This window comes from Hylobates moloch, unplaced genomic scaffold (genome assembly GCF_009828535.3).
Source record: "Hylobates moloch isolate HMO894 unplaced genomic scaffold, HMol_V3 SCAFFOLD_1, whole genome shotgun sequence".
NCBI classification, from domain to species: domain Eukaryota; kingdom Metazoa; phylum Chordata; class Mammalia; order Primates; family Hylobatidae; genus Hylobates; species Hylobates moloch.
Window position 1 is genome coordinate 238994493 of NW_026652276.1, and position 143945 is coordinate 239138437.

The 143945-nt window shown below is 44.7% G+C and overlaps 2 protein-coding genes across 9 annotated transcripts in view; both read right to left on the minus strand.

Moving 5' to 3' along the window:
- Window positions 1-190, minus strand: part of NCAPG2 (non-SMC condensin II complex subunit G2) — a 79395-nt gene extending 79205 nt beyond the window's left edge. The window contains exon 1 of one of the 4 annotated variants that reach the window (XR_009209993.1): window positions 103-187. The gene's annotated coding sequence lies outside the window, so the exon portion shown is untranslated. Of the gene's footprint in view, window positions 1-102 lie in introns of all 4 variants that reach the window. The other 3 variants (XM_032753243.2, XM_032753246.2, XM_058428620.1) reach the window with 3 other exon arrangements.
- A 20050-nt stretch (window positions 191-20240) lies between these two features.
- Window positions 20241-120924, minus strand: ESYT2 (extended synaptotagmin 2). Of its 5 annotated transcripts, none has more exons than XM_032753251.2 (23): window positions 120461-120918; window positions 89531-89572; window positions 88453-88587; window positions 84063-84139; window positions 78577-78649; window positions 78239-78328; window positions 62857-62912; window positions 57470-57590; window positions 54498-54674; window positions 52907-52989; window positions 51323-51371; window positions 49911-50000; window positions 49340-49435; window positions 42461-42523; window positions 39362-39436; window positions 37921-38007; window positions 33141-33290; window positions 31081-31454; window positions 28588-28686; window positions 26615-26746; window positions 25044-25149; window positions 24098-24147; window positions 20241-23927 (listed from the first exon to the last, which is right to left on the minus strand). In XM_032753251.2, the coding sequence occupies exons 1-23, from the start codon at window positions 120788-120790 to the stop codon at window positions 23882-23884; spliced, it is 2601 nt and encodes an 866-aa protein (XP_032609142.1). In that variant the 5' UTR covers window positions 120791-120918; the 3' UTR covers window positions 20241-23881. The 5 variants fall into 5 exon arrangements, with proteins under 5 accessions (XP_032609142.1, XP_058284644.1, XP_058284639.1 ...); XM_058428661.1 differs by lacking the exon at window positions 120461-120918 and adding an exon at window positions 119575-119592; XM_058428656.1 differs by lacking the exon at window positions 120461-120918 and adding an exon at window positions 119025-119487.
- Between the last annotated feature and the right edge of the window lie 23021 nt (window positions 120925-143945).

A 143945-nucleotide genomic window follows, 5' to 3' on the forward strand; every position in this document is an offset into this window, starting at 1 on the left:
GGCCGGGACCCCGACCAGCTGAGGAGGGGTTTCCCGCCCGATCCCGGCTACCTCCCAGCCCCTGCTCTGAACCCAATCCCGGCTCCGCACCGCAGCTCTTACCTGGGCTCGGGGACCCGCCGTTTCCCGCGCTCGGACCAGATTCAAACGCACCCGCCGGCGCCCCAGACGGGCCCCGCCCTCCCGGTCGTCATCAAGCGCCGCTCTCGCGAGAGCTGGGGCACCGCGAGCCTCGGGCCCCGCCCACACGCCCGCTCCGCCCCGCCTTCAGATCATACCCCGCCCACATGCCCTCCTGTCTTCCTCCTGTCTATGCCCCGCCTCTTAGGGCGCGGCCTCGGGCCGCTAACCCCAGTGCCCTACCGGGCACCGCGGAACGCGCACGCGCGGCACCACAGCAGGGGAACCCATGCCCGGTGCGCGCGCCGACGTCCACTGCGTGCTCGTGCGCGTCCTGGGGCCTCCGCTGAGGGAGTGCGCGGTCCAGGAGAGGGCGGGGCGCTGCGAGCGGGCGCTGTTCGGGGAAGGAGGAAGGAGAGGAAGAGAGAGACGGGCAGAGGAAGGAAAGGTTTGGGGCGGGGAGAGGCCACAGGGCCGTGTCTGGATCCCCGGGAGGACCCCACCCCGACCTGGCCGGACCCCGTGACCGCCCTCCCTGCCGATGGGGCACCTGTCCAGGTGGTCCGCAGCCTGCACACTGTAGATGCGCCCTGGGCAGGTGCTTCCCCCGCAGGAGCCCCCCGGCCAGGTGCGGCCCCTAACAGGTGCTTCCCCTGTAGTTGCTCCTCCAGCAGGTGCGGCCCCCCGCAGGTCAGCTGCCCATAGGGTGGAGAGGGAGAGGCCTTAGCGGAGACCCTCTGAGGCACCCGTATGAAGGAGGAGTAGCAATGTCATTCTATTCTTTGGACTTAAATGCCAAAATCACATACTGATCTATCAATCTCTTTTAATTTGTGTCAGCGAATAACTCGATTGGGCGTTCCCAATTTTTGTTGAAAGCAAATTCTTAGAAAACAGTGCTCTTTACCACCGAGCTCTGCATCCCTTCGTGAGGACTTGGCCTTCCCTGGCGCTATGTTCTTTCATGCTTGAGATGTCTAGAGTGGTATCTGTTTTCCTGGCTGAACTCAAACGAGAGGTCTTGGCGGATTGAAGTCGTTGCACTGTGGAAGCACAGCATCACCCAATAGGAACATCATGGGAACCACAAGTGCAATTGTAAATTTCTAGTGACCACATTAGAAAAATGAAGATAAATAGGTGACATTAATTTTTAAATGTTTTATTTAGCATAGTATATCAAAAATATTTATATTACTTGTTGGAATACCGTTTCAACAAGCAATATAAAATCATAGCAGGGAGAAGACTGGTTTACTAGGAAGCTTGCAACAGTGAAGCAAGGCAGGCTGCAGAGGGGAAGGAGAAGACCCACTCAGAGCATGCTGAGTCTGGGACCCTTGTCAACAGGTGGCCGATAGCTAGCATCGCCTGTTTCATCCTGGGGCTCCAGCCACCTCTGACCTCCTCCTCCCTCCACACACAGACAGATCCTTCCCTGCCGTTTCTTGAATTTTGGTGCCCCTACCTTCTTCTCACTGCTTTCTTCTCAGCAATTTCCTTCATATCCAAGGTGCAAACTGCCACCTTCAAGCAGTGACCTCTGCATCTGGATTTGCAAGACACGGTTATTTCTGAACTCCAGAATTTTCAACAGCTCACTGCCTACTCCCACGCTGGTGCTGACATGCATCCAAAGCCGAAATCGATTTCCCCTCCCACCCCTGAATCCTGCCCCTTTCCTTATGCTGGTCCCTCCTCCAATCAGCCATCTGTTCCTGGTGGTTCTGCTTCCTGATAGGAATAATTTAACAAGTTACGCATGTGAGCTCTGAAGCTGTACCATCTGGGCTAACCTGGTTCTGTGCTCACTAGCTGGTGACCTTTGACAAGCCATGGACGACTGAGCCTCAGTTTCCTCATCTATCAAATGGGACCTACTTAAGTACTGAGCCTCCTCTAGGGGGTTGTTATGAGGCCTAAATGTCTGTATAATGCAGAGCTCAGCCTCCTCTAGGGGGTTATTATAAGGCCTAAATGTCTATGTAGTGCAGTGCTCAGAGGCACATGGGAGCAGGGCAGCAGGAGCGCCCCCAATGCACCTGCCCATGCAGCCACTAATGTCATAGGATCCTTTGGGTATCGCTTCACCAGCTAGAAACCTCCATGGCCAGCGGCACCTCTGCTGGAGTTTTGCTCAAGCCCACTCAGCCCAGCAGGTTGCTCTCGGCTTGCACTACCAACCCAGATCCCATGCCTGCCAAGGGTGAGCCAGGTGCAGAGCAGCAAGGGGTATGTAAGCAAGCAAGCATGGGGTCCAACCACTGCACACACCCAGCCATGCAGCTGCTGTGGTGGAGCAGACAGCTCCAGGTGCCTGCACAGCTGCCGGCTCCATGTGAGGCTGTGGCTGGACCAGAGGTACCACAAGTGGCTTCCACTGCGGGCACCAGCATCGGGACAAGGGGAACGTGGTGGCACCCGAAAGTTCAGAGATGCCAGGAGTCACAGAGCCCTAAAGGGGGGTTATAGTGTGTCACAGCCCTGGTTTGGGGAACCCCGAGGTCTGGGCTCCCAGAAGGGCCACAGCTCTTCTGTCTTTCTCATCACCCACAGCGTGGCAAGCGGGGGGTCGTGTTTCTGGGGCAGTGTGTTTCAGCTCATTCGTGTTACAGGTCTTTTGGTCCTGCCGCCCCACACCAGTCCACGGCTCCTTGGCTGTCCCGGCCCCACCGCTGCTTCCCACTGCATGGGGTGGCCATTGGGCACCAGCAGAGAGTGGGAGGACTATAGCATTATGGCTCTGGCTTGGGGAATCCCAAGGCCTGGGCCTCTAGAAGGGTCACCACTCTTCACTCCCTCAGTCTGGGAGCGTGTCACCACCCGCAGCTCAGCGAGCTGGCCAGGAACCTGTTACGGCCACTTTGGCTCCCACCTGCAACTTGGCAAGCTGGCCAGGAAAGTATTACAGCTCCTTTTGCTCTCACCATTCAGCAGGTTCCAAGTTCTTGTCCCATGTCCAGGAAGAATGAGGTTAGGCAGACAACTGGAGGGTGAGCAAGGCAGAGAACAGCTGACCAAACAGCTCTTAGCAGAGAGGAGACTCGAAGCGAGTAGCTCCTATCCACAGGCAGGTATGGGCTCAGAATGGAATAAGTACATGTTGATTGGTCCATAGACAGGAGGAAGTGTGTGCTGATTGGCCCATGGGCAGGCCTGGAAAAAGCACCACTTGATTGGCTGAAAGGCATTAAGTAAGTTAATGATCTCTCTGGATCTCGGACTTCACCAGGAACTGGCATCCTGGCCCAGGAGCTTCAGGCTGTCCCTAGCTTGAAAGTGGGGATTCACCAGGGACCTGCCCCTTCCCAACCCAGGAACTTGTCTGCCTCCCGCTACCATCACCACTCACTGGGAAAGTGCCCTTCCCAGCAAATAAACCACACTCCTCCAGAACTCAGCTCAAGCTTTGCCTTCTATAGGGGTTTATTTCCTGAACCCCATAACCCTCACTGTAATGCAATCTCTTAGCCCCCTACCACAGGCGTCATTAGCTCCTCCATGTCAAGCACTGTGTCATCCTTAGTCCTATATCCATGGCATAAGGCCTGGCACATTTTAGATGCTTGAAGAAAATATTTTCTGAATAAATGAAGCATGAGATCATCTGTGTTCTTAAAACCTTACAATGTGGTTAATGAGAAAAGGTTTATAGAATTAAAGGTGGACCACATGGCAAGGCCATATAAAACTAAGTTTCAAAGGGTATAAAACTTGGCTAAAATATCTTTGATAAAAATATGCCTTTTCTTTTTTTTTGAGACAGAGTATCGCTCTGTTGCCCAGGCTGGAGTGCAGTGGCGCTATCTCGGCTCACTGCAAGCTCCGCCTCCTGGGTTCACGCCATTCTCCTGCGTCAGCCTCCCGAGTAGATGAGACTACAAGTGCCCGCCACCATGCCCGGCTAATTATTATTATTATTATTATTATTATTTTGTATTTTGTTTAGTAGAGACGGGGTTTCACCGTGTTAGCCAGGATGGTCTCGATCTCCTGACCTCGTGATCCGCCCACCTCACCCTCCCAAAGTGCTGGGATTACAGGCGTGAGCCACTGCACCCAGCCAAAAATATAGTATCTTTCATAGTGAGCCAAGCATAGGGTTTGCAGGGTTTTTTTTTAAGTTTATTTTGAATTGCACAAGTAACACAATCACATGGTTCAAACTCACATTGCAAGAAGAGGTATACAAAACAGTCTTCTGCGACCCCCTGGACACACAGCCTTCTGCTCCAAAGGAAACCATTGTTATCAGCTTCTCAGAAACCCCTCCCCTGCCTATATAAGAAAATACAAGATTTATAATTTAATTATAATAATTGTAACATGAAAATAAGCTAAACCAACAAGTAGTCATTAGCTAGGAACTTCATGGAGTCCTAGTTAACCATTTCAAAGCCACTCTGGGCAAAACCTCTCAGTGCAGGGCAGCTGTGACGGCTCTGTCACACCAGCCGGGGGCCCGGAGGAGGGGTCTCCAGGGCCACACAGGGCCTGGCCCAGCAGAGTGAGCCACTGGCTCCAAGAAGGGGAGGAGTCTCTCGGGCACATAGGAAGCTGTATTAGTCTGTTCTCACACTGCTATGAAGGAATACCTGAGGCCAGGTGCAGCTACTCACACCTGTAATCCCAGTACTTTGAGAGGCGAGGTGGGCAGATCACCTGAGGTCTGGAGTTTGAGACCAGCCTGACCAACATGGTGAAACCCCCGTCTCTACTAAAAATACAAAAATTACCCAGGCATGGTGGCACGTGCCTGTAATCCCAGCTACTCGGGAGGCTGAGGCAGGAGAATCGCTTGAACCCAGGAGGTGGAGCTTGCAGTGAGCTGGGATCGTGCCACTGCACTCCAGCCTGGGCGACAGAGCAAGACTCCATCTCAGAAAAACAAAAAGAAAGAAAAAAAAAAAGGAAAAGGAAATACCCGAGGCTGGGTAATTTATAAAGGAAAGAAGTTTAATTGACTCACAGTTCTGCATGGCTGGGGAAGCCTCGGGAAACTTACAATCATGGAGGAAGGGGAAGCAAACACACCCTTCTTCACAAGGTGGTAGGAGGGAGACGTGCAAGGAGCAAAAGGGAAAGCGCCCCTTATAAAACCATCAGATCTCGTGAGAACTCACTCACTATCACGAGAACAGCATGGAAGCTAGTCTCAGATCTCGTGAGAACTCACTCACTATCACGAGAACAGCACGGAAGAAACCACCCCCATGATTCATTTACCTCCACCTAGTCTCTCCCTTGACACATGCAGATTATGGGCATTACGGGGATGACAATTCAAGATGAGATTTTGGGTGTGGACACAGCCAACCATATCAGAAGCTGTTGCAGAAACATTTTTTTCCTTTTTGTGGTTTTTGTATTGCATTGTCTCTAAACGTTTGAACCTGGGAGATGTGGATGTGGATGTTTGATCCCAAAAGTACAGTAACTACAGAAGACTCGAAAGTGCTCGGCAGCTGGGAACCCACACTGCCCCTGCCTGGGTGCTGGGCCAGCAGCCCTGCAGCACCTCCTGCTAACCCAGGAGGCACAGCCACACTTAGGGAGAGCTTAGGAACGGGTGGAGGGTGACAACTGGGGGTGCTGAGGCAGATACCACCTACCTGGTGTCCCCGACAGTGAGGGGAGGGGAATGGTGGGGCGAGCCGGGCTCTGCAGGGCCCCGTGGACCAGGGCTCTCTGGACTCCTGGGGAGCTCCTGTTCAGTGCAAGTGGTTTTCTTCCCCCTCTTAGGTTGTAATTCCTCTTTAACATGATTCCCAGCCTTTTGATAAAGGAATTTTTATACACAACCTGCAGCTGTGACCTAGGGAAGACTGCAGGGGCAAAAGTGAAGAGGAAAGTGAGCAGCGCCCCCCATCCCCCTGGGGTCCTGGGGACGTCGCGGCATGGGTCCAGGGATGCGGAGCTCAGGCACGGGGCGTGAGCTCATGGGTATCTCCTTAGTGGTTACTCAAAGGAGAACAAGATAAACCGTCGAGGGCAAACGTTTTCAACCATGGCTGCCCATGAAAACTACTTGAGCTGCTTAAAAAATTCTAAAGGCTAGGCTTCCTCCCGGCCAACTCAATCAAATCAATCAATTCAACCGGGGATTCCCTGGGCATTCTTTTTTTTTTTTTGAGACAGTCTCGCACTGTCGCCTAGGCTGGAGTGCAATGGCACAATCTCGGCTCACTGCAAGCTTCACCTCCCAGGTTCACGCCATTCTCCCACCTCAGCCTCCTGAGTAGCTGGGACTACAGGCGGCCGCCACCACACCCGGCTAATTTTTTTGTATTTTAGTAGAGACAGGTTTTCACTGTGTTAGCCAGGATGGTCTTGATCTTCTGACCTCGTGATCCTCCCGCCTCGGCCTCCCAAAGTGCTCGGATTACAGGCATGAGCCGCCGCGCCCAGCCTGCATTCATAGTTTTTAACCTCCCCAAGTGATCCGAATGCACAGGTTAGAAGAAACTGATCTCAGAAAACATGTAAAAAGAGGAAATGTGAATGATTCAAGTATAAAATCAATAAAGCTGAGGTTCCTGCCTCAGGCTGAACCTGAAACAGCTGAGAATCAGACTGCGGGATGAGGGGCTCCTCAGCACCTGCCCAAGCCAGGCGTTGACACGGGACAATCACTGTCCTCTTAAGGCTCGCAGCACGACTGAGAAAGTAGACACAACCCAAGTGTCCATCGACAGACGAAGGGACAAACACAGCGTGGTCTTTTCCCACAATCGAATATGACTCAGCTGTAGAAGGAGTGAGGCTCTGATACCCCTACAGTGCAGATGGCCCTTGAAACATGCTCTGTGAGAGAAGTCAGACACGGAGGTCACGGATTGTACGACTCCATTTATATAGAATGCCCACATGACTCTAAAATCCACAGAGGCAGGAAGGAGATTAGGTGTTGCCAGAGACTCAGGAGAGAGGATGGGGAGTGACTACTAACGGCTGTGGTTTTGGGGTGACGAAAATTATCTAAAATTAGATAGTGGTGATGGTTGCATAACCTTGTGGGTTTACTAAGACCACACAGTTGTATGTTTAAAACGGTAAATTTTATGGTATAAAACTGTATCTCAATAAAGCTGTTATTAAAAATTCACAGCCGGGCGCGGTGGCTCACGCCTGTAATCCCAGCACTTTGGGAGGCTGAGACTGGCAGATCACAAGGTCAGGAGTTCGAGACCAGCCTGGCCAACATGGCAAAACCCTGTCTCTACTAAAATACAAAAATTAAATGGATGTGGTGGTGGACACCTGTAATCCCAGCTACTCGGGAGGCTGAGGCGGGAGAATCACTTGAACCTGGGAGGCAGAGGTTGCAGCGAGCCGAGATCACGCCATCACACTCCAGCCTGGGCGACAGAGTGAGACTCCATCTCAAAAAAAATTAATTTATTAAAAATAAATAAATAAAAATTTACCGGCATGAGTATGAATACAGAGGAGCCAAGGTGGGGATTCGGACCTGGTGAGCTGCGAGGAAGGGGACGCAGTGCTGGTGGCACTGGGCGCAGTCACGCCCATATCCATGGGTCTAGCCTCAGGGACAGTGTGATACAGAGTCCTGGGTGGTGCCACAGGGCAGAAAGATGTTATAAAGGCTTCCTAAGGGTCGTGGTATCTAAACAGACTTGAGAACAGTTACTGTCAACCCTGAACACAACTTAAAATCACTGAGTTCTTAAAACCAAAAAACCTAGCCCTGCCCCAGACCAATTAAGAATCTCTGGCTGTGGGCTGGACAGAGTGATTCCATCGTGTAGCCAGAGTGTAGGTTTGAATGCTGCCGGGGGCTTGAAGCTGGAAGGGAGAGGGGCCTGCCAGGCAGAGGGCAGCATGTGAGTGCCAGGCAAACACGGGCATTGCCAGCATAGACTGGCAAGGGGTGAAGCAAGCTGGAAACAGAAACTATCACCGGGGTCACACCAGGAAGTTGGGATTTATTCAATGGGTGGTGGAATCTCTCTGAAGTTGTTTTTTTTGGGGGGGATGGAGTCTTGTTCTGTTGCCCAGGCTGGAGTGCAGTGAGACAGGCTGGGAGTCATGTCTGTCACCCGTGGCCACCTGGCTGGGTCCCTCCCACCAGCACCTACATGGGCCAACGTGTCCTTCCATTGCCCCCAGGGATTTCTCAGAGACACGTCACACTCGTTCTTAAAATACTTCAGAGAGGGCCAGGCGCAGTGGCTCACGCCTGTAATCCCAGCACTTTTAGGATAAAACTCCTAGAAGATAACACAGGAGAAAACCTAGACGACCTTGTATATGGTGATGACCCAGCAGAGGCATAATCCATAAAAGAAATCGTTTATAAGTTGGATTTCATTAAAATTTAAAACTTCTGCTCTGTGAAGGACAATATCTAGAGAAAGAGAAGACAAGGCACAGAGTAGGAGAAGATATTTGTAACAGACACATCTGATATAGGACTGTTACCCAAAATATACAAAAAACTCTGAAAACTTAACAATAAGAACACAAACAATCCAAATAAAAAATGAGCTAAAGATCTTAACAGGCCCCACACCAAAGAAGTTAAGATATACAGATGGCAAACAAACATATGAAAAGATGCTCCACATTATGTGTTCAGGAAAACACATATAAAAACAACGACGTGATACCACTGCCCACCAACTAGAATGGCCAGTCTGGACACTGACAACACCAAATGCTGGCAAGGAAGTGAGCAACAGCAACTCTCCTTCACTGCTGCTGGAAATGCAACATGGTGCAGCCACTGTAGAAAACAGTTTCCTCCTCCTCCTCCTCCTCCTCCTCCTCCTCCTCCTCCTCCTCCTCCTTGTCCTCCTTCTTCTTCCTTCTCCTCCTTCTCCTCCTTTTTTTTAAAGGTCACTTTGTCACCAAGGCTGGAGTGCAGTGGCACTCCACTCAATATCGTCATAGCTCACTGCAGCCTCAACCTCCTTACTGGGCTCAAGCAATCCTCCCAATTCAATCTCCTGAGTAGCTGAAACTACAGGCATGCCCCACCATGCCTGGCTAATTTTTAAATTTTCTGCAGAGACAGGGCCCAGGGTTTCTTACTCCTGGCCTCAAGTGATCTTCCTGCTTCCTTAAGCCTCTCAAATTGCTGGGATTACAGTCATGAAACACTATGTTTGGCCCAGTTGGTGGTTTCTTCCCAAAAGAAATATATTCTTTTCTTTTTTTTTCCAGACAGGGTCTTGGTCTGTTGCCTAGGCTGGAGTGCAGTGGCACAAACATAGCTCACTGCAGCCTCAACCTCCCGGGCTCAAGTGATCCTCCCACCTCAGCCTCCCAAAGTTCTGGGATTATAGGTGTGGTCCACCATGCCCAGCTCAAAATATACTCTTACCATATGATCCAACAATTGTGCTCCTTAGTATTTAACCAAAAGAGTTGAAAACTATGGCCATACAGAAAACTTGCACAGGGATGTTTATAGCAGCTTTATTTATAATTGCTCAAACTTGGAAGCAAATGAGCTGCCCTTTAGCAGGTGAGGTAGATGAGTAAACTGTGGCACATTCAGACAGTGGAATATGATTCAGAACTAAAAAGAAATGAGCTATCAAGCTATGAAAAGACATGGAGGAGCTGTAAATGCATACTGCTAAGTGACAGACGCCAATCTGAAAAGGCCGTATACTGTGAGATTCCAACTATACGACATTTTGGAGAAGGCAAAACTACAAAGACAATGAAAAGATCACACACACGATGCACAGCCACACACGCACATGAGCACAGACGCACGCACACATACACAGGCAGATGTATTTGGCCCATGAAGACAGAGAGCTCCCCCCGTCATTGCCGCGCAAACCGCCTTGTACATAGTAGGTGCGTGTTTCAATGTTGCTGAATGAATCGAGAGCACTAAACAGTATTTTGGTTCTATTTTATATTTTGAGAAAGTCAATGAGATGCTTCACAGGTTTACATTCTCAAAGCAAGGGAATATGAGCGGAGAACAAAAACTTCCTAGCCAAGCACAGTAGCACATGCCTGTAATTTCAGCACTTTGGGAGGCCAAGACAGGAGGCTGCTTGAGCCCAGGAGTTTGAGATCAGCCTGCACACATAGTGAAACACCCATCTCTACAAAAAATAAAAAAATTAGCCAAGCATGGTGGCGTGCACCTGCGGTCCCAGCTACTTGGGAGGCTGAGGTGGGCGGATGACTGGAGCCCAGGAGTGTGAGGCTGCAGTGAGCTGGAATTGTGCCACTGCTTTCCAACCTGGGCGATAGAGGGAGACCTCGTCTCAAAACAACAACAACAACAAAATAACCATTCCCCAAAGCTGTTTCCTACACTTGACCAGAAAGAATGAAAAGACTTTACATAGCTGTTCTGCCTTACAAAACATATTTTGTTAGCAACTGATGCTAGTATTTACATATTTAGAGAATTATGATGAGACACATCCAGCGCACTATCTCTGGGCAAATTTTTGGAAGAATTATTGCATAATAAGTGATCCAAGAAGCTTATTCTAAGCTAAAATATTCATGTAGAGATGGACATGGTAATGCACAACTATAGTTTCAGCCACGCTTCCTTTCGGCCGGAACCGCCATCTTCCGTCATTTGCCAAAATGACGAACAGGAGGGGAAGGTGAGAGGCTCCGATAGATGTTCTCTGGCCTTTTAGAAAACATGGAGTTGTTCCTTTGGCCACGTATATGCGAGTCCATAAGAAAGGTGATACTGTAGCCATCAAGGGAATAGATTGTTCACAAAGGAAGCTCCACAGGTGTGACCACGGCAAAGCTGGGCGTCTGCAGAGTTCTCCAGCATGAGGGCGAGAGTCCTGCCGAGAGAATTATGTGCGTATGGAGCACCCGGAGCACTCTAAGTGGCTTCCTGAAATGTGTGGAGGAAAATGATCAGAAAAAGAAGCCGAAGACAAAGGTACCTGGTTCAACGGAAGCTCCGGCCTGCTCCACCCAGAGAAGCTCACTGTGTGAGAACCGGTGGGAAGGAGCCCGAGCCGCTGGAAGCTATTCCCTGTGAATTCATGACATCATAGGTGTTAAAATAAAATAAAATAAAATCAAAGACCTCTGGACCGTAAAAATGTTTGTCTTCACTGAGTAGAAGTGTGGCGTCCTCTCCCCCACAGAAATATTTAAACCAAATTTTAGTTGTGTCCTAATTATGTAATATCTTTACTATTCAAATTTAATAGATTAAAAGCTACTCTTGAAAGTTGTGAGGTGGCTCCGTGCAGCTGTGAATCAAAGTTCATCAAAGCCGAAAGAATGTAATCTGAAACAAAAACCGAGTTTAAGTAATCGATGGTGAACTGATCCATCCTGAAAGAAAATAGTTTGTAAACAAAGCAAAATTCAAATGAGTACCAGCCAGAAAGTCAATATACTCAAAGGTGGCAGAATTAACTGGATAGTGAGTGTGTTTCCTCAGCTTATGAGTTTCCAACTTTTATTTAGCCATTAGGATGGTCAGAGGAGAGGGGAATAGAGCAATTAAAGTAGTCAGGTTTTGATTATCTTGAATTTTTTATTAGGTGTGCATTTGATAAGCTTCAGTGATTCAGGCTGAAAATAATTGAACTATTTTTTCTAGAAATTGAAAAGGAATAATGCTTGCTTCCATGGACTTACTATAAACTTCTCAACTCTTGTGTTTACACCCAGGAAAACATAAAGGATGAGAAGACACTTTGGATTGAATCTCATTTCAGATCTTATGCATCAATTCTGTTTTGTGTCTCATATCTTGTGTACTTTAGAAGAGTTAATCACTTAAATAGGAAAATAATTATGCTCAGCACTAACATTCTTTGGGTTCTCAAAATGTTAAATAAGTGTAATTACATAGGAAAATATCAGTTTTAGACATATGCAGTTACTAGAGTTCTTCCATTGTTCATTTGTGTAATGGTCATGTTTGATTTCTCTAGGTCATAACTGAGTATGTTGTATAAATAAAGATGTTCAAATAAAAAAAGAAAAGAAAGTTGTGAGGTGGCTTATTGTGCAACAAATTACTCAATTGGTTAGAAAACGGCCAGATATTATTTATGAAACATTTGTACTGGTTGAAGATAGTCCCTCTAAATCATTATGGAAGGAATTAAATAATTTACTATATACTATCTATATAGATATATATATGGATATATATAGTTCCAGCTACTTGGGAGGCTGAGAGGGGAGGACTGCTTGAGCCCAGAAGCTTGAGACTGTAGCGAATTATGACCATGCCTGTGAATAGCCATCACATCTCTTAAAAATAAATCATAAATAAAAAGCTTTCGCCTTTCAACTGAGGGTTGAAGAAGCTTGGAGAATCATGGACAAGTGGAAGGGAATTTTGAGCCAAACAAAGAGGTCGTTTATTAGTAAGCATTGTCAGAAAGGTTACAGAGAAGCAGCGTGCCCATCCACTGACAGGGCTGCCTGCAGGGAAGAGAGGGCCCTGAGAGCCATACCTTTAGTTTAACCAGAGAAATGGTCATCAACAGCTCTCTTTCAGTGTAGAGACAGGAATTGAACTTCGTAGGCCCTGACTGTGTCCGTGTGGGCCACAGCGATCCTATGCACTGCTCTGTAAGTCTGAGTTAGCCCCGAGGCAGCGCCGTCATCCAGAACCCAGGCCATCTGGCCTGTGCTCCCCACTCAGGTTAAATTCAGATTCCAGGAAGCTGTGAGCATGTGCTGTGTGCATCTGTGTGGACCGTGTAGCGTGTTATACTGTTGTGTGTGTTGTGTTGTGTGTCCTGTTATCATTGTTTTGTATGTGTATTTTGTGTTGTGTTGTGTATGTTGTGTTGTGTTGTCTGAGTGTGTGTAGTATGTCTCGTGTGTTGTGTATATATTGTATGATGTTGTATTGTTTTGTTGTATTTGTGTGTAGTGTGGTGTGTTATATGCTGTTTTATGAATGTGTGGTATGTGAATTGTGTATTGTGTGTATGTGTGTTGTGTGTGTATTGTCTGTTGTGCACGTGTGTGGTGTTTTGTGTTGTCCGTGTGAATATGTGTGATGTGTATTTTGTTGTGTGTATTGTTTTGTGTGTATTGTGCGTTATGCATGCATGGTGTGTATATATCGTTTGTGTTCTGTGTTGTGTCTGTATGAATATGTGTGGTATGTGTTGTGTGCATATTCTGTGTTGTCATTGTCCATGCGTGTGGTGTGTGTGTGACAGTTCTCACAAGAGACTGGGAAGTGAGACCAGCCTCTGCTGTGTCTGATCCAAGTGAGGTTCATCCGCCGGTCCCTGTCCCTGTTGCAGGAAACCCTGTGAACACTGGCAAGGGGCTGCAGTGTCACCCAGCCTGGTCCGTGGTGCCCTCATGGTTATGGAAATGGAAGGAGCCAGGCCTGAACGGCGGTGCCGCCCACTGGTGAACTGCGGAGCCCGCGTGCATGCTGGGTGCAGGTGAGGCCTCCGCTGTGGGCCTAGAAGTCCTTCCTGCCCACAGGCCTGGGCTCGCAGGCAGAAGACATGGATGCAGCTGTGGTCGTGGGTGTGGACTTGGAGGTGGGCTGGATGTGAAGCCAGAAGCTGGCCTGATTTGGGCCTCAACTGGTACCAATTCTTTCTTTCTGTATTAAGCTTCACTTACACCCAAGTCTTCGGTCAAACCTTGTTAAAAGGCACCATGTTGCCTCTCACAAACACAATGTTGAATAAAAGCAGCCAGACACAAGAGAACCCACTGAACGCTTCCAATTATATCAGGCTCAGAATCTGACAAAACACATCCACAGGGCGAAGCGTCAGGAGCAGAGTGACCCCTGGCGGGGCGAGGGCAGAACCAGCAGGGGCACGAGAGGGTGCCTGGGGCTCTGACGTTGCTATTTCTTCTCGGTGCTGGTTACATGGGTGTGTTCAGCTTGGAAATTCATCAAGGCAGTGAAACAGGATTTGTGCACGTTTCTGTCTGCACCTATGCTACCATGAATACAAGAAGAAACTGCACGGCCTCATTGTACTGTGGAGAATGAAGGAGGCCCCAAAAGGCCAAGTGGAACCCTGGGGGAAGTCACTGGGGATACACAGGCCCAATAGGCGCATGACCTTAAAAAGGTGGGGGTAGCCAGGCACAGTGGCTCATGCCTGTAATCCCAGCACTGTGGAGGCCGAGGCGGGAAGATCACATAAGCCCAGGAGTCGAGACCAGCCTGGGCAACGTGGCAAAGCCCCGTATCTACAAAATATTAAAAAATTAGCCAGGTGTGGTGGTGCATGTCTGTAGTTTCTGCTACTAGGGAGGTTGAGGTGGGAGGATCACTTGAGCCTGGGAGGTTGGGGCTACAGTGAGCTGTGTTTGTGCCACTGCATTCCAGCCTGGGCAACGGAGCAAGACTCTATCAAAAAAAAAAAAAAAAAAAAAAAAAAAGGCAGGGGAGTGGAGGGTCTTGCTCTTGGATAAATGAGTGGCAAATGCTAGAAGATACTGAATAGCCAGGTATGTGGGGAAGGAATCTGGGGTTGGAGAGGGGAAAGGCACCTCTCACAGGTTGGTGAAGGTTTGTGCCTTAATGTTTTGAGGATTTGAGTATAAGAGAAAATGTAACACTGTTGTTGTCCTAACCTAGTGGACAAGGAGGGGAGGTTGCCACATTCTGATAGAAGTTGAGGACAGAGAGTGGACGTGGTGGCTGACGATCGTCCAATGCGACAGGCCAGTGCTGTCCTAAGTGCTTTCCAGGGATGACCTCACTTTATCCTCAGTTCTGCCTTTGAGGTAAGGACTGCAGCGATTCCTGCTTTGCAGAGGGGAAATGGAGGCAGAGAAGTTACTTGCCTTGCTTCAGGTCCCGTGGGGCGGAAGTGAGGCTTGAACCTGGGGGGTCTGACTCCAGAGCCATGCTCTGCCCCACTGCGCCTCCGTGTTTCCCAGACTTGAGGTCCTGCAAAATGGAAATGTAGGTGTTTCCGTTTAGAGCCTGACATGTATGCAAAGACAAAAAATGACTTTATCCTTAGTATTTCTTGCAGGGCACGCTGGCTCACAAGTTCTCTTTAAAAAAAAAATCTGACAATGCCTTAATTTCTCCTTCACTGTAGACAGCTGTTGCCAACAGGATTCTTGGCTGACAGCCTCTGTGAGCACTTTGAATCCCTCATCCCTCTGCTGTGGCCGCCAGGGTTCCTGATAACTCAGCAGTTCGTACTGCGGAGGCGATGAGTCTTTCTCTAGCTGCATCGTCTTTTCAAACAGTTTAACTGTGATGTGCCTGGGTGTGGCTCTTTCCAAATTAGGGAGTTTTTGCCCATTATTTCCTTCAATGTTTTTACTGGTGCTTCTCTCCCTGCTCCCCTCCTGGAACTCCCACTGCACGTATGTCAGGTTCATTTTTCTTTATTCTTTTTGTTCCTCAGACTGGATAATCTCGACAGACCCATCTCCAAGTTTGCTGATTCTTTCTTCTGTCAGCTCAGATCCATGGGTGAGCTCCCCTAGTGAATTTCGCATTACTCTTATTTACTTAAACCCCAGGCTTTCTGGTTACTGTTTTCGTAATTTCTCTATATTGATCTTCTCTGTTTTGGTGAGACATCATTTTCATACCTTCCTGTAATGGTTGACATGATTCCCTTATTCCGGTGAACACGTTAAAAGTTGATTCGGGGTCTTGTCTTCATTCACATGACGTCCAGCACCAGGACTTCCTTTGGGGCAGTTTATCTGACTACCTTTTTCCTGTGTGTGGCCCTTAGTCTGCTGTTTCTTTGCATGCCTCATCCTTTTTTCATTGAATCTGGACATTTAAGATAATATACTCCAGCCTGGCCAACATGGTGAAACCCTGTCTCTACTAAAAATACAAAAATTAGCCGGGCATGGTGGCGGGTGCCTGTAATCCCAGCTACTCAGGAGGCTGAGGCAGGAGAATTGCTTAACCCAGGAGGCGGAGGTTGTGGTGAGCCGAAATCATGCCACTGCACTCCAGCCTGAAAACAGTGCGAGACTCATCTAAAAAATAAATAAATAAAGATAATATAGTGTGGCAACTCTGTAGACAAGATCCCTCTTCCACTCCTGGCTTTGTTGTTGGTGGCGGTCGTCACTGCTGTTTGTGTTTAGTAACATACTTGGATCTCTAGAAGCTGTGTTGTCACATGCTGCCTCTGAAGCCCCTGCTGGGTTAGCTCACGTGCCAGCTAAGGACTGGAAAGGGCTTCTTTGAATATTTCAAACCAGTTGGTCTCCCACCTGCTGCCAAGGGGCCCTGTGTATGTGCTGGGTGCCTTCAACCTTCCGGCAGGCACCTCACAACTCTCTCTTAGCCTTCACTTCCTGCTTGCTCAGAGCCTCCATGCCAGCCAGAAATGAGAACTCTTGCAGGTCTTTCCTGGGCATGTGCACAGCCCGGCACGTGCATGTGTCTAGCACTCCAGCAATGCCGGAGTTTTACAAAGCCCTCTGTGGATAGTCTCATCCCCTAGGTTCTCCTTTCAAAGCGTTTGGGTGGCCTCTTGTTTGTCCCAACTGCTACCACTGCCTCAGGCAGCTGCAATGTTAAACAACTGCCACCGATTCTTCTGGACGACAAACCTGGAGATAGAGTTTTCCTGGGAGCCTGAGAGCGCAAATAGTGACAATTCCCTGGGGATGGGACTTGTGACGCGCAATAAGCTCTTTCTTTCCCCTCCAGAGGCAGCATGGCTGCTGGTCATCTCTGCTTCTAAGGCTGCTGCTGTATGATTTTTTCCATATTTTCCAATAGCTATTGGTATTATCATATATGACACAGAGATTTGTACATCCAAATATTTTCCAGACTTTTTTTTTTTTTTTGTGATGGAGTCTCACTCTGTCGCCCAGGCTGGAGTGCGGTGGCACGATCTCGTCTCACTGCAGTCTCTGCCTCCCCCGGTTCAAGTGATTCTCCTGCCTCAGCCTCCTGAGTAGCTGGGATTACAGGTGCCCACCACCATGCCCAGCTAATTTTTTGTATTTTTAGTGGAGATGGGGTTTCACCATGATGGCCAAGTGGTTTTGAACTCCTGACCTTAAGTGATCCACCTGCCTTGGCCTCCCAAAGTACTAGGATTACAGGTGTGAGCCACCACGCCCGGCCTCCAGATTTTTTTTTTTTTTTTGAGACTGAGTCTCGCTCTGTTGCCCAAGCTGGAGTGCAGTGGCGCGATCTCAGCTCACTGCAAGCTCCACCTCCCAGGTTCAAGCGATTCTCCTGTCTCGCCCTCCCGAGTAGCTGGGACTACAGGTGTGTGCCACCACACCCAGCCGATTTTTTTTATTTTTAGTAGAGACAGGGTTTCATCATGTTAGCCAGGATGGTCTCGATCTCCTGACCTCGTGATCCAGCCGCCTCGGCCTCCCAAAGTGTTGGGATTACAGGCGTGAGCCACTGCGCCCGGCCCAGATTTTTTTTTAAGAGACAGGGTCTTGCTCTGTCACCCAGGCTGAAGTGCAGTGGCACAATCATAGCTCACTGCAGCCTCCCAACCTCCTGGGCTCAAGAGATCCTCCCACCTCAGCCTCCCAAGTAGCTGGAACTTTAAGTGTGCACCCACCATGCCCAGCTAGGTTTTTTTTATTTTTATAGAGATGAGGTCTCACTCTGTTGCCCAGGCTGGTTTCAAACTCCTGGGCTCCACTGATCCTCCTGCTTCAGCCTCCCGAAGTGCTGGGCTTACAGGTGTGAGCCGCCGTGCCTGGCCTTCTTTGCAGTGTTACTGTTGGGATTTCCAGGTAGACAATCTGGTATCTGAAAATGACTATCCCTTTGTAAAAATGTACGGATAATCGTTTTTCTTTTTATTATATTGCCCAGGAGGTTGGGAGTAACAGTAGTTAAAGGCAGACTTCCTGGATGTTTCCAACTTTCATGTCTCAACTGTTTCTCAGATGAGGACGCCCTTGGACTTTTCTCTCCATAGTATCCATCATGCTCAGCAGTATTAAAAACCGTTAGTAGGTATGTATCTTTTTTTTGAATGGAAATTTGTTAGAAAAGATGAATTATATTTTGGTCTGCCAAACGTATTTATTTCTTGAGACAGGGTCTTGCTGTCTCACCCAGCCTGGAGTGCGGCAGCGCAATCATGGCTCACTGCATCCTCGACTTCCTGGCTCCAGTGATCCTTCTGCTCAGCCTCCCGAGTAGCTGGGACCATAGGCATGCGCCACCACGCCTGGCTAATTTTTGTATTTTTGGTAGAGACAGTGTTTTGCCATGTTGCCCAGGCTGCTCTTGAACTCCTGAGCTCAAGTGAACCACCTGCCTTGGCCTCCCAAAGTGCTGGGATTACAGGTGTGAGCCGTCTGCCAAACTTTATACATTTATTCAACAGATATTTGGTTTACCATGTGCCCAGAACAGTGATAGGCGATCAGGTAAAGATTTAAATAAAACTCACATAATCTCTGTCCTTGAAAGTTTACAGTCCATGTAGGAAAATTTTAAATAAAACTAAATTGTAATTACGTTAAATTTGGTGAATCAAAGTAACACAGGCCGGGATGGTGGCGTAGGCCTGTAATCCCAATACTTTGGGAGGCTGAGGTTGGGGGATCCCTTGATCCCCCTACTGCACTCCAGCCTGGGCAACAGAGCAAGAACCTGAATCAAAAAAAAAAAAAAAAAGAAAAAGAAAAAGAAAGAAACACACATGATGCTAAGAAAACTCACAGGACACCGAGATCAACTTTCAACTGAGAAGTGACGGGGAGTGGATGTGAGCTGGGCCAGTCATGGTAAGAGCCTGCGTGGAGGTGCTGGGGAGGGGAGAGGAGCAAGTGTGGAGGTGTTGGGGGAGGAGCAAGCGTGGAGGTGCTGGGGGGAGGAGCAGACGTGGAGGTGCTGGGGGGAGGAGCAAGCGTGGAGGTGTTGGGGGAGGAGCAAGCGTGGAGGTGCTGCGGGGAGGAGCAGGTGTGGATGTGCTGGGGGGAGCAGTGTGGAAGTGTTGGGGGTTCAGAGCAGGTGTGGAGGTGCTTGTGGGGAGGAGCATGCCTGGGGGTGTTAAGTGGGAATGTGTAAGGGCCGTCTGTGGAACTGAGAGGCGTTGACTGAGGTACGGGGGGTGAGGGTCCCAGGGAAGGAGAAACACTCAGCCGTGGAAGCCAGGAAATGCTCTTGGTCTTGAGCAGTGGAACACGGCTGAGTGGGAGTGATTTGTGTCTGAAAGATTCCCGACTGTGGTATGGAAAATGGGGCAGGCATGGGAGGAAGATGGAGAAATGGAGAGGGATGCTGGCTTGGACCGAGGGGACAGAGTTGAGGTGGATACATTCTCCAGTTAGAGCTCAAGGGCTTGGTGTCTGCACATGGGCTGAGGCAGTGGGAGGTGGCTGGTGCTGTCCAAGTCTCAGCTGCAGCACCAAGACAGATGATGGACAGACAGATGGACAAAGGGTGTGCCGTGAGGTGTCCGAACTGGTCCTGAACTCAGTGACATACATCTGGAAACCAGGGCATTGATGGTATTAAGAGCACCACATAAAAAGTGATCAGAACCAAAACCCACGTTATGCCAATATTGAGTCTGGCTGGAGGCGAAGAGTGTTGGGAAATGGCCAATAATGTGCAAGGAAAATACAGAGCAAGGCGCTACAGAGGCCAAGAAGGATGGTCCACAGTCAAGGAGAAAGGAAGTGCCCGGTGTGAAATGCCGAGAATCAAGGAGAAAGGAAGTGCCTGGTGTGAAATGCCCACAGTCAAGGAGAAAGGAAGTGCCCGGTGTGAAATGCCGAGAATCAAGGAGAAAGGAAGTGCCCGGTGTGAAATGCCGAGCGGCTACCAGGAAAAGCGCAAGGCTCCACTCAAGTCGATCCCCACCACTAGTAATGAACGCAACAGGAAGGGATACTCCAGCATCACCCTCAGTGTGTTCCAACGTTCAGGTGTCTCGGCAGTCCCCACTGCACTTCTCAGCGCCCTAGTTAAAAACACATTTAAAGTCTATTTTTTCTACGCGATTATCCTTTAGAAGAGCTGTTTTCGACATGCAGAGTGTAATGTGCCGGGCAGAGGAGAGTCAAACTGAACTGGGAACAACAGGAAGGGTGTCAGCTACTCTGACGTAGCTGCTGGGAAAACGCGAGTGCAGACAGCAAATGAAACAGTGCACGACGTCTCCTTTCAAATTATCTGACTGCGCACTGAACACCTCCCTTCAAAAGACAGAGAAAAACAAATCATGAGTGAGCTAACATAAAAGTTTTATTGAATAAATACATGCAGTCATGTGAAATTAGTTGAACGGAAAGGACATTCTCTACTTTTTAACCCCCACCCCCCACCCCCCACCGTTGTTCTCTATTTGCAGTGGGGGGTCCAGCTGGAGGTGGAATAAATGCAGCAACCACAGAAAAAACACACAGCTACACACAGGCCTGCATTTGGCTTAGGTGCCTGAAAAAGAAGGGCTGACCTCTTGATAAAGAATGTCTGTAAAAGGAATTCTTACTGTGCAGAATATATTATCATGGTAAATACAGTTACAAGGCTGCTTCTATTTTATTTGTTGTTTGAGACGGAGTCTCGCTCTGTCGACCAGGCTGGAGTGCAATGGCGCAATCTTGGCTCACTGCAACCTCCGCCTCCTGGGTTCAAGCGATTCTCCTGCCTCAGCCTCTGGAATAGTAGCTGGGACTACAGGCGTGCGCTCCACCACCACGCCCAGCTAATTTTTGTATTTTTAGTAAAGACGGGGTTTCTCCATGTTGGCCAGGCTGGTCTTGAACTCCTGACCTCAGGTGATCCACCCTCCTCGGCCTCCCAAAGTGCTGGGATTACAGGCATGAGCCACCACACCCGGCCAGCTGCTTCTATTTTAATCTGAACTTGGAAACACCTTCCTACTTTAAGGCACAGGATCAGGTTAAGAACCCACACGTACGAGCTAACAGAGCTGCACTTCAAATTTACTAAGTCAATTAATTTTCCCTTCATTGGCTTCGCTCAAGGTAGAAAAGTTAAAATTCCCTTTTCTTAGATAAACTGATTATTTAAAACTGAAAATAAACGTTTTGAGAACTGAAGAGTGTCTGACATTGCTGCAACCCTGGAGTGCTGAGTGTGGCCGTGATGGCTTCACTCCTCCACATCTGGGAGCTACTTCAGTGCCTCAGAATCACCCCCCTTTTTTTTTTAAAAGAGAATGGAGACGGCTACTAGAGGCCACTCAAGGCCCTGGAGACAGCGCTACCGACTCCACTGCCTCAGGGCAGGCACGGTGCTGCTCAACCGCTTCCTCTGGGCTTTGTACCTTTAATTGCGTCTACTCTGCCTAAGTGCTTAAATAAAGCATTCCATTAAGCAAAATACACATGGAGCGGATTACACACTGGACTGCAGAACTCAGATGTATGGGATGTTGGTAAAAATTACTGGCATGCTACAATTTCCATGAGTGCTGCTTCTTTATAGATTATGACAGAAGACTTTGAACAGATCTGATTTTTTAAAAACCCTCAACAAATCTAATACTATGGGAAAGCAACTAGATTTAATGTTACCTCTCTTCCATAAATACCATAGTTAAATGTTTTGTGTGCATACATGTTCATATGTGTCTATAACGGTATTGATACGCTTCCCAAATAATCCTCTATACTAACACTGGAAACAGTTTATAAAGAGGCTTTACAGTCACATGTCATTCAGCAGGAGAGAATATACTGGTCTTTATGATTACATGAAATATGCTGTGAAGCTACAGACTCCATTATAAGTAAACCCACGGTTCAAAGCGTAAGTTATAAATTGAAACAAAATCAAAATCTGCTAGAAGGGAGGGTGGGTAGACAGCCATTGGCCTTGTTTTTTTTGTTTTGTTTTTTTTGACCCAGGCTGGAGTGTAGTGGCGCAATCTCGGCTCACTGCAAGCTCCGCCTCCCGGGTTCACGCCATTCTCGTGCCTCAGCCTCTCCGAGTAGCTGGGACTACAGGCGCCCGCCACCACGCCCGGCTAATTTTTTTGTATTTTTAGTAGAGACGGGGTTTCACCGTGGTCTCCATCTCCTGACCTCGTGATCCGCCTGCCTCGGCCTCCCAAAGTGCTGGGATTACAAGCGTGAGCCACCGCGCCCGGCCTGCCACTGGCCTTGTTTATAAATTGAAACAAAATAAGAATCTGCTAGAACTGAGGGTGGGTAGACAGCCACTGGCCTCGTTTATAAATTGAAACAAAATCAAAATCTGCTAGAAGGGAGGGTGGGTAGACAGCCACCAGCCTCGTTTATAAATTCAAACAAAATAAGAATCTGCTAGAACGGAGGGTGGGTAGACAGCCACCTGCCCTGTCACAGGCACTTTGGTTTGTTTGGTCACGTGAGTTACCCACAAGTTGTGTAGTTCCATGAAACAAGCTAAGAGCTCCAATTTAAGTTACAAAGCTATACTTTCCTTAATATATTTATACATAGTTTTAAGATGTTCTCATGGCTATGGAAGCCATTTTCAGCATATAGCTTATAATATACACTTAATCGTCCACATAGTGCATTCTTTACAGACACGCACAGCCTATGACACTGCAACACAGCCTCACCTCACAGGAGGTCTGGGGAACTCTTAAGTACAGAAACCTGCTTTTAATAGTCTAAACAGAATAAAAATTGCATAACAATATCCCAATATTAAGGTTAGTCATGGCATAAAGTGAGGCAGCCTGGGAAGTGGCTGCTGAGAACAGCAGGGGCCGGGCTCGCAGCTGTGGCGCCCCCAACCCTGGTGGTGGCCAGTGCTCATCGGCTCAAAGGTCCCACATCCTATGTGTGAGGTCACGCTGGGTGTTCCTGACAATAATGAGATCGAGCTTCCAATTCTTAATGCAACATCCTGTCTACTCATCCCACTCTACCTCACAGCCTTTAAGAGGATAACGTGTACCTTCCTTTTTTTATAGGCTGGGAAAACATTGAAAATTAACAAAGCTCATGACTGATTATTTGACAACAGCTTAATTGCTAACATTGAAAGTCTGTTCTTATAGTTTAGGAAAAGTACAAGGTGTCTGTATACTGTTTCATGAGTAAGTTACAACAGCAATTAAAATAAACATGACATTTCATTTTTATGTAAGAAATTTCAGATTAGTACAATGTGATTTATGAACCATGACAATTCTCTTAATATCTTATATTACTCAGTTATAAAACATTTTTCCTTATAAGCCCTTCAACTTACTTCTCAATAATACATCCTTATATTTATGAAAATGTTAATATTTTGAATACTTTATTTCATCTTTCATAATGGACAGAAACATACTAACATTTAATAATCTTTCAGCTTTTCTTTTCAAAAAGAAACACCACAAAATAGGTCACTGAGAACTTTTTGCTGCAAAGATGAAAATTATTTGTCACAAGAATTTAATAAGTTTTAGAAGAAAATATATATATTTCCTTGATCTATTTCCTTCTGAATTTAAACCAGCATGTAAAGATTATAAAAAATAGAGTCTATTTACATGGCATAGTATACCTCAGTGATATATAAACAAGGCCATAAGAAAGCACAGACACATCCGGCTCCTACGGACACAGCTGAGCAGAGTCCACAGACACAAGAGCTACCGCCACCCTATTGCACGTTGTAGGAACTGGCGAAATCCTAGAGGAAATCCAACGTAGAAAATTTAATGATAATATTGGCCAAATTTGCCTAAAATGTCAACAATTTTATAAAACTATTAAGGTATGTATAACTAAATCCATGAAATTATAAAAATAACATTGGTACGTCTGTGAGAGGGTGTGTTCCGGGTAGAGGTGGAGGAGCTACGCTGAAGAGGACCCCTCCTGCCTGGTGCGGCTATGTCATCGCCTGAGGCCTCGTCCCGTCTTCCGTGAGGTCATACCTGAGAAAGACAGTGACAGGAAGGTGGTGACGGATACAGGACCAAGTAGGAAAAGCCTATGAGATAACGTGTCGGGTCCCGCCACTGTCTGTGGGGGACGCTACCCACCGGGCGGGGAAAGCGTTTTTAGTTACACACTGGGGTTCTCTGTCTGCAGCAGGGACACTCACCACTGGGTCCAGCCTTTGGCAAGTTCTTCAGATGCCAGAGCAACCAATACCTGTGGGTTTTTAAAAAAGCAGTTAAAGTAGGCTGGGCTGGGGGCACTGGCTCCCGCCTATAATCCCAGCACTTTGGGAGGCCAAGATGGGAGGATCGCGTAAGCCCAAGAGTTTGTGACCAGCCTGGGCAAGGTAGTGAAACCTTGTCTCTATGAAAAATAAAACAAATTTATCTCGGCGTGCTGACACGCGCCTTGGTCCCAGCAACTCAGGAGGCTGAGACAGGGATTGCTCGAGCCCAGGCATTCGAAGCTGCAGTGAGCCATGATCACGCCACTGGACTTCAGCCTGTGCTTCTAGAGACCCTGTCTCTAAATAAATAAACAAATATATAAAGTAGGCTAAGGCAATGTCTTTTAGATCTTTTACCACTTCTTCTCATCTCTCTAATCTTCTGTCTTCATCTAGGAATATGGACTCTCCCTTTTATGAAGGCTCTTATTTTTTTCAATCTTTTCTACCCCTGTGAGTACCTGTAAGCTGCTATATCACTGAGTACATCTAAGAACTCCTTCATGCAACCAGCAGTCTTAAAATTCAGCTATGACGGAATATCAGCAGAGACAACTCACAGGAATGTTGGCCCACATGCCCTCCATGGCAGCACAGCTGACGAAATGATGCCTGTGACTAAAATCTCCTCCTCCCCAACTGAACCCTACTTTCATTCTTAAATAACATACACCCACGTGCCAAAGTTAAATGTGAATATGGACAAAGACTAGAAGAAATTCAGATAAATAAAGCCAATGAATTTTAGAAAAAGAGCAGAGCCGCCAGTTGAGGAGATGGATTGTAAGAGATTATTTTCCTTCAATGTGATACTTGAACAAAAATTTGAAGACTTAAATTTTACAAAGTGCAGGAACCGATCGAGGATTCATTTGGCACTTACTTTGCCAAGGAGCCCTTTGTCTTTGGACAGGAAGCCGCCGCTGTTCTTCACGGCAACGTCGAGCGTTCTCCTCTGCACCTCTGGCAACGAAACACTGAAATCAAAGCTGAAACAGGAAACGAGAGCCTTACTTAACTTTATCCATCATTCTGCTGTATTTTCTTATAACTAAAAATGGCATTTCTGCTCATGAGATCATTCCAAATGTCATGTTCGTTTTTTATTATAAAACTGAGTTCTTCTACCTAATGTTTTAATCTGGCATTTCAGGAAGACTCGAAAACCAACATTTTTTTCATTTCCCACACATAAGAGAAGGCTCTGGCATCCCACAGATGTCTGGGTCCCAAGGTCCCTGGCTCACTCATGGGTGGGTACGGAGCATCTCTGAACATGTCTGACTCTTCCTGGGGGTTAAAACATGGGATAATGTTGACAAAACAGCAATTCCAGGGCAGCCCACTCACTCAGGCTTTCCATTCACTCTTGTTGAGTCTTCAGGCCCTATTCCCACCATCTCCCATAAAAAAAGTACGTGCTTGCAGTTTCGCAGGAGGGAGAAGGCCTCCAAAGCACTCCTGATGCTCAGCCAGACGCTGCACTAAAGCGCCTGCAGGGAGCCTCTCCTTGGGGCTGGGGCTGCCTGCCCCAGGCCACAGTGCTGGAAACCCAGATGGGCATGTGGAGTCTCCAGATGTTTGAATGCCTCAGATGGGTAGGAGCACTCTGCACAACCTCATCAGGGGTCGATGCATGCCTGCCAGTTTCTGATGTGTGTTTTACATAAAGCTACTTGTATGAAAGTACAATGAATGAGGAGGATGTTTAAAGATGAAATGTAAACCGAATTAGCAGATAGCGACACCATACAACTGTATTATCATCATCTCCCAAAACACAGGTGGGTTTTGAAGCACCAGGGGACCGTTACGTAAGATACCAAAATGGTACAGATTGGCAGCTCTTTAAGTGGGGGCCAATGAGCCCTGGGGGTGTCTCTGAGACCCTCTTAGGAGGTCACCAAATCACCCTGACCACAGAAGCAGACTCCAGCCTCTCTCGAGCCAGACCACTAAAGAGATGAGCATAATATCATTCTTTTCATTATTATGTTTTTTATTTTTGGAAATACAGTTGTTTTTCCAATATGTCATACTTTAAGATGTTAGGGGCTTACTGTTATTTTAAAATAAAATTAAAAATATATGTATCCTTAAATTCTCAGTTTTAATTGATAACATGGTTAAGTGTCAACAGATATAACCCCCAAAATGTCAACAGATATAACCCCCAAAAATGAGTTCTTCAGGCCCATCAATAACCTGATCTTTATTTAATCACTAGTCTCCGTGTCCGCAGGGTTATAACTTGAATTTACTACATTTAGAGCTTTTACATGAAGGTCAAAACGCTTATTTGTTTTGAGAAGTATGTTTGCTAAAATTTGGTTTCTGACTGAACTTCTCAACAGCTGATTTATGTGCTTTGGCCATTCAAAGGCACCATTTAGGGCCTTCTTAATCCGTCACTTCAACCACGCAGTCTATCCTCAGCTGGATAAAATACCGTACCTTTGATCAAACACTGGATTTAATGTTTTCTTTGACACGTGTGTTTTCCTCCTTCCTGACCGCCTCTTGTCTGGTAATAAATACATGCGGACGTAGGGGTCAGAGCCGTCTTCAGAGAAGGCAATGAGGTTTCTTACAACACAAACCAGAGAAGACGAGGTATTAGGATCGAGAAAAAGAGAATTAGCAGCACATTCAGATGTGCTTTATCAAGCTTTGATTTCATGTTTATCTAAAAACCGAGAAGCAACAAGGAACAGAATGCGTGAGGTGCTTTTGCCTCCCCTGACGGCTGCCTGGTGGCATCTCCCAGATTCCTTTCTTAGTGGCTTTCTCAGCAGCGACTTCGGCCTTCATTTCTCAAGCCCAGAGTTTGGAGGATGTTCCAAGTCCTTGGTCTCTGCTTGTAACACAGCGACGGTTGTCTTTCCATAATGCTTCTGCGATTTTCTCTCTCACAGCCAAGAAAGCCAGGCCTCCAGGAGACACCCACAGACCTGCCTGGGCTGCTGGCGTCCACTCCAGTGCCCACCCCCCAGACGGGGGCTGCTCCTTTGCAGCAAACGCGGTCAAGTGCCCAGCTGCACGGGCCCCCACAGTCTTCGCTTCTGCCTGACCACAAGGTCTAGTAGGGATTGTTTTGCTAGACTCCTCTACAACAGTATTCCCACGGTCATTATCTTAGTGGCAAGAATATATGAACTTCTTGAGAGTGATGTATTGAACTCTACGGTTTTATCATCTTTCTAAACGGTGCTCATTTTATTTTCCTATGTTTCCAACAGCTATTTATAAGCACCAAATTTTTATATCGTATTTTAAACCACTAAAGGGACAGAGAAAATTGCATAAAAGGAAAATAGTTTGTAAGCCCACAGTATCATTAACCAAATGCAATTAAAGCAACAGTCACCTGACTTTATACTTATTAATATAACGAACAAGTTAAAATAAATTTTTCCTGATTAGGCCAGTCATGGTGGCTCATGTCTATAATCCCAGTGCTTTGGGAGGCCAGGAATTAGAGACCAGAGTCTCCACAAAAAAATTAAAAATTAGCCAGGCCTGGTGGCTTCCACCTATAGTCCCAGCTACTCAGGAGGCCTGGCCAACATGGTGAAACCCAGTGTCTACTAAAAATACAAGTTAGTCGGATGAGGTAGTGCACACCTGTAATCCCACCTACTCAGGTGGCTGAGGCAGGGAGAATTGCTTGAACCCAGGAAGTGGAAGTTGCAGTAAGACGAGATCGTGCCACTGCACTCCAGCCTGGGGGACAAAGTGAAAATCTGTCTCCAAAAAAAAAAAAAACACACACACACACACACATTCCTCCTGCTCTAGGCTACACATTTGTACAGTATGCTACTGTGCTGAATACTATAGGCAATTGTGACATATTTGTGTATTTGTTTTTTCTGAGACAGTTTCGCTCTTGTTGCCCAAGGCTGGAGTGCAATGGCATGATCTTGGCTCACGGCAACCTCTGCCTCCTGGGTTCAAGTGATTCTCCTTCATCAGCCTCCCTAGTAGCTGGGATTACAGGCATGCACCACCACGCCCGGCTAATTTTGTATTTTTAGTAGAGACAGGGTTTCTCCACTTTGGCCAGGCTGGTCTCGAACTCCAGACCTCAGGTGATCCGCCCACCTCAGCCTCCCAAAGTGCTGGGATTACAGGCGTGAGCCACCAGGCCAAGCCATATTTGTGTATTTAAACACATAAAAGGTACAGTAAAAATATGGTATGATCTTAGGGGACTGTTGTACTTCGGTGACCAAAACGTTGTCATGTGACATACGAAGTGGTGCCACCCTTTACGAGCACCGTCTCTAGAGGTTTAATTGCTTTGTCCTTTCTAAATGAAACATAAATGGATGTTCGGAAATCCTAGAGGCGGGTGTCTACATCATCCTCTCCAGCACCCACACTCAGCAGCACAGCAGTGGGCGCGTGGCGACCCCGGCCCCCACCTGCAGGCATGCACGACCACGATAAGCTTGTTTCTCTGCGAGCTGTGCCGGATGGTCAGCTGGATCTGCCCCAGTGGAGACTGTCCCAGGGTCGTCCCGCTGTGGGAAAAGAGCAGAAAGTCACCAGCTTGCCTGAGACTGGAGAACGCTGTGATTCCTTGGTCCACTGTACACATAAGATAATTTCCATTCATTTAGACAAAAATAAGTCAAATTACCCATGAACCTAAACATAATTTGAAACTTCTGGGTACAAGTCAAACAGATGAATATTTTACTTGAGGGCTCAATATAAATTAATTATTCAAAACTGACATTTTTTCTTTTTTTGAGACAGAGTTTCACTCTTGTTGCCTAGGCTGGAGTGCCTAGGCTGGAGTGCAATGGCGCAATCTCGACTCACTGTAACCTCCACCTCCTGGGTTCAAGCGATTCTCCTGCCTCAGCCTCCCGAGTAGCTGGGATCACAGGTGCCCGCCACCACGCCCAGCTAATTTTTTGTATTTTTAGTAGAGGCAGGGTTTCACCATGTTGGCCAGGCTGGTCTCAAATTCCTGCTCAGGTGATCCACCTGCCTCGGCCTCCCAAAGTTCTGGGATTACAGGTGTGAGCCATCGCATCCAGCCAACTGACAATTTTTTAGTTAGGGCCCTGAGAACTAAAAATAAAATCCTAAGCCCCCACCCCACTCCCACGTGAGTGGACCCAGGGGACCCCAGAGAACCCTTAAACACTGAGTTCCTGGCCACAACAGGACGGGAGGTTATTTATACCCCTCCCTTCGCAGTTCAGATGCAACAACTGACTGGCATTAATGCTGCAGCAGAGATCGTAGGACTGAAGGAACAGACTCCTTGTGGCAGTAAGATACCAAGCTACAAAGACCTGGGGCCATGCCAGGCAAGGGTAAGCCTCACACCCAACACTTACAGAATAAACTGGGTTCTACCTGCCACCAGGTGTTTCTTTCTCCAGCAGCTAAACAAGCACTGGACTTGAGAGCAGCAGTGTTAAAGCAATCCCAGCTTGTCCTGACCCAGATGCTGACTCACTGACCCCTGCTCCACCGGCGCTAACTGCAGCTCTGACTGACGAGAGGCTGATTTCAGAACTTCCTCCTGATGGCAGACCCTGACCACAGACGCTGCTGGCTGTTCTAGAGAGGCTGGGCACTCTGCGGCATTCACAGCTCCTCCTGGAACCTGCGGAGGAGGCGTGCTCCGTACAAAGCTCCTGCCCTACCCCTCTTCCTCCTCTGAGATGCTTCCGGGCCTGTCAGGCTAGCCGGCCTGCAGACTGCAACCCTATAAGGAATAGTCTCCCTTCTAAATGTGCAGATCTTATGATTCACCAACTGAGCACCCGAGGTGAAAACCATACAGTGTCCTTATTATAAGCATCAGCCCTGTGGTCCTTGTTAAGCAGTTTCTAGCCTGTCTTACCCGAATTTGCGCGTCCCGTCTCAATGCCTCATGCAAGCCATGTGCTCTCTTCCCATCTGATGAGACTGCAGCGCCCTTCCTTCCATTTCTCTCTGCTCAACGATGGAACACAGACCCCCAAAATGACAACTGGTCTTGTTTGTGGCCCCTAAGATCATTTCTACTTCCCAAACTGAGCTCCTGAGTAAAAGTGGTTCCTTGTTTAAAATTCTATTTCCTTCTGGAGCAAGGAAGAAGGAATGTTTTCTTCTTTCCAAAATAGTGGACATGAGAAAGCATGAAAGAAAAAAGTGAGTGTGGCTCAGAGGAGGGCGGCTGTGCAAGCCCCACAGTCTGCTTTTTCTAACGGCTCAGAAGCAAACATGCTTCCATCTTTGCCTCCGTTTCTGTCACTATTTTCTTATCACTCAACACAACTCTTATAACACCACACAGGGAGAACTATTTCAAAGGTCAATTTTGTTTCTTCCACCAAGAGGAAAAGGTTAACATCTGAAGCTTGTGATAACTACAGACAACTTTTTCCTCCTTATCTAAAGAAACCCTTAACACACCTATGAGTCATGGGGCTTAAATAAGGAGCCAACACAGACATCCGAAGACAAACAAAAGAGACTGGGCAACAGCGATGGGATCTGACTACGCGAAAGAGCAGGTCTGTCCTCACACCACGGGGAGGCCAGGGCTTCTCCAGCAGCTGCAGCGAGGCCAGCGGGCCAGCTCTGTGTCTGTCTTCCTGGCGGAGGCCCAGGCACACAGCAGCGTCCCGGCGCTGCCTCCTGTCTTTCCTATTGTGAAACCTATTACTCCATCACGTTCTAATCTTTAAATGACTAAATCCTAGAAAACGGCAGGTTTTATTTCCAAAGTCCAAGACGCAGTGAGCAAAAGAGCAACACGACCTGAAGTGCTTTCAGTTAACCTAGGATTACGCCTCCCTCCCCAAAGCATGTTGGCCTCACGCTCTGCTGTGTTAAACGACTCTCCCCCAGCATGGGGTGGGGGGGCGCTTGCTCTGCTGGTGAGAAACAACATAGTGGCGCTTAGTTACTTTTCCAGCTGCCTCAGCCTTTGCCGCAGCTCCTGGGTGGCGATGGGCAGCGAGATGTCCGAGGCGATGCTGGGGGTGGGTTCCTTGACCGAGATGTGGCCTGGGGAGACCAGGAGGCTGGAGGAGCTTCTGCCCAGGTCGTGCAGCCCCTGAGGGCCGGCCTCAGGGGGCTGGGCCTTTTCTTCCATACCAGGCTTATCACTGCCCCCAATGACTGGTGTGGATGGAGCTGTGTTGCTGCCGCCAGGGCCTGGAGACCCAGACATATGAGATTTGATGGATGTTTTCCTCCCCTCTTTGGACACAGAGGGCCGTTTGACTTGAGCTGAGTGTTGGTGGTCTGGAGGCCTTTCTCGCTTTTCGAGATGGAGCACCTAGAGGTGGACATAAATATAAAAATTAAACTTGGTGACACTGGTAACATGCTAATACTGGAACAGCTTGGGATGTCTTTACCTGCAAAAATTTCTTTAAAACTTAGCTCAAACTTTTTTTTTTTTTTTAAAGGAAAGTTTAAGTAACCAAAATATCACTTCCGTGATACGAACACCACTTTTTCCCCTAGAGATGGGGACCTGCTAAGCTGCACAGTCCGGAGTGCTGTAGCTCTCCACAGGGAGACCATCGCGCACTACACCTCAAGCTCCTGGCCTTAAGAGATCCTCCCGCCTCAGCCTGCCAAGTAGCTGGGGCATCACTGATGCCTGCGTCTTCAGGCTCTGGTGGCAGCAACAGGGCGGTGGCAGTGATAAGCCTGGTGTGGAAGGGCAGACCACCCCCCTGAAGCTGACCCTCTGGTGCCACCCAACCTGGGCAGAAACTCCTCCATCCTCCCCAGGCCACGTCTCAGGCAAGGAGCCCCCCATAGCACTTCTGCATATTCCTCTAGTCTCTTTCGTTTGCACATATTTCTACACAATTGTGGGACACTGTTTTTACTTCAAGAGCCCAGAGTCATGTTTCCTTGACACAAGACCAAATCCCATATTCTACATAGGTGGTTTCCACCTGGTGTCCCCAGAGGAAGGAAGAAAGTCCAGAACCCCTGCTATCCAGCAAGATCACCCCAACAACCTGGCATGAGTGCAGGAACAGGGGTTCCCGCAGGGCCTGGGGTCTCCTGGCTGTGTGAGCACAGGAATGGGGGTTCCCGCAGGGCCTGGGGTCTCCCAGTTGTGAGCACACGAGCTGGTCCCTGGGCTGGCTTGAGCAGAGTCTACACCTTGTAAGTCGCTCCACTCTGGGTGACTGTGATAGCTTAAAGATTGTTTCTAGTTTTAGGAAATAACGCTGCGGTGAACATCTTTATGTTCCTGGTCTCCCCACGCTTTGTATCACCAAAATGAAAGTCAGGTTTCTAGAAGAAAGGCCAAGGAGCCTTCAGATGAGTGGCTCAGGGTTGCCGCAGCTCCCTCTGGAGAGGTGTGTGACACCCCCAGTCTCTGCTGGGGGCAAAGAGGCTGTTCCCATTGCCCCCTCAATAGAAGACATTTGTTTTAATTTTCTAAAAAAGCTGGCTCTTCATTTCAATTTGCATTTCTTTGATTCATGAGTTTTAGCATTTCCCCATATGTTTGCCAGTTTTACTTTCAATATTTCCTTAGTTATTTACAAATGAATCATGATTTTGGACAAAAAATATTTTGTTCCTGTAAGTTCTACTGTCTCATGGAGTTTTATTAAATTCTCTCTTCTGAACAACCTTTGAAAAGTTAGACTTAGGAGAAAACCTTGTTGATACCGACAGTAACACTTTCCGGGCCAAAGGGTAACGGTAAGGTTGCTGGGTTCACAGGAAAGCACTGTGAGTGGCCGTGGGCCTGCTCAGGCAACCTGGAAACGTGGCCTGTTCTATGGCTGAGTCCCAGCTTTGTCTTCTCCCCGGAGCCCTCTGATACCCAGTAACAGCATCTCCTCCCTGCACTGGCGCCCTCCTGCAGCCCAGAGCTGCAGCCGACACAGAGCTTTCTTCACCGGCCTCATGCCCAGGGCCCACGAGTATCCCTGCCAGCACCCGCCTCCCCATCCCCTATGGTGTTCATTGCAGGATGACACGATACCCGCAGGGCAATCTTCATCTTGATGGTGCTGTTTGGACCCGAGTTACTGAGCTGGAAGCGCTGGCTCACGGTCATGTCCTCACTGGTGAACAGCTGGCTGAGGGGGACCTTCAGGTTCCCCAGGGAACACTGGTGCTGCTCGTCTCTGACCTGCAAAACACAGGGTGGAAACAATGGCATAACTAGGATCATGTCTGCAGAACCTTTCTACGTCTTCTAAGCTCCTGACCCTTTGTCCTCAGAGATAGGAACTTAGAAAATGTAGAAAGCAGCCAGGTGGGGTGGCTCACGCCTGTAATTTCAGCACTTTGGGAGGCTCAGATCATCTGAGGCCAGGGGTTCGAGATTAGCCTGGCCAACATGGTGAAACCCTGTCTCTACTAAAAATACAAAAAATTAGCTGGGCCTGGTGGCACGCACCTGTAGTCCCAGCTACTCAAGAGGCTGAGGCATGAGAATCACTTGAACCCGGGAGGAGGAGGCTGCAGTGAGCCGATTATCGCACCACTGCACTCCAGCCTGGGTGACAAAGCTGTTTCAAAAACAAACAAACAAATGTAGAAAGGTCCACAGACAATATTAGTCTGTACGAAAGATATTTTTAAAAACCTAAACGCATTTCAGCCATATTCTCTTAAGTAGTGTTTCCATAATGATTAACATGGTACGAAATCTCCTAAGAAAGACACAAAACACTGTTAACAAGCAAAAGATCTGCTATTTCCTCATTATAGATTACAATGAGCACAGAAAGAAATGATGCAATAATGACAAATGAGAAAAGCAATAACGACAATAATGACCAATCGGTTAGGAGAACACTGGGTTAATAGGCAATAGTCTACCTGTCTTTTAACCGCTGGGAAAATAGTGGCAATACACATTCATAATGATGTATACAGTTTCTACTCATGACATTTATGGAGACAATACACTTCTAAATACCTTTTAAGCCTTCCCTATTCAAAATCCACATTAAAGAAAATTTACAGCATTTGCTTTAAATGCAAGGCAATTTTTCCTATTTTTTAAAAAAACAGAGGCAGATCTCACTATGTTGCCCAGGCTGGTCTCAAACTCTTGGCCTCAAGTGATCCTCTCATCTCAGCCTCCCAAAGTGCTGAGATTACAGGTTTGAGCCACCATGCCCAGCCTCTTTTTCCTGAATAATAACCTTCCGCTTTATCTCTGCAACAGGAATTATTCCTGTTAGATGGCTGTAATATAAAATAACTTAATCAAATAGAGTAAGAACTCTGAAAGTTTCTCAGGCTATACAAAAATGGTCAGAGAAAGGCCGGGTGCGGTGGCTCACGCCTGTAATCCCAGCACTTTGGGAGGCCGAGGTGGGTGGATCATGAGGTCAGGAGATTGAGACCATCCTAACACAGTGAAACCCTGTCTCTACTAAAAAAATATATATATATATACAAAAAATTAGCTGGGCATGGTGGCGTGTGCCTGTAATCCCAGCTACTTGGGAGGCTGAGGCGGGAGAATCACTTGAACCCAGGAGGCAGAGGTTGCAGTGAACCGAGATTGTGCCACTGCACTCCAGCCTGGGTGACAGAGCGAGACTCTGTCTCAAAAAAAAAAAAAAAATGGTCAGAGAAATTAACACATAACTACTCAGGAAAACCTAAAAGCTTGATTGCGTATTTCTTTTTAAACTAAACTATAATCACAAAGGCAGTTTTAAATGAAATAACTAGGACAATGTTTGTAGAACTTTAAAAATTATTTTTAAAATCCAAGGTCCAGTAAGCATAGATTATTTTGAGAATATAGAAGTGCACTTTATGAAGGAAAAACCAGCTAGACAAAACACAAATCCTTTTGTATAAAACAGAATGTAAAAAAGTATCAGGTTGGTGCAAAAGTAATTGCAGTTTCAATGGCAAAAACTGCAATTACTTTTGCACCAACCTAATAAAACCACCAACACAGAATAATGAGACAGGACCAGGCAAGCCGGCATGACCAGGTCTCCAAGGCCCGGCTGTTCACACACACACCTATCAAGAGAAGTTCAAGACACAAGAAGCAAAAACAGAGGCTGAGGAAAAAATACAAATTCAGGGATTTAAACACCGTGCTCTTCATACCTGATATAAGAAGTAGTCTGAGAACTAGTAAGGCCCCAGGGGGCCTGAGCAATGCCACCAACCACCCTGACCTACTGACATTCATGAGACACTCGCCAACACCAGAAAGGCACACAGCCTACAGGTGCACGTGGAGCGTGTCCCAGGATAGGCAGTGCTCTGGGCCATAAAGCCGGTCTCAAACATAAAAGGGCTCATGTCATACAAAGTATGTACTCTGACCACTATGGAATGAAACTGGAATCAATAATAGAAAGATTAAAAAAAAAATCCCCAAACACGGAAACTAAGTAACAGACCAAAATACCCCATACACGGGTCAAAGGAAAAAGCTGAAAGGGAAATTGAGGAAACAATAATAATCAAAAGGAGACATCAACCACCAGTCAAAGTTCGTGAGATGTAGCTACAGCAGAATTTACAGTGAAATTTACTGGAGTAAATGCCCACATTATAAAAACAGAAATGTCTCAAGCTTCTTCTTTAAGAAACAAGAAAAAGAGAAGCAAAGACCCAAAGTAAGTGGGACTGAAATAATAATGGTCATAGCAGAAATCAAGGAAATAGTAAAAGAAAAGCAATAATGACAATTAAACAAAAAATTGGTTCTTTAAGAAAATAAAATCAATAAACATCTTGTAAGACTTATTAGGAAGAAGAAGAGAGAAGACAGGCCAGGCATGATGGCTCACGTCTGTAATCCCAGCACTTTGGGAGGCCAAGGTGGGTGGATGGCTTGAGCTCAGGAGTTCGAGACCAGCCTGGGCAATGTGGTGAAACCCCATCTTTACATACATAAATACACACACACACACACACGCCCCTCCAAAACACAAAAATTAGCTGGGTGTGGTGGTGTGCACCTCTAGTCCCAGCCACTTGGGAGGCTGAGGTGGGAGGATTGCTTGAGCCTAAGAGGTCAAGGCTGCAGTGAGCCATGACTGCACCACCGCACTCCAGCCTGGGTGACAAAGTGAGACCCTGCCTCAAGAAAAAAAAAAAAGATTAATAAAGCACCAATAATAAAGACAGTGTGATACTGGCATAAAGACAGACATATAGAACAATGGAACAGAAGGAATTCCAGAAATAGACCCATACATATGGGCAACTGAATTTCTGGAAAGTTGCTAAGCTAATAAATTAGGGCAAATAATAATCTTTTTAACAAAGACTAAACAAGTGCACAACTGCTGAACAACTACACAGCCATATTAAGAAAAAGAGGCTGGGCACAGTGGCTCACAACTGTAATCCCAGCACTTGGGGAAGCAGAAGTGGGAACATCGCTGCTTGAGCCCAGGAGTCTGTGACCAGTCTGGGCAACACTGTGAGACCCCGTCTCTACAAAAAATAAAAAAATTAGCCAGGCATGGTGGTGTCTGCCTGTAGTCCCAGCTACTCCGGAGGCTGAGGCAAGAGAATCACTTGAACCCAGGAGGTGGAGGCTGCAGTGATCTGTGATTACGCCACTGCACTCCAGCCTGGGTAACAGAGTGAAACTCTGTTCTCCAAAACAAAGAGGTGGGGTGCGGTGGCTCACGCCTGTAATCCCAGCACGTTGGGAGGCCAAAGTGGGCAGATCACCTGAGGTCAGGAGTTCAAGGCCAGCCTGGCCAACATGGTGAAACCCCGTCTCCATTAAAAATACAAAAAATTAGCCAGGCGTGGTGGCGCGCACCTGTAATCCCAGCTCTCAGGAGGCTGAGGCAAGAGAATCACTTGAACCCAGGACGTGGAGGCTGCAGTGACTGAGATCGCACCATTGCACTCCAGCCTTGGTGATAGAGTGAGACTTCGTCTCAAAAAGAATGAAACATTAAAAAAGAAAAACCCCCTAAACGTCTTACAAATTCAGTATTAAGAAGACAAATAACCTAATAAAAAAGACAGGCAAAAAAAAACTGAATAGACATTTCACCATAGAAGATACACAGACTGTAAAAAAGCATTAAAAGGTGCCCAATGTCACCAGTAACGACACGGAAACCACCCGGAAATACTCCTGTCTACCCACTAACAACACAGCACTGGCGAGATGTGGGGCCAGCTCGACTCACATGCACTTTGGTGGGAATGTAACGTGGCACAATCTCTGGAAAAACAATTGGGCAGTTTATTAAGAAGCTAAACAGGAGCAATCTGCTCCTGGGCATTTTACTCAACAGAATGAAGGCATATGTACACACAGTCTTGTATGTGATATTCACAGCAGATTTATATGTAATAGGTCTAAACTGGAAAGAACCCAATCTTTTATCAATGTCTTACTCACAGGTAAATGGATGAGCAAATTGTGGTACATCCATAAATACTACTCAACAATAAAAAAAGACAAACTGTGGATATCTGCAACAACACGGGTAAACCTCAGAATAATTATCACCAGAAAATACAGACAACTAGAGTACATACCGCATAATTCTATTTGTATAAAATTCTGGAAAATGTGAACAGTAATCTATAGTGACCGAAGGCAGGTCTGTGTTTGCCTGGGGCTGGGGGAGGTCCGGGTTACAGAGAGAACAAGGGAGCTCGGTGGACGGATCTACCAATTGTCCTGATTGTGGCGATGGATCCTCAGGCGTATACACGGGTCACAACTCAGCAAATTGTATACTTTAAAAAGTCAATTGTATTTCAATAAATTGGTTAAAAAAATGCAAATAAAATACCTCAACTTCAAGGTCCTGGCGCTTGGGATTGTGAATGAAGAAAGTGAAGTTTTCCTCCCACACAGGTTCATTGGTTTTGTATCGAATCTGGAAGAAATATACAAATTATTAGCTCTGATATTTTCTGTGGAAAAGGGCTACTCATTTTATGTGTTTAGAAGCTTAGAATGAAAAATAAAAATAAATAAAACAAAAAACTAGAAGCTTAGGTTGACCTTAATTAAATTCCAAGACATGTATTTGCAGGTATGCACTATTATATATTGATTGTGGACGTGTTGAAAAGATAACGAGACGGTCTAAAGCCTTTCGAGTGTGTCACGAGGCCCTGAACTGTGCACCCACAGATAGAGGCTTCGTGTGCATGGCCTGGCCTCAGTTCTGTAATGACTTTTGCACCAACATAATAGCTCCTCTAAACTGAGGAGGCTGTGCACTTGGGCACATCTCTTAAACCGTTAACAATTCACTGAGTGACGGCCTGTAACTTTGGGCAATTTCTTTCTTTTTTTTATTTTGGTAGGGGGGATGGAGTCTTACTCTGTCGCCAGGCTGGAGTGCAGTGGCGCAATCTCAGCTCACTGCAACCTCTGCCTCCTGGGTTCAAGCAATTTCCCTGCCACAGCCTCCCAACTAGCTGGGATTACAGGCACGTGCCACCACGCCCAGCTAATTTTTTTCTCCGGTAAGGAAAGTAGAACATATTACAGCAATACGTGACAGCAATACCCTCTTTTCAAGTCGTAATTCTAACTGTATTGGTTGAATTTTAAGCACTGTTGGTTTTCTTTTAAACAATATTTATAGAGTGCTCAAGACAAACTTAGGAATTGTTCCCATGTGTCTACTCATGAAATTAAGCAAAAACATATTCATCTATTACTTTCTAATGTTGTTTTTGTTTCGCTTTTTGAGACTGAGTCTTGCTGTCGCCCAGGCTGAAGTGCAGTAGTGCAATCTCTGCTCACTGCAACCTCTGCCTCCTGCCTCTTGGGTTCAAGTGATTCCCCTGCCTCAGCCTCCCGAGTAGCTGGGATTGCAGGCGCCCGGCACCACACCTGGCACCATGCCCGGCTAAGTTTTGTATTTTTAGTAGAGACGAGGTTTCACCATATTAGCCAGGCTGGTCTCGAACTCATGACCTCAAGGGATCTCCCCGCCTCGGCCTCCTAAAGTGTTGGGATTACAGGTAGGAGCCACCACACCTAACCACTGAAGTTATTTTTAAAAATGAACAGTATATTTTTTGCTATTTCAAGTAGCTGGTTATCTATACCAAACGACTGATTTAAGAAAAAATAGATCTGGAAAGTCCTGGTCTCGACGCCCACACTATCACACAACTGAATGCATTTGCAACCCGGCATCCCCCCGTGAAACAGCAACACGGACAGCGCCCACACGACAGGTACCAAGGGTGAGTCGGGGGCCAGTGCCTTACCTTGCTCTCCTGGGCCTTGTGCCCAACTGACATCTGGACAACAGGATTTGGGTTGCTGCTTATTTTCTTCCCTGACTACCCAAAACAAACAGAAAACAGACAAAATAAATAAACACATTTTGAAATGGGTCTTAACTAAAAATGAAATTACTGGCTTATATTAGTAGTCATTTTTATTTATCTCTGATCTTAAGGGAATACCTGGGAACAATTTAATGGGAAAACATATGCTACACACACCCCAAACCATAACTACAAAACTCTCATTTGCACACACATTTTAAAGGTTAGCGTCTGGTATTTTTAAAGCCAACTACTTTGGAAAACTGAATCTTCTAAAAATTCTTAATCACAGTTTTTAAAAGTTCTTTTATTTACAAGGATAACGAAAATGAATAAAGTGCAATTAATGAAAACCAAAAACCATGAGAAAAGACAAATGTAAAAGAACGTAAAATTCAGAATATTTCTCTGGTGGGAATAAAAACACTACAGAGTGTCAGATATATGGTTTTATGTTCTCAACTTAGCGTCTTCTGTTTGAGCATTTTTAAGCTTTCATATATCAAATCTTGCTTACCAGCTGCTAAATAATTTTTACTGGAAGAATAAACATCAGTTTAGAATCATATTAAATTAAGCAGATATAAATATGAATAAAAATTTCAGGACTAGGAAAAACGGTAAGAAGTATACATTAGCACAGATAGTTGATAGGAGAAAATAGTAAAACAGCAGATACGTGTGACATGAGGTTTATTTATAACTTAGCCCCACAAGAAGATGCAGTTAAATATCTGTGTTAGTGGAAATTAATTAGAAGGTCACAAAAATGTTTTTGAGTTAAATAATTTTAGAGTCAAGACTCAACAATACAGCAATGTCAGAAATAGGTGTCAAAATCCTATCATTATTGGAAGAAATATTATTAGCTCAAACCTACTGCGATAATCTATTTTCTGGTTCATCTTTCTGATGTGAATGAATTCTGCAAAATGAAATAAGTACTGTTAAAAGAAGTTTCCAAGGCTACAGATTACTGTGGCAGAGAATACTAATTTTCCCCCTAAGTTAATTTTCTCCTTTTTCCTTTAATATTAGAATTCCCAAGTGTTAGCTGAGTACAAGTCCTCTGTAAATAAAGATTTTGTTGACAAACCTCCCTTGCAGTCAGGCACGGCCAAGCAACTAAGTTCTGGCCTCACAGGAGGCTGTGTCCCCTTGGGCTGGAGCCACAGGTAGCTCGTGGCAGACCCCCAGGCCAGAACCCCCGGACTTTAGAGGGAGATCAACTACTGCTACTTCTAAGTCAGTTCTGTTATTAGATACAGAAGCCAAGGTTGCTCCTTAACTAATAATATAAACACTTCATCTCTGAAAAAGTGCTCACCTGTTCCTAGAGATTGACTGCATCTTGTCAATTTTAAAAGATATACTTTTTTCCCCCAACTTTCTAACATCCCTGAAAACAGAATGAATCTTAAATCGATAATATATACCTTTTTGGGGGAGGTTGGCAATAGTGAGAGTTGTCACTGCCCTAACCAATTTATTTTGCTTCTATTTTCTGTTTAGGTATACCTGTCAGTGACATGATTAAAGTGTTTACCCTAAGTCTAAAATTCTCTAAGTATCAAATAAACACTGTCAAAACTTAACGGCATTTAAAATCTTAGTGGTTCATAAAATAATGATGTATCTTAAAATGGATGATGTTTTCAATCCTATGAAATAAGGTTAAGTTTTCTACTATGATGCAATATTCAAAATACATCAGCACAAGTCAAAGGGACAAAGTATAATAAAAATATAAGTGTAAGTCAGACTGTCTTGAACTTAAACCTCAGCTCTATTTATTCCTTGATTATTGAGACCTAAATGTTGCATCTATCTGAAACTCAGTTTGCAAGTTTACAAAATGGGCATTTCTGGAACCTAGATGGGCTAATATAACATAACAATTATATATTATCCTAGCTACACTGGGCACTTTCGTATGCATTATTTTATTTAATGTATTCGATAATTTCATGAAGAGGATACTACTCCTTCCATTCTACAAATAACACAACAGAGTCTTGTTGGAGGTCACACTGCTTGCTGAGTAGTTAGGTTGCAATTTAAACACAGTCTGATTTCAGGGCCTTCAGCCTTAATGTTATGTTCTCAGGTAGCAAAGAAGAGTGTTGATGTAATTCCTTTCAGTGTTCTGGAGGGCACAGTTATTTCAACTACTGTGCTAACTAGTACTCCACAGGAGGAACCTGTGCTCCTTGGTGCAGGACGAAGTGGGGGTTCGCAAACACCACACTATAAAGCAGACTCTGCCAGTCTCCTGCACTTTTGAAATCTAACTCATTTTTTCCAGATGAGACTCGTTAAAAACAGTTGCTGTTTCTTTAAGATAGAGTTTTCTTTAAATAATTACATGTAAAATTCCCCACCTCCCCCTAAAATTTAAGCCTAAAATGTTCAAAAAAATTAAAGAAAAAATAATAAAACATTAAGTCATAAGAAAACTTTTTAACAGTTTGTCAGAGCACACACGTGGATGTCATATTTTAGGGAGTGGAGCTTAGTTTTCAATAGACCTCATTTAATGAAATTGAAAGCTTCTCAAAAGATCTATCACCCGAACCCAGCAGCACCAAAAGCCATGAAGTTGTTGACTCAGAGATGACCCTAACTCAACATATTGGAAGAGGTGATATTTAAATGTATATTCACAGTTCACAAGGCATACCTTTAAGTCATGATTTAAACATCAGTTAAGATTTTAAGTAGAACTTCTATATCACAATTTTCACAAATTCAAATTCAATTAAAATAGATATTTAAATCACCTTAGAGACAGTTGCCTAAAGCCAACAGGAAAATAATCTAATTTATCATATTAGTACTTTATAAAATTTACCTTCAAAGTTGACTTTAATTGTTCTAACTACTAATTATTGGATAACAAAAGTAGGGTCTCTTCCACTAGACAATTAATTACTATATAAATATGGGAGGTAATTTGCCAATAAACTTATGAGACAAAGTATCATCTCTTTCAATATGTTTTCATTAACTCTGTGACCTGAAGGGAAAACAGTTTACCTTTAAAGCTCTCTGAACTGCAGTCTTCTTCAAGACATCGGGGTTAAATTCTAATGGGTTACTCTTTCAAGTCAGAAGAAAACGAATATGCCAAGGGTTAATAAAACATGCAATGAAGTTTATGTAAGGTTAAAGACACGAAAATTTATGGGAATAAACAAACAAAAATCTTTAAACAAAACCACCAGAATTACACAAACAACCAAATGCCACCTATAAAACTCTTTATGCCTAAGACTTCATCTTAGAATGAACCTTTAATCTATGAATATCAAAAGACAGCTCCTTATCCCCTATGATTAATATTCTTTTACTACCCCCACCCTCTTGATCCTTTGTGATTTCACAAATACAAGAGTGGGACTTTAGGAAAGGGTTCTATTTACTATTCTCTGCTGAATAAACCCCTAAAATACCAATCATAATTAAAGGTTTTATTTGAAGCACAATGAATGGGCCACAGCCACCCAAGTCCCTCTCAGGCCAGGTCAGGTCCTGGAACAGCCGCTGAGACGCACCTACCCACCCAGCACCCAGCAGAGGAGCTGCTCCTCTCTGCTCCTCGTCCTTTTCCGGGGTAGGAGTCAGGCTGGCTGGATCCTCACAGAAGCTTCTAGGGCTCTAAATATAGTCCTATGATTATGGGTTTTATGTTTACTTTTATTGATTTTTTTCCAGTTCATTAGTTTCTTGCCCTCAAAAAGGCAAGACTGAGTTGTTTTGCAAGCTCCTTCTAGGACTAGTATTCAATATTAAAGAATTTATCATTTTAGTTGTAATTAACTTCAAACTTGTGACAAGCTGAACTAATGTTTAATTTTTTTTTTTTTTTTTTGCTAAGCAAAAGATTTTACAATGAAGAAAGATGAATAACTAGCCTCTCAATCTTCTGTGACTGGCAGGCTGGGCCAGGAGAGAAGATGGAACAGGCAGCCAGGCAGGAATTCACATGACCCTAAAGCTGCTGGTGGAGCTCTCAGAAGTCCCTGGATCCACTGCCTCCGTCTCTAGGTGGAGCGTGGAGCCTGGACAAGGGCATCCTTCACACACTTCCCAGGGGCTCATATACAATGAGGATGGGAACTCTGCTGCCCAGAAGGACTGACATTCTTCAGATATCCTACGAACCCTTCCTGAAGCTCACTTTTGGATAGATATGGCCTGTACCAAAGACACTGATTATTCTAATATGCATCGAGTAAAGTAAAACAAGGAGACAGGCTGTGGTGTGTGGGGAGGGGATGCAGGAGAAGCTGTGTAAGGTAGTGGACAGCTGTGTGGCTCTGGGGATGAGACAGACTAGACTGTGCAAGTGCTTCAGGCAGGTGCCCCGTCGGGAGGCCTCTGGAGTTACTCATCTTGCAGCCTTGGGCTACTCACCGTCAGGAGGCAGTGGGAGCCACCTGTGTTTTTTGTTTTTATTTATTTACTATTTATATTTTTGAAACGGAGTCTTGCTCTGTCACCAGGCTGGAGTGCAGTGGCGCCATCTCAGCTCGCTGCAACCTCCACCTCCTGGGTTCAAGCAATTCTCCTCCCTCAGCCTCCCGAATAGCTGGGACTACAGGCATGCGCCACCGCACCCAGCTAATTTTTTGTATTTTTTTTTAGTAGAGATGGGGTTTCACCATGTTGGCCAGGATGGTCTTGATCTCCTGACCTTGTGATCCACCCACCTCAGCCTCCCAAAGAGCTGGGATTACAGGTGTGAGCCACCGCACCCGGCCTTTTTTTTTTTTTTTTTTTTCTTTAAATGACAGCCAAAATAACTTGCACAAAGCTCCTAGCATCATTAGTCCTAAGGGCCTCCACAATGGTGGCTATTACCCAGCTAGCACTGTTATGTTTAAGGCGTTAGTGCAAATACCACTCATCTCAGATGAATTCCACATACAGACTGATGAATCTATAAACTTAATAAAGTGACAATAAATTCACTTTGCACTAGGGTCGAGTGGACAGGAGGCACCAAGCACCCGGACCCTGGGCCCACGATGAGTTCCGATTCCAGCTCTGCCACGCACTGACGCCGTGCCTGGGAATCTCTAGTCTGTGTCATCTGGGTTCTTGGTGTTGTCTTAATTTCCTTATCTGTAAAGTGATAATGAGGGTCTGGGGATTAAACATGTAGCACCCTGAGACCCCTGCCTGGCTCCTGGAAAGTGCTCAGTAAGTATGCTGTCATATCAGGCTTAAGATGCCAAAGCTGGCCACCATGGGTCAGAGAAAGTCCTTCTTGTTCAAGCCTGAAATTAAAGCCCAGAATTTAATCAAAAGAAGGAGGGCAAAGTTCTAAGAATCCACATTATGAAGAGGTCATTTCCAGCCTCGGAGAAATTCCTGTTGTCCTAAGTTTGCAGATGGGGATGACTGGTGGCAATGCACTCCTGGAACTGGAATTCAAGGTGCTTTTGAGTGGGTAGGAAGTAAGAGAGCACTGGGTTGGCAGCTGTCAAAGCCTTCACCAGTGACAGCAAGGGTCTCAGCCCTCTGGGGAAAACTGGAGAAGCACTGATCTGGCTTCATGTTGAAAACCAATGGGTGGGGAAGAAGTTCAGATTTGTTTTACAGAACATCTTAGGTGATGCATATGTTCTAATAAGGAAGTACAGTGTGCCACCTGGATAATGCTGCAGGAAAGCTGATTTTGGTAACCCTCCTGATACGAGGTCAGAGATATTTCCTTTCTGCAAAAGGAAGCGGTTGTAGAATTGGAAAAAGCAAATTGGAAAAAGCAACTTGGAAAAGCTACTGGAGATAAACTAACAGTTTACACAGGGGAGCTATCTAGTCACATTTATACTCGTCTATGATGAAATTTTCTGCTAACAATCATCAGAAGCAAAAAATTATTTTCTTAAAAGTAACAGAATATGCTGCTATTATGTACTGCTGACCTCATTTTGACTTTAAAAAAGCCTTAGACATATATGAGTAGACAGCCAGAGAGACCACAGACTATTGCTGTGACTCTGAGCAGCTCACCTAACCCTTTAGGGTCTTGATTTTCCTCATCTGTAAGATAGGGCAAAATACCTGTTCTTCCAATGAGATCACTTGGACATGGGGCGGGGAACATCACATACTGGGGGCTGTCAGGGGGTGGGGGGAGCAGGGAGGGATAGCATTAGGAGAAACACCTAAGGTAAACGACGAGTTGGTGTGTGCAGCAAACCAACATGGCACATGTATACCTATGTAACAAACCTGCACGTTGTGCACGTGTACCCTAGAACTTAAAATTATAATTTAAAATAAGTAAATAAATAAACAAAATACCTGCTCTTCAAGTTTTGCCCCCACCCTCTCCCTACTTTAAAAAATAAGAATAAACTGAGAATGCATAGGGAAATCCTTTGGAAATAGAAATGAAAACTCTACAAATATGCAAAGCGCTATCACTACTCTATTAAGGGACAACTGGGCCGTAAGAATCTCACTGTCAATTGGATGAAGTCTCACTTTCCAGGCTAATGACTAAGACGCTGTGGCCCCCTGTGGTCCAGAAGCAGGTGAAAACGGCTCTCTACTGAAAGCACAGAGAACAGCACAGGTATCCAGTGCCAGACATACGGACCACGGGCAACATATGATGAGATGGGAACAAAGACACGCTCAATTATCCACTCCAGGAAGGTCTTTAAGTGTCTTAAAAGAAAGTGAATCACAAACTTACTATAGTTTTCTTCTCCCTTAGGAGCTCTGGGTAAATCATGTGAGTGAAGGCAAATTTTTATTTAAAAAATGGGTGAATTTCTGTCTTCACGTGATCATCCCCCAAGTGACTGAGAGTTGATTACACAGCAGGGTTTTCAAAGAAGGCCCTAGTTCTGACTCTTGCGTGTTTGATCAGGAAGGGATAGTAGGCCGGGCATGGTGGCTCACACCTGTAATCCCAGCACCTTGGGAGGCTGAGGCGGGTGGATTGCCTGAGGTCAGGAGTTGGAGACCAGCCTGGTCAACATGGTGAAACCCCGTCTCTACTAAAAATACAAAAATTAGCCAGGCGTGGTGGTGGGTGCTTGTAATCCCAGCTACTCGGGAGGCTGAGGCAGGAGAATCACTTGAACATGGGAGGTGGAGGTTGCAGTGAGCCGAGACTGCGCCACTGCACTCCAGCCTGGGCAAGAAGAGCAAAACTCCATCTCAAATAAAAAAAAAAAAAAAAAAGGAGGGGATAGATTTTAAAACAGTTTTGTGAAAGTTTACAAAAAAATTTACATCTCACATTGAGATGAACCACAAGAAAATGAATTTTAATCATTATGGCTTCGTTTCTCCTCAGGAGAGGTTTTTTTTAACGAGCCAGTAGCAGTTGAGGAATGGAGGGCCACTTCTCTATTCGCCAGGGTTGTTCATCTCATGGTCAGATGTTCTCCAATGTTACAACAGTGTTACATTTCACAAAACAAGCACAAAATAAATACACAATAATTAAAATCATGCAAGAAAATAAAAGCATGCAACATCAGTCCACCGCCAGCCAACTGCATTAGAAGTTCCAGTCCACATTCTGGCAGTTTCCAAACAGACAAAGAAAGAACCCCAGAGGACTCACAAATAGTGCTCTATAGACTGAGGCGGTATTTTCACAAAACACTAGTCCCGACGCTCGCCTCTCTTTTAAGTAGCCACACCCAAAGTTTCCCTCGTAGATGCTCTTAGGGCAGTGGAGCCAGGGGAGAAAGCAGAGAACGGTGGATTGTGGTCAATGAGAGCACCAGGAGCATCACAGACAGTGAGAGGCAGAGCCAGAGAATCCCAGAGCTCACGGGATGCCCCTTAATCCAGCGCCAAAGGATCCCAGAGCTCGCGGGATGCCCCTTAATCCAGCGCCAAAGGATCCCAGAGCTCGCGGGACGCCCCTTAATCCAGCGCCAAAGGATCCCAGAGCTCACGGGACGCCCCTTAATCCAGGGCCAAAGGATCTCAGAGCTCACGGGACCCCCCTTAATCCAGCGCCAAAGGATCCCAGAGCTCACGGGATGCCCCTTAATCCAGCGCCAAAGGATCCCAGAGCTCACGGGACGCCCCTTAATCCCGCGCCGGGCACGCCGCGGCTCTGCAAAGATCCTTTGCCTCTGATGGCCATAGCACATTCCATGCACAAAGTGCCCTTTTAACAGAAGATGAATACATTCTCTCTGGGTTTTTTTTTTTTTTTTTTTTTTGCTTATGTGACATTATTCAAATTTCAATTTAATGTGACAACACACACAGTTCTAAAGAGGCCTAATCTTTTGTAGTCAATTCACCGATACTATTCTCTCTACCCTAAAATAGAAAACAAATTCACTTCCATCAGGCATTATGGAAGCCTTTACAACAAACATTACCATGGCTGAAAGCAAACAATTCTACTGTATAGAAATTCTGTGGAAAGATTAAATACTTAATGAAATAACTTTTTCCAAATTGAAATTGTAACAGGTAAAGTCATAGACTTTAGACTGGAAGACTGATCAAAGGCTAAGGTAAATACTTTAAGAGAAATGTAAGAATTCTTTTAAGAAGTTAAAATCGGTCAAGAAAAGCTTCATTGAAATAAACAGTGCAATTCTATGCAATTACATACAACAAAGAGTACAATCACATCCTCCCAGCATGAAATATAAGTGGTCAATCATATCTTAATTGTAGATAACTTTAAATAAAATGCACTGGTGCACAAATATTTACTTCATTTCTGTGCAAAGCTCAAGGAAATGCACAGTTCTCAGAACGTGGAAGGTGCTGGAGGAAGCCAAGGGTGTGCATCTCGTGAGCTATGAAGCATAGTCTGATCACGGCAAGGCAAGACTACAGGGGATTGAAAGGCCGATAACTGAGGTCCAGGATGTGTGTCGAGAAGTGAGTTAAACGCTTCTTTGCCTTCTTGTCTATCTCCCTGCTAAACACTGACAAAGGGAGAAAAGACACAGGACGACGATTTATGTACAAACGCACTTGGGTGGATGAGTATTTACTGTGGAGGAGGAATTATGCAAAGAACAGCTTGGGGAGGAAAGAAACTTCTGCACCAGGTGGCAGCAGTCTTTCTTCCAACAAAAGCGGCTGTGGACAAGATGAAATAAAGACTGAGTGCCCAGTCAACAAGTGTATGGGCACTCTAAAATCATCAAACAAGATGACATGACTAAGGACCACACTGCTATCCTCACTAGCAGGTTTAAGGTAGGATGCCGGAGAGCACACTATGCCTCACGAGATTGAATTAGTAAGATCTTCCTTCTCTATGGTTACAGTTATTACCTATAAAACGATATTTTACATTTTTTTCTCTACGAATGAACAATTCTGATACAAACAAAAGTATATGCTTCTACGCACAGAGTGTCTCGTATCTGACAGTAGGTCATTCCGAGACATGGCTTCCTTTTGTTCTGTGAGAAACATCCCAGGCACCTGGAGGCCGGCTCGCTTGTGCAGCAGCACCATTCTGCCATCTGATGCCCCAGGGATCGCCAAGGCCCAGCAGCTCACGCAAGGCCCTGCGACAGCCAGGATGAATCTGGATTTTGTAATCAGAGCTGCTTCATTTTATTCCCATTCCAAATAGAGACAATTTCCATCCTAAGGCAACTAAGTTTTAATACTTAGTGATTTTCTAGAGAGTTAACTTCTTCTCCTGACCACTATTCATCTTCTTTTCCTATGTACTGCATTAAATCCAGCTAAATGTGTAAATAGAAATGTATGCACTCCCAGAGCAAACAGTAACTTCTCCCTCTCCACTGCCACTCTCCTGCACTTGGATGTGAAGTGAAAACGCAACAAGAAGAGAACAGGTGATGCAGAGTGCTGCACAAAGCAGTGGTTACAAGCAAGAGCAGCTGCTAGGAAATACGCACCCACAGGTGTTACCACTGTGTTACCTACCGGAAGGTTCCTTGCTGAATCCAAGTACAAGATCAGCAATGCAGAAGAAAGACCATCGTTGGCTTGGTCTTTGTCAGCTTTGATGTCTGTTAGCACCTAAAAGGAAAGGAAAAAGGCCTTAGCAGCCATGTTTCCACAGGATTAGATACTATTTCTATCTGATTGTATCATGTTGATTACGCTAAAAATAAGAAAGGTGAGAAACCATCCAATCCATGCAATAGAGACGGAACTAAAACAATAAATACCTTTTAAATAACAAGACTACTATTCCATATATAAGCCAATTAAATGAAGCACTCAGGTGATTTCTGGCTCTCAAATCCCTGCACTTTAACGAGTGCAAAACTGAAGATCTGATAAAACAGGTATGAATGACCTATAAATTTCATTTTAAAAACTCCATTATCTTTAATTTATCCCTGATGCTACTATAGTGACTTATTACACAATAATGAAAATTACTGCTATAATTGTTAAAAAAATCAAGTAGCAACACCACGGAGAGACCAATCTCAGTTATGAGGAGTAGCTGGTTGGGTAGTTTTCAAGAGCACACGCTTCACAGCACCTTATCGAGGTTTGACGCATTTGGCATTAACGTGAGCCACTCCAGTCTCAAGTGTAGCTTCCCCTTGGGAACCTCGTCCAGAGTGAACCACTGAGGAGAAAAAACGTTTACATTCAGCAAAAGTTCTTCTGAATCAAAAATCCAAATTAAACCCAGTCTCTACAAATGTTCCACGCTGCTCACTAACCGTGAGGCAACAACAGTTCTCAGTAACGCGAAGGCTGAGCCTCACCATATCCAGCTCTGCGCTCTGTGGATGCCAGTGACCTCACGTTTGGAGGTGATGGCAGTGACAGGGGTGAGCAGACCATTCTAAGTGCTTTACACACACCAACCCGTGACCCCGACAGAAACCCTAAGCAAGTACTAGTATCATTCCTACTTTACACATAAGAATTCAAATGTTTTCTAGGACTACCTAGAGACAGTAAAGTCTTCTATGAATAGACTTCTTTTTTTTGAGATCGGGGTCTTGCCATGTTGCCCAGGCTGGGCTCAAGTGATCCTCCTGCCTCAGCCTCCCCAGCATCTGGGACCACAGGCATAGGCAAGCATGCTCCACCAAATGGCCTTTAATTACAGGACAAGAGATAATACAACACTGATTCCAAATACTGAATTTCAGTATCAAATGATTTAATCTGTTTGTTCTAATTCATCACTCTATACTAATAAAATAGTATACAGTTGTATCAGCTTAAAAGTCACAAAATAATTAATCAAAGAGGCTCCTCAAACACTAAATGATAGAAGCCATGGGCAGGACTGTCCATCCAGTGCCCGGCACACCCAGGAAAATGAGATGTCACAGCCAATGAATGCTGAACACTCAAAGGAGGGAAACGTGTGATTATGAAAGCAGCAGAATTCGACACTTTTGTTTAATTTTGCTTCATTTATCTAAATCTTACCCTTCTTTTAGAAGCCACCACAAATGTTTCCTTTTTGATACTTTTTATTCTGATAGCAATAAAACGGTAGAAGTCGAGCCTCTTTGCCATGAGTTCCCACTGTCTCTACAGGCATCTCTCATGTGAGACGCCTCACTGGCCGCCCTGTGCCTTCTCCACTATTCCCTCCCATTACTAGGGGGCGTCTCGCACAGCCCTTACTCCTGCAGGGATCGCATGTTTGTCTGCAATAACGTCCGTTTATGCTTCATATCCGTGAGGATTCCCAGCATATAGTAGGGACTCAACACGCACCTGAATGGACTCTTAAATTTATTTCTTTTCATTTGCTATTTCTAAAAGGCCTAAATGCTTAGTATTTGTGAAGTAAATGTTGTTCATGCCATACTAATTAGGATTCCTGCACTGCGTGATGGTGAAGGGGTGGTTCGTGGCTCCGCCGGCACAGGGCAGGGACTCAGTCAGCAATTGTAAATAGACCCACATTCCAGGGAAACTTACTTCATCTAAAAGGCGCTCCTTTTCAACTTCAATGAGATCAATCATAAGACTATAAAAATAACAATACAACAACTTTAGAACACAGAAACACATTTCTTACTGAAACAACTTTAAAACATAGAAACACTTTTCTTCCTGAAACAACCTTAAGCATTTGTCTATGAACAAGCACTCCAGAAATGCAACAAAACGCTAATAATTTATCAAGGAACAGGCTATTCTTCCACAAGCTTCCTCCAGCTCATCCCCAGTGTCAGGAGAGTAAGGAAGAGTGAGGTGGAGTTTCTATGAGCTCAGAATACTGAGTTTGGCCCAGCTGAGGTTAGAGATATAAAACAAAAACGAAAACAACTCATCTTCCCTACAATGTTTTACGCATCAAAAAATGTTTAAAAGCATCTCAACCCTCTTATTTTATACGTCCTCTCGGAACGTCTTATTTTATACGTTCACTCACAACTCCAGTAGGGTTGTGCGTTACTGTGGATTCCTCACTCGCACAGTGAACGCTAACCTCACCTTCCTCCACCCTTGCTCCCAGGCTCTAGACCCATGCTGCATCGAGCCCGATGGACGCCCTCACTCGATGTGACTGAGAGGAAGCTCATTTCAGTTCCCCTAAACCTCCTGTACTTCCAAGATTGGCACCACCCCCAGACGCCAGATACAACTAGATGGGATGATTATACTCCCACTTCTTCTTGTAGCCTCTTCTGCCTCCCACAGTCTATGTCTACACTGCATTCTCTCTGTCCTGGTCTATGACACGCTCTCTTATTTGGTCTGCCAGTCTCTAAGCTCAGCCCCCGACAATCCAATCCACACAGCAATTTTCCTAGAATGAGCACCTGATCTACCCCTGTCTGGCTTAAAATCTCTCAATTGTTCCTAGTTGTCCTAGGAAGTCTTATGAACTCTGAAGTCAGGCCACAACATGCAAGGCCATTCTTGATGAGGTATGAACCTCTCCAATGTATTCTATCCCTACATATTTTTTGCCACAATTAATTCAAATAACTTAATTAGGTTAAATTAATTAGAAATAATTGATATTATTAACAAATGGTGGTTAAACAATAACCATTTTAAAAGTTTATTTTTAAAGCTATACTAGTTGTTCAATTGAAGTGAACAAATCAGTATTTATTTTCCCAATGTGAATTACTATATCCTGACAAAAATTAATCCAGCAACTCAAAAAACTTAAAAAACCCATTTTTGCAACCTGGAATAGAACTGTCCACTACAACTCAGTACGGGGGCAGGTTCCGCATGTAGCTTTAAGCCTCGTAAACAAAGAGTGCCACTCAGATAGAGCTTTTAATTTATTTAACTTTAATTAACTTAAGGCTGGTGGCTGCTGTAATAGACAGCACAGATCTAGAAGACTCACTTCTCTTAAATGTGAAACTTTTAGGAATAAAAATGTTTTAAGAAATCCAAGGTGAAACAACTGTTATATCTAAAAACCATTTAATGAATATATAACAAGTATACAAATGTATTTTAAAACATATTTTTGATTATTAAAAAGAAAGACTGACCCCATGCCCTCCTCCAATAACCACAGAGGGTTTTATTTACCTTCCTAAAAAGTCATCCTTGTCTGGGTCTTCATCAAAGAGCTCAATCTCTAATTCTTGTCCAGGATGTTCATACACTAAAGCCTAAGACATCAACGGTTAGTAGTTCAGTGCATTTTTACTAATATAGTCATACACTGAGTATGATATGATGATTGTAGTAAATATGACCATGTACTTTTCTCTGGTGGTAAATCCATTTTATTTATTTATTTATTTATTTATTTATTTATTTTTGGAGATGGAGTCTCGCTCTGTCTCCCAGGTTGGAGTGCAATGGCGCAATCTTGGCTCACTGCAACCTCCGCCTCCTGGGTTCAAGCGATTCTCCTGCCTCAGCCTCCCAAGTAGCTGGGATTACAGGCATGTGCCACGACACCCGGCTAATTTTTGTTATTTTTAGTAGAGACGGGGTTTCACCATGTTGGCCAGTCTGGTCTCAAACTCCTGACCTTAAATGATCCACCCACCTCGGCCTCCCAAAGGGTTGGGATTACCGCTGTGAGCCACCACACCCGGCCAGTAAATTCTTTTTAGAACACTTGTTTTTTTATTGTCGAGTCACACACACCTCTTGATGACGGGAGGTCAGTGAAACACCTGCCACACAGTAACAGTCTACTGTGCTTGTTTCTAGGGATCCTGGATTGCGTCTCAATAGATCAAGTTCAATCACTCCAAAACAAGGTCATGGTATGTCACCCACAAGCTTGGTGCAAGGCATGAGACAGACCAAAGATCCAGGACACATCCCTCTAGTCCTGAAGTGGCTCCACTCAGATGCTATCTTGGAATAACCACAAGTTATCTGCTTAGCACCACTCAGGGTAAGAAACTGGCAAGAGACCAGACTGACAAAGGAGTGGGGGAGAGGAAACTGGTGGAGTATAAACCGTACGACTGTTCTGAAGGGCAATTCTACAGATGTGTCAGTCCTTTAAAATATGGTGGAGTATAAATCACACGACTGTTCTGAAGGGTAATTCTACAAAGATATTTCAGTCCTTTAAAAATGTGTAACTTTTGATCCAGCAATTTCACTTTAAAGAGCTTTATCTGGGGAAAACTTGGCTGAGTGAAGAAAGAGACACTCACCTTCTACTTGTACAGCACTGTTTGTAATGCTGACCTGAATAGCCTAGGCCTCTCTGGGTAAGTCTATTCGATGGAATGGTTATTAAAAATCACGTAGATCTCTATTCACTGACATGTGAAGATGTCCTAATTTAAAAAAAAGCTTGCAAGGAGGTATATAACTAACCTCATTTTTGTGTTTTCTGCATTAATAACCACACGTAACATTTTATACTTAGAAAGACAAGCTACTCACATTATGAAAAATATTTTGCTGATCATTTAGTATGATAGCATCATGTAATTAAGGTTTAAAACATTACTTGGCATGACAAGAATGTTGTGTAGTAAGGAGAGAAGGTACGGCACTTTTTAAAGATGGGAAATTAAACAAGGAACATTTAAATGATGGCCTAAATTAGCCACACTCCCACGTGACCATGCTGGAATGAGAGCTCGGCCACCCCGCTCAGGGCTCAGCCCACCACCCCAGCAACACAGCAGACACGACACCCCACCTCATAGACTTCATTCCACTTTGGACTGAGGTTCTCCTTGATGACTTTGCTTTGGAAGATTTGGTTGCCAACTCTAATGATTCCATAGGGGTCTGACTTTCCCTTGACAAGACCCTTAAGGTAAGTGTCTTTCCCCTGAAGATCCTGAGCTTCAATAAAATGTATCCTTAGAACACCCTGAAAAGAAGAACAAACTGAAGGTTAGACCCTTGGCTGGCTCGTTTAACTGGCATGGAAGATAGCTACGCGCCTGACCCCGTCTCGAGAATCAGGAGTGCCGAGGGAATAACGACCCTCTTCTGGTGCCGAGTACATCCCAGCAGTGGGGAAATGCAAGTGTGTACAGGAGAAGCAGGTGCGCAGAAAAACAAGAGCAGGGCAAGGCAGCAGTGCCTGGGTGGGGCTGGCTCAGAGGAGAACAGACGGGCTTCTGGAGGGACGACCCCTCCACAGAGACACGAGGACAGGCAGCCCCACGCAGCCCCAGAGAGCGCTCCTGGCACAGGGACGCCGAGTGCAGAGGACCCAGCACGGTACCGTGCTTCTCTCAAGGAGGCTGGTGACACAGGCCACCAAGCTGTACTAGATCTGGTGCTACAGTGAGTAATAACATGAGAGGTTGTATCACACCTGTCACTAAGCATTAGACATGCAGTAACTATGCTGTTCCATTTTCAGAATAATCCTATGAAATATTGTTATTAACCTTATTTTAGAGAGGAGAAAACTGCAACTTTGAAATATGTATTATTCATAGACTTTAAACATAGTCTTGGCCAGGCGCGGTGGCTCACGCCTGTAATCCTAGCGCTTTGGAAGACCGAGGTGGGTAGATCACTTGAGGCCAGGAGTTCAAGACCAGCCTGGCCAATATGGCAAAACCCCATGTCTACTAAAATTACAAAAAATTTAGCCAGGCATGGTGGCGCATGTCTGTAGTCCCAGTTACTCAGGAGGCTGGGGTGTGAGAATCACTTGAACCCAGGAGGCAGAGCTTGCAGTGAGCTGAGATGGCGCCACTGCACTCCAGCCTGAGCGACAGAGCAAGACCCTGTCTCAAAATAAATAAATAAACAAACAAATATAGCCCTTTCCCTAAAATATTGTTTTACTGATAAAAGAAAAAAAATATTCACTCTTACTTCTTCCAAGGCAAACAAAGATGCTCCAGCCACCTTTTGGTAGGAAGCATTCTGCTCCACACATCCTTTTTTAAATTACAGAGTGATGGCCAGGCACGGTGACTCACGCCTGTAATCCCAGCACTTTGAGAGGCCGAGGTGGGTGGATTATGAGGTCAGAGGATCGAGACCATCCTGGCTAACACAGTGAAACCCCATCTCTACTAAAAAACAAAAATTAGCCAGGTGTGGTGGCAGCTGAGGTGGAAGAATGGTGTGAATTCAGGAGGCGGAGCTTGCGGTGAGCCGAGATTGTGCCACTGCACTCCAGCCTGGGCGACAGAGCAAGACTCTGTCTCAAAAAAAAAAAAAAAAAAAAAATTACAGAGTGATATTCCTCATTCAATCAGCACAGGAATACATGTCCCTCCACAGAGGAACACACTTCAAAAACTCGAAGCAGCTCTTGTTTATATTTTCACATGTCTAAAGTTGAGATAATCTGGCCACATCTATTGACGACACTGGCTGTTAAGCCCATGTAGCTAAGGGCAGCCAGATCCAGGCTCAGGTGCTCACCTGTACTCAGAGCATAAGAAGCTTAGGTGCAGAGGAGCAGGAGGATTTCTACATGTAAAGGGATTCCTGCATTTCCAGAGGTGAGAGTCAGAAGTTAAGGAAAAAAGACATTCTTTTCTAATATAGAGCATCACATTAAAGCTGTTGAATGCCAACGATATAACCAATTTGAGCACCAAATTAACTGGCATATTGTTACTCTTAAAAAACATAAGGATGCCTCTGCATGTCTGTTAATTTGTGCACCATTATTTAGATCTAATTAAACCAGAAAAAGTAAAAAGGCATCAGGAGAAAGCGATCTACTTCTACTTCAGCGAACAAAAATAAAAACAACATATCCACTGAAACAGGACCAACTTACCACACCCTGTTTCAGTAAAAATAAATAACGTGGTGTGCACTGCTTACTACAGACACCACCACGGTGGTAATGCTCACTGGCTTCTGGAGTCCAAAGTCCAGACAGACTAAACAGGCATGGATCCAACACCTGAGTGACTGAAGAGCCCTTAGCCCATGAGAGATCCTTCACTCCACCCATCCCTTCCATAGTCAGCAGAAGGAATCTCATCTTCTTGACTACTTTGCAGTTATTTATTCAGTTTGCTCAAATGAAGGGGACATTAGTATCTGCAACCAGCTCTGTGTACTGGGTACTGTCCTATTTTACAGATGACGAAACTGTGGCCCAGCTACGCCAAGTAATATGCCAATAAAAGTAAAGCTACAGCTAAACTCAAGAGCTGCGACGAAAATCTAGTTCTGTTCTTTCCATTTTATCCAGGTCAAGCTGTTATATAAGTGCTTCTTCTACCAGGTTACTCATTAAATGGCTTCAGAGGCAACGGAATTCTAACATCTGAGAGAAAATATACAAATTATTACATGAAGCTCTCATCATGACTGCCAGGAAAACTGGTGTCTGCTGCTGAGGGCTGTCCATTTTAATAAAAACAAATGCAGTATGTGCTTTCTGAGGTAACTAAGACGTCTGTGCCATGTACCTAAATCCCTATTGACCCCTCTGAGGAACACAGCTATGGGGTGAGAATCATCCCGCTGTCTCCATGACAAGCTTTAGGGTCAGCGTACATCAGTCAAGTCTCTTAAGGAAAGTGACAGACAACCAATAGTCAATGCATCAAGACCCGTGTGGCAAGCTGGCTGCTGGGGAGAGACAAAGAGTCACAGCACCCAATGCCACACCCACAGGCAGGCAGGTCTCCAAGATCTGTTTTTAAATGTGAACGGATGCCAGGACATTCTTACCTTTGGTACAGGAAACCGCAACTGAGCTATTTGAACTTCACTGACAAGTGGAACGGTGATTCGATTGGGAAGCACCAGATAGTTTGATATTATATCCAAAATGATAGTATCTGATAAACCACTGTTCGTTGGGAGACAAAAAGAGCAAATGGACTATCAGATATGTGAACGCTTCTCTCACCTTTGACAACAGACTTACCACGAATATGATGTAATGTCCCATTTATTTACAGAGTAGGAGTTATCTCATTCCTCCAGTGCAATATTTACAACCCGCATTTCAATACTTTAGCTGTGATACTACTACGGTGACTATGATACAGAACTTACTTATAAAATACAAGGTAAACTTCTAGTTATTGCAAGTAATTGTGGATTTTGCAATTAAAAAAAAAAAAATGGCAAAAACCGCAAATACTTCTGCACCAACCTAATACACTTCATAATTTCCTAAATACATTTAATGTATTCCTATTTCATCACAGATTTCATACTTATTTACTAAAATACACCTCATTGACTTTTTTAACATAAAATATTTCATACATATAAGTACAGAGAATAACATTCATTGGCCCATTCATGTTTATATACACATCCCATTTCCCCGTTGTTGTACACCAGCCCCCACTGAAGGAGAACTTACTTTGTTCTCTCTTATCCGTTATCCAACACTTTAAAGTATTGAACACATTAATAATTTTGAAATACTACACATCACTGCACAGCAAACTAAGTAAAGTGAATAAAATTGCTTAGGCTAAAGGAAAAAATATACTCGCTTTTTTAATGAGACAGAGTTTTGCTCTTGTTGCCCAGGCTGGAGTACAATGGCATGATCTCAGCTCACTGCAACCTCCGGTTCCTGGGTTTAAGCAATTCTCCTGCCTCAGCCTCCCAAGTAGCTGGGATTACAGGCGCGTGCCACCACGCCTGGCTAATTTTGTATTTTTAGTAGAGACAGGGTTCACCACATTGGCCAGGCTGGTCTCGAACTCTTGACCTCAGGTGACCCACCCACCTTGGCCTCCCAAAGTGCTGGGATTATAGGCGTGAGCCACCACACCTGGTCAAAGACGTACTTTTAATATATCTTTTTTGGCCGGGCATGGTGCCTCATGCCTGTAATCCCTACACTTTGGGGAGGCTAAGGTGGGAAGATCGCTTGAGCCCAGGAGCTGGAGACTAGCCTGGGCAACATACAGTGAGACCCCCTCATCTCTATTTAAACAAACAAACAGACATATATATGTCCTATTCTTTAGGGTAAACGTGAGAATTAAATACTGCGCAGCACTCTTAAAAGCATTTATAAACCTAAGTTTCATTGCTGTATAACACCTTTACCTGAACTGTGAAGTTGCGAACGTACTTTGCTTCTTGCCAGTAATGTTTTAGATGCTAAAATTATTAACATACGTAATTACAAACAAAAATATCCACTGAGACAGTGATAATCATCAGTGTTCAACAAATAACGTCCAAGCACCCACTGCAAGACAGTGTCCACACGTGATAACCCAGCACCTCAAGGACTTTTCAGTTTAATATGGGATAAAATTTTAAAAAATCCCCAAAAGAAAAACCGTATGTAACACTACTCTACTCATGAACAGGTCAGTTATTCAGACAGTTAATACTTCCACAGAGATTCGGAGGGCTTCAGCTAGCAGACACTGGCTGTAGGTTCACCATGCAGGGGCAGGACCCACCACCTTTCTCCCACACAGACTCCTGGCCTCAGGGGCCACAGCAGCTCTGACAGGGCTCCCTGGCGGGGCTCCCCTCGCTGCGCCTCCTCACACCACTACGCCCTGCACGTCCCTGAACTGTGGATGTGGACGCTGCTCCCCTAGGTCTCCACAGAAGCGTCTCCTGCAGTGGTTACTTTCTTGTGAGTCACTATTTCCCTGTGTGTCCTTCGGAACCACGACTGCTCATCACCCATATTTTGTTTCCACCATAATCCTCACCCTTCTTACGCCTTCAACACTCAGAGCCGCTTATCAAAACATAACAGATATTTAATCATAATCTTCACCCTTCTTATGCCTTCAACACTTAGCTTAGAGCCGCTTATCAAAACATAATGGATATTTAATAAGGATAGTCCAAAGTTATGGTGTAGTGAAGGAATTCAGGCATTATTCTTACTCTGTAATGTCTGGGGTTTCTTTTTGTAATCAATATAATAGCATGTGGATGCTCATTTTATAAAGCTTGGGACAAGATTTCATTATGTTAAGTTCACAGTTATTTATTATTATTTTTTAATTTATGTTTTTTGAGACAGAGTCTCATTCTGTTGCCCAGGCTGGAGTGCAATGCTGTGATCCTGGCTCATTGCAACCTCCACCTCCCGAGTAGCTGGGATTACAGGCGTGAGCCCATGACCAACTAATTTTTGTATTTTTAGTAGAGATGAGATTTCACCATGTTGGCTAGGCTGGTCTTAAACTCCCGACCTCAGGCGATCCACCTGCCTCAGCCTCCCAAAGTGCTGGGATTACAGGTGTGAGCCACTGTGTTGAGCCTCATAGTTATTTAACATTCACTTTTATAACCTAAGGGTTGCTATAGCTGTGATTTGATAGACTGAGTGAGAACTAGTAGCCCCAATTTTACGTACATACCTATTAAATTTTAGTACATGACATTTATGTAAACAATTTATTATATAAAATCTACATAATTGTGTATAAATTATATATACCTACATCTATAAACTTAGAAGAGATATTTTTACATCTCCCTTTTATACAACAGCCTGTTTTTGAATGGTGTTTGTGTATTTATGTTATGTAAGTATATCTTTTTAATGACATAATTATACATATATGATTATATTTTGTATTACATATATAAAAGCTACATATAAGACAAGAGAAGCTGGGTGCAGTGGCACAAGTCTATAGTTCAGCTACTTGGGAGGCTGAGGCAGGAAGAGCCCTGGAGCCCAGGGGGTTGGCGCCAGCCTGAGAAACATAGTGAGATCTATCTCTGAAAAAAAAAATGAAAAATAAAAATAAAATAGCTAGAAATGACTACTATATAAAACGAGCCTACATATAAATTATCAAATAGAATGGAGCTACACATGTATATGTATCTCTGTATTTATGTGTGTATGTGTGAATGACTTTTAAATAAAATGAATCAGGGATCCACTTCCCCAAACTGTAGGCTTGCCGGGGCAGAATGCATTCTTTGACTCTGCCCTTTCAGGTTGCCAGTATCAATACAACGTTATTTACAGAGTAGATGCTCAATAATGCTGTTTTATTTCAGTCCTCCTATGGTACTGAAAGGAGGCAAAATCAAATACTTTTTTCTACACTGATATGTGTGGATGTTAGTTCCATTTGGCTAAATAGTATCTCCTCCCCCTAAAAATAGTGGAAGTTTTTGCTTTGGGGGATACTCCCATTCACTGGAATTTTTCCACACAAGTGATCCATTTCTTTGCCTTCCGTAGGGGTGTGCATGAGATTGAAACCTGATCATCGGAGTCGCAGGAATCTGTCCAAGGGTGGCCCTTGCACACACAAGTCGGGCCGGGACCTAGCGGGAAAGGCGACTAAGTCCGCAGACTAAAAGCTTGTAGCTGCAGGCACAGCAAGAGCCTGCCTGAAAACAAGCCCACGAGGGACACGCCCACCCTGCATGGGTGGGGAGCTGGCGAGAGAGCCCTTATGGTGCCAACACCGGCTCCATCTGAAACCCCTCAGAGGACATGCCAGCTTTCCAGCTGCTGAGCAGGAAACAAGCACAGCTGTGTCCCATGCACGAGCGGCTGCAGCTAGCTCAGAGCAGGCAGTGGGCGCCCATTGTTGGAAGAGTGAATAAACTGCTTTTTGAAAATATTATTTACTGGCCGGGTGCAGTGGCTTATGCCCGTAATCCCAGCACTTTGGGATGCTGAGGCAGGAGGATTACCTGAGGTCAGGAGTTGAAGACCAGCCTGGCCAACATGGCAAAACCCCATCCCTACTAAAAAATACAAAAATTAGCCAGGCGTGGTGGCACGCACCTGTAATCCCAGCTACTTGGGAAGCTGAGGCAGGGAGAATTGCTTGAACTCGGGAGGTGGTGCCTGCAGTGAGCTGAGATTGCACCACTGCATTCCAGCCTGGGCAACAGAGTGAGATTCCATCTCAAAAAAAAACAAAACAAAACAAACAAAAAAAAACGTACTTATTTACCTACTTAAGACCACTTGAGTCAGGTTTGTTGCTTGCAACCAGAATCTTAATGAACTCTTTAACCAATCTTTTAAAGTTGTGCTTTCTTTCCGCAGATCTTTTAAAGATCACAGCGTTTTTCTGTATCCAGTAAACCACAGCACCTAAAAAGGACTTTTATTATGACTGTGCTTCAGATAATTAAAGTCCTAATTTTTCCCTAATAATGAAACAAAACTCTTTACAAAGGCCATTTCAGAGGCATAAACAAATATACGAGAATAAAAAAATAGTCTGAAACCAAGTTTCATAATTTTCTAAACTATTTTAGGAAAAACAAATCACACTAGAAAATATCCACTAGAAACATGTAACTTTAACCCACAGGTGATATGTTTTAACTTTCAAATAAAACGGTAAAGCCAGCAAAAGCATTTAGAGGCTGTAATTTCGAAACTTCCTATTTGGAGGTGACCAACAGGTCTGCCACCCACAGCCCCATGCACTGTTTCAGGTAATGGGACCGTGGCAACTAGAATGACTCCTTGTCTCTGAGCAGAGACGCACACTCCAGGGCCTCAGATGTTTGTTATGGAACATTTTTCTCCTGTTTTAGACACTAGATCGTTACAGAATAATGAAGGGAATCCCAGTGAAATGATACGGAACTTCAAGTTCCTCACCTCTCACACTCAAGAGTCCTGGTGAAGTCGACACTGTCCCCAACCCATTTCAAAAAGGAATGGAATAGAGGTTAAAAAAAAAAAAAAAAAAGACGGAAAGGGTGGGGTAGCCACAGGCTGGAGAGACCCTGGAAAGCATTTCCTTTCAAAGTTTCCTTTATTGTTTCTGAGAAGATTAAAAAAAAAAAAGTTGCAAACTGGCTTACAAAATATTAAAAGGCCTCTACTTTTCTAAAATGCCAAGGCCAGGAAGACACCTTGTGGTGAACAAACGCAAATGAAGACCGAGTGCTCAGCTGGCACTCCAGAGCCCTCCCGCCCTGGCCCATCGCTTCCTAGCAGCTCCCGGTGGGCAGAACAAAGCCCCTGTACCCTCTGCTTGTTTCTCACGACAGCCTGTGGAGAAGGCGCCCCTTCACTTGGCAGACGCAGGTCTTAACCATTCTCACACTATTGTCAAGACATCCAAAATGCACAACACGCCCTCGAACGCTAAGCCTCCAGGACCAGACACGAGACTTACTTCAATCCAGGGATATCCAGAAGATTCGTCAGTCCTGTCCAGTTAATTTCTAAAAGCTGTTTTAAAACAAGGGCAAAATATTAAGTTCCAAACAATTTCCAATTATCAAATCAGGTGCACACAGGCTTGTTTCTTTATAGACAAAATGGGTTAGTACACAACACAGACCCACACCCTTCATCCTTTGTAATATACCAAGGACATTTTTCTTTGGTGGTACGTGGAGACCTGCCTCTTTCTGTTTTTTGATAATGTCACAGTTTTCGCTAGTAAAATCATAAAATAAATTTATTTACCCACTCTCCTATGGATGGATACTTAGAATTTTGACAATTTCTCTTTACTGTAATTACAAATAATGAGTCAGGGAATGTCTTTTTACATACATGTTCTTGTATACATATGCAGACTAGCATTCAAAAAGTGCGATTTGGGGTCAAAGGCTTATGTTCATTTTTAATGTCAACAGATGGTACCTACCTGCCCTCCAAAAATACTGTACCCATTTACATTCCCACCCAAAGTGTATGAAAATGTCCTTTTCACATACCTCACCAAAAGCAATACTAAAACCCAGCCTATCTGGCAGTCAAATAATGGACTTTATCATTGTTTTACTTTGTATTTTCCAATTAGCAGACCATGCTGTACCCACTCATTCGACATCTGTGTTTATCTTAGAATAATTCCCATACAGTTAGCTAACATTCCATTAAGTAGATGTGGGTTGGTAAAAACTATTGATTAGAAATACTGCTTTTCCTAACAAAACAGCACATAATAACATTACTTGTGTTCTATATTTGCAGAAGAAATTCTAAGTAAAATTGCATGATCTCAATCACCCATATAGTTGAGTAACAAAACTGCTTGAATCCCTTTTTGGTTGCAAGCAAATATAAAGTGGAAGAGTCAAGATTCTTACAGATAGAACAAAACTTAAAAACAAACAAACAAACAAAAAACAATTTTTAAGATGCTGAAAGGCTAAGATTTCTCAGTGTAACAGAAATGAGATATAAATATAAAAAATTAGGAAGGAAAAAATAGGCAACTGATTTTCAAACTGGATTGCAAACATCAGTATCAACCTACGCTTTACCTCCCCCTTAAAATAAATGTTTTTCCCTAGTCCACCCATTGAACCACCTGGCTAAACCTCTACATTCTAAATCATATGAATATATTTATAAACACTGACTTAAGAGCTCATTTTCCTTTCTCTTTTCTCTTACACAACTTAAAAAGGAACAGGTACTCCCTGCCACAACAAAACATTCTGGTCATACAAAAATACCTGTTATGAAGAAACTAAGATTTAAAAGGCATCACAACAGGATTCTATCATTTAGTTCTGAAGGTTGTTACTTCTGATCACAAATCTACTTCAGGAAGTAAGAACGTATCAAAGATATAGCACAGAATCTCGCATTCGACTCAGGTTAAAATGCAAGCACTTCGCACAGCACACCATCAGAGGACACCCAACGGTGACTGCTCCATCCGCAGAGCCATGAGACACTGGAGCCACATAAACTTCAGGAAAGGGTGGCTGTGTCAAGGAAAGTGGCAGGTAAGCTTCTAAATAAAATTAGATGAGGCCATTGTAGTTAAAAGAACAATAAAGAGAATACAATTCAAAGATGCTATTTAATAAAGAAATAAAGAATTTTTCCTATACAGGCATGCCTCAGAGATACTGTGGGCTGGGTTCTAGAGCAGTGCAGTAAAGGGAATATTGCAACATGTGAGTCACACATTTTTGGTTTCCCAAGGCATACAAAACTTATGTTTAAACTATAGTCTATTAAGTGCGCAATAGCATTATATCTTTTAAAAAATGTACATACCTTTATTTTAAAACACCTTATTGCTAAAAAATGCCAACGATCACCTAAGCCTTCAGTACGTCGTAATCCGGCTGGTAGAGGGTTTTGCCTCAGTGTTGGTGGTTGCTGACTGACTGGGGTGGTGGCTGCTGAAGGTTAGGGTGATTGTGACAACGTCCCAAAATAAGACAACAGTGAAGTTTGCTGCATTGACTAACTCTTCCTTTCAAAAAAGATCTCTGTAGCATGCCATGCTGTTTGATAGCATTTTACCCACAGAACAGCTTTCAAAATCGGAGTCATCCGCTCAAACCCTGCTACTCCTTTATCAACTAAATTTATGGGATATTCTAAATTGCTTATTGTCATTTCAACAATGTTTGCAGCATCTTCACCAGGAGTAGATTCCATCTCAGGAAACCACTTTCTTTGTTAGTCATAAGAAGCAATTTCTCGTCCTTAAACTTTGATCCTGAGACTGCAGCAATTCAGTCCCCTCTTCAGGCTCCACTTCTAACTACAGTTCTCTCGCTATTTCCCTTCCACCTGCACTTCCTTCTTCCACTGAAGTCTTAAACCCCTCAAAGTCATCCATGAGAGTTGGAATCAACTTCTTGCAAACTCCTGTTAAGTTCATATTTTGTCTCTTCTCATGAATTACTGTTTTCAATGGCATCTAGGATGGTGAATCCTTTCCAGGAGGTTTTGCCCAGATCCATCAGAGGAATCACTGTCTGTGGCAGCTATCATTTTACAAAATGTATTTCTTAAATAATAAGACTTGAAAGTTGACATTTCTCCTTGATCCATGGGCTGGAGAATGGATGAGGTGTCAGCAGGCAAGAAAACAGCATTCACCTCCTTGTACATCTGCATCAGAGCTCCTGGGTGACCAGGTGCACTGCTGATGAGCAGTTATATTTTGAGGGACTCTTTTTTTTCTGAGCAGCAGGTCTCAATAGTGGGCTGAAAATATTTGGTAAACCAGGGTGTAAAAAGGTGTGCTGTCATCCAGGCTTTGTTTTTCCAGGTATAGAGCACAGGCAGTGTAGATTTAGCATGATTCTTAAGGGCCCTATGGTTTTCAGGATGGGAAATGAGTGCTTACTTCAACTTAAAGTCACCACCTGCATTAGCTGTGACAAGACAGTTAGCTTGTCCTTTGAAGCCTTGAAGGCAGGCACTGACCTCCCCTCTCTAGCTGGAAAAGTTCCAGATGTCATCTTCTTCCAGCAGAAGGATGTTTAATATACATTGAAAATCTGTTGTTTAGTGGAGCCACCTTTATCAATGATCTTAGCTAGATCTTCTGGATAACCTTCTATTTTAACTTGCACTTTTATGTTATGGAGATGGCTTCTTTCCGTGAACCTCATAAACCGACCTCTTCAAACTTTTCTTCTGCAACTTCCTCACCTCTGTCAGTCTTCACAGAAGTGAAGATAGTTAGGACTTTGCTGTGGATTAGGCTCTGGCTTAAGGAAATATAATGTCTGGGCTGATCATCTCTCCAGGCACTAAAACCTTCTCCCTATCAGCAAGAAGGCTGTTTCTCTACCATTGGTGTGTTCACTGGAGCAGCACTTTTATTTTCCTTCAAGAATATTTCCTTTGCATCTACAATTTGGCTGTTTGGCACAAGAGGCTTAGCTTTCAGCCTGTGCTGGCTTTCAACATGGCTTCTTTGCTAAGCTTAACCATTTCTAGCTTCGCTTTTTTTTTTTTGAGACAAGGTCTTGCTCTGTTGCCCAGGCTGGAGTGCAATGGTGCCATCTTGGCTCACTACAACCTCTGCCTCCCAGCTTCAAGTGATTCTCCTGCTTCAGCCTCCCAAGTAGCTGGAACTACAGGCATACACTACCACGCCGAGCTAATTTTTTTTTTTTTTTTTAAGTAGAGAGGGGTTTTCACTATGTTGACCAGGCTGTTCTTAAACTCCTGACCTCAAGTGATCCGCCCCACTCAGCCTCCAAAAGTGCTGGGATTACAGGCGTGAGCCACCTAGCTTCTGATTGAAAGTGAGAGGTGTGCAACTCTGTCTTTCACTTGAATACATAAAGAGCACTGCAGGGTTGTGAATTGGCCTAATTTCAATATTGTTGTGTCTCAGGGAGTAGGGAGATCCAGGAGAGGGAGAGATAGGAGAACAGTCAGTCAGTGGAGCAGTCAGAAGATACAACATCTACAAATTAACCTGGCCACTTGATATGGTTTGGCTCTGTGTCCCTACCCAAATCTCATGTCGCACTGTAATCTCCACGTGTTGAGGGAGGGACCTGGTAGGAGGTGATTGGCGTGGGCACAGTTTCTCCCCTATTATTCTCATGATAGTGAGGGAGTTCTCACGAGTTCTGATAGTTCTAAAAGTGGCTGTTTCTCCTGCGTGCTCTCTCTCTCTCTCTCCTGCCACCATGTAAGACGTGCCTCACTTCCCCTTTGCCTTCTGCCATGACTGTAAGTTTCCTGAGGCCTCTCTAGCCATGCAGAACCTTGAGTCAATTAACCCTCCTTTCTTTATAAAATGCCCAGTCTCAGGTAGTATCTTTACAGCGGTGTGAGAATGGACTAATCCGCCATCTTACATGGGCATGGTTTGTGATGCCCCAAAACAATTACATTAGAAACAACAAAGATCACTGACCACAGATCACAGTCACAGATATAATAATAATGAAAAAGTGTGAAATACTGCGAGAATTGCCGAAACATCACACAGAGCCATGAAGTGAGCACATGCTGTTCATGTCACAGCATGGACAGGCTTATTTTTCACAGGGCTGCCATAAACTTTCAACCAGTAAAAACACAGTATCTACGAAGTGCAATAAAGCAGAGCACAATAAAGCGAGGTGTGCCCGTGAACATTTTCATCTTAAATGTCGTATTCATATTTTATACGTCTGTCTTGTTACTTAAAGAAAAAACCACCTAGCATAGTCTTAATAGCATTAAGGTAGAATTGTTTTATCCAGGAAGTTTTGGGAAACAGAATTAACAACTCTCTTAAGAGCATTTTTCAATGTCATTATCTTTCAAGGAGAAATCCGTAACGTAGAAAACTTGAAATTTATGTTATAATGAGATTTTAATATGGTTCCAAGTAGCTATGTGGTATTTTTGGACTTGTTAAAATATTTGGGTGAGACAAGGACTGACTTTAGAAAAAGTCAGTATAAAGCTAATTTTAGTTGGTGATTTTGGACCTGTTAATATATTTACATGAAACAGACACTGGCTTTAGTCAAGTTAATTGTATTATGGATAAAAATGTAAAAAAAAAAAAGATAAATGTAACTAGTTGCAGGCTATTGAAAAAATGTACAAAGTGGAAGGAGGAAAATAATGAAAGAATCTCCTCCTATTCCTGAAATTTCACGTTCCATACTATTATTCCATGTGGCAATCTGAAAACCATTTCCATCAGCAGTGTTAACATCCTACGTACTTCACCAGAACTGCAACCCAGAATGATGGCACTGTCTCTCCAGCTAACTGACGCATCAGCCTTTTGCGGGGTGCAATGCTCTCCTCACCAAGATTCGGATCCACAGAGTACAAAACATGTTTGCAGTCGATGCAAGAAACCTACTTTTTTATATCGTGTATAAAGGTGCTATGTAAAAATGACATCACACCGTGTGACTGGCTGGCCTCAACTTTTATTTATTTATTTTTTTTAGCATGCCCCCAAGAAAAGTATCCACTTGTTTAGATTAAAAAGTATGTTTCTGTTTGAAGGAACAGAAGATGCAACTTTACAGCTGACAAAACCGCTAGCCTCCTGTTTTACATGAAGACTTTAAAGGCCTGGGAGGGCACTGACATAAATGTTTTGCTACATTTTAAATGATAAAAACTGCCCAAATTTGGCAAGTAAAACCTCCATAAATGGGTAGTATTAATGCTCTTCTTGTAGGCGAACTATCTAGATAAAACTTCCTTAAGCCTATCTAGAAACCCGAAAGACGGCTTCTTGCCTATCAAAGCAAAAGATCAAAGGCATCAAACGTAGGGAGAAGTTTCTATTTATAGCAAAGAGCATAAAGGGTTATTGGAGTAAGCTCAAAAACAAAGCAAGAGATCCAGGTGTAGTGGCACAAGGATTGCTTGAGCCCAGGAGTGTGAGGCTGTAGTAGTGTGCTCCAATCTATGATTCTTTCTGTGAATAGTCACTGCACTCTAGCCTGGGCAACACAGCAAGACTCCATCTCAAGAAAAAAAGAAGCCAAACAGACATACATTTTGAAAATTACACATAAAACTAGGCTAAAAAGTGGGTCTTCAAATTTACAGTTAGTCCTAGAACTGAGAAAATCGTTTATTTTAGTTTCACAGGTAAGTAAACTGAGACCTAGAGGAGTAATCTTATCTGTAACTTTTTGCCTTTCACAACTAGATAAGCCAAGGACAGAATGAAATCCTCATCTTTTCACTGGACCCACATGGGAAGAAACGACTGATTTTTAAGGACGGCTGTGCAGACGGTGCTGCGGCCCCTTCTGCTCTAAACCGTCCAATCTGCTCCTGTCTCTGATGTGCCTCATCTTGCTCACTGACTTCTCACTTGCTTCTAAGTCTCTCTAAGTGGAATGACCGGCAGACAGCCCCAGCCCACATTTGCTTCTAAGCCTAGCTACCTTGACTCGGGTATTTGCTTACAGAGGCTATGCAGAGCTTATGAACGGGGGTTCTTGGCCCTTGGGTGGGGAGGGGCAGTCCTCTGCTGCACAACACTGACAGGCACAAGACATTTAAGTGGTCAGCATCCATCTTGGTTTCTGCCACTAAGGGCAATAGGGGCCCCAGCCCCCATTATTGTGACACCCTAAACATCCATTTCCAAATCTGTCACTGAGAATGACTACCTACGAAAGAGACCATTCAAGAACAAAGTTTCTAAACTTTAAAGTACAATTTGGGAGATTTTAGAGAATAAATTTCAATACTAGAAGCATCCCTACCAAAGTTCCCATTTTAATGATAAACTGGCCTTTATTTTCCTCACCAGTAATATGCGAACAATCCCATCCTGTGAGGACTAAGTCAGACAATGCACAGAAGCCACGCGCCTGGCTCCAAGCCCATTGCCTGCGACCACAGTCATCACCTGAAGGCTTCCTTCCCTGGAAATCCCTTTGAGCAATGAAGATCTTTCTCGCCACTATCAAGGACTAGCACATGTGCCGTGTAAGTGAGCATTACAGCGAACATTTACCCTTTTCCTTCTGAATTCTGTCCCACTTTAATCTCAGATGAGGAACCATCTATAATCAAAGCACAACTGACCAAATATAAACCAAACAAACAGAGACTATTTCTGACCACTTGTCTTAGAATCATTTCAGAAAAACAACTTCATTACTTTGTCTAAAACAAAACCTCAAAAAGAATATTAACTATCAACGACGGAGTATTAAAAACACAAAACGAGGAAGTCAGTATAAGCTTGTCAGGCAACAGAGGGCATGCCCACGTGGGCCTTGCTGAAAAGACTGAGATACATTTAAGTGCTGCTGAAGTTCAGAGAAACTAATCATCACGGAGGCAGGAGCAGGAATTGTGGCAGGAAAGGACTCAGCTGGCTTTTGAAAGGAAGAGAGATTTGAATGCAAGAAAGAAGGCGCCAGGCAAACGGGTCCCCATGTTCAAGGCACTGAAAGGCCTGTCCCTGAGCACGGGAAACGGTGAAGGAGCAAAAGCCAGAGGCTGTAATGACGGAGGGAGCGAGTGGGAAGAGAGAAAGGAAACACGTGTGTATGAGTGAGAATGTGAGAGGAAAAGTGTGAGAGGCTAAGTGTGAATCTGTGTGAGAAAGAGGGACAGAGAACTAATGTGCGAATGAGCGTGAGAGAGAAAACAAGTGTGAGAATATGGGAGAACGAGTCAGAACATAAGAGCAAGTGTGAGAACGAATGTAAGACAGAACATGTGAGAACAACTACGAGAACAAGAATGAGAACAAGTGTGAAACGAATGTGAGAACAAAGTGTGGCAGTCAACAAGTGTGTGAGAACAAAGTGTGAGAGGTGTGAGTGTGAAAGAACGAGAACAAATGTGAGTGAACGAGGGTGAGAACGAAGTGAGAGATGTGAGGGGTGTCAAAGAAAGGGTGAGAACAAGTGTGGGTGTGAAATCTGAGTGTTGAAAGTATGAGAATGTGTGTGAGAACGAGTGTGAAATAAGTGAGTGTGTGAGAACCGTGAGGAGGAGTGAAACGAGTGAGAACAAGTGTGAGTGGAATAGCACGTGTGAGAAAATGTGGGAATGAGTGTGAGAACTAGCGTGAAAGTGGGAGTGTGAGAACAAAGCAAGAATGAGTGTGAAGGAACAAGGGTGTGTGACAAAGAATGAGAACGTGAAATAAGTGGGTATGTGAGAACAAAGAAACGTATGAAAGAACGAGTGTGAGAACAAGTGTGAAAACGAGTCTGCATGAGAACAAGTGTGAGAATGAGTATGGAAGCTCAAGCATGTGTGAGGACAAGTGTGAAAATGTGTGTCCATGAGAACAAATGTGTGAGAATGAAACCGTGTGAGAACGTGTGTGAGAATGAGTGCGGACAAGTGTGAAAGAACAAGTGTGAGAGAGAACGAGTGTGGGAAGGACAAAATGGGTGTGTGAGACAGGGAGGCTCCAAAGCCCAGTCTGAGGTCCACACGAGGGCACCATGGAGAAGCCACCAGCAGGGCCCGATAAAGGCCTGGCTTTAGAAGGCGCCTTTGGAAAAGCAACTAAAATTAGCGTGCCCCTCCTTCCCCACGGACACGTGCCTCAGGATGCTGGGAGCCTCGCCTCTGGAGGGCTGAGCTATTTCAGGAAACTGAAAAGCCAGTGGAACAGGCGTTTCCAAAGGACAGGAAGTCACCTCTGAGCTGTTGTGGCTCTTCTATGAGAAGCAGAACGTGTACCGTGCTCCATGATCGGAAAACAATGTCAGGTTTCAACTGCAACGACACAGATGGATCCACGTATTTCATAAGAGCACAGATGCCCCTCTTCTCTCTACGTTCCCTAATCCGTTGTGACGGGTGTGGGTAACATTTACAGTTCCAGGGCAGCCACTTGGCACCTGACCATGTGCTGTATGCCTGGCGTCCTGGCTGCATCGAGCTCCACAGTTCAGAACAAGAACCGCCTGGGAAGTCTGTTGGAAATACAAACTCAGGGTTCCCACCTTTCTCCAGTTTCTTATTTAGCAGATCGGGGCTGTTGGTAAAGTTCAAAAATGTTTTTCTTATGTTTCTAAGTCCCAGGACTTCTGAGAGCTTCACTTTTGACCACACAGGAGAGCTGACATCCTGAGCCACCAGCCAGCCTGAAACCCCTCCTTCCGGGCAGCTCCGAGGGAGGAGAGGCAGGAGTGAGCTGAACTTGAAGGAGGACGAGATCCCCACAAAACAAGTGAGATGACTCCAGCCAGATCCTAATGAAAGCCCACAGGCCAAGTGTGGGTGAGCCAGAGAACCACAGAGGTGTGCACATCACATGGTGGCACCTGCATCCCTGGTGTGCAAAGACGGCCCCAGGGAAGACACTTCCCATTGGGGGGAGCCCAGGAGGAGGCAGCTGCCACTGTAGAAGGGCACAAAGCAAGCCCTGCCCCACCTTCCACCTTAAGGGACAGAAGCCATGGGGGAGGGAAGCACCTTGAGGACCCACTGCAGCTGGGGAGAGCTCCCTTAAGGACGTGGTAGGGCAATGTCCCAGGCCGGTAGAGACCCTGTATTGCTGGGGCAGGTGCAGACTCTCCTGCAAAAGACCCGCCAAAGACACAAGGCACAGGGAGGAGCAGCAGGGTCTCTGGGAGAGCTCTGGCCCCAAGACCCAGGATGGACCAGGACAACAGGAAGCTCCTCTGTACCCCCTCTACTAGGGGTGGGCAAGACTGTCCAGAATAATATAAACATCAAACCACAGATCCCAGAAAGTCGGTGAAAACAGCATGATAAATACTGCAAAAACTCCCAGTTACTAATGTGTGGTCTGAGTCTGTGGATGTGCCTATGGCCCTGACTCTGGAACTCACTGCAGCCTCATCTGCAAGGCTGTAAGAATGGGCTTCAGGGAGCCCTGTTCAAACACTGCAACCCTCCTACCCCCAGCTGGTCCAGGGGTTGGTATCTGACCCAGCTGGAATGGGTCACACCTGTAATCCCAGTACTCTGGAAGGCAGAGGGGAGAGGCCAAGGATACACAAAGACGCAATGCTTTCTCTGAAGTGCTGGCAGGCATGCTATTCCACACGTGGACTGCCGCACCAGATGAAGCTAGTCTCAGAGGGAGAGGAGAGCGAGCAGAGGTGGAGACAGTCACGAAGGCTTTCAAATTCCTGGTTCCATTCTGTTCCTGAGACTCAACTGCAGTCCCCTGTACATGTCATGAGACATCAATATATGCTATTTTTATTTTTTAAATAAATTCCTCTCCTTTTTATCCCCATTTGCTTAAAGCACATCAATTTCTGGAGTCCTTGGCTGATAGGATTCAATTTCTTCTCATAACAGAAGACACTGTTTCCATTTTACAGAGGAAGAAATGGAATCTGCGGTTCAAAAGATGCCAGCAGCCAGCACCTCTGCATTGGGCTGGAAGAACATTTATCCGAGCTTTTCTCCTTACGGATAATTCACCTCTAGTGGCTGGGCACGGTGGCTCACGCCTGTAATCCCAGTACTCTGGGAGGCCAAGGTGGGTGGATCACCCGAGGTCATGAGTTCAAGACCACCCTGGCCGACATGGTGAAACCCCGTCTCCACTAAAAATAGAAAAAAATTAGCTGGGCATGGTGGTGGGTGCCTGTAATCTCAGCCGCTCAGGAGGCTGAGGCAGGAGAATCACTTGAACCCGGGAGGTGGAGGTTGCGGTGAGCCGAGATTGCGCCACTGTACTCCAGCCTGGGTGACAAGTGTGAAACTCTGTCTCTAAATAAATAAATAAATAAATAAATCACCTCCAGTGTCAGGACTAAACCTACATGTAGGAGAAATATTTAATTTCTTAAAATATGAAGATTACTATGTGTTAGGTATTATACTAAGTAGTTAACATTCATTGGCATTTAATTTTCAGATTTAATTGTGTGAGGTAGGTATTACTGTCCTCCCATGTTACAGATGGGAAAACTGAGGCTTAGAGAAATAAGTTGTTCAAAGGCTACAGTAAGAGAAAGGACTAGGAGTGGAAAACCAGGCTGTCAAACACACACGTCTGTCACTTAACCACGGCCTTCTTCACCTACACTCCAACTTCATCACTTCAGCAATATTTAGGGGTTTTTTCCTTCAACAAGTTCTACATTATAAAAACTAAACAAGCCAACAAGTAGAAAAATGTAGAAAGGTTTCGTAAGGGTTTCTAAATCATCCAAATAGTAAAAAGAAATAAAAAAACCCCACAAAATAAAAACCCTTCTAGAAATATCTTTCACCAGGATGAGGAGGAATTACTTGGCAGCCAGCAGTAACTCTGTTCTCATATTTTCCAGTAAAAGAAACTGAAAAATTTCCTTTTCACTGGGAGCACGTTTGATGACTTTACTCACCATATAAGGAAATGAGTGACTCTGAACTTTTCAGCCCCATCCTTCTTTTCTGAGCACTAAATTTCATTTGGAAGTTAATACGTTATTTTAAAAGTAAAGTCATCTATGGAAGATCAGACTAAGTAAGAGCACGATTAAATTTTGAAGAAGATTTAAAGGTTTGGATTTTGTTACATTCTGAAATGAACTTTTTAAAAAGGTCTTTCTCTAAATTGTTAAAAATGTCCCTGGCTAAAGATGGGTAAGTTACAAATACTTAGCAATTTGTTAAGATTACTGAGGTTTTTTTGGTCACGAATGAAGTTCATTTCTTAAACATACAGGACTTTTAATGACTGGTATGTGAAAAAAAAACACATTAATTTTAAATCTTACAAATCTCTTAACTTCCTGAATAGTAAAATTTAATTTTAACAGTAAAATTTGACAAAGATGACCTAGGAGTTTTTGGATGTTCCCATGTTTCGTGTACTTAAAAATCGATTCAAAAAACTGGAAGCATTCCCTTTGAAAACTGGCACAAGACAGGGATGCCCTCTCTCACCACTCCTATTCAACATAGTGCTGGAAGTTCTGGCCAGAGCAATCAGGCAGGAGAAGGAAATAAAGGGTATTCAATTAGGAAAAGAGGAAGTCAAATTGTCCCTGTTTGCAGATGACATGATTGTATGTCTAGAAAACCCCCCAAAATCTCCTTAAGCTGATTAGCAACTTCAGCAAAGTCTCGGGATACAAAATCAATGTACAAAAATCACAAGCATTCTTATACACCAATAACAGACAAACAGAGAGCCAAATCATGAGTGAACTCCCATTCACAATTGCTTCAAAGAGAATAAAATACCTAGGAATCCAACTTACAAGGGATGTGAAGGACCTCTTCAAGGAGAACTACAAACCACTGCTCAATGAAATAAAAGAGGATACAAACAAATGGAAGAACATTCCATGCTCATGGGTTGGAAGAATCAACATCGTGAAAATGGCCATACTGCCCAAGGTAATTTATAGATTCAATGCCATCCCCATCAAACTACCAATGACTTTCTTCACAGAACTGGAAAAAACTACTTTAAAGTTCATATGGAACCAAAAAAGAGCCCGCATCGCCAAGTCAATCCTAAGCCAAAAGAACAAAGCTGGGGGCATCACGCTACCTGACTTCAAACTATACTACAAGGCTACAGTAACCAAAACAGCATGGTACTGGTACCATAACAGAGACCTAGATCAATGGAACAGAACAGAGCCCTCAGAAATAATGCCGCATATCTACAACTATCTGATCTTTGACAAACCTGACAAAAACAAGAAATGGGGAAAGGATTCCCTATTTAATAAATGGTGCTGGGAAAACTGGCTAGCCATATGTAGAAAGCTGAAACTGGATCCCTGCCTTACACCTTATACAAAAATTAATTCAAGATGGATTAAAGACTTAAATGTTAGACCTAAAACCATTAAAATCCTACAAGAAAACCTAGGCAATACCATTCAGGACATAGGCATGGGCAAGGACTTCATGTCTAAAACACCAAAAGCAATGGCAACAAAAGCCAAAATTGACAAATGGGATCTAATTAAACTAAAGAGCTTCTGCACAGCAAAAGAAACTACCATCAGAGTGAACAGGCAACCTACAGAATGGGAGAAAATTTTTGCAACCTACTCATCTGACAAAGGGCTAATATCCAGAATCTACAATGAACTCAAATTTACAAGAAAAAAACAAACAACCCCATCAAAAAGTGGGCGAAGGACATGAACAGACACTTCTCAAAAGAAGACATTTATGCAGCCAAAAAACACATGAAAAAATGCTCATCATCACTGGCCATCAGAGAAATGCAAATCAAAACCACAGTGAGATACCATCTCACACCAGTTAGAATGGCCATCATTAAAAAGTCAGGAAACAACAGGTGCTGGAGAGGATGTGGAGAAATAGGAACACTTTTACACTGTTGGTGGGACTGTAAACTAGTTCAACCATTGTGGAAGTCAGTGTGGCGATTCCTCAGGGATCTAGAACTAGAAATACCATTTGGCCCAGCCATCCCATTACTGGGTATATACCCAAAGGACTATAAATCATGCTGCTATAAAGACACATGCACACGTATGTTTATTGTGGCACTATTCACAATAGCAAAGACTTGGAACCAACCCAAATGTCCAACAACGATAGGCTGGATTAAGAAAATGTGGCACATATACACCATGGAATACTATGCAGCCATAAAAAATGATGAGTTCACGTCCTTTGTAGGGACATGGATGAAACTGGAAAACATCATTCTCAGTAAACTATCGCAAGGACAAAAAACCAAACACCGCATGTTCTCACTCACAGGTGGGAATTGAACAATGAGAACTCATGGACACAGGAAAGGGAACGTCACACTCCGGGGACTGTTGTGGGGTGGGGGGAGGGGGGAGGGACAGCATTAGGAGATATACCTAATGCTAAATGATGAGTTAATGGGTGCAGCACACCAACATGGCACATGGATACATATGTAACAAACCTGCACATTGTGCACATGTACCCTAAAACCTAAAGTATAATAATAAAAAAAGAAATTTCTAAAATAAAAATAAAATCGATTCAAAATAAGCCCATTATTTCAGTAACAAGAAAATCAGAACAATTATTTTATTCATAACAGAAAGTGATGACACTTGTTTTTATACAGAAAAAGTACAAGCTGTAGTAAACTTAGTTTATGACAGGCATAGATAAACCCATATTTTAAAAGCCAAATGACAATTTGTAATGTTATTTGAATCAAATTATATGAATTAATATTCCTACTTTAAATTACAAATGACGTTGAAGGTACTTCCATAAAGGACTCATCAATGGCACATCTTGCATCATTCATTTGCCAAACTCTAAGGAGACAGTTATGATCTTTGCTTTCAAAGAGCTAACAATAACTGTGCAGAAATTGCTGAAAGTAAGTGAAACAAAAGGGGCGAAGAAAGCCTTCTGCGGCAAAGGAAAAGGCACAGGGAGGTAGCAGCGAGGTGTGGGTTGATACAGACAACAATGTGGGCAGTGTGCACCTGGAGAAGACGACCCGGAGCACAATGAACACGGGGGGCAGCAAAGGGAGATGCCGGCCACAAGCTGCGGGAGCCCAGGGAAGGAGGAAGGAGTCTGTCTGGTCGGAGTAACAGTTCTATTGTCTTGGTTTTGTGGGAAATAACAAATAGTATTCACTACTTTAAAACAACAACAACAACAACACAGTATAGGTTCAGCATCCCTAATCTAAAAATCCAAAATGCTTCAATATCAGAAACTTTTTGAGTACTAGCATCATACTCAAAGGAAATACTCACTGGAGTCTAATGCAAATATTACAAAACCTGAAACAAATCTGGTCCCAAGCATCTCCGAAAATATTCAACCTGTATATAAAACTGTAGGTACAGTTCATTAAACACACCCCAAACGAGGAAGGAGATGCATGCTAATTATGGCAGCCCTTATCTCTGGAGGGGAGAAGAGGGAGGTTTACAGATGAGTCTTCTCAACAAAGTGTTCAGGAACACGAGCTCTGTATCAGACTAAACTGGATCTGTATACAGGCTCTTATTGTGTGACTTGGAAAAATAAGACTTTCAAAATCTCAGTTTCTGAACAGTAAAAGAAAACAACGTTAATATTTAGCTATGGAGTTATGAGGATTAAATGAGCAAATATCTATAAATCATATTCAGTGAGGTGGTGAATAAAATGTGAGCTAAGACCCACACTTCTGAAGAAGTTCATGTTTTCAAATTTTTGTAACATTTTTATAATCAGGAAAGAGAGCTGCTTATCAGGAGATGAGCTCTCAGTTAAGGCACAAAGAAATACAAAAAACTCCCACAAGATTCACGCAACAGAAAGGGACAACGGTGAGGTGATAAAATTTTGTTTCTCCACTTTATATATTCTTCCACGGCTATGTATTTTTGTCACCAAATGGGAAAATAAAAATGAAATAAATATTGACTTACTGGTTTCCTAAGGAAGAAAATAGACAAAGCTCCAACTAAGGGCATATCTCCAATCAACGGTTCCAGGATCACCCGCATGGTACCATGAATCTAAACTCAAAGAGGAAACCAAAGTATGTCACAGAAAACATTCTGTAGGGCCGTTTAACGCAAAGAGTTTGCATGTGCATCTTAGTAACTTTTGAGTATGTGACTTATTTATCTCAACTATGACCTACAGCTAAAAACTGAACGTCAAAAAAATTCCAAGCTAAAAAAACTTCCTAATTTTATTTTTGAATACAGCTTGGAGAACTTTAGAAACTTGTACAATTAAAACAAAAAAACAAAAAACTTACCTGGATACTTTTCACACCAGCTCTACAAAAATATCGTTTGATCTCCAAATCAATCTCACAATTTCCTACAAAACTAACAAAGAAAAAATTCTGTGTTACATAATGTGAGTGAAATGCAGGTCTTCATCATTATAGACCTGCAAGATGTATAATGTGAATAAAATGATAGTAAAGCAACCAAATCAGATTGTAGGTAAAAACTGTAAAATGTGGCTCATCAGATTACAGTATTTTACTGCCCCAGGTCTGCAGGCTGTTATCAGATCCAACACTGCTATGACATTGGGAGGAATACTCTCAATCCATCAATCAATGGCTGTGGTTGTTGTTGGTCTTATATATAAAAAACTTAACTAAATATATGTCCATGTTCAAAAGAAGATGTAAATAACAAACTGCAACATCTGAAGCTGTCTTTTGATGAAATGTAGTTTTCTTACCTTATAAATCTGATGTTTAAAACATTAAAAAGTTTAATTTCATTTCACACAAATGAATTTCACACCTTGCTTCCCAATCATGAAAAATCTCACAGTGCCCTAGGCCTCTATGACATCAAAGACTGGAAACAGTGTATCTGTCTGGGTCCTCAATTTTACTCAATGATTAAGTCATTTCCAATATTAATATGAAACAAACATGATGCTAAAGATCTGCATCTGTTTTTAATATAAACATGAAATGTCAAATACTTTTTCATGGGTTAGTGTAGGACCTGACCCCAACCCTTGGCTTCTGGAGGTAGGATGTCACACTCCTACCTGACAATGTTTGTCGGTAAGTTTGATAAATGCTAGAAAGGGAATGTCTAAGCAGATAAGCAATATAGTAACAAAAGGAATCTGGGATAAGTTTCTTCCAATATTTACTGTCCTGGTGTTAAAGGCAATATCTACAGATTCCTCTCATTGAGAATTACTCTCTACCTAGTTGGTGAAATCACCAATAACCTGTTACAAAACTATTAAAAAAACTTTCCTTTTCTTCATTCTATGACTTGATCATTTTCTTTTCTTTTTTTTGAGTAGCTGGGATTACAGGTGTGTGCCACCACGCCCAGCTAATTTTTGTATTTTTAGTAGAGATGGGGTTTCACTGTGTTGGCTAGGCTGGTCTTGAAATCCTAACCTCAAGGGGTCCACCCACCTTGGCCTCCCAAACTTCTGGAATTAACAGGCATGAGCCACTGCACCTGGCCTTGATCATTTTATTTTCTAATACTTTTCAATTACTCCTTCCCCATCTCTACTGCCTGCCAATTTAGTTAAAGTGCTTGTCTGGAACTCACAACAAAGCAGAATGCATATTTGTTCAGAGACATAAATCTGAGCAATATACTTGGCATATGTTACGGCAGCTAACCCTGAAACCAGACTGATGCGTATTTTGTTCAGAGACATAAATCTGAGCAGGATACTTGGTGTATATTATGGCAGCTAATCATGAAACCAGACTGCACCTTCAAAACGGCATCCACTGACTGATGGACTCAAAGTCGCTCGGTGCAGGAGACACTGGACAACAGCACGAGGCTCCGACCCTCAAGAAGAGCCCGGTATCAGCCCAGTGGATCGTCCTCCTGGGGCACAGCCTGACCCAAGACATACGTGGGCCTCCTCTTTTATCCCACTGATGACAATGGCGTTTGCCCTAGCACCAAATATTTTAAAGAGGCAGATTTTTCCATATTAAAGAAAGTCTATGCTTCTTTCTGAAATAAAGGTAACTTGGTGCCAACTTTGTACATTCACTATATTTAAATACTTTGTAAACTCAAAGATGATCATTTTAATAAAATGATCCTTAGTAAAGGATCAAAAAAAGCACACAACTCTGAGCTGCTAGACACCACATGGTTGTTCTGAGTGCACAGTAGTCACTGGGCACCACACACAGTGTGTTGTGAGGCCCCACGTAGAGCAGGAAGCCCTGAGCAAGCTCAAGGAAGAATGAGGATGAAGGACAAGAGAAGCCCACTTTTGAGCCATAGCTGCGTCACTGCCCTCCAGCCCGGGCGACAGAGGGAGACCCTATGGGGGATGTGGGGGGAAGGAAGCCCATTTTTATTATGCTAGGCATGGTATTTGGCGATCTTCAATTTCTATTTTTTTCCAATGTAAAACACTGTATTAAAATACACAAAAATTTGGCTGGGCATGGTGGCTCACGCCTGTAATCCTAAGACTTTGGGAGGCCGAGGCAGGCGGATCACTTGAGGTCAGGAGTTTTAGACCAGCCTGGCCAACAAAGTGGAAACCTTGTCTCTTTTAAAAATATAAAAATTAGTTAGGCGTGGTGGCATGTGCCTGTAATCCCAGCTACTCGGGAGGCTGAGGCAGGAGAATTGCTTGAATCCAGGAGGCAGAGGTTGCAGTGAGCCAAGATTGTGCCATTGCACTCCAGCCTGGGCAACAGAGTGAGACTCTGTCTCAAAATAAATAAATGAATTAATTAACACTCCAAAAAATCTACCCTCATAATCATTTTTAAGTGTACAACTCGGTGGTACTAAACACATCTGTAACATGCAACCATCACCACCCTCCGTCTCCAGAACATTTTTCAACCTGCAAAATGAACACTCTTCCCCCATTAAACACTAACTCCCCATTCCTTCCGCCCCCAGGCCCTGGCAACCACCATTCTGCTTCTGTCTATGACTTTGACTCCCCCAGGAACCTCACACAAGTGCAATTATGCAGACGCTGTCCCTTTGTGTCTGGCTTGTTTCCTTCAGCATAAGGTCCACAAGGTCTAGCATGTGGCGGCCTGCAGTAGGAGTCCCGTGTTTTTAAGGCATATCGGCCACATTCTGCTTATCCCTTCGTCGGCCCACGCATACCTGGGCTGCTTCCACCTTGTAGCTATTGTAAAAAATGCTGTTAAGAATGTGGGTGTGCAAATATCTGCTCAAGTCCCGGCTTTCAGTTCTTTCGGGTCTGCACACAGAAGCGGGATTTCTGGATCACATGGTAATTTTATGTTTAAGGTTTTGAGGAACTGTTTTCATAGCAGCTGTATCATTTCACATTTCTACCAACAGTGCACAAAGGTCCCAATTTCTCCACATCTCACCAACACCTGTTATTTTCTGGGTTTCTTTTGACAGTAGCCTTTCTAATAGGTGTTAGGTGGTATTTCATTACCGTCTAGATTTGCATTTTCCTAATGGTTAGTGATGGGCAGTATCTTTCCACGTGCTTACTAGCCATTTGTGTATCTTCCCTGGAGAAATGTCTATTCAAGTTCTTTCCACATTTTTGAATAGGGCTGTCTGGTTGTTCTGTTGTTGAATTTCAGGAGTTCTCTATATATCCTGGATGATGACTGCTTATCGGATTCATGATTATAGGGATTGTATTAAATCTGGGATTGCTTTAGGTAGTAGTAACATCTGAACAATATTAGTTCATGTCCTTTGTAGGGACATGGATGAAACTGGAAAACATCATTCTCAGTAAACTATTGCAAGGACAAAAAACCAAACACCACATGTTCTCACTCATAGGTAGGAATTGAACAATGAGAACACATGGACACAGGAAGGGGAACATCACACTCTGGGGACTGTTGTGGGGTGCGGGGAGGGGGGAGGGACAGCATTAGGAGATATACCTAATGCTAAATGATGAGTTAATGGGTGCAGCAAAACAACATGGCACATGGATACATATGTAACAAACCTGCACATTGTGCACATGTGCCCTAAAACCTAAAGTATAATAATAAAAAAAAAGTTTTCTAATCCATTAATGAAGATAGAATGTTTTTCTATTTATTTGTATCTTCTTTGATTTCTTTCAGCAATATTTTAGTTTTCAGTGTACAAGTCTTTCTCCTCCTTAGTTTATTCCTAAGTATTTTATTCTTTTTGATTCTATTATAAATGAAATTGTTTCCTTCATTTTCTTTTGGGATTGTTAATTGTTAGTGTATAAAAATGCAATTGATTTTAGTGTGTTCACTTTGTATCCTGCTACTTTGCTGAATTTATTTCTTAGTTCCAAGAGTTCTTTTTTTTTTTTTTTTTGGTGGGATCTTTAGGGTTTTCTACATATGAGATCGTCTCAACTGTAAACAGAAAGATTAATTCCTTCCCCTGGGTGCAGTTGCTCACGCCTGTGATCCCAGAGCTTCGGGAGGCCAAGGTGAGTGGATCGCTTGAGCCCGGGAGTTCGACACTAGCCTGGGAAACATGGCTGGCCACACATGGTGGCATGTACCTGTAGTCTCAGCTACGCGGGAGGCTGAGGTGGGGGGATCGCTTGATTCTGGGAGGTTGAAGCTGTAGTGAGCCAAGACTGCGCCACTGTACTCCAGCCTGAGTGATAAGGCAAGACCCTGTCTCAAAAAAAAAAAAAACTAACCGAACAAAAACATACATACATATATTTTATATATATATATATAAAATGTCTTTCTTCCTTTCCAGCCTGGGTGCCCTTTACTTCTTTCTCTTGCCTAACTGCTCCAACTAGAACTCCCAATATTGTGTTGAACAGAAGTAGTGAAAGAGGGCATTCTTGCAGTGTTCCTGATTTTAAAGAAAAAGCTTTCAGTTTTTGACCATTGAGTATAATGTGGACTTTTTGTTTGTTTGTTTTCTTTTCTTTTGAGACGGAGTCTCCCTCTGTCCCCCAGGCTGTAGTGCAGTGGCATGATCTCGGCTCACTGCAAGCTCCGCCTCCCGCGTTCACACCATTCTCCTGCCTCAGCCTCCCGAGTAGCTGGGACTACAGGCGCCCACCACCATGCCTGGCTGATTTTTTGTATTTTTAGTAGAGATGGGGTTTCACCATGTTGACCAGGATGGTCTCTATCTCCTGACTTTGTGATCCACCTGCCTCGGCCTCCCAAATTGCTGGGATTACAGGTGTGAGCCACCGCGCCCGGCCCACTGAGTATGTTAACTGTGGGGTTTTCTTATACAGTTTTTATTATGCTGAATTAGTTTCCTTCTATTCCCAGTTCATTCAGTGTTTTTATCATGAAAGGGTACTGAATTTTGTTAAATGCTTTTTCTCCATCAACTGAGATAATTACATGGTTTGTTTTTTTCCTTCCTTTTAATGTGGTATATTACATCGACAAATTTTTGTATGCTGAATCATCTTTGCATTCTGGGAATAAATCCCACTTGGTCATGGTGTAAAATCTTTTTAATATGCTGCTGAATTCAGTTTGCTGGTATTTTGTTGAGGATTTTTTAAATCAATGTTCATAAAGAATATTGGTCCACAGTTTTCTTTTCTTGTAGTGTCTTTAACTTCTTTTTATTTAACACATTTTATGAATGGCAGTTACAGAGGCTATTAGAAACTGAGACCCAGAAGGTAAATAATATTTGGATGTCTAACAAGAATTTAGTCGAATTCCAATCAACAGCAGGTAAGACGTATGCTCACTGTATCCTCCACCTTACAGGTACAGCTAAATGACATTACACGCCATTAACCATGACACAAATATAACAAATAAAAACTTACCTAATCTGAAGGTCCAAAATAATTTGCCTTTTGTCTACATTTTCAGTGTATACCTTAACACCATTGATCCTGAGGGGCTGAAATAAGAAGTAGCTTATTTTAAAATACAGAGGTTAAAAAAAAAAAAACATCAAACCGTGTAACATAGCATAGAGATAAACAGAACAAGCTTTAAATTTCAGACTACTACAGGAATTAAAATTCCGCCTTCATAACAGAGTGCGGATTGATTTTTGGCTATTTAACTCCTGTTCCTCAGCTTCCTCCCCTGTGAGCTGCAGAAAACAATGGCCTCTACTTCATGAGATTACTGTGAAATTAGGTGACAAAATAAATGTCAAGACAGTAGTGCATGCCTTGCCCACAGCAGTTAATAAGCACTGGGTATGATTGCTGTTGTCGGCACGTGTAACAATATGTATGTGCTCTTTTCAAGCTTCTTTCTCTCGTCTCTTCGCATCTAACTTGACCCTTTCCCTCTGCTCCATCCTTACTACCATGTTTGAAACATAACTTCCTTTCATTTATTCTTTATGTCTCATAATTTTTCATTTCTTAAGACCTTCATGCCCAGGCGTGGCAGCTGGGGTCTGTAATTCCAATACTTTGGGATACCAAGGCAGAGGGTTGCTTGAAGCCAGGAGATTTAAACCAGCCTGGGCAACATGGTGAAACCCTATCTCTACAAAAAGTAAAAAAATTAGCTAAGATGGTAGTGCACGCCTGTGGTTCTAGCTACTTAGGAGGCTGAGGTGGGGCGATTGCTTGAGCACAGGAGTTTGAGGCTGCAGTGAGCTATGATTGTGCCACTGCACTCCAGACTAGGCAACAGAGTGAACCCCCAGCTCTTAAAAAAAAAACAAAACTAGGCACAATGGCTCAAAGCTGTAATCCCAGCACTTCGGCAGGTGGAGGCGGAAGAATCACTTGACCCTAAGAGTTTGAGACCAGCCTGAGTGGAGACCCCCATCTCTACAAAAACTCCCCAGGCTTGGTGGTGTGCACCTGTAGTCCCAGCTACTTGGGAGGCTGTGGTAGGGAGAATCCACTGAGCCCAGGGGGGTGAGGTTGCAGTCAGTGGTGATCACGCCACTGTACTCCAGCCTCGGTGACAGAGTGAGACCCTGTCTCAAAAATGAAAGAAGCACCTTACCTTTAGAGTACTACTGCTTACTTGACAAACATGAGTGTATTAAAATCACACCTCTCAACTAGCTGTGGAATCAAACTCTAAGCCTTTACTTGAGAGTCTAGCCACCTCCTGTGCTCCCAGGTTCCCAGGCTTTTTCTTTATGGTACTAGCTAAGCCATGTACAGACTGCACTAAAAAACACAATCAACACACTATGTCAATAAGTGAAAATGGGGCAGGCAAGAGGTGCATCAGATAACATACTCTCCAAATGACGTGGAGATGAAGGGACCAACCCCACTCCAGGTGACTGGGCATTATCTAATGAAGGACAAACACCAGAAGGCAACATTGCCCAGCTGCTGGGGGTCTTGGTCAGCACACAGTCTGGCCAAGGACCCTGCACAGGACTCCACATGCCATTCTATCCGTCCCTTCATCAGAAAGCCTGGGTTTGCCACTTGTAAGACACTGGTACAGTAGATAAAAATGCCAAAGCTATCTTGATTGATTCAGCACTCCTCTTAACACTCTTGCTATTCTCCAAGGATCTTCTTATTCAGCTGTTATCAAACTTAAAGTGTGTGTGACGGAACTCAAACATAAATTATTCCTAAAATAAACCCAGCTGAGATTGGAATTTTAAATATCCACAAACATGAACATGCTCTAACTTAGGGCATAACAGGCTAAATGTGGCCTTTGGCCTGACTCTACAGCCCTGGAGCTAGGATGGTTTTCACCTGGCCAAAGGGCTGTAAAAGAAGGGAGGGAGAGACAGCAGGACAATGTGCCACAGAGACTTAAGGTGGAGTCAGAGCTAAAACATGTATGACCTGGCCATGTACAGACAGAGCATGCAGCCCCTGCTTTACAGCATTTAACTTGTCACTGGGATTTTAACCTGCACTCACACGGCACTTTAACTTGTAATTGTGTTTTTTCCCATCTGTGGTTACCATTTTAGGTGTTGAAGGTAAAGTCAACACTGAAAGTGTCCTATGGGCGTCCCGTGCAGAGACATGGGCTCGTCCCACAGGCGTCCCATGCAGAGACGTGGGCTCGTCCCACAGGCGTCCCATGCAGAGACATGGGCTCGTCCCACAGGCGTCCCATGCAGAGACGTGGGCTCATCCCACAGGCGAACCGTGTAGAGACGTGGGCTCGTCCCGTGTAGAGGCGTGTAGAGACATGGCCTCATCCTACAGGCGTCCCGTGTAGAGATGTGGGCTCTTGCACAGGATGGCCACGCCTCAGGCATGTCACAGGAAAAGCAGCAGCACATACAGGCAGGTGTCACACGTAAGGCTGCACGGGAGGCAGTGGGTCTGGAGTAACTGCTTCTGAGACAGAGCATTCTCTGCACACACAAAGTCAGCTCTGATGGAGAAAGGTGGCCAGCAGCCTGGAGATCATGGGGTGTACACTGGTGCCCACTAACAGGTGGCAAATACACAGCGGCCACGCCAGACCCTACCACAGACACGTCTATCACAACCCTGAACCGCACTGTACCGGGATGTCTGTGTGCTGACTCTGCTGTGTGTGCAACAACGTGTGCGGACTGTGTGTTTAGGCATATAAAACAATGTTACCTTGGACTGTTGCTACTTATTTAAACACTGATTTAAAAATAGAAAAAGAAAAACTTCCCATGATCAACTAAATGTACTCTTGAGGCTTTTACGAAAGGTGGTATTAGGAAGTATCAGCTTTCCTTTTTATATAATGTGACTCCATTAACAAAATCCGTCTTTCCTTCCACCTATGTAATGAATGTTGTACCTAACATATCAGCATTAGAGTCATTAGTAGTTTTCTTTTTTAACATCCCGAGAGGGGTAAACACCTTAAACTTGTCAATTACTGCACATTTAGCATGAATTCGCATATCAAACTAGCTCACAGGAAAGACTACTTAAAACTAGTGCTTCCGAAAAGGGCGTGCTGACAGAAGAACACGGAGCAGAAAGACACGTGGTGGAGAAAAAGTCAGTGTTAAAGAGAAGCCATGCGACGGAGGCTGACATGGCCAAGACGGCACCGCGGACAAGAAGGCAGCAGGACAGTCTCCTGGCAGATGGGAAGGGGCAGTGCAGGCGAGAGGGAAGCAGGACGGTCTCCCGGCAGAGACAGGAAAAGGCACCACGGCAGGAGGCAGAGCCTGAGTGACAGAGACGGGAAGGGGCACCACAGGTGAGAGGGCAGCAGGGCAGCCTCCCAACAGACAGGAAAGGGCACTGCGGGGGAGAGGGCAGCAGGGCAGCCTCCCAACAGAAAGGAAAGGGCACTGCGGGGGAGAGGGCAGCAGGGCAGCCTCCTGACAGATGGGAAAGGGCACTGCGGGGGACAGGGCAGCAGGGCAGCCTCCTGACAGATGGGAAAGGGCACTGCGGCTGGAGGCAGAGCCTGAGTGGGAAATGCAGGGGCACCTGGTAGACTTTCTTGGTGAACAATTTTCTTCAGAACATAATTTGAAGCTGTCTGTTTTTTGAAATAGGGTCTTGCTTTGTCACTCAGGCTGGAATGCCGTAGTGCGATCATGGCTCACCGCAGTCTTGACCTCCTGGGGCTCAAGTGATCCTCTTGCCTCAGCCTTCTATGTAGTTCCGACCACACACGTGCACCACCACACCCAGCTAACTTTTAAATTTTTTTGTAGGGATGGAGTCCCACTTTGTTGCCCAGGCTGGTCTCAAACTCTTAAGCTCAGGCCTCCCAAAGCGCTGGGATCACAAGCATGAGCCACCGCTCCCAGTTGAAGTTGTTTAAAACACATATACCCAGCTAGTTGGGAGGCTGAGGCAGGAAGATCACTTGGGCCTAGGAGTCTGAGGCCAGGGAGGGCAACATAGTGAGGCCCTATCTGAAAAAAAAAAATTAAAAGAAAATGTGTTTTTCGGCCGGGCACGGTGGCTCACGCCTGTAGTCCCAGCACTTTGGGAGAGTGAGGCGGGCGGATCATGAGGTCAGGAGATGGAGACCATCCTGGTAACACAGTGAAACTCTGTCTCTACTAAAAATACAAAAAATTAGCTGGGTGTGGTGGCGGGTGCCTGTAGTCCCAGCTAGTCGGGAGACTGAGGCAGGAGAGTAGTGTGAACCCGGGAGGCGGAGTTTGCAGTGAGCCAAGATAGTGCCACTGCACACCAGCCTGGGCAACAGAGCGAGACTCCGTCTCAAAAAAAAAAATGTGTTTTTTGTTTTCACAGCAATCTGACTGTGTGCACATGTGAGGATACTTAAGAGAACACTGACCTGCTGGCCCACGTCGACCTTCGTGAAACTAAAGGTGCTAAGGTGGGTGTTTGCTCCCCGCACGGCTGGTTCTATAGTTTCTCGAAACAACTTCTCTATAAATTGGCAAATGAAAGGCCACATGTGTTTTACAGTCTGGAAAGGAAAAAGAACTCAGTTTAAACAAAATGCTATAATGCATGACACACGAGTGCTCGTGAGAAACTCTCGCAACAGACCAAACCTGGTTTTGAAAATAAAGGGCGAGAGGATCTTCTTGTTATGCAAAATCAACATGATCTAAATTCTAAAGTTATTAGAAAAACCAGCTACTGATTAACCAATATGTTGCAGGAACTAGTTATTCTAGTTAAATATTCTGTTTAAGTATGTCAGCACATTTAAAGATTTCTAAAAGTCTTGTGGTTTCAACTTGGTGCTGAAAACTAATAATATTTATACAGTTCTTCAACTGTAATCCCAGCCATTTGGGAGGCTGAGGTGGGTGGATCATCTGAGGTCGGGAGTTTGAGACCAGCCTGAGAGAAACTCCATCTCTACTAAAAATACAAAATTAGCCAGGCGTGGTGGCACGCGCCTGTAATCCCAGCTACTCGGGAGGCTGAAGCAGGAGAATCACTTGAACCCAGGAGGTGGAGGTTATGGTGAGCCGAGCTCATGCCATTGCACTCCAGCCTGGGCAACAGGAGTGAAGCTCCGTTTCAAAGAAAAAAAAAAAAAAAGATTGTTATTGATTATTCAGTTTCTTGTAAGTTATTTCTTTCTTTGTCATGTTTCTTAAAACTTATGATTATTATAAAATAGACTGGAACCCCGGCTGTTCAGAAAAGAAGACATGTGGCCAGAGATACAAATATACACATGCCTATACTTTTCTCAAGTCAAAGAGACAGTTCTCACTCTCTGGAAAGAAAAGAAATGCATTTGTTGTGACTGAGGTCTTTGGGGAGCAGAAGCCAACCCACTAAAGTCCAAACAAGCTCAAATGTTACCAACGTGCAAATTCCCAAATATGGAAAGATGGTATCTCATCCTCTAATTCCACTGATAGATGGTAGTTGGTATACTCTAATCTTACCTTATTTAGCCATTCTGCTCTTTCAGTGTCTGGAAAATGAACCTAGGAGGAAAATACACACATATGACTTATTAACTCCCAACAACTGTAAATAAAATGTCAAGCAGGCAATTTCATATTCTCATCATACGTCCTATGTTTACATGATGCTTCTTTAAAACACTCTGCTCTAAAGCTTTGGAAACTGGTCTCCAAGGAGGGAAAGTGAAATGCATGGCACCCCAGCTCTTTACATTCTGAGAACACAATGAGCAGAAAAGTCGAGTGTGGAAAATGCCATCAGAGTCTTCTCTGCACCCCACTGTCCAGAGGAAATTCACTGGAATCTGAAACATCATAAATTATACAAAACTGACCTCCACCTTTAAAAAAAAAAGTGTTTCTAATTTGTCAGTAGTATTATCATCATGTCCTGGAAAATCTAGGCTCAGAGCCCCTACCCTTCCCAGGCCAGCCGTGGTGGCCCAAACCTGCACGTCCCAGGTACTCGGGAGGCTGAGGCGGGAGGATCCCTTGAGCCCGGGAGCTTGTCTGCAATGTGCTACAATCATGCTTGTGATTAGTGCTGCATCCTAGTCTGGACAACATAATGAGACTCCATAAAATAAAGTAACAAAATATAAACTAAAATAAAATTCACTCTTTCCTTTTGCTTTTCTCTTTTGGCCCAAACCAGCCAAGAGACACTTTCCCTTACTTGGCTCCTCTCCGTACCATCATCTCCCACCTTCACCCAGATGGGAATCCCCCTTACAATTCTCCAGGTAGGGCCTGGATACTGGAGAAGGGTTTGTACATGAGAAAAGAAACCTATTTAGGGCCAGGCATGGTGGCTCATCCCACACTTTGGGAGGCTGAGGCGGGTGGATTACTTAAAGCCAGGAGTTCAAGACCAGCCTGGCCAACATATTCTTGCAAACCTCTTTTCTATGCATTTATAAGCATGTATAACTTACATTAGAACATGTTTCTATACACACATGCATATGCGTACGATATTTTTAAGACTATGTGGCCTCTTAAATTTTTTTTTTTTTTTGAGACGGAGTCTCACTCTGTCGCCAGGCTGGAGTGCAGTGGCGCGATCTTGGCTCACTGCAAACTCCGCCTCCCGGGTTCAAGTGATTCTACCTCAGCCTCCTGAGTAGCTGGGATTGCAGGCACCTGCCACCACGCCCGGCTAATTTTTGTATTTTTAGTAGAGACAGGGTTTCACCATGTTGGCCAGCATGGTCTCGATCTCTTGACCTCGTGATCCGCCTGCCTCTGCCTCCCAAAATGCTGAGATTACAGGCGTGAGCCACAGGGCCTGGCCAAGGATATTTTATTTTAGTCCCAATGGCAGAGAAAATATTTTCTTTCTCTTTTTTTTAATCCAGAGACAGGGTCTCACTCTTGTCACTCAGGCTGGAGAGCAGTAGTTCAATCATGGCTCACTGCAGCCTGGAACCCCTGGGCCAAAGTGATCCTCCCGCCTCAGCTTCCTGAGTAGCTGGGACTGGGACTACAGGCGTATGCCAACTGGCTAATTTTTAAAATTTTTTTAGAGACAGGATCTCACCATGTTGTCTAGGCTTGTCTTGAATATCTGGCCTCAAGCAATCCTCCTGCCTCAGCTTCCCACTGTGTTGGAATTACAAGTGTCAGCCACCGTGCCCAGCCCACTTTTTAAAAATAAGTTTCTAGTTCAACCATTGTGGAAGTCAGTGTGGCGATTCCTCAGGGATCTCGAACTAGAAATACCATTTGACCCAGCCATCCCACTACTGGGTATACACCCAAAGGACTATAAATCATGCTGCTATAAAGACACATGCACACGTATGTTTATTGCAGCACTATTCACAATAGCAAAGAGTTGGAACCAACCCAAATGTCCAACAACGATAGACTGGATTAAGAAAATGTGGCACATATACACCATGGAATACTATGCAGCCATAAAAAATGATGAGTTCGTGTCCTTTGTAGGGACATGGATGAAACTGGAAAACATCATTCTCAGTAAACTATCGCAAGGACAAAAAACCAAACACCGCATGTTCTCACTCATAGGTGGGAATTGAACAATGAGAACTCATGGACACAGGAAGGGGAACATCACACTCTGGGGACTGTTGTGGGGTGGGGGGAGGGGGGAGGGACAGCATTAGGAGATACACCTAATGCTAAATGACGAGTTAATGGGTGCAGGAAATCAACATGGCACATGGATACATATGTAACAAACCTGCACATTGTGCACATGTACCCTAAAACCCTAAAGTATAATAAAAAAATAAAATAAAAAATAAGTTTCTTTGTTTTTCTTTTTTTTTTTTTTGAGACAGACTCTCCCTCTGTCATCCAGGCTGGAGTGCAGTGGCACAATCTCGACTTGCCACAACCTCCACCTCCCAGGTTCAAGTGATTCTCCTGCCTCAGCCTCCCGAGTAGCTGGTATTACAGGCGGGTACCGCCACACCCTGCTAATTTTTGTATTTTTAGTAGAGACGGGGTTTCACCATGTTGTCCATCACTGCCTCACTGCAGGCGTGGGTGCCAACCCTTGCCTGTGTGGTGACATCAGCACCCCCCGAGTGGCACAGAAAGCACGTGCAGTGAGGCAGTGATGGACAGGAGCACGGGAGGAGCCGGCACCCACGCCTGCAGTGAAGCAGTGATGGACAGGAGCGTGGGAGGAGGCGGCACTCACGCCTGCAGTGAGGCAGTGATGGACAGGAGCGTGGGAGGCGGCGGCACCCACGCCTGCAGTGAGACAGTGATGGACAAGAGCGTGGGAGGAGCCAGCAGCCATGCCTGCAGTGAGGCGGTGATGGCACCAGCGTGGGAGGAGCCGGCACCCACGCCTGCAGTGAGGCAGAGATGCAGCAGGAGAGTGGGAGGAGCTGCCTGTAGTGGCCCATTCTATTCTGGAATAAATAGAGAAACCCTCTGCCCAAATAAGCTCTGAATACAAGTGAACTGGCTTGTATCAGAATTTAACTGGTTAACTGGCTTGTATTAGAATTTAACTGGGTTGTGTTAGAATTTACACAAAGTGGCTTTGAAAATCGAGCCGTCTCTTAGTAGTGCTATCCCAAGGCATTCAATAGTTCTGAGGTTTTTCATCTATGAGTGATTATTCCAATATGCTAAAGAAAAAGAGAAAGAGATTATATCAAATTTGAACAAAGCAAATCTGTTACAAAATTTTAAATTCTGTTCACTAAGTCAAAAATCTGCTTCTCACTAATACATATTCATAAACATTTGCTTATTTTGCATAAAACAGAATCTAAAGTAGCAAAAACATCAGAGAAAGACGGACACACAGGGATCACAGAAAACACAGTCCTCAATCACACAGGAACACAGGAACACAGATTCGATTTTAAATCTTATCTTTCCACTTAAAAAAAAAGACTCAAATCTCTTTTAAGTTCTAATTATAAAACAAATTTCTATATTTATATTATCTCTATGAACTAGAAATAATCATTGTACTATTATTCACGCTTCTATTATATTTGAGTTGGCACCACCCGCAAAAATCTCTTTAATGTTATCTTTTAAAAGAACAAAGGCATATTTTAGATTCTAATATGCTGCTATTACCAAAGTTGTTTTGTTTAGAAAAATTAAACCAAATATACAGAGACGGAACATTTAACTGTGCTCCAGGAACTCTACATACAATATTTTGTTTAATCCTCACCAGAACCTTTGAACAATTAGTGGCTCCATCTAACAGATAACAAAATGCCTCGGGGGAACAGGTAGAATAAAGAGATCCAGACCCAAAGGACTCCAGAGTCCTTCCTGTTATGCCCTGCTGAAGTATATAGGATGGAATTGACATAAATGGTCAAAATTTTCTTGCCAATTAAATCATATTCTTCCTGTATCCAAACATAAAAAAATTGACAGTTAACATTTAAAACAAAAATTAAATAAAAGGAATGTCTTTCTTCAAACAACATTCTCCTTGAAGACCAGTATTAACAATCAGAACTTGCATAGGATTTTATTGTTCATAAATTCCATGTCCTATGCACGATATAAGCATTTTTTTTTTTTTTGAGATGGAGTCTAACTCTGTCACTCAGGCTGGAGTGCAGTGGCACGATCTCAGCTCACTACAACCTCCTACTTCCGGGTTCAAGCAATTCTCCTGCCTAGGCTTCTCGAGTAGCTGGGACTACAGGTGCCTGTCACCACAAGTGGCTAATTTTTGTAGTTTTAGTAGAGACCGGGTTTTGCCATGCTGGCCATGCTGGTCTCAAAGTCCTGGCCTCAAGTGATCTGTCTGCCTCGGGCTCTAAAAGCGCTGGGATTACAGGCAAGAGCCACCGCACCAGGCTGATATAAGCATTTTTAATTACAAAAAAAAGTACAGCAGGCACTTGACAGGGAAGGTAGAGGAGTAATTTTAAAATTCCATTAGCATTAGTAACACTGAAACATGCAGTATCAATTCTGCTGACTCATTCCTTTTTAAAAATTAAAAATCTAGAATAAGTTTAGATAGGTAACACCTGAGAAAATATGAAGAAAGATGCTATGCCTGAGGCATTGCTGATTTAATACCTTTAAGTAAAATTTAAAAGATAAATGGATAAAATGATTCTTTTAGAAACAAAATGCCAGTAAACATGAAATCATGAACTTGCCAATCAAGTTCATTTATTCAAGACTCTTCCTCATTCCAAGAAGGAGTTGAGCTTTGCTCAATGCTGCAAAACCCTTTAGGCACTATTTTAAAAAGAAAAAAACAAAACACACAAAATTCTTACTGGAAGCAATGGCTGGTTGCAGGGAAGAATTCTTTCCCTCTCTTAGACCACAACTAAAGGGGAAGGAAGAAGGAATCTGAGTCCCTGGCACAGCAATTGAGAGTGTGCCCTGGGGCAGGCCCCACCAGCATAGGTTCCCCGGAGCACAGCTTAGTGACAGGGTCACCCACTTATTGGCCATCTGAAAACACCAACCTTCCTACACCACATGGCTAGCTCTACGTTAAGCCTATAAAATGAACAACATCTAAGCAGGTAGCTTTGTTTCCTTGTCTAAAATCAACACAGTCGGCCGGGTGCAGTGGCTCACGCCTGTAATCCCAGCACTTTGGGAGGCCGAGGCGGGCGGACCACGAGGTCAGGAGATCGAGACCATCCTGACTAACACAGTAAAACCCTATCTCTACTAAAAATACAAAAAAAATTAGCTGGGTGTGGTGGTGAGCGCCTGTAGTCCCAGCTACTCGGGAGGCTGGGGCAGGAGAATGGCGTGAACCCGGGAGGCGGAGCTTGCGGTGAGCTGAGATCGTGCCACTGCACTCCAGCCTGGGCGACAGAGCCAGACTCCGTCTCAAAAAAAAAAAAAAAAAAAAAAAGAAAAGAAATCAACACAGTCTCAAAAATGGAACAGATAAGGCAAAAAGGACCAGAGAACCTCGGTTCTACAACAACATGAAACGCTTCTTCTTTTTCAGTTACATCACAAGAGAAATCGGAAACTCTGGTTTCTAGAAGCCTTTAGGCAAGCAACATACCTTTACTTGGAAGCACTCAGCATACTACAGGTTTACTTAAACAGATGTGGCCTGAGTTCAAATAATTCAGTCTGGGGAAATACTAAAAACATTAAATATTTAAAATGTTTTATATTGTTCTCTCTGAATATGAATTAAAGTCAGCGCAAATGATCAAAAAGACTTGCAGAAAGTTAAAACTGCCCAGAAAATTTTGGTTCACACAAGCACAACCAAAGTGAGTACAAGGTTCTAACACACACAGAACACCTTCCTGGAGCAGCCAAGACTTGGGGACTGCTGAGAAAGGTGAGGCGCGTGACAAGCCCAAACTGTTGAGAACGGTGAGGCGGGTGACAAACCCAAACTGCCGAGAACGGTGAGGCGTGTGAGAAACCCACTGTTGAGAAAGGTGAGGCGTGTGAAAAACCCAAACTGCTGAGAAAGGTGAGGCGCATGACAAACCCAAGGCCCCATTCAGTGCGTTCCAAGAAAGTTGGTGTCCTGCACTGGAGGGAAGAGAAGCACTCCTGTGGGGCCTGGGGAAAAGCAACTCAGAACCACCTCTTAATATTATCAGATTATCATGAGAAAAAGTATTAGGGACAGTATTCCCGACAGTGGACGAGACTTCCAGGCACACAGCGCTTAAATGTTTAGAACTGTAAGGCACAAGGATCTGACGGAGCACTTGTTAGCTCTCCACATCAGTGGGGATCTCTGCTCGTCCCCACAGCTGGGCTGCTGAACTTAGCAGGAGAGTGACTTAAATATAATTTGGTACCAACACAAATTTGTGCCTTCTGATCTTTGTATAATCAAATGTCTTTACTCATCTCCCAAACTATCTGTCCCCCCTCAAGATCCTCAAATCCCATCTGCCCGTCTTCTCTAGAGACTTTGGTCAGTATTCATGGAAACTGAAAAAGCAGGTCAGAAATCTTAATTAAATGGTATTTTTTTTCAAAGATATTAGGATGCTTTATCCAAATAGTTGCTTCTACAAAGAAAGTAGTCAAGGTTAAAAAGGTAGAGAGGAATCTAAAAACATCTGTCAACCCTGTAATAAACTGTCACAGTATGGTCAAATTACTACCTCCAATAGTAAAGGGAAATTGCACAAGATAACCATTTTTATCTATTTCTAGTCTACGTAAAAAGCAGGCCATCAATTAATTCACACAGTAAATAAAGCAATTGATCTTTTCCAAAATCCACAAGGTTGTAATTTTCTCTGTGGTTTATGGGCTTCGATTACTGCAACATCGTAACTGGATACCCCAATGCTTTGGTGCAATGACACTGCTTAAAAAACCATCTGTTTAAGGTCATTTCTTAACAGAAAACATTTTCAAAATTCTCCCCAGGTGCTTTTTACATTAATGAGAAATTTCACTAGGAAATCTGAAAAGACACTAATATCCCTGAAGTTTTTAACTGAGACCACAGGTAGTGATCACGGTCACTCCTCGACTTTCTCACCACGAATCAAATGGTGTTGTCTACCAGAGCTATGGCAAATTGTCGCTTTCTTATGTCACCTAAAACTCTTAACAGTTTAAAATAAGGACTCTTGCCACGAGAGGAATGACGGCTGAGCCACGGCTGTGGTCACCATGGGCCCCAGGGACACAGGGCTCTTTTGGCCTGAAGGAGGACAGTGGCAGCAGAGCCGGCGCTGATGCACACTGCAGAGGAGGCACTGGCCTAGAGACGGCTTCCTCACTATTTGCAACACTTCATCACTATTTCTTCATTATACAAGTGACCATTATCTATTCTGGTAGACCAGAAAACAGAGTAAAAGAAAAACTTAAAAACTAGGTTCATCCCAGCATACCTTTCATAACAAAGCTGTCTAAGTCATTTGAAATCCAAGTCTTAAATTCCTAAGAGAACGTACCCTGAATTTCATATGTTGTATCTGACATATACTTTTCCTCTATCCATTTATTTTTTAAAGGGGTTAAGCCCCCTTTTAGTGCATGCGTGGAATATTAGGAGAATTTAAGCCAGGACTAATATTCAATGGCAGAGTCAAAACAGGGACGCCTTACAGCTTCTACTCAGGAGAACAACAGAGTATCCCTTCATGGAGACACTAACGTCAACAGACTTATTTACATATAAACACATGTCCGTGAAGAATATTTTTCAAATATTTGAAACATATTCTCACAAAACTCTAAAGTCCTTTAGACATTTTCCTGTCTCTGCTAAAAGAAAGAAAAGTCACACAATTATTTGATAATCGTGATTTAAGCAGAAGTTCTGGCCTGAGTTACATCAATATCACAAATTAAAATGAGTCCAAGAATAGGAAATCTGTCTTCTCATCTCCTTCACTAAAACACCTAAGACAATCTGGCTATTTTTATTTTAAATTTAAATCAAATGAATATTAATTCAAATATACACGCTTATGTTTTGACTGGAATGGATTAAAAGATAGATAGGCAATTGTAGCACTGAATTAATTGCATATATTCTGTATACTATTTAAATGAATCCAGCTTTGTGTGACTATATACATAGTATATATAGTTTATTCTAATATATATATATATGAGAAACTACATGAGATTGTAAAAACAGGGTTATTTGAAACCCCGTCTCTACTAAAAATACAAAAAATTAGCCGAGCGTGGTGGCGGGCACCTGTAGTCCCAGCTACTCGGGAGGCTGAGGCAGGAGAATGGCGTGAACTCGGGAGGCAGGGTTTGCAGTGAGCTGGTATCACACCACTGCACTCCAGCCTGGGCGACAGAGCAAGACTCCGTCTGAAGAAGAAAAAAAAAAAAAAAAAGAATTACAGAAGTGACTGGAATACTAAAAATCTATCTACATGGATTCAGAATTAACATCGGATTTAAAATTTATCTGTGAATTTTACATTTTCAAGAAATAAGTTTATATATCTCCTAGGAGCTTAACTTTATTCTCATGCAGATAGTAAATTATCGCAACTTATGAGAAGGAGGTCGGAAATTTACCACCCTAAAACTTACTGTTTCCTTTTTAATTATTTATTTGTACACAATGAAGAAACAGTAAATAATCAGACATGTGAAAACACTAGTACTTTTTTCCTGAATATGATCATTACCTTCACTGGATGTTTGATACCAAGGTTCCAGAACGTCTTTCCCAGTTACAGCGTGTGTGCCTCACTGCTGTTTGCTGTTACACATTCCCCATAAAGGGTCAGACAGGAAATATCTGGGGCATTTATGGGCCAGGAGGTCTCTGTCACTACTACTCAACCACAGTTGGTGTATGAACTCATGAGCACGGCTGTGTTCCAACAGAACTTTAATATGGTCACGGAAATTTGAATTTCATAACATTTTCACCTCCTACAAATTACTTTCTTCCAGCCATTAAAAAATGTAAAAGCTGTTCACTGGCCACAAAAACAAACAGGAGGGCAGGCCATGAGCTGAGGCTTGCTGCCCGCTGAGAGGGACGCGCACACCCGCAAAAGGATGGCGCCACGGGGTAGGGCCGTCCAGCCTCTCTCTCCAGAGAGCAGGCCCCACAGCTCCAGGCGCAGAAAAATGTCTGCCAAACGTTCCTTTTTTTATTAGAAATACCCCAAATCTTAAAATTGGGGTAACTAAAGTGTTTGAAAACTGAACCCACTGACCTCCAATTTGTTACCTATTACAGAAATCCCCTACTTATCCGGCAGTTCCACTTTCTGTGATTTCAATTACCTGCAGTCAACCAAGGTCAGAAAATATTAAATGGAAACTTCCAGAAACAAACAATTCGTCAGTTTTAAACTGCATGCTGTTCTGAATAAGGTGATGAAATCTCACTGTGCCCAGCTCGAGACACGAGCCCCGTCCGGCAGTTCACGCCGAGCATGCTCCCGCCCACTCACCTGTGCTGTCTTGATCGTCAGCTCAAGTGTCGTGGGATCGACGTGCTCGTTTCAAGTCACCTTTATTTTACTTAATGGCCCAAAACACACCAGTAGTGATGTTGGCCATTCAGATATGCCAAAGAGAAGCCATCAAGTGCTTCTTTTTTTTTTTTTTTTTTTTTTTTGAGACGGAGTCTCGCTCTGTCTCCCAGGCTGGAGTGCAGTGGCGCAATCTCGGCTCACTGCAAGCTCCGCCTCCCGGGTTCACGCCATTCTCCTGCCTCAGCCTCCTGAGTAGCTGGGACTACAGGCGCCCGCCACCACGCCCGGCTAATTTTTTGTATTTTTAGTAGAGACGGGGTTTCACCGTGGTCTCGATCTCCTGACCTCGTGATCCGCCCGCCTCGGCCTCCCAAAGTGCTGGGATTACAAGCGTGAGCCACCGCGCTGGGCTCAAGTGCTTCTTTTAAGTGAAAAGGTGAAAGTTCTTGACTTACTAAGAAAAATATCATACGCTGAGGTTGCTAAGATGTAAGAACAAATCTTCTGTGAAACTGAAGAAGGAAAATAATTTCATGCTAGTTTTGCTGTCACATGTCAAACTTTAAGATGGAAAAGGCATTAAATTTGTGGCTGGGGCCTGGCACGGGACTCACATCTGTAATTCCAGCACTTTGCCTATAATCCCAGCACTTTGGGAGGCTGAGGCCAGCAGATCACTTGAGGTCAGGAGTTCAAGACCAGGCTGGCCAACATGCGAAATCCCGTCTCCACTAAAAAAAAAAAAAAAAAAAAAATTAACGAGGTGTGGTGGTGGGCACCTGTAGTGCCAGCTACTTGGGAGGGGCTGAGCCATGAGAATTGCTTGAACTCGGGAGGCGGAGGTTGCAGTGAGCCAAGACTGCACCATTACACTCCAGCCTGGGTGACAGAGTGAGATTCTATCTCAAAAAAAAAAAAAAAAAAAGCCAATAAATAAACAAATAAGTTTGTGGGTAGAAGACAAAACAGATGTTCTGATTGACAGCAACTGGGTTTCGTACTATCCTGTTTCACTAGGGTCTTGGAAAATATCCCCCACAGATAAGGGGGGGCTACTGTAGTAAACTTTGGATCACATTAAACCAATTAAAAAATGGGCAAAAGTGGCTGGGCGTGGTGCGTGGTGGCTCACGCCTGTAATCCCAGCACTTTGAGAGGCCAAGGCGGGCAGATCACGATGTCAAGAGATCAAGACCATCCTGGCCAACGTGGTGAAACCCTGTCTCTACTAAAAACACAAAAAGTAGCTGGGCGTGGTGGCGTGCGTCTGTAGTCCCCGCTACTCGGGAGGCTGAAGCAGGAGGATCGCTTGAACCTGGGAGGCAAAGGTTGCAGTGAGCCGAGATTGCACCATTGCACTCCAGCCTGGCTACAGAGCAAGACTCCATCTCAAAACAAACAAACAAACAAAAAACAGGGGGGGAGGGGGGCAAAAGTATTTGTATGAATGCTTCTCCAAAGAGGATATAAAAACGGCCAAGAAGCACATGAAGATGCTCAACGTTATCAGTTAGACAAATACAAATCAAAATCACAATGAGGTATGACTTCATGCCTTCTAGGATGGTTAAAATATAGATAATGTTAAGTTTAGCCTAAAGCTGTCTCCTTAACATATTGTAAGTTTCAGCCTGAAGGTTTCCTAACTGGATGTGTGAAGAGACTGTAGCCTACTCTTAGGCCAATCACCAGGTTTTGGCCAATCACAGGCAGCCAGCTGTTCAAACCATGTCCAAATAAGGCAAATGCAGAACTGTAACCTGGCTGGCTGTTTCTGTAGCTCACCTTCTTTTTTCTGCTCATAAATCTTCTTCCACTACATGGATGCACTGGAGCCTCTTTGAACCTATTCTGGTTCAAGGACTGCCCAATTTGTGAATCATTCTTTACTCAATTAAACTATGTTAAACTTAATTTGTCTGAGATTTTCCTTTTAACAACAAGTTTTTGTGAAGACGTGGGGAAATCAGAACTCTCATTTGTTGCCAGTAAAATGATGTAGCCCCTTTGAAAATCAATTTAGCAGATCCTCAAAATATGTAAACATAGAAGTACCATATGACCCACTCTACCCACACATATATATGCAACAGAAAGGAAAACACACATCCACACAAAAACCTGTACATGAATGCTTACAGCAGCATGATTTATATTTGCCTAAAAGTCAAAACAGCTCAAAGGATCATTACTTGATAAATGGCTAAACAAAATATAGCCTTTTCATACAACAGAATTATTTGTCAACACAAGGAAACGAAGCACTAATATATGTTACACTATCTAGTAAGTGAAAGAAGTGGGCCGGGCATGGTGTGTCTCACATCTGTAATCCCAGCACTGTGGAGGAAAGCTGAGAGGCAAGAGGATCACTTGAGCCCAGAAGTTCAAGACCAGCCCAACACAGTGTGAGGCCCCATCTCTACAAAACAGCTGAAAATTAGACGGGCATGGTGGCGCATGCCTATGGTCCCAGCTGCTCAGGAGGCTGAGATGGGAGGATCACTTGAGCCTGGGAGGTGGAGGCTGCAATGGGCCGTGATTGTGTCACTGCACTCCAGCCTGGGTGATAGAGTGAGACCCTGTCTTGGAAAAAAAAAAAAAGAAAGAAAAAAAAGCTCATCACAAAGACTACATGTTGTAATATTTCATTTACACGGGATGTCCAGAAGGTGTCTTCCTATAGAGACAAAGCGAATTACTGGGTGGCTAGGGTGGGCGTGACAGGGAGAGCAGTGGAGGGGTCTGAGGATCGAGGGCTGATGGGTATAGGGTTTCTTTATGGAAGACAAAAGGTTCTACTAAGAGATTTCGGTGATGGTTGCACAATCCTGAGAATATACTGAAAAACAGGTAATTGTATAGTTTAAATGGCTGGATTGTATGGTATGTGAATTATAGCTCAATACAGCTGTTAAAAAAAACAAAAGGGGTAAGGACAGTGGCTCAAGCCTGTAATCCCAGCACTCTGGGACGCCAAGGTGGGAGGATCACTTGAGCCCAGGAGGTCAAGACAACGGTGAGCCACGACTGCACCACTGCACTCCAGCGTGGCAACAGAATGAGACTGTCTCTTAAAAAATAAAAAATAAAAAATTAAAATTAAGAAAAAAGAAATGAGTATCTCAATCTATGAACCACATACTGCTTTTACCAAGGCCCATCTATTTTAATCAGATACTTCCCCAAATAATAACAGAACCAAGTAAGTGGAGCCAGAGGACCCAAAGTAAATCAGGGCCTAAGTCAGAGCTCCTTGTTCGTGGCTTCACCAACCAGCAAAGGTGCCCAGTGAGCTATCCGGTCCTTAACGAGCACATGGCTCAGCTCAGTGATAACCGAGGGGCAAAGCCATTCCCTTGTGGGCCCTAAATTATCTGCCAAACTAGTTAATCAGAGAAATACATCAGAACTGAACTAGTTGGTGAGACCATAAAGATGAACCATGCACGTTCACAGAACACACAGGCGCATGCACACAAGCTCCCGCACATGTGGCACAGGCCGCCACAGCTCACACACACACACCTGGAAACGCTGGAAACGCTGCAGGATTCAGGGGAGGCGGAGACCACAGAGTGGTGAGTCAACTTTCTATGGCTATTCTCCTTCAAGGTTGTGCTACAACAGGTTGAGAAATCCAGAGAAATGTGGCTGAGATTCAAAGAAGCCAACATGGTTTATGGACGTCTCAGGAGACTGGCAGGACAAGAACTGGAGTCTGGGTCAGCTAAACAACCAGAACCTGAGGGGCCAAGATCCCTGAAAGAGGAAAGTGGGAAGAAGGGTACAGTCTCTTTCAAGAGGAATTTGCTAAATTCCTAAGCTACCCAGGGCAAGAAGCTAGCCTCGAAGGAGCAAAATAGAGCTTTTGGCAAGATATTGTACTGAGAAAGCACAAACTGGACTTTGGGACAGACCAGCGGGCACTTAGGAAACACTGCAGACTCCCAGTCACAACATCTGGAGGGCTGGGCCTTACAGCAGAGAGTATCAGAGGCAGCCAGAGCTTCCCCCTGCCACACAGCCACAGGCCGGCTCAGGACCACCCTGGAGAGGGCAGCCTTTGCCCACTCTGCCTTCCAGAGGACGGGGGAGCCTCTCTGGAGGAGTACACGCTTCAGAGCAGGGATGGGTTTGGGCTGGCTCCTGCTCACAGCCACTTCGCTGAGACTGCTAACTTCTGAGGTGTGAATATTCCCACCATGGCCAATTTCAAGCTACCGAATGACCTAACTGAATGTGGAGGTGGGAGAAATGCACGAAGTCATGTAAACGTGGTACTAGTCAGTCATCGAGGAGATGTAAGTCAGAGCCACAGTGACTCCCACTTTACATCCACTAGGACAGCAGTAACAATAAAAACAGAAAAACACAGGTGTTGGCAAGGATGTGGAGGAATTCAACCTTCATATATTGCTGGTGAGAATGTAAAATGGCACAGGCATTGTGAAAACAGTTTGGCATTCCTCAAAATGTTAAACATAGACCCAACAATTCTATTCCTAGGTATATACTCAAAAGAATTGAAAATGGATATTCAAACAAAAATGTGTACATGAATGTTCACAGCAGCACCATTCACAACAGCCAAAAGGTGGAAACAACCCGAATGGCCATTGTGGATGAATGGATAATCAAACTGCGGTACCGGAATATTCAGCCTTAAAGAGATGATACACTGGCATATGCTACAATGCAAATTAACCTCAAAACTATGCTAACTGAAAGACGCGACACATAAAAGATCACACACATATTACATGCCTCCGTTTACAGGAAATACCCAGAACAGGTAAACCCACAGAGACAAAGCAGATGTGGTTGCCATGAGTTGGGGGAGGGGAAACACGGTGTGACTGCGAATGGGCACAAAACAGGGTTCCTTTTGGGGCAGAGAAAATGTTTTGGAACCAGAGAGAGGTGATGATTACACTACATGTAAAGGTACTAAATGGCACTGAATTGTGTCCTTTAAAATGGTTTTATGTTATTTGAATTTATTGCAATAAAAATGAAACAAATGAGCTATCAAGCAATGAAAAGACACAGAAGAACCTAAAATGCATATTTCTAGGTGAAATAAACCAATCTGAAAAGGCCGATACTTTATAATTCCAATATATGACATTCTAGAAAGGGCAAAACTGTGTAAAAAGATCAGTAAGCACAGGCAGACGGAGAGGAAGAGCTGAAGCACAGAAGATTTTAGGGCAGCGAAACTATTTCGTATGACATTGTAATAGCTGATACATGCCATTATCCGTTTGTCAAGATCCATGGAATGTACAACACTGAGAATGAGCCGTACTGTAAACTGTGGGCTTCAGGCTAGTATTAAATATATCAACGCGGGCTCATTAGTTGTGACAGACGTAGCACAGGAAATTGTAAGAAGGGATGTGGGGGCTCTGTATTATCTGCTCGATTTTTCTGGAAATCCAGAATTGTTCTAAAAAATGAAGTATATTAATTTAAGAAAGTGAAACAGAAATAAATACCTTTCCAGACAAAAATTGAGAAAATCCATTGCTAGTAGACTTGCAGTAAAAGAAATACTAAAGTAAGTTTTTCAGGCAGGAGGAAAATCATCCCAGACAAAACGTGTTAACAGTAAGAAGGAAACAAAGACCAAGGGAGAGCACCTCTGTTCCTTCTCCCGACGACTCTCATAGATCAAAAACGTTTCAAAAATATACGTTCCTCGCCCTGATGACTCTCACAGATCAAGAACGTTTAAAAGTATACATTCCTCGCCCTGATGACTCTCACAGATCAAGAACGTTTAAAAGTATACACTCCTCGTCCCGATGACTCTCACAGATCAAAAACGTTTAAAAGTATACATTCCTCGCCCTGATGACTCTCACAGATCAAGAACGTTTAAAAGTATACATTCCTCGTCCCGATGACTCTCACACATCAAAAACGTTTAAAAGTATACATTCCTCGCCCTGATGACTCTCACAGATCAAAAACGTTTTAAAAATATACGTTACTCAGGCCAGGCGTGGTGGCTAACACCTGTAATCCCAGCACTTTGGGAGGCCGAGGCAGGCGGATCACAAGGTCAGGAGATCAAGATCATCCTGGCCAACACGGTGAAACCCTGTCTCTACTAAAAAAAAAAAAAACAAAAAATTAGCTGGGCTTGGTGGCAGGCGCCTGTAGTCCCAGCTATACTCAGGAGGCTGAGGCAGGAGAATGGCATGAACCCAGGAGGCGGAGCTTGCAGTGAGCCAAGATTGTGCCACTGCACTCCAGCCTGGGTGACAGAGCGAGACTCCGTCTCAAAAAAAAAAAAAAAAAAAAAAATATATATATATATATACACGTTACTCGTCCAGGTGACTCTCACAGATCAAAAACGTTTTAAAAATATACATTACTCGTCTCGATTACTCTCACAGATCTAAAACATTTAAAAATATACGTTACTCGTCCTGATTACTCTCACAGATGTGAAACATTTAAAAATATACCATAGCCTGGCTGTCACCTCCTAACGTATTTAAGAATGCTAATAGTATATAAACTTAAAACACCCAAAGAAGCTCCCACTGGCTAAGAAGGTGGTGGGTCATTCACTTGTGTTGGTTTTGCTCTTCTGGAAACAGTAACCTGCCACTACCCTGGCGTCTCTGGTGCCTTCTGCAAGCACAAGTTTTATGGGCTGGGCCCAGCTCCCAGGACACTGAATATGGCCAGGCGGGTACACCTGACTTGTACTGGGTACAAGTCTCTCAGACCTTAGCTCCTCCTCCGAAAAGCGGAAATGACATACAATTCTCTTGGGGTTGTAAAAATGACTAGATTAGAGGGTGCCAAATCCCCAGTTCCTCCCCTACTGCCATCGAGAGGGGAGAGAGCAGAGAATGCACGGCAGTGCACAGACCTCACAGGTCGAGGGTTGCCTGTGCTCACCTCTGACATTAGCAGAGCTTGTTTCCTTACCTGTAAAACAAAGGTGGCATGTTAGCTGTGAGGTTTAAATGACTTCCATGTAAAGAGTTGGAAGACAGCCTGCGATGAGTGCCAAGCACATTCACCGTTTGTTTTCTCACGGGTTTTCTGTTACACTCCTCCGAGTGCAGAGAGGCAGCCCTTGTGAAGCTATCCACATAATCTTCCTCCTCTCGCTGGCCTGTCTCCTGTCTCTCCAGGGAGGTGCTGGCTGCTGTAGGGCTGAGTCCTCTCGGAACTTTCTTGGGTTTCTTACAGCAACGTTAAAGACTGAAGTAATCTCCCACCCCAGCCCTAGCCTCACACTACTGCTCCTATTGTTCCAGCATCATTTCTACACCCTGGGGTGGTTGTTCACGTTCCTGGCTCATTCATCTATCTTCCTTCCTCCCCAAAGCTATTCCCCTGACATTCAGGCACTCCTTCCCCCTCATGCTTAGATCTGTGTCCCCAGTCCCTCTGGATATCCCTGCCAAATGTATCTTGCTAACCCCCCCTTTTAAACTGGGACACATCCCTCTAGTGGATATCTGGATGCTGCCCTGTGTCTAGGGATCAAGCCCAACTCTTCCACTTGTGTAACTTACGGTGCTGCTTCCTGTGGTCATCTCAGTTCCCACAGTTCCTAACCCTTCTTCCCACAGCACAGCTCCTCCTCATCCCACCTCTGAAAGACCACACCCAACCTCAGACACCAGGACTACAGCCAAAAACAGAAAAAACCCTTAGTATTGAATCCAAGATGTGATCAATTATAAGCTGCACCATGACTTTATGTGCCACTAAGAGCACAGTCCATTAACAATGATATACCCTTGTAAAATAAATCTGATTTCTGAGATGTTACGGCACAGGGAAAGTGCTGGAACTAAGCCTTCCTGGCTCCTGAATACTCCAAGATACAGGGTAGTGTGGGAAGCTGAGTAACAGCCCTCAAAAGACGGTCACGTCCTAATCTCTGGAATTTGTGAGTGTCGCTTTATATGGCAAAAAGAACGTTGCAGATGTGATAAAATGAAGGATCTTCGGTGGTGGAGGATTATCCATAGAGGCCCTAAATGCCATCTCCAGTATCCTTAAGAAGGGAGGAAGTCCAGCCTGGGCAACACAGTGAGACTCCATCTCTACAAAAAATTTTAAAAATTAGCTAATTAGCTGGGTGTGGTGGTCAGGCCTGTAGTCCCAGATACTCGAGAGGCTGAAGTGGAAGGGTTGCTTGAGTCCAGGAGGTCGAGACTGCAGTGAGCTATGGTCACACAACTGCACTCCAGCCTAGGTGCAAACAGCTCACTGCAGCCTCAACCCTTGCGTAAGGAAAAGAAAGAAAATGGGGAGAAACAGAGATTTGACAAAACAGAAAGCAGAATGGCCCTATGAGGATGAAAGCAGCTGCCAGCTCTGAAGGGAGAAGGGCCTGCAGCCATGGAATGTGGCTGAGAAGCAAGAAAAGCAGGAAAAGCTTCTCCCCGGGAGCCTCCAGAGTACACACCCGGCCCACCCCTTAGTTTTGGCCCAGAGGAACTGATTTCCAACTGCTGGCCTCCAGAACCCTTAAAAGATAAGAGTGTTGTTTGAAGCCACCAAGTGGATGGCACTTTGTCACAGGTGCCCTAATGCACCAACCATGTCATCCTTTCCCTCCTGCTCCAGTAATGACATTGACATCTACGGAGCATTTCTTTTAAAACTTCGCTTCACACACAGCACCATTTGTGATTAAGTAAAATCAATTCTTTCTACTAGTTACTGGATAAATTCCAAGATCTTTATATGTGTGGAAAAAATAAGTAGGAAGAGTATTGTTACTTTGTATTGGATTATATTTGGAGTTTTGGTTTCAAAATTCCAGCACTCAGATATTAACGTAGATGGTGTTAACAAATTTTAGGTACGCACTTACTGGCCATTTAAAGATTTGTCACACAAATGAAATAAATTAATGATCTCAGTAGGCAATTCACTTCTAATTGTGTATGAATATCAACACCAGCTTTATATAACATTTTACAAATTGGGTACAAAGTATAAACCAAAAACAAAATTCTAAGCTCCCAACTATCTGAACATCTCCTCCTCTCCGCCAGGGGCATTCCAAAGTTAACCTGTAAAACCTACTTCAGGCCACGATGGGGGGTGGGGCGTCAGACACACCTCATTACCATGACACAGACCTTAAGACTGATAGAACTGACAGAGGAACTGACAGACTCTTTAAGTCTGACAGGAAACATTAACCATCTATTCTCTCTGAAGCCTGCTACCTGGAGGCTTCATCTGTACAATAAAACCTTGGTCTCCACAAGGTAATCCAGGCATTCCTTTCTATTGATTCCAGGTCTCTAGACAGTAACTTAACCAACTGCCAATCAGAAAAATCTTTGAGTCCAGCTATGATCTGGAGCACTCGCCACACCCACCTGCTTCCAGGTGTCCCGCCTTGCTGAACGAATGTACCCGCTTCCAGCTGTCCCACCTTTCTGAACCAATGTACAGCTTACATGTATTGATTGATGTCTTATGTATCCCTAAAACTTACAGGTCAACCCCCTTGGGCACATGTCTTGAGACTATGTCACCAGCATCCTTTAACCCTGGCAAAATAAAATACTAAATTAATTGAGACTTGTCTCAAATACTTTTGGTTTACAGATTAAACTAAATGCTTTAACAAATATGTAACAAAGTTTCATAAGAAAATGGAAGGTGAAAGTATCATTCAGATTAATAATTTTAGCAATTTGATACTGGTTCTTGAAATGTGAGCAGCATAATAAAAAACTGGCATATAATAGGTACTCCAGTATAATATTTATGGCATGAAGTTAGATAATGTTCTCCTCCCAAATCACTGGATTTATTTTCTACAGATCTACCTTACTCTGGAAAACTTAAAACATATCAATCCCTCAGACATAAAAAGAAGGAAACAACTCCACATATAATACACGTTAAAATTAAACTATTACAACTGACCCTGAAATAGGATGTGCACTTTCGAATCCCCACTTTTTAGTCACTAACCAGCACTTATTCACAAAAGGAAGTTAATGAATATTAGAATAATTAAATGTTATATGTACAAAATGTAAAATTAACTATCATTATCTATGCCATCAGGGTGACTCCTGGAAGTGGAGTCAAGAAAGATTAGCCATGTCCTTGGAACAACATTTGTTTTACGGAAGATACAGAGCAAATCAAGGCAAGGAAGAGGAGTGACAATGCAGGCTCCTTGGATATTATTTTAGGGATATACAGAGAGGAAGAGAGAGAAAGTGAAATTTTAAGGCATACATACTTGCAAGTGTTAATAATAACAAAGCATTATGGTAGATAAATTCTTAGCAACAGCGTAAACAAACCACAGTGGAACAGAAACAAAGAAAAACCCCAGGGCTCATCTGTTCCATTTCAGCAGAGGTGGGGGAGGGAGGTGGCAAAGGCCACACCAGGACTTGCCTGCAAGCGGAGCACTGGTCACAGCTGGGCATCTCCGGGCCTGTGACTCAGACGGCTGACCCAAGGACATGCCTCGCTGCCCGCCCACGTCCAGTGTGTTCACTGGCCTCTCCCCATTCCAGCCTCACAACCACAGCACAGTCAGACTCAAACCCCATCAAACCAAAGAGGAAACAAGGTTCTAAGAGTTGTACCTGACTCACCCAAGGGCAGGGAGTTAGGAAGGGGTGGGTCTCAGGGCGCAACCCTCACCCACCAGAGCCAGAGCCTGAGCTGTGGGCTCTGCAAGACGGTGGGAGCCTCAAAGCTAACCAGAGGCCGGTGGCTACACCTCGGCACACCTCACAGAAGGGCAGCCCACTCACACGGGCACTGGCCACATGACTGGTCACGTCCAGACAAGGACACACCAATTCAGCAGGACATCACGGGAACCTCAAAGTAGCCATCACTCAATTGTGCTACACGAAACCAATGCAGTTAAGAATACTTGTAACTGTTAGCAAACTTTAATATACCAGCACAGCACAGGGGAAGAAAAGCAATCTGAAGTTGTGACTCATTATGGAGGGAATGCTTTCTTCCAAAGGTTATTCAGACAAAGAGAGATAGGGATAAATCTTCTGTCTTTTAACATCATACCATGCAAAAACAAACACTGCCTTCCATGGCCAGACTTTTGCTTATAAAATTATCATGTCAGTCTAATGAGTTCAAAAATAATTCATATATCCTAGACACAGATCTAACAAATAGCTCAAGTAAATAAGTTTTCATAACTTAAAAAGAGCAGGAAATTAAATATCTCAAATTCTATTTTTATCTCTTCTCATTATATCATATCTCACAATCTAGTTTTTCAAATGGCTATCAGACATCATTTAAATAAACTCTGGTAGTTCCGTAAGACAGATGATATTGCAACAGACAAAGTCATATTTCTGAAGAATAACATAATATCCATAATATAGCATTTAAGAAAGGAGGATACTATACACACACATATATATCCAAACGTATCACTAAAAGATTAACAAAATCCACCGAAATGTTGCCAATGTAACGTTATCACTAGTTAGTAGAATTGCAGGTAACTTTTGTCTTCTTTATTCTTCTCCAAAGCTTATTCTTCAATGAGCATACTTTCTTCTTTAAATCAGAAAAAATGTTTTTGAAACCTGTCTAGCCATAACATAAGAAATGAAGAAAAATACAACTGCATGTTCATTAAATATAGAAAGATAAAGGGGGACTTCACTGTGTAACTGAACAAATTAAAAAAAACTCAGTTTCAATGACAATTTTACGAGTAATAAAGAAAGCATAATGAAAACCATCATATTAGTATTTCCACATCTGCTGTTGGTGTGGTTATCACTAATTCCAGCATGCAATCACCAAGCACAACATGGAAGCTGTTATCGGAAAGGACGCTGCTGCTGCCATACACAAATGCACGTGGGACGTGCTTCTTACTTTGTATTGATACTTTCATCTAGACACTGCGGTAATCCATTAAACCCCATTCAATGTATACTTTTCTACCAACTACCATTATGGATGGTTTGGTATTATGGATGATCTTTTAAATATATTTTTTCTTGGATTTTAAAAAAGTGAACATGTATTATTTTTACTAAAAGAATGGCGGAGAGTCTAGAGAGAGAGATATTAGCCAACGGATAAAACATTTCAATTATAAGGAATAAGTTCAAGAGCTCTATTGTACAACACTGTAACTATAGTTAGCAACAATATAATATGTTCTTAAAAAAGTCACTAAGAGTAGATTTTCTAGTGTTCCACCACAAAAAATGGTTATCCCGTGACATAATGCATTTGTTAATTAGCTTGATTTAGCACATTCTACAATGTATACATATTTCAAAACATGTTGAACATAATAAAAATAATACTTTCATCAGATAACATAACAATAGCCAGGTTCAGTGGCTCACGCCTGTATTCCCTCCCAGACCTTTGGGAAGTAGAGGCGGGAGGATAACTTGAGCCCAGGAGTTCAAGACCAGCCTGGGTAACACGGAGAAATCCCCGCTTTACAAAAAATTTTAAAAATTAGTGAGACGTGGTGGCGCATGCCTGTAGCCCAAGCTACTGGGGAGGCTGAGGCGGAAGGGGTGACTGAGCCCAGTAGGTTGAGGCTGCAGTGAGCCACGACTGTGCCACTGCACTCCAGTCTGGGCAACAGAGCAAAACCTTGTGTCAAAAAATAAATAAATAAAAATAATTGAAAAAAACCCACCAATTCATACCATGACTAATGCTAGGATTAAACAGATTTGTTGTGTTATTGCCGGCTAGTAAATTTCTGAGTTTAAGGCCTTGTCTTACACGTATTTTGTGTCACTAGCACCTAGCACAGTACCTAGAACATAGCAAATGCCTAATAAATGTCCATAAATTCATCAAGACTCATTTTTAATCCTTAGATATAAATTGGACTAGTTTCTTAAAATGTGATCCAGGAAAAAATTCACAAAAATAAATAGTTTGCTTTGGCTGGGCGCAGTGGCTCATGCCTGTAATCCCAGCACTTTGGGAGGCCGAGGCGGGCGGATCACGAGGTCAGGAGATCGAGACCATCCTGGCTAACACAGTGAAACCCCATCTGTACTAAAAATACAAAAAATTAGCCAGGCGTGATGGCGGGCGCCTGTAGTCCCAGCTACTCGGAGAGGCTGAGGCAGGAGAATGGCGTGAACCTGGGAGGCGGAGCTTGCAGTGAGCTGAGATCGCCACAGGGCACTCCAGCCAGGGAGACAGCAAGACTCCATCTCAAAAACAAAAACAAAAAATAAATAAATAGTTTGCTTTAACAAACATTACAGAACTTTAAAAACAGTTAAGAAAAACAAATGAAGAAAAAAAATCAGTGACAGGGAGAAAGACTGGAAAAACCTCCATAAATAAAAGATGCTTTATGGAAAAATGATCCCATGCAAAAGACAACTACCAACATATTCACCATCTGTGTAAGAACTATGCCCCACCCAATTCCAAAAGAACAGGAGGTGACTCAGTGTTTAAGGAACAATAAGATCATTGAGAGTAAAAGAAGGTTGTCTATTTGAAGAAAAGTGCGATGGGTACTCCCGGCTATTACAGTACAGTAGTACAGGGCCCAACAATCCAGCAATAATTTTGGCTGTGAGTTTTCTGGTAGCTACAGCAAGAACAGAAGTATACTGCATTACACAGTAGCTTTCCTTTTCTGATTTCACAAGCTTAGATCTGAACACATCACTACTTTCACCCCCGTCATGTCCAAACTCTGTCTTAAAAGCACGACAGTAATCACAGCCACGTCCCTGCATCCTGTAAATCAGAACTGCCCTGAGGGCCTGGGCCAGCCATCCAGAAGGAGCACTTCTACTCCTCCCAGGTTGTGGGCACCTGGGCTGGGGTCTAGTGGGACCACTTCCATTCCTCACTGCTGGGCCCAGAGTAAGTCCCAAGCTGAGTGCAGCCTTCTACCAGGTGGAGGAGTTACAACCCTATCAGAACTTCCATGCATTTCCCTCCAGATGAGACGGCCCAGAAATCCACCTTTGCAACTGTCCTCCACACGGCTGCTCGCGCTGTTGCCACTGAACACAAGGCCATGCCCTTCAATAAGAATAGAAACTCTTCTCTAACATGTCCGTAAATTTATAACACACCCCCTTACCTACCATAGAGCCCTCCCTGCTCCTTTCTTCTGAACCACCGTGACACTGGAGCCATCACCACAGCCCGCCTCCCAGGTGCTTGTTCTAACTACTCTGAGAAGAGTGTAAATATGAAGACAGGATGACTTCTTACACTTTTGTTGGCACAATAATCTGCATATAGTGGGTCCTTACATCTCTAAATGAAGAAATAAAATTCCTCTGAGACAGAATTGTCATGAAAACTAAAAAAGATAATGACTTGCCAAACCATAACAAAATGCAAGAGACAACAAAAGACCACAATGTATTATATAATACATGATAAAATTATGTTCTGATAGAATGTACCCAGTATGAAACAAACCAATCCATAAGCTAAACTACTCAAACATATGTGATGATTATATACTGATACCTTGAATCACAGTTAAGAGTTTGGAATAACTCACAGAAAAACAGATTTCGGTTTTTTATATTTTTGAAGCATGGTTTCCATTGTTATGCAATTAAAAAAAATTTTTTTTTTTTTTTTTTTGAGACGGAGTCTCGCTCTGTCGCCCAGGCTGGAGTGCAGTGGCGCGATCTTGGCTCACTGCAAGCTCCGCCTCCCGGGTTCAAGCGATTCTCCTGCCTCAGCCTCCCGAGTAGCTGGGACTACAGGCGCCTGCCACCACGCCCAGCTAATTTTTTGTATTTTTAGTAAAGACGGGGTTTCACCATGTTAGCCAGGATGGTCTCGATCTCCTGACCTCGTGATCCACCCGCCTCAGCCTCCCAAAGTGCTGGGATTACAGGCGTGAGCCACTGCGCCTGGCCGCAATTAAAATTAATATTTGTTTAAGCCAATACAGTATAGCATCAGTGTTTAAAGGACTATTATAGGCCAGATGTGGTGGCTCACACCTGTAATCAGAGCACTTCAGAAGTGCTGAAATGGGAGGATCACTTGAGCCCAGCCTGGGCGACATAGCAAGACCTCAGCTCTACTACAAGTATAAAAAATGTTCAAATAAATTTATAAAATTTAAAAATAAAAATAAAGCAATATTAGAGCTGGGTACAATGATTCACACCTGTAGTCCCAGCTACTCAGGAGGCTGAGGCAGGAGGATCCCTCAAGCCTAGGAGTTGGAGGCCAGCCTGGGGTAACACAGTGAGACTCCAGCTCAAAAAATAAAGTACTATTAGGTTTAAGTTAAAAATATTTACCTAGTTTTTAAAATTCATATACCTAACCCTTTCATTAACTATCCTTTAAAGTGTAAACGCCCCCAAACTTAAGTTAGAACAATATTCCTTAAAAACTTTTACAGTTTTAGCTAGAATTCTGTAAGCAAAGGTATACCTCACTTTGCACTATAACTGACCACCTTTTCATCCATTATTAAAAGAAATCCAGGCCAGGCACGGTGGCTCACGCCTGTAATCCTAGCACTTTGGGAGGCTGAGGCAGGCAGACTGTCTAAGCTCAGGAGTTCAAGACAAGCCTGGGCAACATGGTGAAACCCTGTCTCCACTAAAATACAAAAGAAATTAGCTGGACCTGGCGGTGTGCACCTGTAGTCCCAGATACTCGGGAGGCTGAGGCAGGAGAATTGCTTGAACCAGCGAGGCGGAGGTTGCAGTGAGCTGAGATGGTGCCACTGTACCCCCGACTGGGAGACAGAGCGAGCCTCCGTCTCAAAAAAAAAGACGTTGGATTTTTTTTTAGAGATGGACTGTGGCTCTGTCGCCCAGGCTGGAGTGCCGTGGTGTGATCTCGGCTCACCGCAAGCTCCGCCTCCCGGGTTCATGCCATTCTCCTGCCTCAGCCTCCCGAGTAGCTGGGACTACAGGTGCACACTGCCACGCCTGGCTAATTTTTTGTATTTTTAGTAGAGACAGGGTTTCACCGTCTTAGCTAGGATGGTCTCGATCTCCTGACCTCGTGATCCACCCGCCTTGGCCTCCCAAAGTGCTGAGATTACAGGCGTGAGCCACCGCGCCCAGCCCCGATGTCTATATTTTTTAACAGTGCTATTGAGATATAATTCACATACTTGTCAATTCACTCATTTAAAGTATACAATTTGATGGTTTTTAGTATATTCACAATGTCTACTTCAAGGTTAAAGGCTGTGACCAATGTGGAAATATGAAAGCCTACAGAAAAGATCATAGGTTCATCAGGTGTAACAAATAACACTATTCCATAACTGATCTTCCCAGGATGGAAGTTTACATTTATGAATACGTACTTATAAAATGTATTATGTTTTAAGTGTATATATCCATATAAACTATTTATATTTTAGCCCTAGCTCTATATCCTCCCATCCTTAAATGTAGAATGATGATAATATTAATCTTAAGTAGAAATTTTACTAAATCCACTACATACAGGCTGATGGATGCATATATCCTAAATTTAAATCTATTTTTTAGCGTAAACTAAAAACCAGACATTTACTGCTTTATTTTCAGCCACCTTGGGGCATTAACGTTCTAACTGAAGGAGGTTCTCAGACCACAGAACTGAAGCAACAACGGTCACACCCTTTCCCTTCTGTGTCGCAGCCGCAGTGTGGGTGTGAACAAGAAACCCAAGCAGCACCCTCATCCTATCTGCAGCTACGATGAGGACTCCAACACTTCCTCAACCACATGATCACTGGGATTCAGGTGCTAAAGTAGCACTTGTTTAAAATAGCTAAATTGTGGCTCCTGAATTAGCTATGCCAACTATTTTCAGTTACAAGTCTTCACAACATTTTATTAAAGTATTAAGTCAATGATTAACACTGAGAATAAAAAAATAAATATTTGCCCTTTCTTTACGTGAGACCACAGTGCATTATTTTCTTTTGTTCATTTGGTTCTCAGACTGTACATACCATATTTTTGCTAGAGTTAAATTTTCCCGAACTTCCCAGAAGGAAAATGGGAAGAAAGCTCTCCCCAGAGAAGTTTGTATGCAAAAGTACAGAACAACATAACCAAGGAAGCTAATATGCTTTAATTCTCAATAATCCAAGTATGAGGGTAATAAAAGACCAACTGTCGGAACAGTTAAGTAGTATTATCCATGACAGTATTATCCATGGCAGCCATACAATCAGCATTTATTGGCAACAGTAAAAGCAGGATAGAGTCAGACGTTATCCTATGAAGAGATAATATTTTCAAATAAATAGAAATAGTAATGAAAAATTGCCCTTATTCATCTCTATAAAAACTCTTCAAGAATCTTCTTCACAGCCCTGAGCATGGTGGCATGCACCTGCAATCCCAGGTACTTGGGAGGCTCACGTGGGTGGTTCGCTTGAGCCCAAGAGTTCAAGACCAGCCTGGGGAACACAGCGAGAACCTCCTCTCTTTAAAAAACAAAAAAGGCTGGGCGCGGTGGTTCATGCCTGTAATCCCAGCACTTTGGGAGGTCGAGGCTGGTGGATCACCTGAGGTCAGGAGTTTGAGACCAGCCTGGCCAACATGGTGAAACCCTGTCACTACTGAAAACACAAAAATTAGCCAGACGTGGTGACGGGTGCCTGTACTCCCAGCTACTTGGGAGGCTGAGGCAGGAGAGTCACTTGAACTCGGGAGGCAGAGGTTGTGGTGAGCCGAGACCATGCCACTGCCCTTCATCCTGGGCAACAGAGTGAGACTCCGTCTCAAAAATAAATAAATAAATGAAATAATAAATAAATAAATCTCTTCTTCACCCAGAGTAGTCTAATTGTCCAGGGTCCATTAACACAGGGTAGACACTTATACAACAAAAAGCCCCGACCTCAATTCATCCAGCCTGCCAGGCCTTTCCCCTGAACAGCTGGAACATCACTGTTCATGGGAAAATAAGTGAAGAATAACAACACTGTTTATATTAAAGCTGTAGGACCAAACTTACAGAATTATCACAGTTAAGTGAGAGCCATTTTTCACATCCTAATAGCCTCAATCAGGAACAGTATATATAGTTTCTCAAAGTGTTAATACTCTTTATCTCATTTCCATATCCAGCTTCAGTTTTACTCAGTAAGAAGAAGAAAAGCTGTCAGTGAATATATATAAAGGTGAGGTGAGGAAATTGGTATCTCATTAATTCATGTTTTCCTATGTTTCCACTCTGCTATGAATTCACGGTCATCAACGACACACTATGAAAATGAGTACAGTCTTTGGGATGTACAAATACATCTTGTTCAAGGCAAAATACCAGTCCAAAGTTCAGAAACCCCAAGCATCAATGTATGTATGGTAAAAATCAAAGTACTAGTAATATTGGCCAGGCATGGTGGCTCACACCTGTAATCCCAGCACTTTAGGAAGTCTAAGTGGGAGGATGCCTCAAGGCCAAAAGTTTGAGACCAGCCTGGACAACATGGTAAGAACTCATCTCTAGAAAAATAAAAACGAAAACAAACCGAAAGTGCAAGTAATATTGAAATCTTAACTTTTCTTATTCATAGTTTCTTCTGTTATTGATGTACTTTGACCACCCCCACCATCCCTGCTTCACAGCAGAATTTCAGGCACACTTCAAGACCATGCAACCTGCTGGTTTTATTATGAAAACAAAGTACATTATATTTTTAATAAATATCACAAAATAGATACATAAGTATAACTTAAAAGATATTTTTAAAATCTCTCTAAAACTGTGAACATAATCACTGTCAAGTTTCATGTGAATCCTTCAAGAAGTGTCTTAAGCAACCTAGGCACATTGAAGTCTATACATGTGGGATTATGAGCTCAAATACAAATTTGGAATAAGCAAGTAAAACATTCTGGAGAAAATATAAATTCTTCATGAGGTGGACACCATGGTTCATCAGTTTAAGTCACACAGATTAAAAATTCAAAAAGAATCTTTGGCTAAATTACCTTTGTATTCTGTTTTTTTAAAAAAAGAAATTTCAGGCTGGGCACGGTGGCTCATGCCTGTAATCTCAGCACTTTAGGAGGCTGAGGCGGGTGGATCACGAGGTCAAGAGATTGAGACCATCCTGGCCAACATGGTGAAACCCAGTCTCTACTAAAAATACAAAAATTAGCCGGGTGTGGTGGTGCGTGCCTGTAGTCCCAGCTATTCGGGAGGCTGAGGCAGGAGAATGGCTTGAACCCGGGAGGCGGGGGTTGCAGTGAGTTGAGATGGCACCACTGCACTCCAGCCTGGCGACAGAGCGAGACTCTGTCTCAAAAAAAAAAGAATTTCAGTTCTTCAATAGGGCAGCAATTTCATCTGTACAGTCTGCGTGGCTGGGCACGGTGGCTCACGCCTGTAATCCCTGCACTTTGGGAGGCCAAGGGGTGCAGAACACAAGGTCAGGAGTTTGAGACCAGCCTGGCCAACATGGTGAAACCCTGTTTCTACTAAAAATACAAAAATTAGCTGGGCGTGATGGCGCACGCCTGTAATCCCAGCTACTCAGGAGGCTGAGGCAGGAGAATCGTTTGAACCCTGGAGGCGGAGGTTGTAGTGAGCCGAGATCACGCCATTGCACTCCAGCCTGGGTGACAGGGAGAGGCTCTGTCTCAAAAAAAAAAAAAAAAAAAAAAAAAAGAAAAGAAAAGAAAATCTGTGTTTCACAAAGATTTTTAACAAGTAAATTTGATATTAGCCAATAACCAAGTATCTATGAAAGTCAGCATCATCACTTCCTGCGAATTTCAGCATTGATTACATTGCTGTTTTGGTAATGGATGGTAATGGACTCTGTTTTTAGCTACTTTTTAGTAGTATGCATCTTAGTGTAATATAGACACAAAACGTCACTTTAAAGTCCTTTTCCATTTCCAAAGTGCACCTCTTCTGTTCTTAGTTTTTCCCACCTCGGTTCCTCTTAACTTCCTTTCTCTACACACCCCTCGGTTTTCCCCGCTGCCAGCTAAAAGCTGTACCATGCCAGTTACCTTGGTTCTCCAAATATGACTATCTCTCATGCTCACCACGCATTGGCAGAACTGTACATTCCCAAGCTCCTTACATTATATTCTTACCCCAGTTGCAATCTGTCGTCACAAAGTAGCATCTACTACCTTCTTGTCTTGGGCACGCCTCCTTTCTAATTCTTGTTTGCCATCTGTGTCATGCCTTACTTCTCAGGTGTCTCATGACTGGAAACAGGGACCTTTTCTCCTCTAAGAGAAAATGACCCTTCCGAAATCCACTGCTGGTCACCTTCACCCCAAAGTTTATATTAAGCCTAATGGAAGCATCATTAAAATCCTTTCTTGCAGTGTGAAACTGTGACGCCAAGTCATGGCTAAGAAAGAATTAGGGAATGACAAGAAAAAGATATGAAGCCTACTCTTCGTGTCTACAGTCCATAAATATATAAGGTACAGAACTGCCGGGTTAAAAATAAAATAATACCATGACTCTTGCTATTGCTGCAACTCTTCCAAAACTTCCTGCCACACACACACACACACATTCACACTGGATTCAGGTCGACCCCACATAAAAATGCTCAGTCTCACAACTATACTTGCAAAAAAGTATAGTTGGTATTATTTAACATCTCTACATCTTTCGGGAGACACTCACTGCCCTTGAAATGCGTCAGAAACAACCAAGACACGAATGAGTCTTCTCCTGGTAGAAGAAAAAGTTAACTTCTCCCCCACCAGCTGTCATTACGTTTTTTTAAAACAGAGAGAAGGAAAAGCTGAAGCCACCCGGAGCATTTCCAGGCCGGCAGGGCGTTGGGAATGAGCACGAGAATCGCGCTGGGCGCTCTGAGAGCCGAACCGGCCGCTCAGGCCCCTAAGGAGACCCCGCGGGCGGCACTAGGAGGAAGCGCGCGCTCCAGGCAGGGCCGCGGCCGAAGAGGGGGCGCCTAGCCCGGTACCTGCCGCTGGCGCTGGGGGGTCTGCAGGCCGAGGGAGGGAAGCAGGCTTTGTGAGGAGGGGTCTCCGGGAAAGCCGCGCGGGACGGCGAGGGGAGGCTTCGCGAGGGCAGACGCGCCCCGGGCCCGGAGCCTGGGCGGGCGGGGAAACGGTGAGGGGGACGCCCGACTTGGACGGCGGGAGGGCACGGAACACTCTGGACCAGGGCGGGAGCAGCGGGCGGCGGCCCCAGGCGGACAGGTTCGCGGGGAGTGGGCCGGAGGCCGGGGCGGGGCTGGGGTCTGCAATCGCCCTAGCGGGCAGGTCGGGAGCAAGCTGGGAGTCGGGGCGGGGTCTGCATTCACCTGGGCTGGCAGGTCGCAAGAACGGGCCCGGGGGCCGGGGCTGGGGTCTGCACTCGCCCAGACGTGAGGGGAGCGCCTGCCTGGACCGGGGTGGGTGGGGGACTACGAAGGCGGGAGCCGGGGCAGGGCTAGGGTCTGCACTCACCCAGGCGGCAGGTCGCGGGGAGGGGAGCGCCTGCCTGGACGAGGGGGCATCGGGACTGGGGATCGGGGTCGGGACGGGCAGGGATCTGCACTCACCCAGGCGGGCAGGTCGCAGGCGCGCACCCCCAGGCGCACAGCGCGCTCCTCGTCTTCCAGCAGCGCCAGCGCGCGGCACAGGCGCAGGGCCTTGAGGCCGCGGCTGCGGCGGCACCAGGCGAGCAGCGCGAGCGCGAGAAGCACCCAGCTGAAGCTGAGCCCCAGGTAGCCCAGCGCGTACACGGGCAGCAGCAGCGCGAAGCTCCGCGCCAGCTGCGCCAGCAGCCCGGGCAGCTCCACGCTCAGCACGCCCCCGGGGTTCTCAGGCGCCGCGCGGCCCCCAGCCCCGCCGGCGCCCGCCTCCGGGCCCTCGTCTCGGGCACCGCTCATCGCCCCGCCGTGCCGCGCTGCCCTCCCAGCCGAGGCGGGCCGGGTGCTCGCGTTGATCCCGGGCAGCTCAGCCCCGCGCCAGCGCCCCTCTGAGGGGACGCGGCTCCGCCGCACGCCAGCCTCCGCCCGGGAAGGCGACGTCATCACGCGAGGCGGGAGCGGCGTGGGCCTGGGGCTGGCACGTCACCCGGAGCGGGTGGAGTGGATACTGACGTCATCGCGCGGGGCGGGCCGTGGGCCGGGTCGGCGACTACTGGAGTGGGCGGGGCAGGCGCACGACGTCATCACGCGGAGCGTTGCGTCTCGGCTGGCGGGAGCTGGGGACCGGGAAGGAGAGTGCTCGTTGCGTGGGCCGGGCGTGACTGCGTCCCCTCCGAGCCCCACACGGCACCCTCCCCACTCGCCTGTGGCTTCGGAGCCCGCGGGCGGTTCTGGCTCGGCGTCGCGCCCCAGCGTGGGACCCCCGAGGCGGCTTCCGGGTGCGTGGCTGCGCTCGCCGAGGCCCGGGAAGTTGCCGTCGTCAAACCCAAAGACTGACCGCTTCTGGGAGCTGCTGCAAACGTGGGGGGGCGCGGCCGCTGAGCGCAGCCCGGGTGGCGGTGGGATGAGAGGGCGGCGTCCCTGTTTGCGGTAATTTCGCGGCCACGAGGACGGGTGACAGGGCGCCGCCCGCCGGAGGTTGGACGGGCGTTGCTGGCGGGAGTCCTCCAGTGTTTCTCGGTGTGAGGTTGCGTAGCCAGTGTGCAAGGCTGTGGCTTTTGCGGAGTCTCTCGGGATGGTTTTGTTATCGGGCATTCCGGCGTGAGAACGCTGCCTCTGTGGCCCTTCCCACCCTGCTGGTCAGGGTTTTAAACACGAACGACTCTGTTGTGACCCTGACAATTCACACAGTTCAGTTGGCTTTTAAGATGCCTTTAATCCCAGAAATCCTCCCTGAGGAGTCTGGTAGTGCCGGGCAAAGACCACCGCAAGCGCCCAAGGGACGCTGTTGACACTCGGGATCTCCACTCCGGGCACCACGCAGCTTCGCCAAAGGTGTTAATATTGTGGCCAACTATTAATAGCTGTTTCAAACGACTCATTTTGGGCCTTGCCTGTGATTCCTGAGGTCATTTTTCAGTTAACTCAAAAACACAACTATTGATCACTTTATTTTCCAGTGAATTCAATCGAGTTAATTATATTTGTTTTGTAGTCTCTTTCAAGGAAACTTCAAGCCAAACAGTAGCAGAGAACATCCTACTTGACTGTTTTTGAGCATATTCAGTGAATTCCAAGGAAATTTTTAGTGAATTTGTAACAGAGTAGGGCACTGGCAGGTACTGAATGAATAAACAAATGCCCAGAAGAAGCACGGTTACCGTTACATAGGAACCCCTCTCCCCTCGTTCCTGTGTCTGCATAATTTTGTGTGCATATATGTATGTGGAGATTATATCACATAGGTAAAACATTGCAGAGTCTAAACGCTCAACTCCAGGCAAGGGCAGTAAACCCCAAGCAAGGAATGGAAGGGATTTCCCTTTTCTCACTCTTCACAGTCCCTGGTTTGCTGCAGCAACAAATTATATTATGTATATTGTAAATATGCAACCTGTTAATGCTCCTAACACCACCTTTCACTCAAAACTAAGCCTCAACACGAAAGCAAGTAGTTGCCTTGTTGACACAGAAAGGAGCCTGAGCCTTTCTTTTGCAGCTTTCCTCTACTGGAAAATTGTAGGATCACATCCTACAAAGACTTGCATAAACATAAGCCACATAAAAAATTCTGTAATCCCAGCACTTCGGGAGGCCGAGGAGGGCGGATCACGAGGTCAGGAGATCAAGACCATCCTGGCCAATATGGTGAAACCCTGTCTCTACTAAAAATAACAAAAAATTAGCCGGGCATGGCGGCGCGCACCTGTAGTCCCAGCTACTCGGGAGGCTGAGGCAGGAGGATTACTTGAACCCGGTAGGCAGAGGTTGCAGTGAGTCGAGATCGCGCCAATGCACTCCAGCCTGGGCGGCAGAGCGAAACTACGTCTCAAAAAAAAAAACAAAAACTGTGCCATGTGCCATCCAGTGGTTGACCCAAGGTTGTAAACTAGATTGAAGAGAAGTTCCCATGTCGTATACCAGTCAGCCCAAGTGTCCTCAGCTTCCCTCTGTGTGAGCCCTGGGCTTCCAGCCCCTCCCTGTGGTTAGTTGCCTGCAGAAAGCAGATCCTAAGGCCCTGCCACAGCTCAGTCTTAGAGATGTCCAGTCTGACTGCAGGTCCAGCTCGTCTCTTAGATTTTTGCTAATATTATACCCCTCAATCTCCTGTGACTTTTCATGACCCCTCCATCCTTTCCTTCTTATAGACAAGAAAAAGTATTGTAGACTAGGAAAAGTGCTGCTTTCTCTGGAACGTCATTCTGAGCGCTCCGGTGCACAGCTGCGAAGTTCCAGCCTTCCTGGTTTCAGAGGAAAGTGCTATCTTCTGCTTAGGTTCAACTCTTCCTGCTTTTAGGTCCTCCTCAACACCTTTAAATACGTCTCATTATGAAGGATGGGAGCACGTGCTCTGCGTCTCTTCCATTTGGAGGTTATACCAGCAAATTAAATATACTGGGGACAGTGAAAGCCAGGTTTCTTGCTGTTGGAGAAGGTAAAAACATGAAAGAGGGAAGGCTAAAAAGAACACTGAGGGATTGGATTGAAACTGGAAGCGATAGTATGAATTCATTTTAAAATATGTATATACAGATAGATATAAAGATAGTTGTATGTGTGCACACACGTGTAGGTGTATGTGCATATAAACAGAAATAGTTTCTAGTTCTGTCTGCTGAGTATCTAGATGCAGTGGTACCGCAGTAGCAGTGATCACAGCTAGCCCCCAGATCTTTATCTTCTAAATAAGGTTTTCCAACAAAAGGAATCAGGGCTCTTTGGAGAAATGGCTAATTTCAGGGCTGGAGTGGAAGTATAAGATGATCCTGAAATAATTTTGTTGTTCAAGGAAGTGAAGAAGTGCTCAAAGATTCACGGGAGATCAAAGGACATGGAAAGTAGTTGGAGGAAGTTCTTGCTGGCGAAGTCTAGGACAATTTGAGCAACAAAACAAAGAATGATATTGGCAGATTACCACTGAGTGAGCAAAATAGAAACACATGAGTCCACACTGATGTAGATCAACAAACCAGTGATAAATGCAGGGAAAATAATAGTGGAGAAGGGGAGGTTCTTTACAGTAGAATGTGAACTCAAATGGAGAAGGAATTATGAGAATGGAAATCACCATTTACCAATCACTGTAGTGGGGTTGTTGCAGGAGTGCGCTATCAGTGGAGGCTCAGGGTGGTAGGTGGAGATTTGATGAGGAATGGGAATGGACATCTTTCTTCAGCATACTTTTCCATTACAAAGAGGAAAATTGAGACTTTCTGGTGGGAAACGCCAGCAGACACCAGCGTGGCCAGGTAATGAGGCACCTGTCACCAGTGGAGAAAAGTTGAAACTGAGTCCCCATGCAGTGTGCTGAGAAGAGCACAACAGCATGCCTGACACTTTTCTGCCAGAAACCACGGCCTCAGTCTAGCCTAGGGAATATCAGATAGACCCAGAAGGAAGGCTGTTCTGTTTTATTACTATCATGAGCCAGGAACGGTGGCTCACGCTTTGGGAGGCTGAGGCAGAAGGATCACTTGAGGCTGGGAGTTCAAGACCAGCCTGGGCAACGTAGTAAGACTCCATCTTTACAAGAAAAAGTCTTAAAATTGCCCTGGCATGGTGGCATGAGCCAGTAGTCCCAGCTACTAAGGAGGCTGAGGCAAGAGTATTGCTTGAGCCCAGGAATTCAAGGCTACAGTGAGCTATGATTGCACCACTGCACTCTAGCCTGGGTGACAGAGTGAGACTCCATCTCAAAAAAAAGAAAAAAAAAGATACCAAGAGGTTTGATGTCTGGTGAGGGCTCCTCTGCTTCCAAGACAGCACCTTGTTGGTGAGGGGAGGAGTGTTGAGTGCTCACCTGGCCAGAAGCCTCGTCTGCAAGGTCACTACCTCCATCCATAGGGAGGAGCCTCATGGCCTAGTCACCTCGTGGCCTCACCTCCTTATACCATCACACTGACCAGTAAGGTTCTTTTTTTGTTTTCTGAGATAGGGTCTCGCTCTGTGGTTCAGGCTGGAGTGCAGTGACATGACCAGAACTCACTGGGGCCTTGATCTCCTGGGCTTAAGTGATCCTCCCACCTCAGCCTCCTGAATAGCTGGGACTACAGGCACATGCCACTATGCCAAGATAATTTTTAAATTTTTTGTATAGATGGGGTCCCATTGTCGCTCAGGCTGATCTTGAATTCCTGGGCTCAAGCGATCCTCCTGCCTCAGCCTCCCAAAGTACTGGGATTGCCTGTGAGCTACCACAACTGGCCTTGGCCATTCAGTTTCAGCATCTGAATTTTGGAAGGGACACATTCAAACCACGGCACCCCCAAATACTCTAAAAACAAGGATCACCTCCACTACACAACCCTCCCGATGGAGAAATCAATATCAATACATTGTCCAACCCATAGACCCCACCCAAGCTTCACCAACTGTGCCCACACTTCTCTTCCCATGTCTGGGACCTCCCAGGAACATACATTGCATGGAGTTGTTATGTCTCTTCAGTCTCATATGATCTGGAACAATTCTTAGTCATCCTGTCTGTTATGACTATTTATTTATTTGAGAAGGGGTGATCTCAGCTCACTGCAAGCTCCTCCTCCCGGGTTCATGCCATTCTTCTGCCTCAGTCTCCCCAGTAGCTGGGACTACAGGCCCAGCTAATTTTTTGTATTTTTAGTAGAGACGGGGCTTCACTGTGTTAGCCAGGATGGTCTTGATCTCCTGACCTCATGATCTGCCCGCCTCGGCCTCCCAAAGTGCTGGGATTACAGGCGTGAGACACCGTGCCCGGCACCTCTTGGTATCTTGATCTTGGATTTCCCAGCCTCCAGAATTGTAAGAAATAAATTTCTGTTCTTTATAAATTACCCTATCTCAGGTACTTTGTTATAGCAGCACGTGGGTGAAGGATTACCTAGGTGCCGAGGCAAGAGACTGAAGGCACAAACTATTTCAGTATAATAAAGAAAATAGAATAAGAATAGTTATAATACAAATTAGATATAGAGATGATCATGGACATTATGAATCATTAGCATAAACATTATTAATCATTAGCTTTTACTATTATTACTCTTTATTGTATTACTCGGATTACCAAGGAATAACTGGCGGGTATAGGGTAAGGTACTGAAGGGACATGGTGAGAAGTGACCTAGAAGGCAAGAGGTGAGCCCTCTTGTCATGCCTGCTTAAGGGCCGCTTGAGGGGTCCTTGGTCAAGTGGTAACGCCAGTGCCTGGGAAGGCACCCATTACTTAGCAGACCGTGAAAGGGAGCTTCCTTTCCTTGGAGGAGTCAGAGAACACTCTGCTCCACCAGCTTCTTGTGGGAGGCTGGACATTATCCAGGCCTGGCTGCAGTCATCCAGAGGCCTAAACCCCTCCCTGTGGTGCTTCAGTGTTCACGCTCCTTGTCCACTTTCATGTTCCTCCCGTACTCCTGGTTCCTCTTTGAAGTTCGTAGTAGATATCGGTAGAAGAAATAGTGAAAGTCTTAAAGTCTTTGATCTTTCTTGTAAGTGCATAGAAGAAAACACTGACGTATGCTGCCTTCCTTCTCTGCTTCAGCTACCTAAAAGGGAAGGGCCCCCTGTCCCATGATCACATGATTTGCTTGACTTTATCAATCACTTGGACGACTCACCCTCCTTACCCTGCCCCCTTGTCTTGTATTCAATAAATATCAGCGTACCCGGCCATTCAGGGCCACTACCGGTCTCTGTGTCTTGGTGGTAGTGGTCCCCTGGGCCCAGCTGTTTTCTCTTTATCTCTTTGTCTTATGTCTTTATTTCTTACAATCTCTCATCTCTGCATACGGGGAGAACACCCGCTAAACCCCATAGGGCTGGACCCTACAGCAGCACAAAATGGGTTAAGATAGGAAGTGATGAATTATCATATTTGAAGCTCTTTCTGAAATGATTCAGAAAAAGACTAATGATAATGAACGTCTGTGTGTAGATAGATGATAGGGAAAAGTGGAGCAATGTGTGAGGCTAACAGTGGGAATCTGGGTGGTGGAGATAAGAGAGTTTTGTTTTTGTTTGTTTATTTTTTTTTTTTTAAGATGGGGTCTTGCGGCCGGGCATGGTGGCTCATGCCTATAATCCCCGCACTCTGTGAGGCCGAGGTGGGTGGATCACCTGAGGTCAGGAGTTCGAGACCATCCTGGCCAACATATTGAAACCTCATTTCTACCAAAAATACAAAATTAGCTGGGTGTGGTGGTGCACTCCTGTAATCCCAGCTACTTGGGAGGCTGAGGCAGGAGAACCACTTGAACCAGGGAGGTAGAGGTTGCAGTGAACAAAGATTGCGCCATTGCACTCAAGCCTGGGCAATAAGAGCAAAACACTGTCTCAAAAAAAAAAAAAAAAGAGGTTTTGCTAGTTGCCCAGGCTGGTCTTGTACTTCTGGGTTCAGGCAGTCCTCCCACCTTGACCTCCCAAAGTTCTGGGATTACAGGTTACAGGGTGACCCACCATGCCCAACCAGAGACAAGGGAGCTTTTTATACTTGTATATGTTCTCTAAGTTTGAAATTATTTCAAAAAATTATTTTTAAAGCCTATATATTTCCATCAAATGGCCAGTTAAAAATGCATATTTGATTGAATGTCTTCCCTGCTTATGAAATATTTCCTTTTTTGAAGGTATGAAGTTAAAGCTCCTTAGTGTGACAGAGCTTTTCAAAATGTGACCAGACTTGTCTGGCCGCTATTCCAGCCACTTTCCTGTGTGGTGTCATGCTGCCAATTATTCTCAAATCGTGGGATATGGTTTGGATGCTTGTCCAAATCTCATGTTGAACTGAGATTCCCAATGTTGGAGGTGGGGTCTGATGGGAGATAACTGGATCATGGAGGCAGATCCCTCATGAATGCTTTTACACCATCCCCTTGGTGATGAGTGAGTTCTCACTCAGTTAATTCACATGAGATCAAGTTGTTTGAAAGAGTCTAGGACCTCTCTCTTCTCTCTCTTGCTCCCTCCCTCACTATGTGACATGCCTGATCCCACTCTACCTTCTGCCATGAGTAAAAGCTACCTGAGGTCTTCCCAGAAGCTGAGCAGATGCTGGCACTATGCTTGTGCAGCCTGCAAAACCCTGAGCCAATTAAACCTCTTTATAAATTACCCAGCCTCAGCTATGTCTTTACAGTGACGCAAAACAAACTAACATACCATCTCTGCCTGGACCATTCTTCTTCTTGTCCTGTTGGTGAACTCGTGTTCACATTTCAAAGTCCAGTGTGTGTGTGTCCACCTCTGGGACGGCTTTTGTGGTGTCTTCCTCCCCCGAGCAGTCATCTCTGTGCCTTGTGCTCGTCACTGTGATCTCCTTTTCTACTGAATACGGCTCTGCTTCTTTAGGCTTGTCCCTTTTTGGAGATGCTGGTCCTCAGGAACCCCAGAGGCTGCCCTGTGCATATGAGGGGGATCCCCGGTATTCTTGAGGGAAGTTCGAATTTGATGGTACATATTAGAGTCCCCAACTAAAGCCATATGTCAAGTCACAAGCTCCATTTTAGTTTTTATCAGTAATGGAGATGATATTTTGCATGGCTTAGCAAATGCCAAATGCATGGGTCCTCCACTTGGGTCTTCTAAGGTGAAGTCAAGGTGTTGGCTGAGCTTGTTCTCATGTGGAGCTCAGGATCCTCTCCTAAGCTCATTTAGTGCATTGGCAGAGTTCAGTTCCCTACAGGGCTGTAGGACTGAGGTCCCAATTCATGCTGGCTCTTGGCCTTCCATGTGGCCCCTCCACAGGCCTCTCGCAACATGGCGTTTGCTTCGTCTTCTTCCAGAACAGCCCATGTGTCCTCTCTGACATGTTGGCTTTGGTTTTTTAAGGTCAGGCCCACCAAGATCATCTCCCTTTTGACTAATTCAAAGCCAGCTGATTAGTAGACTAATCGCAGTAGTGACAGCCCATCACATTAACAGGTTCTGCCCACCCTCAAGGACAGAGGACTATCAAGAGCATGGACCACAGGGGAGACTTCTGCCTGCACAACCTCGTAATTGGTAGAGAGAAGAGAGGAGCATTGACTGGCCCTCTGAAATTCCAAAAAGTACTTCAATTATGGTTTTTCTGTAATAGTGGATAATTTATAAATTTATAAAACGGTTATAATTTTGTCATTGCATACATTTTCATCTTTCCTAAATGCTTATAATTCAGGTAATAATGTATAATCACCATAATAATAATATTAATAACTGTATTAGTCCATTCTCACACGGCTATAAAGAAATACCTGAGATTGGGCAATGTATAAAGAAAAGAGGTTTAATTGGCTCACAGTTCCTCAGGCTATACAGGAAGCATGGCGGCTTCTGCTTCTGGGGAGGCCTCAGGGAGCTTCCAGTCATGGCGGAAGGGAGAGTGGGAGCAGGTATCTTATTGGCAGGAGGAGCAGGACCTAGAGAGAGGGGGAAGGAGCCACACACTTTTAAACAACCAGGTCTCACGAGAGTGCACTGTCATGACACAGTACCAAGGGAATGGTGCTAAATGATTCAGAAGAAACTGCCCCGTGAGCCAGTCACCACCCACGAGGCCCCACCTGCAGCCCTGGGGATTGCAATTCAACATGGATTTGGGCAGGGACACACATCCCAACCGTGTCAGTCACATTTACTGAGTGCTTGGTTTGCACTAGGCACCGTGCTGGATCCCGTACGTAATTACTTACGTAATCTTCACGCTTGCTCTACAGGGTGGCTCCCATTTTGATAGAAGAGCAAATGGAAATACAATGTAGTAAAACAGATTGCCCTAATTCACACAGCTACTGAGAGGCCATCGGGGTTATGGACTCCACTGCCAGCATTAGGCCAATTTGGGATCCTGCCACTTTGTGTAATTATCTTGCCTATGTTAACATTGTAGGTAGGCTTTGTGTAATACTGGGCATACGGACATTATGCTAATATGACTCCATAACACCTGACTGCAAAACCTAAAGAGGATGGCAGAGGAAGGTGATTGCTTTTTTTTTTTTTTAAAGAGATGGGTTCTCTGGCCGTGCGCGGTGGCTCATGCCTGTAATCCCAGCACTTTGGGAGGCCAAGGTGGGTGGATCACGAGGTCAGGAGATCGAGACCATCCTGGCTAACACAGTGAAACCTCATCTCTACTAAAAATACAAAAAATTAGCCAGGCATGGTGGTGGGCGCCTGTAGTCCCAGCTACTTGGGAGGCTGAGGCAGGAGCATGGCGTGAACCCAGGAGTTGGAGCTTGCAGTGAGCCGAGATTGCACCACTGCACTCCAGCCTGGGTGACAGAGTGAGACTCCGTCTCACAAAAAAAAAAAAAAAAAAAAAAAAAAAAAAAAAAAAAAAAAAAAAAAACTGGATGGACCAAGGGGAACCCCTGCTGTTCCCCCAGCATTAAAGGGGCCCACACAAGTTTTCTGTATTTGCCCCAGATTGGAGAAATTTTAAGAGAAATCAAAAGGCAAAGGTTATAATGAGACAGCTTACATTGAGGTACGTTAAGATAAAGATTGACAAAAGGCCTGAGTCCCTTGGTTCAGCTCCCTGTTGGGAACCCAAATCCCTTTTTACTAGAAAAGGTAAAATGGTCTGTGGATAGAGAAGGAAAGTTCCTGGGATGGGAACATAAACATGTACAGATTGATAGGACTATGAAATTTGAGATGTTTAAATAAGTTTTATGAAATGTAGTTGTGATTCTTACCTGAATGTCATATGAAGATGGATATTGTATCTGACTGAGGAATGTTTTTCCTATCTAGAACTATCAAACTGAAGGCATGTCAGTCTGCCCTTTGAGAAATGTTAATTGTGTTACAGGATCTTTGGGGGTTTCATTTTCTGGCTGGAAACCTCTGTGGCTGCTGTGCCTTTGCTCAAGATCTTTTCCTGCATCCGGGAAGAATGAGGTACGCAGACAAGTGAAGGGTGAACCACACTAACGTGAGCTTTATTGAGTGTTACAACAGCTCGGAGGAGACCCACAGTGGATAGCTCCTATCTGTAGGCAGGTCATTTGTGGAGTCTTTAGTTCTCACAGAGAGGAGGCCCTGGAGAAGGCAGCTCCGTTCTGCAGCTGGTTGTCCTGATGTCTGCAGCTCTCAGCGGAGAGGAGGCTCTGGAGAGGGTGGCTCCTCTCTGCTGTCAGGTTGTCTCTCTGCAGCTCTCAACAGAGAGGGTACTCCTTTTCCTCCTCTGGCTGTCCTCTGCCCTGCTCTGGCTGAGCCCAGGGCTTTTATGGACCTCAGAGGGGAGGAAGTGCATCCTGATTGGTCCATGGGTGGCCAAGGGCAGCCCCAAAGAGGCACCATGAGCCCTCACTCTGGTCCGTAGGACTGGCAGCCTGGCCTCCGGCCTTCAGGCCCTCCCTGGCCTAGAGGTGGGGCCTTACTGGGGGCCTGCCCCCTTTTGCCCAGGAATCAATCTGCCTCCCACTGCCACTCATGGCCTCAACCCCTGCTCAGAGATTGGAGCAGGTGCTAGGAGCAGAGAGAGGCCAGGCAGTGGGAGTAGACACCCCTGAGCCTGCAGAGCTGGGGATTGGGGAGGGGAGATCCTTTCTGGGGCTCCTGAGGGTGCAGGCTACAGAGACAGCTGGGTCCTGCACCTGTGAGGGTGGCCACAGCTGCACCTGGGAGCTCCCACCCCACCAATTCGGAAGGGCCCAGGGCTCTTGCTTGTTCCCAGCTCCCGCCTGCTCCAGGAAGTGGGAGGCCCAGGTCTGCAGTTGCAGGTCCAGCTGCTGCAGCTGCACCTAGGAGGGCAGATCCTGCCTGTTCCTGGCCACTCCCAGGCAAAAGCACAGGGAGGCACAGACCCACAGCCACAGTTTGGGAGGCTGTGGGAACACTCAGGGAGCTCCCGTCCCAACTCAGAAGGGATGTGGCTCCAACCAGCTCCATGCAGTGTGCAGCCCCAGCCAGGCCTCTCTGCTGCAGCTGGTGTGATGGCATCATCCAGTGCTATCAATTGTACATGTTACATGGGAACTACTAAGACTGCCTGAGCCCACAGAATGTAGGGTAGAAGCTGGAGTGTTGCTCGGGACAAATCCTCCACTTCATAGCCCTCTGTGGAGCATTTACTGGGGCTTATGGCAGAAACCTGTGGGCACTTCCCAATGACGACTACTGGGACTTTGGACCGGAGAATTTCCGCTTGCTGTGGAATGTTAACTGAAGCTATCCCTATGCTAATAGGAATATGGTCCTAAAAAAAGAGTTCCATAATAAAATAAAAATAGTTTACATAGGATTGTGTTGCCTGGGGCTACAAGGAGGAGATGCTCATAAGTAGGGAGCCTCTTTTTCCCCAGGACTCTAACTCTGTGAGGAGCTGCTGGAGTCTGTGGAGCCTGATAAACAGCTCTCATCTGACAAGAGCTGCTTGGTCGTGAATGACAGTTTCAAGAGGAAGAAATGACATCTTGTTGGGCAGTCTTCTGCTCTAGTTAAAGAAGAGTCAAGGAAATCTTTTTCTTTTGAGTTATTTAAAGTTTAGAGCAATTGGGTTTTGTGAGCAAATTTACCTTTCTGAGTTTGACTAAATTTGCAAGTTATTTGTGATTTTATGATAATATAGTTATTCACATACATTTAGTAAGAGTCTTTTCTTTTGAAACAGGGTAATCGGAGACACTGGTTATTTTACCAGGGCTTTGACTAGAATAACATATTTTTGGCTGGGCACAGTGGCTCACGCCTGTAATCCCAGCACTTTGGGAGGCTGAGGCAGGTGAATTGCTTGAGCTCAGGAGTTCAAGACCAGCCTGGGCAACATGACGAAACCCCGTCTCTACAAAAAGTACAAAAATTAGCTGGGTGTGGTGGTGGCTGGCACCTGTAATCCCAGCTACTCAGGAGGCTGAGGCAGGAGAATTGCTTGAACCTAGGAGGCGGAGGTTGCAGTGAGCTGAGATTGCACCATTGTACTCCAGCCTGGGTGACAAGAGCAAAACTCTGTCTCAAGAAAAAAAGAATAACATATTTTTAGGTAAAGTTCTAGCAAAGCCAACTTAAAAAGAGCGTATATAGTCAATTGGTTCTTGCTACACTTTATGCAAATAATCAGGCCAAGTATAATAAGACTAAAACATATTTTTCCACACAAATTGATCTTATTATAATGTCTCTTTATTAGAAAAGGAGGGCTAGAGAGAAATTGAGTCAAAGGAAAAGTGTAACACTTGTTACTGATGACAGTCCTGACTTCTGTTTTTGAGTGCAGATTGAATCATGAATCATCTCTGGGTTGCAAGAATCCTCTAAAGAGCACCAGGCTATAATTTTTATTCACATTTATAGTTGGTGCCCCGGCAGAATAGGTTCTTTCTTCTGTTTTGACACACAAAGACTCTTCTGATTATCAATTTATTAATGTTATTTATCTCTTCTTGTTTTACTTCCAAGGAAACCAGAATCACGGAATTCTAAACAGATGTGGCATTGGCACTCGGGCATTCCACTGTGCCTGATCTGTTTTTCACGGCCAATGCCCTGCTGCTAAGACTATACAGGCACCCTCCCTCTAGGGCCAGGGACTACAGCAGAATAGCTGGGCGCCTGAGATTGTAAGGGCTGTTTTGTTTGTTTGTTTTTTAGAGGGAGTTTTGCTCTTGTTGCTTAGGCTGGAGTGCAGTGGTGTGATTTTGGCTTACTGCAACCTCCGCCTCCTGGTTTCAAGCGATTCTCCTGCCTCAGCCTCCCGACTAGCTGGGATTGCAGGTGCCTACCACCACGCCTGGCTAATTTTTGTATTTTTGGTAGAGACGGGGTTTCACCATGTTGGCCAGGCTGGCCTCAAACTCCTGACCTTGTGATCCGCCCACCTCGGCCTCCCAAAGTGTTGGGATTACAGGCATGAGCCACCATGCCTGGCCTGTAAGGGCTGGTTTTGAGGGAGAGAATTAGTTCAGACCAGCCAGGTGTGGTGGCTCACGCCTGTAATCCCAGCACTTTGGGAGGCCGAGGTGGGCGGATCACAAGGTCAGGAGTTCGAGGCCAGCCTGGCCAACATGGTGAAACCCCGTCTCTACCAAAAATACAAAAATTAGCCAGGCGTGGTGGTGGGCACCTGCAGTCCCAGCTAGTCGGGAAGCTGAGGCAGGAGAATCGCTTGAACCTTGGAGGCGGAGGTTGCAGTGAGCTGAGATCGCGCCATTGCACTCCAGCCTGGGGGACAAGAGCGAGACTTCGTCTCAAAAAAATAAAATAAAAATAAAAAATTTTATTAGCCATTTTAGGACAAATTACTAAAGGACCATAAAAAGCACTGCAGCACAAGTCTCTAAAAATCCTTAGCTTAAAAGGTTTTAACAATGCTTATGCTCTGTATAGCTAATTGCTGTAAGTCTGTAACTAAAACCAAGATTACAGTAGCTCAGTCAGGTTTGTAACCTCGCCCTTGGCTTTTTGTTTGTTGGCTTTTTACTTAAATTTTTAAGGGTTAATGAATGCTTGTCTGTGTCCATTCCCATTTGGCCTAGAACATTTTAATTGGCTACAAGTCTTTTGACTCTAAGTCTCTTGGCCATAGGGTGTCCCACCAAGAGACAGGACAGATCCAGGGCAGGCAGCCATGTCACCCTGGCAATGCTATGGAACAAAACAAAAGCTTGGTGGCCACTGGTGTTGCCTCTGACAAATGTTGGCCACAAGGGAGGATGTAAACCAAAAATAAAATTGTAAGACCCCCAACCATCTGAATGGACCACTCCTCCTTGGCCAAGGGCATTCCAAACTTAACCTGAAGAAATAGTTCAGGACATGATGGGAAGAGGGAGATGGACATGCCTCATGATACCGTCCTCCCTTTTGGAATCACGGATGGAACAGGCTTCTTTAAGTCTGGTAAGAAGCATTTACAATCGATTCTCTCTGAAGCCTGCTACCTGGAGGCCTCATCTGCATGGGGTGACCAAGGTTTTCTTGGTCATTATCAGTGTGAAGTTGAACAGTCTTTCGTTTTAGACCTTAGTTTTTATGAGCTGGACTTGTAACTGCCCAACAGGTTCTCCTTGCCTGCTGCTCAGACAGAGCTGATTTATCTAGATAGGGAATTACAATAGAGAAAGAATTTAATTCATGCAGAGCCGGCTGTATGGGAGACCAGAGGTTTTTTTTTTTTTTTTTTTTTTTGAGATGGAGTTTTGCTCTTGTTGCCCAGGCTGGAGTGCAATGGCGCGATCTTGGCTCACCGTAACCTCCCCCTCCTGGGTTCAAGAGTCTCCTGCCTCAGCCCCCAAGTAGCTGAGATTACAGGCATGTACCACCAGGCCCAGCTAATTTTGTATTTTTAATAGAGGTAGGCTTTCTCCATGTTGGTCAGGCTGGTCTCGAACTCCCGACCTCAGGTGATCTGCCTGCCTCAGCCTCCCAAAGTGCTGGGATTACAGGCATGAGCCACCACGCCCAGTCCAGAGTTTTATTATTGCTCAAATTAGTGTCTCCCAAAATTTGAGGATTGGAGTTTTAAGGATAATTTAGTGGGCGGGGGGGTTGAGAAGTGGGGAGTGCTGATTGGTAGGATTGGAGATGAAACCAGGGAATCCAAGCTGTCTTCTTGCGCTGAGTCAGTTCCTGAGTGGGGGCCACAAGACCAGATGAGCCACTTTATCCATCTGGGTTGCACCAGCCAACCCATTGAGTGAAGGGACTGAAAAATGTCTCAAGCACCAATCTTAGGTTTTACAATAGTTGTGTTATCCCTAGGAGTAACTGAGGTTTAGAATCTTGTGGCCTTTAGCTGCATGACTCCTAAACCATAATTTCTAATCTCATGGCTAATTTGTTAGTCCTCCAAAGGCCATCTAGTCCCCAGCAAGAAGAGGGTTTGCATCATTCTCAGCAAACTATCACAAGAACAGAAAACCAAACACTGCATGTTCTCACTCGTAAGTGGGAGCTGAACAATGAGAACACATGGACACAGGGAGGGGAACATCACACACTGGGGCCTGTCAGGGGGTGGGGGGGCTGGGGGGATAGCATTAGGAGAAATACCTAATGTAGATGACGGGTTGATGGGTGCAGCAAACCACCATGGCACGTGTATACGTATGTAACAAACCTGCACGTTCTGCACATGTACCCCAGAACTTTAATAATAATAAAAAAAGAGAAGGCAGTTTGTTTTGGGAAAGGGCTGTTATCTTTCTTTCAAAGTTAAACACTCTACGACCAGGAATGGACAAGGACAGCTTGGAGGTTAGAAGCAAGATGGAGTCAGTTAGGTCAGGTCTCTTTCACTGTCATAATTTTCTCAGTTCTAATTCTTGCAGAGGTGGTTTCAGACTTAAGTTGCAGATCTAAAGTTACAATTGGCGTGTCTTTGTTTAAGTGAGGACACACATCTTCAAAAGTCTCCAGGCTGGCAAAACATTTACACCTGGGAGACTTGTGAGGGCCAAGGTGCCTGGCCCTGCCTTCACGGGGGGCCTGGCTAGCAGGAGCCTTGCAGCCTGCAAAGCAACAGCTGTGCATTTGGAAGAGGGTGTTGGGCGACTCGGCTTGTAACCACCCAAGGGGTTCACCTTGCTCGCTGCCTAGACAGAGCCGATCAAGATAGGAGAATTGCAATAGAGAAAGAGTAATTTATACAGAGCTGGCTGTGCAGGAGACTAGAGTATTATTATTACTCAAATTGGTCTCCTTGAGCATTGAAGCATTCAGGAATCAGAGTTTTCAAGGATAACTTGGGTGGGGGGAAGCCAGTGAGCCAGGAGTGCTGATTGGTCAGAGATGAAATCATAGGGAGTCAAAGCTGTCTTCTTGCCCTCATCAGTTCCTGGGTGAGGGGCCACAAGATCAGATGAGCCAGTTTATTGATCTGGGTGGTGCCAGGTGATCCATCAAGTGCAGGTTCTGCAAAATATCTCAAGCACTGATCTTAGGAGCAGTTTAGGGAGGGTCAGAATATCGTAGCCTCTAGCTGCATGACTCCTAAACCATAATTTCTAATCTTGTGGCTACCATCAGTCCTACAAAGACAATCAAATCCCCAGGCAAGAAGAAGGCCTACTTTGGGAAAGGGCTGTTACCGTCTGTGTTTAAACTATAAAATATAAACTAAGTTTCTCCCAAAGTTAGTTCAGCCTTCTGCCAGGAAGGAACAAGGACAGCTTGGAGGTCAGAAGCAAGATGCTGTGGGTTAAGTTACACCTCTTTTACTGCCTCAGTCATAATTTTGAAAAGGCGGTTTCAGGCTTTCAGCCCTAACTTTCCCTTTGGCTGAAGGAGTTCAGAGGTCCTGAGAGTTTTTGATTTTCCCTTACCCGTTGTATAAAAACAGTCTCTCAACGTTGATTCCTGCCTACCTTAGTGCTTGTTTTTATCAAAAGACGACATATGGGAATATAATTTGTTAAGTACAAAGCCTTATTCAAATGTAAAGCTCTTTTCTTTTTTTTTTTTTGAGACAGAGTCTCGCTCTGTCGCCCAGGTTGGAGTGCAGTGGCGCGATCTCCCCTCACTGCAAGCTCCGCCTCCCAGGTTCACGCCATTCTTCTGCCTCAGCCTCTCCGAGTAGCTGGGACTACAGGCGTGTGCCACCAAGCCCAGCTAATTTTTTTTTGTATTTTTAGTAGAGACGGGGTTTCACCGTGTTAGCCAGGATGGTCTCGATCTCCTGACCTCGTGATCCACCCGCCTCGGCCTCCCAAAGTGCTGGGATTACAGGCGTGAGCCACCGCGCTCGGCCTCAAACGTAAAGCTCTTTTCAATATCTGCTCTCCCTTTCTATCTTCCCCGACTGTCGGTCGGGTCCCGCGGGAACCCGGGGCGGGTTGGAGCGAGTCGAGAGCCCCTGCACCCCAAGTCAGGGTACTGCACCTACCCCTTGGGGAGACCAACGACCGCTCGGTCCTCTGCTGCTCCTGCCTGGCGGTTGCTAGGAGCTGGGGAAGCGCAGGCCTATTGGGAGGGGCCGTGGACACGCCGAGCAGCGACCACTCGGCCTTCTCCTGCTCCTGCCTGCCAGGTGCTAAAAAAATGCCGGGGGTGTGCAGGCGCACTGGGAGAGGCCGCAGGGCACGCTGGGCAGCGCCGCTCGGCCCTCTGCTGCTCCTGCCTGTCGGTTGCTAGGCGCTGGGACGCGCCTCCCGAAGGGTGCGGGGCCACAGGTGGCCTCCTCGGGGTGGGCCGCGCCTGGCCGGGGCCGAGGACACCGTGGCCGCTTCGGCCTGCGAGAAGCGATGGAGCCCGGGAAGGTCGGTGCGGCGCTGGGTCTGGGCGAGGGGTGGTCGAGCTTGGCGGACTCTTCCGGGCGCCGCTAGCAGCGCCGCCGCCGCCTTCCCTTTGCGCAGCGGTTCTCTCGGCCCGGCCGGGCCGGGGCTTCCCGGAGTCGCCGCAGTGTTTCCGAGGCAGGAAGGGAAACGGAGGCGCGGCTGGCCGTCGGGGCGAGGGCTGGCAGGACGCCGGGCTCCCGGCGGTCGGGAGAGGCGGTCTATTTAGCCTCAGGCCTGGGGTCGCCGCCGCGGCCCGTCTCCTCGCGCCGGGCCTGGAGGCGGCCTCGGCCCCTGCTGCGGGGCCGGGGTGGCTGAGGAGCCATGTTTAAAATTTTGTTAAATTTTAGCTGATTTAAGTTTAAATATGACTTGTCACAGTTTAAGAGGTTGAGAGAGTGCAGCCTGGGTGCTTGAATTTGAATTCTGGCTTTTGTATTTACTTGTATGACCTTGGCAAACTCACTCAACATGTCTTGTTTCCTAATTCATTCAATGGGCACAATAATAATAGCAACATTATAGGGTGTTTAAGAAGATTAAGTGAGATACTATGTGTAAAAGTGCATAGACTAGTGCCGGCTTTCATTAACACTCAATAAGTGTTAGATATTACTGTATTATTCTTACTGTCTATTGATTCCCCACTAAAAGATGAGGAATTTAGTTTGCATACATTTTCTTCTACCTTCACTCCTCTTATTTTTTCCCCTGTCACTTACCTTTATGTGTTGAGTAATACTCCTTAATTTGTATTTTATGTTGTATCAACTTTAGGGTTTTTTTTTTTTTTGAGATGGAGTCTCACTCTGTCACCAGGCTGGAGTGCAATGGCACGAACTTGGCTTACTGCAACCTCCGACTCCAGGGTTCAAGAGATTCTCTTGCCTCAGTCTCCCTAGTAGCTGGGATTACAGACGGGCGCCACCATGCCCAGCTGATTTTTGTATTTTTAGTAGAGATGAGGTTTCACCATATTGGCCAGGATGGTCTTGATCTCCTGACTTCGTGAGCCACTGCACCCGGCCTTTCTTTCTTTGTTTTTTTTTTGTTGTTGTTGTTGTTTTTTTAAAGATAATTCCCCTTGTCGCCCAGGCTGGAGTACAGTGGCACGATCTCTGCTCACCGCAACCTCCAACTCCCGGGTTCCAGCGATTCTCCCGCCTCAGCCTCCAGAGTAGCTGGAATTACAGGCATGCGCCACTATGCCTGGCTAATTTTTGTATTTTTAGTAGGGATGGGGTTTCTCCATGTTGGTCAGGCTGGTCTGGAACTCCCGACCTCAGGTGATCCTGCCGCCTTGGCCTTCCAAAGTGCCGGGATTACAGGCGTGAGCCACCACGCCAGGCCAACCTTAGATAGTATTTTTTTTTTTTGAGACGGAGTCTTGCTCTATCGCCCAGGCTGGAGTGCAGTGGCGTGATCTTGGCTCACTGCAAGCTCTGCCTCCCGGGTTCACGCCATTCTCCTGCCTTAGCCTCCCGGGTAGCTGGGACTACAGACACGCACCACCATGCCCCGCTAATTTTTTGTAGTTTTAGTAGAGATGGGGTTTCACTGTGTTAGCCAGGATGGTCTCGATCTCCTGACCCCATGATCCACCTGCCTCGGCCTCCCAAAGTGCTGGGATTACAGGCATGAGCCACTGTGCCTGGCCTAGATAGTATTTTTTAACTTTCCCCTAGTTAAGATTAGGAAGCTAGTGCCCTACACTCCCTATTTCTCCCTAAACCCACTAATTTCCTGACCCTGTCATCTTCTATGCTATTCTCTTTACGTTTCTTTGAGTTACTCTAACTTACATTGTCCGTGATTTGTTTATAGGTTGATTTTAAAAATGAAAACCAATAAACACTATAACATCATAGTTATATAAGTTTTCACTGCAGAACCAAATAGTCAGATTGGACCAATAGATAAAATGGAGTCCTGTATTCTAAGCTCACTCTGCTCAGAGAACAGTGTTTCTGGTGTCAGGGTCAAAGGGGTCATCTTTTCTTACGTTCAGTTAACGTACCACAATGTAGTTTGCTTCATATTTGGACCATGTCTTTCATAAATGGCCCTATTTGCCATTTTTTTTCGTTTTGGCAAAAAAGAACATATGCTGTTTTAAATTTTTAAACCTTATGATGTCTCTAGCTTATTGTCATATTATCTGTTTAATGAAATCCTCTTAAAAGAAATTCTTCCCAGAGCTCACTGACTTTGTTCTCATCAGGACAAACTGTTTTCTAGACCTGCACAGAGCTATGATCTGGGAATTCTTTCTCATTGTACTTCTGGGTTAGGCCTACTGTTTCTTGGATCAAGTGTCTCCCTCTTTTTTGAAATCTCCCTGCTTTCTCCAGTGGAGTATCCCCTCCCCTCCCCTCCCCTCTCCCGTCCCCTCCCCTTTCCCCTCCCCTCCCCTTTCCTCTCCCTTCCCTCTCCCTCCCTCCCTCCTCCCTTCCCTCCTCCTTTCCCTCCCTCCCTTCCCCTCCTCTCCCTCCCTCCCTTCCCTTCTCTCTCCTTCCCTCCTCCTTTCCTCTCCCCCTTTTCCCTCCTCCTCTCCTCCTTTCCCCTCCTCCTTTCCCCTCCCACCTCCTCCTTTCCTCCCTCCTTTTCCTCCTCCCTCCTTTCCCTCCCTCCCTTTCCCCCCCTTTCTCTCCTTTCTCCTTCCCTCCCTTCCCTCCCCCTCCCCTCCCCTCCCCTTTCTCCTCCCCTCCTCTCCTCTCCCCTTTCCTCTCCTTTCCTTTCTTCAGAGTCTTGTTTTTTCACCAGGCTGGAGTGCAGTGACGTGTTCATGGCTCACTGCAGCCTCAACCTCCCAGGCTCAAGCAACGCTCTTGCCTTGGCTTCCCAAAGTGCTGGGACTACAGGTGCGAGCTACCATGCCTGGCCTATCGCATACCTTTTTAGACAAGAGTGTATGTGGGAAGAAAACTGTATGCCCTAAGAATATCCTTATTACACTGATAGATTGTTTAACAGTTTGGCTCAGCATAGAATTCTAGGAGCAAAATAATTTCCCAGAACTTTGAAGGTGGTATACGTTTGTCTTCTAGCAGTGTCTTTGGCTGATGAGATATCTTTGTGAGTGACATTTTCTTTCTCTCCAGAAGATTTAAGATCTTTATCTGTGATGTTCTGAATATGGATGTAGTTTGTTATAGATCTTTTTTCATTCGTTATTTTTGACATTTGACCATCCCTTGAGGTTTTATTCTGATACATATTTAATAAATAAAACTCATTTTTTTTTTGAGACAGAGTCTCGCTCTGTCGCCCAGGCTGAGTGCAATGGCATGATCTCAGTTCACTGCAACCTCCACTTCCCAGGTTAGAGTGGTCCTCCTGTGTCAGCCTCCTGAGTAGCTGGGATTACAGATGTGTGTCATCACACCCAGCTAATTTTTGTATTTTTAGCAGAGACGGGATTTCATCGTGTTGTCCAGGCTGGTCTTGATCCGCCCACCTCGGCCTCCCAAAGTGCTGGGATTGTAGGCATGAGCCACTGTGCCAGGCCAGTACATAAACATTTTTAAAGTAGCAAAAGCAACAGACCTCAGAGCTGGATATTTCCTGGCAGCTAATGAATTCCTGTAATAGGTTCTCAATTGCAAGTCAGTCTTTAACTTTTTAGGAAGTTAACCCATGGGTCATTAGAATCTAATTATGTAACTATTATGCTGTGATGTAGAATTAATTAGTATAGTCTATTTCATAAGGTAAGGGGGAGGATAAAGTTTTCATGAGATTATTGGAATAAAATTGTACTGGATTATTTTGGTAGTAGAGTTTTTTTTTTTTTTTTTTTTTGAGATGAAGTCTCACTCTTGTCCCCTAGGCTGGAGTGCAGTGGTGTGATCTCAGCTCACTGCATTCTCTGCCTTCCGGGTTCAAGCGATTCTCCTGCCTCAGCCTCGCAAGTAGCTGAGATGACAGGCATGCGCCACTATGCTGGGCTAATTTTTTTTTGTATTTTTAGTAGAGACAGGGTTTCACCATGTTGGCCAGGCTGGTCTGGAACTCCTGACCTCAGGTGATTCACCCACCTCAGTCTCCCAAAGTGCTGGGATTACAGGCGTGAGCTATCTCACCCAGCTGGTATTATAGCTTTTAGTATACACCAAGTGTTTCCTTCAGTTTGTTTCCCTGTACTTAGTTGATCACATAATTAATATCATGAATATAAGTAGTTTTACGTTCTTTATTTGTACTGCGATCATACCAAGTTTCAGTATGTCGTAGCTATTGGAAACAACTTAATGGTGTCTTTGCAGGCTTTACACCTGCCTGCATGGTGACAATTTTCTTTAATGTTATCTCTTTAAAAACTCTTTATCTTGTTTACAACGTGTATGACTTAATTTTTATGGTCAATGAAAATTTTAGAAATTTCTAAGTTTTTTTGTTACATACCAAACAATTGATAGGTAATGCGTGAGTTTATTGTTATGAAACTTATTAATCATAGCTTGAAAAATGTAAACATATATGTTTGTGTTTTAGGTTATTCTTAGTTTGAAATAAATTTCTACCCTTTTTATTTTGATTGAGATATGTACTAGGGATGTGAACTGTTTAGGTACAGTGCAATGCCATTTCATTCTGTTTTTAGAAAGGCTGAATGTTTTAGAGTAGATACAGTGGGGTCTCCAAGGTTGGTCCTCACTAATCTGCTTGTGGGGTTCCTCCTGAGAACTGCAGAAACTCTGGCATGAACGCTCCATTCAAAGCCCTGTGCCGATTCTTGACGAAAGTTTAACACTGCTCCTTGCAGCCTAAGGCCACCTCTGGGACAACCCAGCTCAGGGTTGTCTGAAAGAGCTCAGGGCTGCCAGAATAATTTACTGTTTGTTTTAGCCAACACCTGAGGATAGGTCCCTGACATCCTTTCTAAAGAGAGTTTAAAAGGGCTTAAATTATGAATCCTTCTCTGTCCTTTTGAGATGTCTCTAAGTCTGCAATTCAGGAGTGTCTTTGAAAGGATATCAGAAAGGACAGGAGGGCCTCTGTTCTGGTCTCTCTGGGAAGGTAGAATCCTAACTACTGTAATTATCAGCTAGCAGACACAGCGAGCTTAATCTCAGTTACACTGACCAGCCTTTGTAATTTTTCACTTGAGCTCCCCTAGCCCGGGTTCTCCCCTAAAACACTCCTTCACCTCAGTGCAAACAGAAATGGAGCTCAGCTGTTTCCCGTCCTGCCTGCAGTTACTCAATGAAATCTGTTTCACCACTCGAACATCTGGCATCCCCCTCCCCACACTTCTCATCTGTCAGCCAAGTCTAGAAAGGAATCAGCCTGAGGTCAGCTCTGTCTACAAAATAGACTCAGCGCAGTCAGCATTTTAGGCATCTGCCGCTTTGACGTAGCTTTGACGTAGCAGCTCACAGATAGGACTCTCATCTGCGAATACACGCATACTGAAAACACGGGTGCTCCCTGCAGCCACGTTTGTCACACGGAGTACAGAGTGTTAGAAACAGCCTCTGTAGTCACCAGCCAGGGCCTAGGTGTGTGAATTACGGTGACTGTAGGGAATAACCTTGGATTCAGTGATGGAAACTGATCATCCTAGTTTTCTTAGTTTCCATTTTCTTCGGAGCACTTTTCCTACCAGGGAGCGTCAGTTACACAGTCAAGTAATAGAATGAAGACCTGGATAGGTTGCATTTCATAATTTGGCCCTAAGTAATTTGATAACTTAAAAATTATAGTGTAAGGAATTTTGAAAAAAAAAATGAGGGCAGCAAAAGGTAAATTATGTCCCAGTCCTAAAGGCGGGAGCCAGCCTTGCATTC

Excerpts from the sequence above, each read along its gene's own strand:
- ESYT2 (XM_032753251.2), bottom strand. The coding sequence starts at position 120,790 with ATGAGCGGTGCCCGAGACGAGGGCCCGGAGGCGGGCGCCGGCGGGGCT. Across the intron at positions 50,001-51,322 it reads AGGAGCGCCTTTTAGATGAA|TGGTTCACTCTGGACGAGGT; the intron begins GTAAGTTTCCCT and ends TTTTCTCCTCAG. Across the intron at positions 23,928-24,097 it reads GCCAAAGGCTGGACCCAGTG|GTATGACCTCACGGAAGACG; the intron begins GTGAGTGTCCCT and ends TGTCTTTCTCAG.